This window comes from Tursiops truncatus, chromosome 15 (assembly GCF_011762595.2).
Source record: "Tursiops truncatus isolate mTurTru1 chromosome 15, mTurTru1.mat.Y, whole genome shotgun sequence".
Lineage (NCBI taxonomy): Eukaryota > Metazoa > Chordata > Mammalia > Artiodactyla > Delphinidae > Tursiops > Tursiops truncatus.
Genome location: NC_047048.1, coordinates 61,551,803 through 61,675,820, shown reverse-complemented (window position 1 = coordinate 61,675,820; position 124,018 = coordinate 61,551,803). Strand labels below are relative to the sequence as shown.

The window sequence follows — 124,018 nt, the reverse complement described above, 5'->3', positions numbered from 1 at the left end:
GGTCTGGGAGGACAGCTTGTTTTCAGTGTCCAGAGAACGATTTTATAGACTTGAATTCTTTTCATTATGTGAGGATTGTTGCCACTACCTCACTGCTAAGTCCTCCAGCTGTTACCACATGAGGGAATACAAGGTGCTAAGTACCTTCCTTAGCATTTTCTTCCTTATTGGCCACTAAGAGAAGTTTAGAGATAACAGCCTTTGGGTGTGTCTTGTAACTGGCACTCCAAGAAAAACCCGTTGGGTCTCTGTTGGTGAGGAAGTGGTGCGGCATGTGCAGTAGAGAGAACTCTTGAGAGTCCAAACCATGATGCTAGAGGAAGCTTTTCTTTTTCCTCCCCAACTTGTGTTCTGGATTTGAAAAGGACCCACCACAAATGCTTTTTCTATTTTCTGTATTAAAGTAGCTTTTAAATGTGATCATGAGAAACTAAGAGGTGATATTGCTTGTGTGGTGCTTCTGGGGCTTCCTTCTGGTTCTGCCTTCTGTGGTTTTGGCCGAAAAGGTATTTCTCCACTGAGCACAGGGGAAAAGATCATCTTACATGTCTGCTGTGATCTGCCTTGCACGTACTTGCCAAGGATAAGGGCATAATGCTGCTCCTCACTTTCTTGTTGCCAGACTATTCCAGGAGCAGTCACTCAGCCTTGAATGTCTTGACCGTGTTGTTTTTAATCACTGTGACCCTTAATTTTAAAGTATAGGCCAAGTGTTGTAAAGCATCTTGGCCAAGAAGCAGTGGAGGGGGCAGAGCATTCCCTCAACCCAGTAGGACCTGAGGGGACTACACACTGGCTGAGCTGCCAGCACTGCCCTAATGAACTCAACTGCTGTTTATGATTTCATCTTCCTTCTTTTGTATCTATACCACACAATTCCCAATGTCAGATGTTACCGTGTGAATAAAGCAAGGATCAGTGCCTCTTGTGGAATTAGCGCTTTTGTGCATATGTATGTGTGTTTTGTTCATTTCTTTAGTGGGGAGACATGGGACTTTACAGTTTGGTGAGAGGCTGGCAATTTCAACTCCAGTTCTTAACTCCATTCTCAAAACAGATTCTCTGGAATGATCCTAACTCTTTGAGATAGTCCAGTTGAGGTATTGTTTGGTTAAAATTGGATTGACTGTAGCAGACCCATTTAAAATGATGGGTTGCCCTAAGGTTACCCATTCACAATAGCATCAGCCTCTCTTTTGTCTACTATATTACCTCATACCAACCACAGCTCAGCTGGAAGGAACCTTTCATGGAGTGACAAAGCAAAGGCCATTGAGAGTTTCTGATCAAGAGCCATGGTTATAAGGGAACCAGACCACCATTTCCAAAGTGTCTTAGGAAGCAGTCTTGAAGAGTGTTCTAATTATGCCGGGTGCGGGGTGGGATGTTCCATGGTAAAGAAGAGTTTGAGACTAAACATGTTCCGTGACTGCCTAAGTCTTTTGTATGCTGATGTGCATTTTCATAAGCACATAAACATGCAGTTATATCTGTAGTCTTTATAAAAACCTCTTGACTCCATACCTGTCCCCAGCCTCACCTACAAAAAAGCTTAAGCTTTTCCTAAGATGATCTCCTGGCTCACTCTACACTTCAGAGGTCCCTGCCCACTGCATGTCAACTGTTGTTTCCCCTCAGGCCACTGTAGGTGCTGAGAGCCGGGAGTATGCTTGTTCAATGATGTATCCCCATGCCTAGAGCAAGCAGTGCCTAGCTTGTGGATTGTAAGTGGTAGGAAGTGTTCTAGTATCTGAGTTTCTTTAAGAGGAACATAGACTATGCAGACTTGTAGCCCCTTCTCCCCCCAAACATTTTGCAGGCTAAGTGTTCAGAAAAAATGCTGGGCTGGTCAGCCTGGAAGAAGTACTACTGTGGTGTGTGAGGCCCCAGTTCTGACCTGGCCTCCCCAATCCAGATTCTTTGCCCTGGCAATACTAAGTTTTCACATTTGAACAGACCATTAGATTTTACAATGTGTTTTTAGAAGCTGGGCTTTATAGTATGTGGTATATAGTCTTTTTCTCACTGAGAAGATAAATTTATAATTTCAAAAATTGAATTGCCATAATCCTATCACCATAGAATCTTTCAGTATCAAGAACATTTTTCCAAGTTAGTATCTTTAGAATTTTAAAACTGCATAAGAGGGCTTCCCTGGTGGCGTGGTGGCTGGGAGTCCGCCTGCTGATGCAGGGGACGTGGGTTCGTGCCCCGGTCCAGGAGGATCCCACGTGCCGTGGAGCGGCTGGGCCCATAAGCCATGGCCGCTGGGCCTGTGCGTCCGGAGCCTGTGCTCCGCAATGGGAGAGGCCACAGCAGTGAGAGGCCCGCGTACCACCAAAAAAACAAACAAACAAATAAAATAACTGCATAAGGGTCTATTCATGTTATGCCATAGTTTATTAAGTCAGTACCCTACTGGTGGGTTTTGCTAATTCTTGAAAATGCTATGAGCGTAGGCTCTCAACAGTCTGGAGTGGCAGTCCTCTACCATTGATTATAGCCTGTATTCTCATCCATAAAATGAGAAAATGCCTACCTCAAAGATGATGACATAGTGTATGTAAAGTTCTTAACGCAGGTCTGCCTTGCACTATGCAGTATCTTCCTTCTGTTGAATACATACTTCCCTTAGGGTGAATTTCCCTGGTCAGAGGGGAGGAGACTTAATGGCTGATAGTACTTGTAAGCATATTCCTTTTCCCAAAGGGTGGCCCTGCCAAGTGTACCAATCCTGAAGACTATAGGTATTGCTTCTATGTTTATGATGACGGTGGGTTTACTGACCTTGTTAAAGACTGCTGTCCTTGGGGTGGTTGCCTGTCTCAGTGATCCTGATAAACCCTGCCACCCTTGGCCATAGGAGCATCAAACTCTCCCAAGGGTTTGCAACAGAGGCATAGTCCTTCAATCTTTGTCCCATTAATCGTGGTGCTCTCCAGAGAAGAAAGGACCAAATACTGGGTCCCCTGTGATTGCCATGAGTCCTGTCCCTTCAAACCTTCCCTAATAGGAGATATTCATGAACCCTTCTAATCACTGCCCCTTGATTTAAGCTTGTCTTCTGTTTTAACAACAACATTTGAAGCCACTGGAGAACCAGCTGTTCTAAAGGATAAGTATTAATGGACATTCTTATTGAACACCACCATTTTAATGGACACCTTTTAAAATTATATTCATCAGCTGCAGATTTTCATGAGCTTTTAAATGAGCCAGGAACGAAATTAAAGCCAAAATACTACATGGGAAGTTGGCCAAACCTAATCATATCATGCTGGGCAACATCTTCAGTATCATAAACTATTTTGGCCTCTGAGAATTATAACTGCTTCACTTTTCAGTCCCAGATATACCAATGCACTATGACAGATGCCTCTCACGTGGCCCAGAATCTGGGCTATTCTCCTTTTTTTTGGCTGCACTGCACAGCTTGCAGGATCTTAGTTCCCTGACCAGGGATTGAACGCAGGCCCCAGCAGTGAAAGGGCCGAGTCCTAACCACTGACCACCAGGAAATTCCCTCTGGGCTATTCTTAAATAATCATTTATATAATAAATGGCTAGTACTACCAAAGTTCCTAATTTGTGTGAGGTCCTGTTCTAGGTGCTTATATATATTTATTCATTTAATAAGCACAGCAACCCTTTGAGGTAGGTATACTGTTATCTCCATTTTACAGATGAAATGGAGACTCAGAGGATAAGCAGCTCACCCAAGGAGTCACTTAGTTGGTAAGTGGGGAGTCAGGATGCAGTCCCAGGCACTTGGGCTCCAGACCCTGTTCTCTGCCCTCCAGGAGCTTACAGTTTAGTGAAAATGACCGATGACCAAACCAGTTGTAAATATATATAATCTGTAAGAGCTGTAATAAAAGTAGCACACAGGAGGGGCCAGTGCTAACTCAGGCCAGGAAGGTGTCTGAGAAGGTGACTTCTAAGCTGAGCTATAAAGGATAAATGAGGGTTAACCAGTGGGAGAAGACAACATTCCAGGTAGAGGCAACCTCATGTGTAAAAGCACAGAAATCAGACAGTTCTCTTCACAATTAGTTCTATGCGGCTTAAGAACAGAGGGCAGACTGGGGGAGGTATTGAGCTAGAGAGAGAAAGGAAGAGGGTCAGATCCTAAAGGGCTTACATGCTATGCTAAGGGGTCTGGAATTTACCCACTGAGCCATGGATAACTGATTGGTGGTAAAGAGGAAAGACTGATGGGAAGTAAGTGGCAGGAAGGCTAGTTAAGAAGTTGTAAAGTCTATGTAAGAGATAAAAAGGGCTTAACTATTAAGGCAGTGGGATGAAAAACAGGTTAGAGCAAAGACATACCATGGAAATACTAACATGATTTGACAATTAGGAGTGGAAGATGTTGACATGAGCAACGGGGCAGACAAAAATGCTATTCTTCAAGATGCAGGACTCATGAAGATAGATAAAGATGGGGGCTGGTCAGGGCTCAGCTGAGATCCTTGTGGACATCCTTGTGGACTATCAGATGGGTATCTGTGTATGTCCCCTGGCACTCCTGGGGAGGATTAAGTTAAGAGTTGGAGATTGTGGAGGCCTGAAAGTGGAGTCTGAAGCCATAGGTTTGGTCAGCCAGGAATTTATACATAAAAATTAAAGCGGATGAAGAGATGCTGGCACAAGAGGAAGAGTCAGCAAAGCAAATTGAGTATGCAGAGGAGGAAAGCCAGGAGAGACTGTTGTCACAAGAATCGGGAGAGGAATTTCAGAGTCATTTATGACAGGGGCATGTGGTGATCAACTGCCCAGGTTTGCAACCTGCCTCCACCCCTTCCAGGTGACAAGATTTTGGGCAAATTATTCAACCCAGAGTCTCAATTTCCCAACCTGTAACAAGGGATGAGTATCTCCAACTCTGGGGGATTGATGTGAGGGTTAAATAAGGTGACGCGATCTGTGTTAAAGAACTCAGAGCACCCAGGAAATGCTAACATATATGTTAACGTATATATGTTATATCCCTTTCTATAGATTCTGCAGAGGTAGAATATAATTAAGAAGACAAAGGTAGATGCTGGATTGGATTGTTTGTATTTGCTCCATAATTATGTCGGTGACCAAGTCACATGTTCCTTTTTAAAACCCTTATGTGCAAGGATGAATGAGGCAGTCTCTCACCTTAGGCAGCTCCCTGTGTGGTCAGGGAGCTGGACATTGGGGTGTGCAGGGCAGGGCACAGAGAAGACACTGAAGGTGGGGTCTGAGGAATAAGGGGGCTTATTAAAAGGGACTGGAGAGTTGGGGGGAAAGATGGGGTCCAGGTCAGAAAGTAAGAATGGGTAACCCTGTCAGTTTCTGTTCAGTCTACAGAAGAGCCAAACCCATGCACTTGGCCAAACAAGACCTGGCTGCTGTACTTTTGTGGAAGGACACCCTGATCATCTGGGCTCTCACAGAGGTACACTGAGGTGGAGGTGCAGAGAGGAGTATGTGTGCACCAAGAGTCCACTGACCAGTCAGAGGAGAGACGTATCCGTTCATTCATACAAGCAGGATGGCTAACTGGGCTGCCCCATGGGCCTAATCACTAGACCAACGCACTCCTCTTGACTGCAGTAACTCATAGAGTTATTACACCAAAAAAGGCCTCCTTGCTGTTATCTTCCTTTGCCTCATTTTTATAATATTCTATTGACTTTTTCTTTGTGAGCTGCCTGAAATATTTTGAAACAAGGTAAGTATAAAAATAAGTAGGAAAAAAAACAGAACAGGAAATTATGGTCTTACTTTTTAAGAGAAAATCACCTGAATCTAATAAGTGCTCTCAGTAAGTATTGTCATAAAAAGAATGGTTCTTTTTTTCTTTTTTCAGATGAGGAAGATGAGGCTCACAGAGGTTAAGTGACTTGCCTAAGGTCACACAACAAAAAGTCTAGATAGGAACTCAATTCAACAGAAGGTCTTTACTCCTAACCCAGTTCCCCAAAGTAGAGCAAGCTACTTAAACCTTTGAGTCTCAGTTTGTGTTCTGGTTATCAACTGATATATAGCAAATCACTCCAAAATTTAGTGGCTTAAAGCAACAACAATCATTCGATTATTATCACTCATGGTGCTGGGCTTTGACTAGGTCAGCTGGGCAGTTCTTACTCGGTTCTCCAGACAGTGGCTGGGCTGGAGTCATCTTGAAGGCTTCCCTCACTCATGTCTGACAGTTGATACTGGCTGTCAGCTGGAACATGTACACATGGCCTCTTCACAGCATGGTGGCTGGGTCCCAACACAGAAGTAGAAACTGCTAGTTCTTAAGAACAGGACTGGGAGACTGGCATAACAGCATCACCATCACTGTATTCTACTGATAAAATAGAGTCCAGATAAAGGGGAGAGGATATAAAGACCACCTGTCAATGGGGCCATGTTCTAGAACATCCACATTTATAAAATCTATAAAATGGTCATAATCACACAACGAAGACCTGTTTTTGTCAGCCCAAGCCCCCTTTCTTCTAGCTGTAGAACTCGTATTTTCCATTTGGGGATTTTTTCCTCCCTCCACCCTTCACAGGCCCTGTGGCCATGCTCTGCCACCACTTAGAAGCTGCCTGAGAACACCACCAACAGAAGAAGCAGAGCTGAGGAATAGAGAAAAAGATTCCTGATGGCAGCTCCTGAACCCCCGGGTCCCACTGGGTCTGAAAATCTACGCCTGGGCTTTTAAATTTGTGAAACAGTTAACTTCCTCCTGCTTAAGCAGGTTTAAGTTCAGTTTCTATAACCTGTAACCAGAAGTTCACACTACATCCACCTAAAAGGGTGGTTGTGGAGATTAAGTGTAAAATGTGCCTTCTATACAGCAGATATTCAGAAAGTGGCCACAGGTAGAGGGATTTTGATATGCCCAAAGCCAGTCAATGGCCCAACTGGTATTCAAACCCAGGACACCTGGCTCAGAATCTTTTGCCCTACTCTACCGTCTGTATTTTTGTGGTCTCATCATATGGCCCACTGCATAGTATATATGTTATGGGACAAGATGTAACCTGGCCAGGATTGGCTAATACCTGACAGTCACATACCCATATTTCAATTCCTTGCCCATAAAAAACATGACCAAACTATCATGTTACTATTTCCTAATAGTCTAAAAACTGCTCCAAATCTTCAAAAAGCATTCCAGCAGCTGCTACTAAATGTTTTGAATTGGCAAGTGAAATGAGGCCTGAGATAGGTTAAAAACAAATTACGGTCATAATGAGGAATTGGGCTTAGCCATACGACTTGCTTTGGCCAGTAGACCCTTACAAGCATGACACAAGCAAGGAGCTTGAAGAGCACCTGCGTATCAGGGCTTACCCTGTCTTGCCTGCTAGATGCTAGGAACGTGTGGCCCAGTTGCCCCCACTGCCCAACCACTTGACAAGTGGGTGGTTATCTGGGACCAATCAGCTTCCTGACAATCTGCCAGCTCACTTCAGCCACATGAGAGCCCAGATGAGATAAGCAGAAGAACCACCCAGCTGGCTCACAGCCCAAATTGCCCAGCTACAGAATCAAAAGCTAATAAATGTTCACTAAAGCACTGAATTTCAGAGTGGTTTGTTATACAACTGAAATAAGGGCCATTTACTGTCCCTATCTAGGCCAGTCCCTCACACAGATGAGGAAACTGAGACCTGGCAAGGAAAAAGACCTGCCAGGGTCACAAACCATACTGGCAGCAGTAAAAGGGGGAAAGCATTAGCTCACAATCCAGGAAACCCATTGGCTATGATAGTCCTGCTAGGATCACAATCGATACTTAAGATCTTGAAAGTATCTAGAGGATATCAGTGCTTTGGGCAGAATCTGGTATCACATTTCTTCATGATCTCCTTTTGTTTTTCAGAGTTTGGAAAGAAAAATGAAAACTATTGAGCAATGCAATGGGAAATGTCTTTTCTGGTCCCAGACACAGGGATGACAGGCAGGTATATGCAGGCTTTTGTGGATATGAACCTCTCAACTCAAGGGCCCAACTGTGAGCTTTCTTAGCAGCTGAAGTAGTTCAGGGGCTTTTCTGGGGCGCCAGGTTGGGGAATCCCATTTTTACTCTGTCCAGGATATTTCCTGGTGCCAGGGTGATAAAACAGGGCCTCTGGGTAGGGCAGATGCTCACAACTCTGGAAAGGGTCTTCCCTGCTCTTCTCATGGCCTCTATGCCTGGCATACTAAAGAAGCCCATGGCCCATGCTGTTGTACCTGTCCCCCCAGCTCTGAAAAGTGAGTGCCTCAGTAAAGCATACTGAGTAGTCCTTGTAGAGTCTAGAAATGTTATTACAGTACAATGGGCGCACAGCACTAAGCTCTGGGGACACAGAACACAGTGCCAGCCTTAGGTGTGATATTTACCAGGCACCAAAACCCCTTTGGACTTTGCCCAAGTTCCAGTCAAGGGCAGCAGTTCCCCACCTTGTACAGAGGGGAACATGAAGACCTACCCAGGTGCGCAAGTGGGTCAGCTAAGCTAGGCTCTGATGTCCTGGGTGCAAGGACAGATTGTAGGTTCAGGGATTGTAGTGGTATGTGCCACCAAGGGCTCTTCAAGGGGATGAGACCCTCCCTGTGGACCTAGCCCCTTCCTCTAGACACCCTCTTCAACTCTCCAACTCTCCAGATTGAAGTCTTTTGACCAGTTCCAAGGGGCTACTTTTCACTCCAGGTCTGGGTCTCTGACTGAAGGCCTCAGCCTCTAGCCTCTTTCCCCTTGCTGCCCAAGATCCCTGTGAAAAAACAGTGTCCTAAACCAAGACACAGAAGGGGAGGAAGTGGTGAGTTCTAGAACCATTTTAGAGCTGGGAAACAGCAGACTTAGAAACTGAGGCCTCGACCTACCACTGCCTGACCAAGTGGATCAAAACCGCTTGGCACTTCTACCACGAAGTTGCTCTCATGGGCACTGGCACATCTGACCCTCCCGAACAACCCTACTGGCCATTTTAATCCCCATTTTAGCCATGGAAACTAAGGCCCAGACAGATCAGTTTCAGGCACCCTAGACAATGCTCTCTCTGGCAGGGAGGAGTGAAGGAGGGAACAGAAGCGGGTATAGCAGACCTGCTTTCTGGTTGGACAGGAGGGCCAGGGTACCTTCATGAGAAAACAAAAACCATCCCATCTCAGAGCAAATTGGGATCCAATCTCTTTATTGTCAGGGTCCCCTCCCCGTGGGCCCCACCCTCCTCCAAACCTATAGAAAAACCCCAAGCCTGGGAGTGTCCTGGGGAGGGGAAGCAGAGTGTAGGGAAACTCTGTTCTTTGCCCTCTGGCCTGGGCAGTGCCAACAGGGAGGGAGGGTACATGAGAAGGGGATGCTGATAACTCCACCTGCAGAGAATGTGGCACTGGCTGGGACCCGTGAGGGAGGTGGTGCCTGCTGCCAGCTCTCCTCTGGGACCCGCTGGGGGTGGTTATCCAGGGGTGGGTGCCCTGCTTGAGGCCTGGTACAGTGTACGCCCTTCTCCTGCTGGTGGCCATTGCTCCTGTCAGACTGAGAAACAGACACAAAAGAGAGACTAAGGCTGAGAGGAAGAGCCCCTTCGTGCTCTTGATAACACGGGGTGGGAAGAAGAAAGAGTGGAATGGTGTTTGCTGTTTGCAAACAAAGATATGCCTGCACTCTGGCTTGGGCCTCATAACTTTCTGGCCATGAAACCTTGGGTGAATCTTCCCCTTCCCCGAGCCTCAGTTTCCTCACCTGAGTCCCCAGCACCTCTCCTGCAAACTGGCTTAACAAGGTAAAACTTAGCCGCCCAGGTAAAACAAACCACGAAGATTGCCTAAACTTAAATGTATGGTGGAGCATCTCATAGCATGAATGTGTCATGCGTATAGACACCTCTGCTGTTTGAGGCCCTCCTCCACCCAAGCCTGTCTTACTCTGGAAACGGCCCCCAAAGGAATGGGGCAGAGTATGGGCAGAGCTGCTGTGGCCTGGTTTCCCTCTAGGGTCGGGTAGAGCAGGGTGGTAAATACCAACCAGAGAATGAGCTTTGAGGCCCACACCACTGGGTTCAAATCTAGGCTCCACCAATTACCACCTGGGGATCTTGTGAGATATGTGGCATCTCCCTGCCCCCTTCAGTGCCTCAGGTTTCTACATCTGTTACACTGGCACAGTCACGACCTTGTAGGGCTGGGGTGCACAGGGCATTTCCTCCTGACAGGATCCTATCCCAGCCCCTAAGTCTGGCATAATCATCACCCTCTGATGATGAGCAGCTCCCTCTCCCCACTGTGCAGAGCCGGGACTGCAGCCACAGGAGGCTCCTGGCCATTTCTCACACACCAAGGACTGCCAGCGTTCTGTGCCTCTGATAAGGGTGTTCCCTCAGACACTTCTCCCTCAATCCTCAACAGGCTCAGCTACACATCACCTCTTCCACCACACCCCTCTATGAGCCCCTGGCTCTCCAGTCCCTGTCATCCTGCTCACACTGGGTGGTAATGGTTTGTCCTCCTCCAGTAGACTCAGAGCTCTTTACAAGTGGAGACAGGCAATGTAGCTTGGAGTATTCTGAGGGAACTCCTGTTGGGCGGACCTGGCTAGCCCATCCACGGCTGCCTGCTCTGCAACCCACCAAGCCCCTACAAATGGGCATGGCAGGATGTCTGGGGACGACAGAGCCTTCATTGCTGGGCACAGCACTACCCTGCCAGGTCTACTGCACCCCTCCCCACCAGGACCCCCGTACCTGCTTACTGCAAGGCCCCATCATCCGCATCTGTGTCCTGGCTGTGCTCCTGATAGGGAGGAGACAACAAAGGACCACATATCACTCGCTGCAAGCTCTGTCCTACCCTGGGGCCCAGAGCACATATGGCGACCACACTCAGAAAGGGGGAGGGACAGCCGAAGGGAATAACTATGGGACCAGTCTAACTAAAGGCTGGCTTGGGATCCCAACAGGGTAGTCTGAAGGACCCGCAGGAGAGAAAGGACCAGTCAAGGAAGTTCTAGGTGTGCCAGGGGGCACATTCTGCATAGAAAGACCTTCTTAGGTTGGAGCAGACTGAAAGCCTAGTAGACTGGTGAGCTCCCCATCTTAGGAGCATCGAAGCCTTCATTAGGGCCTCTATGGAGACTACTATGCCTGAAAGAGTAAGATGGGGTATCAGGCTAGGTTTAAATAAGAAGAGACAGGCTGGGCATGAGAAAGACCTCTCAACTGTTATGGCCATAAGCCTATCTGTCCTCACACCAGAACCCAGCCATGTGGAGAAAATTCACAGACCCGCTGAAGGCCAGGCTCCAATCCTGGCTCAACCCTTATTAGCTACAACGCCCCAGGCAAGCTACTTGACTCCTTTGAGTCTCAGTTTCTTCATGGTGTAAAATGTGACAAGAGTAATACTTTGCAGAGTTCAGGGCTGCTGTTAAGGTTAAATGAAGTTAAAAAGTGTGAACTACAGGGCCTGGTGCTCAGTGTTAGGTAACTGAGAACTAGGCACACAACAGACATCTTATAGACTCAGAATCTGGTCTACTTTCCCGCTTAATATGAGCTCCTTGCCTCAGTCTGAAGAATTCCAATAGCAAACAGAGCTCACTCCCTCTTGAGACAGCCTGTTTTCATTCTGAGGCAACAATGGCTTTTAGAAAATCCTCAGGTGGAGTAGATATCCACACTCCCCGTGGCTTCCCCAGGCAAACCCCTCGTGCTCCCTGGAACTCTGCAGACCGTGTGTGTTTGCTTGAGTCCGTGACTCTTCCCTTCTCCGACTCATGTAGAAGACAGAGTCTAGAATGGGCCTTGGGCTAGAGAGAGGTCTGCCCCAGTCCTCAGTGGGATTTCTGACTGGCAGCTGAAATAGCTAAGTACTCCCTGTTCGTTCCCCCCTCTTCCTCACAGGACTAGAATCCCTGGGAAGGAAGGAGGGAGCTCATAGGGCAGCCAACCAGCTCAGAGGTTCCCCTTCTCCCTGCAGCCCTCCTGCAACCAAGCGTGCAAAGTCCAGTCCCAGTCCCAATTCCCCCTGCCCCCCCACCGCATGCCCTCACCAGCTCTTCCTCGCTGTGTGTTAGCAGCCCCTCCTCATCACCGTCGTCTCGAGCCTTTGCTTCTCCCTGGGGCATGCTTGCCTCAGCAGCTGTGTCCTCTTGGGGGGCCGGTGGCCGGCTGCTGCCACCACTACTGCCACTGCCACTGCCGATGGCGCTGCCACTGCCACTGCCACTCTCGCCCTTCTTTTTGCCATCTTCAGGCGGAAGCGGGGGATGAGGGGAATAAAAATCAACCTGGGGCAGCTGCCCAGGGTAGCACCTTAGCGTAACCTAGGCCTCAGCACAGTGGGTCCAGGTGGGATTGGAGGCCACAGTCCCTCTCTGCCCCATGCACTGTCCTCCCCACACTCTGCCCTGTGCCCCTGGCCACTGATCTGGGCAGGGACCCTTGGAAGCTGACCTGGATTGGACTTCTGCGCCTCGGCAATCTGCTCCAAGCGACCCAGCAAGGCATCGATGTTGGACTTGATCTGGGCCAGCTCTGTCTTGATGGTACGCAGCTCACTGCTCTTTACTGAGAGTGGAGGGAGTACAGGGATGTCACCTAAGGGCTGGGAGCTTGACACTAACACAAGACCCTAGCCCCATTCTGTCAACTAGGAAGACAGGCCAGTGGCAGAAACTATCCTTGTCCACGGTCTTTTTCTGGCCAGGGAAAAGGCCTGAGCTGCCTGTGGCTTCCCCCTGAGACTTTCTGGAGGCCCTTGTGAACCTGGATCTCCCCCACCATCCCCGACCCCTCCAACTCTGAAAGGGACTGGGGATGGATAAGAATGGAGGTGTGTGGTGTGTACCTCTGTGTGCACCTGAGCAAGCATGTGTCTTTGCTTATGTTAGAGAGTGGTATCTGTCTTTCAAGGTGTGTAAATGTGAGTGTTTTACAATCAGATTTCCTGGGTGCCTGACCACGTGTGCACACCAGAATGAATGTGGAGTAGCGAGCCTGTGTGGACCTGTCCTTGTGCTTACTAAAGGAAAGATGACACCATTTCCTCACTGGGCTCCACGTCACAGCACTGGACTCTGTGCCTAACCCAAGACCCTCCTCCACAAATGTCGGTCTTTTCCTCTTAGAAATGCATGAAAATACTCACTTGGTTGTATTAGAGCTGCAGAACTGTGGGAGATTTGTTCCTTTATCTATTTTCCAATGTAAAAAAATGTAATTCTATTATTTTGCTAATGACAAAAATAAAAATTACCTAGGAAGAAGATATAGTCACTCACACTTGATCTTGGCTGAGCCGGTGGTGGTGATGGCTGTGGAGCGGGCAAAGAGCTTGACAGGTATGGTGGTTTTGACACGTCGGACCAAGGGGACTGTGACCCGGGGTCGCTTCACAGGGACTGCCCTGGGCACTGGCACTGGTGACAGGCGGCCCCGATAGTCGAAGAGCCTGTGAGAGCAAACGGGCCAGAGGCTGCAGCATGGCCTGTGGCCACCAGAGGGCACTGTGACTCTAGACCAACACATGTAGGGCTGGTGAAGGGCTGGGTAGCCTGTACTGTATACCTCATCCTGCTCCCAGTTAGGTCCTGAGGGTGAAGAGGAAGGGCTTTCTGGACCTCAGTGACCTTACTACATCCACCTTTCCTACCATTCAAGCTGGGTAAGAGCAGGGGAGGTGACAGGTGGTAATGGTTATAGCCCCATTCAACAGAGGAGCAAACTGACAACAGCCCCAGAAAGAAGACTTCCCTAGATCACCCTGACACCCAGTCCTGCTCTATTACCTGACCTACTTCTGCTCAGTCAACTGTACCCCGAGCTCTGGTCAGAGTTTGCAAATCTCCCTAAAGCAGTACAAATCCCCAGCTGGAAACAGAGAGGTGAGGGAGTGAGAGTCAATCCCTAAGCCTGCCTAAGCCTCAGTTTTCCCATCTGCCTAGTGAGGATGGCTACCCCAAACTCTGTGCCCCCCACATCCCCCAAGGCTGCCGTGAGGGTAGAGCATGAGAGAACTTGGTTAAAAACACACGTTAGAAGGTGTGATAGGTGAAGGGCCAGGGTACCGAGACCCTCAACTCAGGGGCCTATGACCTCAGAGGCATGAGGCTGGAGTCCAAGCCCCTTTCCTCATTCTGGGCCCCAGTCACCCCATCCTTCTCACTCGACTTTGAGGATGGAGGGGCAGGGGGCCCAGTGGAGTATCAAGGTTAGGCAGCACGGTCAGACCCTCTATACCAGACAGTATGCTGCACCCCCGACGCCATCACCCAGCCCTTTCCAGGAGGGCTTCTCTTCCTGATCAGGCAGAAACTCAGTAAGCCAAGTAGGGGTTTCTCCCACCGCTGCTGCTGCTACCACCTTTCTGCACAGAACAGCAGCCACAGGGGTATACTATGGGATCACTTTCCTGATGACAGCCAGGTTACCTGCCATCACTAGGCAATTCAACGCCCCATGCCTTGGTACTCCTTTGTTTAGGGAGCCCCTGCCCTGGGGTGGTGATGGCTGGAGATGGAGAGTCTCTGGGAATGGACCCAGTCCCAGACCCTGCATTTCTGCCCCTAAGGGGAGGGGGCGGCTCTGGCCTTGGTCAGAATCACTGAACCACAGAATCCCAGAGCTGGAAGAGACCTGAGGGATCACTTGGTACAAGCCCATTTCAAACTGGGAGGGGATTTGCCCAAAGTTGTGCACTCTATTCAGTGGCAGAGCTGAGATTAGCACCCAGGTCTTCTGATTCCCAGGCTAGGGCACTTTCCACTACATTGCACTGTCTCCTGAAACCACTCACAGGTGAGAAAACTGAGGCTCAGAGAGGTCTGTTCTTCTGGGACAGCCTGGGGCAGGCTGAGAGGGAGGGAGGGAGGGAGAGAAGCAGGAAGGAGGAGAAGCTTGGGCCAGCCCCCACCATGATTTCCACAAGAATGTGGCTGGTGCCATGGACGCTGGGGTCTGGGTAGGCTTGGGGGTGGGCCACAGCCTACCAGGGACTAATTCAGACCTCCAAAGGACTGCTGGCCTCTTGGCTATAAACATAAGGCTAAGAAGCTCAGACTGAGCTCTGAGGTTCCTTCAGCTGGCTGGGCACCTCAGAGAGGTAAGGAAACTGAACAGCAGAAGCGTGAGGGCTCAAATTCCCTGCACCTGGCCCTGTACCTGTTTTGTATTCCAACTTGCTACATTTATAGGTCCCCTGGCTGTCCAGTCCCATTGAGTCCCACCCCAGGATTAGGAAGGGGAGGGGCGGTCAGAGAGTTGGGAGACAGTGTGGGCTGGGGAGAGCTCTGGCCTGGGCACCTATAGAACTGGACCCTAGTCCCAGCTCTGCCACTAACTTGCAGAGCAGCCTTGGACAGATGCCTGTCCACAACTCTGGGCTTCAGTTCCCACTTGGAGGACTGAGTGGGCTGCACCAGCAATCTCTCAGGACCCTTCCAGCTTGGCTGTTTCATGCCTGGGCACGCCCCTCCCCCGCTCACCTGGCGTAGAAGTCGTCCCGGTAGTAATCATAGTCAAAGCTGTAGCCACTGGGGAAACAAAGGGGAGAGGGCCGGGGCTTAGAGACGGCCACTCAGCCCACTCTTCGCAGGCCCTCATCTCCAAACACCTCCCCAAATTCTAGGCTTGGCATACCGTCACCACCAGTGTTCACTCCCTCTGTGGAAAGAGGAACCAATCCCACCCAGAGACAGACAAACAAGACAGAGCGCCCCACCTGTATATGGCAGATGCTGCTCTCTTTAGCCCCTTGGGTCTGTTGGGCTTTGGCTCTCCAGCCATGTTGATGTCTGTATGGAGGGAGAAGGCAGAGTCAGATGCTGACAGGATATCAGCACCCATACAAATATCACCCTCATGCACGTGTGCAGCAATTTATGTGTTTACATGAGATACACATGGACTTCGCTCACTAACATGGACAACAGGTGTCTTCACAAATTAGACTCATACCCACACATCACATGCATATAGTTGTTTACACATTCAGATACATTCAGATACATGCATGCATGCTCACAATCACACACACACACGGCCACGTACATCAAATTATATGCCTTCTCAAGTACACTCACATAAACGCATACATCAGACACACATCCTCACACATACGTTCACATATCCAGGAAATAAGATCACACACTCTCAACTACACTCAGACGTGGCTCCAACATCCTATACTTAACTGCCCATATGCAAATGAGCCAATGCACATTTACACAAACCTTCTACCAAACATCTTTATGCCTACAGCAGAGTTCAGCAAATGTTAGGACCTCAATAAATATTTGGTAAATGAATACATGAATATCTGCTTACACACTCAAGTATATTCTGATACACACATAACTCTACATATATACATGTAAGTAAAGTATGTGTCCACATATTCCCCACATGTTCAGTTACATCCACATACCACATATTCAGGGACACATATCCTTCTCAAACATACACAAACATACCGAAGTACGTGAACATATACAAACACTATACAGGCTCCAGGGCAGGCCTCCAGCACGGCCACATCTCATGTACATAGCACCGCGACCAAGAGCACCTGCTTCACCTTATGCTCCCAGCCCCTCCTCCTGGCTCTCAGAAAGGGTTCTAACCTAAGCCAAATGCAGCCCAATGTAAGAGGCTGTGCTAGTCCACTCTGTTCCCTTTCTCTGGGGAATCTGCATTTTAACTGGAACGCTTACACTGTGAAAGCAGGGACAGAACAGAAGTGTTTTCCTGAAACTTTTAAAATTTTCCCATACAGGCACTGATCTTATAGTGGGTGACGGTTGGAGAAGATAGAAAAGAGGATAAGAGGGAAGCTAAAGAATGCAGGCCAGCACCTGCCCAGGAGAAATCCAGGGGCAGGGCCATGGAGAGATGCTTACCCAGGGTCTGCCCAGCCAGCACCCGCCCATTCTCTCCCAGCACAGCTGCCCGGGCATGGCGCTCATTGGCATACTGGACAAAGGCATAGCCCTTGTGCACAGAACAGCCGGCCACACGGCCATACTTGGAGAAGATGGTCTCCACATCAGACTTCTTCACCACAGCTGTGTTGAGGTTTCCGATGAAAACCCGAGAGTTGATGGATTTGGGGTCATTCTTGTTGGTTACGTTGCTTGTCTGGATCTTCAAGGACATGGTGGCCACCTGAAGAAAGAAAGCCACTGTGAGGCTGGGAACCCGGATTGGGCTCAAGGGCTGCCCATGGCCCACAACCTGACTAAACTGGATTGCTTTGTGCCTTCCTACACACACGCCCCTACAGCATCCAGCTTCCCCATTTTTGTTCATTTCACTGGCTGCTGACCTCATATAGGTGTTTTACATATGTTCTGTCGTTTGGTACTGACATGATAAGCAGAATTAGGACATTTTATAAGGGAGGAAATGCAAAGTCAGAGGTCACAATGCTAGTGAATAACAGGACAGGGATTTGAACCCTGGTCTGCTTGACTCAATTCTTCTCTTTTAATTGAGACACTTGAGGTTTATTGGTTTATAACATTACATAAGTTTCATATTGACTCCAGTTCTTTCAAATCCACTCTTTCTTTAATGTTCATCTCAAATGCTACCCCTTGCAGGATCTAAAGTTGAAGATCTTCCACAGCTTTTCTTCTGATCCTTCAATGTAGAACCATGGTAAAGAGGTCACATGGTAAATGCAAGTAATGTATGCTCTAAAACAACTTCATATTAAGAAAATTGCTCAGTCTGATCCAGACATGGACCATGACTGTCTTTATTAGAACCAGCCATTTCGAAAAAAATGAGCTAAACCTCACTGAGCATTCACTGTGAGCTAAGGGTAGCATGCAATATTGAATAATTCCAAGACTCCATGAGTTCAACAGATAAGTGGATAATTTAGATGTGGCCCATATATACAATGGAATATTACTCAGCCATAAAAAGGAACTAAATTGAGTTATTTATAGTGAGGTGGATGGACCTACAGTCTCTCATACAGAGTGAAGTAAATCAGAAAGAGAAAAACAAATACTGTATGCTAACGCATATATATGGAATCGAGAAAAATGGTACTGATAAACCTAGTGGCAAGGCAGGAATAAAGATGCAGACATAAGAGAATGGACTTGAGGACACAGCAGGGAAGCAGAGGCTGGGACGAAGTGAGAAAGTAGCACTGACATACATACACTACCAAATGTAAAATGGACGGCTAGTGGGGAGCTGCTGCATAGCACAGGGAGATCAGCTTGGTGCTTTGTGATGACCTAGAGGGAGGGGATATGGGGATATATGTATATTTATAGCTGATTTACCTCGTTGTACAGCAGAAAACTAACACAACACTGTAAAGCAATTATACTCCAATAAAGATGTAAAAAAAAAAAAAAGACTCCATGAGTGTTATCATTATGCTTCATATTTTACCAAAACCAGACTCCAACAAGTTCATTAACTTGCCAGGAACAGGCATTCAAACCCAGGTCGTTGGTCCCTAAAGCCCATTTCTATCAAATTTATCACTCTCTTTCCCAGAGCTAAATCCACTTTAAATACAGTTGACCCTTGAACAACACAGGTTTCAACTGCATGGGTCCACTTTTATGCAAATACTTTTCAACAGTAAATACAATACTGAATGGTTCCCATGGTTGATTGAATCCACGGATGCTGAAGAACTGTGGATGTGGAAGGGGCTGACTGTAAGTTATACTCGAATTAACCCCTGCATTGTTCAAGGGTCAACTGTACTACAGTAAGTCAGCATATTTATCTGAGAACTGTTTTTAATAAATTAATTTTTTAGAGTTATCCATTTTACACTTACTATTCAAATTCTGTCCCCTTTGCTTAGAGATACTATACTTGCTCTTTGCTCTCTATACTCAGGCAATGTTTTTTACCCCAAAGGGCTGTACAACTCTCTCCTACTACCCTTCCTGGACAGATTATAATCTGGGCACAGGCTCCAAAGGGAAAGGGAAAAGGAAGCTCAATTTCAGTAGAAAAGGCCTACGTAAGCCTTGGCATTTATACTTCTTGGCCATCTTCTGCTCACCGACATGGGTTGGTGCAACTCCCTTTTGGAACACTCCTATCTTAAATAGAGCTATTGCAGAAGGTGCTGAAGAACCACCAGGCAGTATGCATAAAAACTCTCATCAGCTTAGGCTAACCATAAACACCTGCCTATTTACCTAATATTTTAGGGCATAGGGAGTTTCAAATTTTTAGTGAATTAGAGAAGAGCTGAGTATAAGCTGGGATATCTGTATCTTTTGTCCCACTAGGTTTTAAAGACCCTTTTCTCCTCAATCCTCCAGCTTAGAAGTTAGCACTTTCTGACCAGCAGATGGTACTGTTTGCAAGGAAACCATACGCTGGACCTGAGAACGATTCTGGGGAAGAACCTGCTCCTATTATGGGCTTGCAGTAGCAAGGATACTACTCAAGTGTGTGTCATCGCAGGTAAAGGCTGAGGGCTGAGAGGGCACCGCTACTGATGAAGGAGCTGGTGCCAGTTTTGGAGCTGGCGTGGGAAGACAAACTCTTCTGTTACTCAGTTTGCCTTTGAATCCAATCATAAACATTTATAAAGCAGTGAGGGACACAAAAGAGACTGCCCGTGAAAACACTTAACACACTGCCCATATGCAGAAAGAAACGCTCGATGTATGTGGGTTCCCCATTCCTCACAGTTCTCTGACAATCCCTCTCCTACCTGGATGACAAGCCATTCAAAGGTTAATTCCTTGTGCATCCATGGGTATACAAGAAATTTGTGGGGCTCCTCCATGGGCATCAGATAACTCTCTCCTTTGAGCTATCTCCAGAGCTATCTCCTGGAGACAGCTCAAAGTCATGAAGTTTTGGCCCAGGGAGATGCCACCTGCTTTGGCTGGAGGGAGCCAACCAGGTCAGGTGTGTGGACCAAGACAGAAAGAAGAGAAGGGGGGGTTGACGGTTCGGAGATCTACTGACGACTGCTGGCTCTGCCACTGCCCTGGCAGGGACATGACCATCGCTGGGTTCCCTCAGACTGCTTCCTGTTTAGTAGTGTTAGTGAGCTCTAACACTACTGAACAGGAAGCACTGCTGAGCACCTGTGCTTGGTGCTATAGTGGGATCAGCATTCACTCCTTGGCTGGTGAGCAAAGTCTTTGGGTTTGCCTCTACCCAGTCTTTTCTCTCATCACCTGGGGTTTGGGACGATGTATATAAAAGGCCTTTGCAAACTGTGAAGCTCTTTATAAGATCTAAAAGTTACTCTGACTAGTTGAACATCTCTGTTCTACTAATATTGCCATTTCTGGGCCCATTCTAGATGAGGGTCAAGGTCAGACTAGAGCACATTCTGTACAATGCTAAGGAAAGGCAGTCAGAAGCCATGTCACATGGGGGTCAGTTTTCTGATCTGTAGAGAAGACACTTGGGAAATATATGTATGTGGTTGCCCTGCACTGCCAAGGAGAAATGTCTGCCTGAAGCATGCTCCGGGAACCTAACCGCTGTATTGCCCAACCAAATAGCCCACAATCTGCTTTCAAGGCCTGCACGCTCTTCAGAGGGCAGGCTGTGCTGCTGCTGTACATAATCTCAAGGGGTAGGTATCTCTGGGGGTTCAGAAAAGCTTAAGTATCCACTCACATGTCCATGAAGCTCCTCAAACTGAGGAATGGAGTTGGGGGTGCAAAATGAAAAGAAAGCATGCTCAGACTAGCTCTCCTAGAACTGCTAGGTTCAGTTACAGAATCCCAAATTCAGATACGGTCTTCCAGGTTATGAAAATACCAATTTGTTAGCCTCACTTATAAGTTATAACCTTTGAATATTTAGACACATGGTACGTGGGTCTCCATCTATACTCTTGTTCTTCCCTGCAAATGTTAGAGGCAAGCTTGACAAAGTTGCACAGTAAATGCTCAATAAACATTAGGGACGAGGCAGTGAAGGTAATATCCCAGAAGGTGGTGAGAAGGGCTAGCTGTGGCCCTTAAGTAGGGGTATGGAGGAGTTGGGGGGACTACTAGAGGCTAGGGTTCCAGGCACCTTTTTCTAGCCTGTGACCCAAACACCCTGGTCCGCACACCAACCATCCCCAACTCAATCCTCTCCACACAATTCTATCTTGGCTCTTCTGGGCTTCCCACTAGGTTAGAGTGGGAGCCCTAGAAAATACTGACATCCTATTCAGCAGAAGCTGGTTGACTTGATAAGCTATTTTCCCCCCTGGGCCAAGTTCTGCCTCACACATTAGCTGTGTAATTGAGAGCAAGGTGTTTGTAGTCCCCGGAGGCCCCATGCTTAGCAATGAGCTAAGGAGAGGTGGGTAGAGGGATTGTTCTTGTGGAGGTGCGCAGGGGCGGGGGGAGCGGTGAGAATTCAAGAACCCAACTTGTTCCCACAGACTTCTGCAATGTCAGATTAGCAGGGACCTTAGTGAGCATGGAGCTTATATGCTCTTACTCTGAGGAACAGAGGGGAATGGACATGGCCAGGATGCCATAGCCAGTGAGTAGCAGGGCCAAGAACCCCACAGGTCCTCTGACTCTACGTCTAGGGTTCTTATATTTCATTTTTCCTTCTGGGCTGCCAGGAGACAAGTCCCCAGGACAGTGAGAAGCTTGGAGAAGGCAGTCTAGATACGCTGTGTTTGAGAAAACTGGGGACTGGCTCCCAAATAAATATCTTCACTTTTACCTGCTAAAACAACTGCTGCATAAAAGCTGGGATCTTAAGCTAATTAAAACCCATAGGAACACAGGCTTTGAAATGCAATTTACAGCTCAAAGGGATGGGCTGGCTCCTTCAGGCTAATAAGAAAAGAAAATTTGGCAAAAAACAAATCATTTTCCCCAGATGAAACATTTCAGATGGAAGCTATGTTTTGGAAGAGCCAAGCCTGAACATGTGGTAAAGTGACAGGGCTTTGTCAAGGCAGAAAAGCCCTAAAAGGTACCTGAACCCCTGAACTTTGAGTAAACGAGCCTCCCAGAGGGGCACCACAGTAAGAATAGCCTCTAATTACTGACTGCCAACTATGTGTCAAGAGACTTTACAAACCTCACCTTATTTAATTCTCACAACAGCCCTATGAGGAGGTAATTTAGATAGGGAAAGAAAGCTCAGAGAGACCAAGTAACTGGTTAACAGAGCAAAACCATAACTGGAACCCAGGTCTGTTTGACTCCAAAAACCTATGCATAGAGATGCCTTGGGTACTGATTCCCATTGTAAGAGTGTGTCACCCTGAGCCAGCCACACCCTCTCCTTGGTCCTCCTCACCCCTTTCCCTTTTCTACTACAATGCTTCGTATTTGCACAGGATTTTAGTAAAGAAAACCCCAGTTTATTTTCTTGAGCCTGACACTGTTAATCCCATTTTATAGATGAAAAAGCTGAGGATCATCAGCAAAGATATGGGACTTACTTAAGGTCCCCCAGTTGGTGAAGGGAGTAGCTAGGGGACTTGAATCCAGGCTTCTTGTTTGACACCTACATGCCACTGTCTCAACTATTCTAAGCCTGTGACTCTGCCTTATCAAACCTCATGCCCTCCCAATGCTGCCTATCAAGACCTAGTCTTCAGCCTGACCTCTGAGGCACTCAACCATCAGAACACCCACTTCTCCAACTCTGTAAATCCTCCTCAGCACTGGATCTCTGCTGCTCTTGGTCCCCATCCCCCACAACCAGTGCTATCTAGAGCCTCTCTCTCGGCCCGTTCTGCTGGACATCTCCAGCCTTATTCCCAAGCATGGGGATGAGTGGTCACACCAGCCTGTGGCCAGACCTCTGCCCTTAGATAACCCTGGAGCCCTCTGGGTGACTTTAAAGGAAAATAGCTATCAGTGATGGGGAGAAGCCAAGCAATTATACTGATCAGTAACTAGGGCCTCCTTGGTCCAGAGGCTCCTGGTTACCAGGTGGCTAGGGATGACAGAACATCTGTTAATCTCATTAAACTCTCCAGGCCCCAGCTCATTATCACTGCCCAAATGATCATTACTGGCCAGGACTAATTTCCCAAGGAATGCTCTTTAGTTCTTGACCATTCCCACTCCCAAGAGAAATCCTAGTTCCCAACAACCTGAACACTGAGGGCCCCTGGAATGGGTGGAGAGTTTAAGGGGTCTAGGCTGCAGGCTCAGGAGGCTTGGCTCCGCTGCTCTTAGTCATGTGACCTGAAACAAGTCTCGTAATTTCTGAGTCTTATCAACCTATTCTGAAAATAGAAAGAATCTTTTTCCTGACTACCTTTCAAATCTGATATAAAAATCAAGTAGGCTAATTGATGTGAAAGTTCTCTGTACATCTGTAACATACTATAAATGAATAGGGGATTATACCTATTTCTATTACCCAACTCCTATCTCCTTCACTCATTCAACAAACATTTTTGAGTATTCTCCTCTGTGCTGGCACTGTGGAGGTGCTGGGGAACAGTGTTTATGGGCCTTGTCCTCTACTTGTTTTTAAGAAAGTCTTCTCTCCAGGAACCTGTTTCTTGACTGTTTCCTAATAACAAAAGAATAAACATGAAATAGCAGAAACGGCTCTGCAGTCAGACAGGACTGAGTTCTAATCCCGGTCCTACCACTTATGAGACATAGCCCTGGACATGTCTCTTATCCTCACTGGGCCTCAGGTTCCTCAACTGCAAAATAGGAACTATACCAACCTCCCAGGATTAGTGACAATATTTGTAAAGTGCCCAGTATAATGGCTGAGACCAGTAGATATTTACACAAGAAACTCAAATGCCCAATGCCCTACGCCAAGAGATGAATCTAGCCTGGCAGTCTAGATCCTCCACATTCCAGCTCTAATCCTCTTTACCCAGGTTGTCTCCCAGTGCTCCAACGCTTCACCTGAGAATAAGGGAGTCAGGGGTAGGGGGCCTATGCATGCTCTCTCCCTTGTCCTACTATCTGGTACCAAACCTAAAAACTTCGTAGAGTGCCCCCTCCCCATGCCTGTCAAATCACTACTGTTTGGGACTGAGAGAGGAAAGAACACTGGTTGGGAGGAGTTCCAGGCTTTGCTGAGCCACTGACTCACCTCTCTACCACACCATGAGGTCTCTAGTCCTATACTCTAACACTAGTATCAGCATCTGTTAGGCCATGAGGGGAGACCCCAAAGCAGAAACAGAAGGTAGAGCTGGGGCCTCAGCCATCTCTTCCCACAGTGTGGTTTGAGTATATACTCTACCCTCCCTGTATCTTGCACTCTAACCCTACCCTTGATTATGGCCTTAGGCTGAGGTTTAGCATCTATGACAAGCAGCCCATATAGCTATGGAGGGAAAGGCAACAAAGGGTAGGTAGGTACAAACTTGGGCTTACAATCCCCAACAATGAGTTAGAGTTGGGGAAATACAAATGATTGTTGGCTTCTTTATTTTTGCCAGAGGTCATCCCCTCCATGCTCCAATAGGAAGACTGGTCCTGGCTTCGCTGCTGATGTACCACATGACCATGAGTTTGGGAGCATGTGACCACGAAGGGCCCTTCCAGGGTTAACATTACCAATACTTGCTGAGCACTTACTACATGCCAGGAACTGTACTATGTCTTCTGCTATGAGGTAGGTGGTGGTATATATAGTGTCCATTTCACAAATGAGGAAACTAAGCTTAGTTGGAGCTTAGTCCTACACAAGCTAGGAAATGGCAGAGCTGGGACCAGTCTGTATGAGACAAGAGGTAGTGCTCTTAACCTTGGCCCAGAATGGCTTTGTGCTAGGCATGCACTCTACCTGCCAGGAGATCAGTTTCTAACACTTTCTGATCCTTTGGGAAAAAACTCATGGAGCCTTGCTGAGTGCATACTCTCAAGTCCAAGAGCCAATAAGCACTTGCTGTGAGCCTGGGGGATGGACTCCTCCCCCTTCCCATAACTCAAGGGGCTGGCTCCTCACAGTGATGTGGCAAGATTAGTCACTGCTTGCCGTTGGTTGATTATAGCTATTCTTTTCTGTAAATGAAGTTTAAAAGTCATCAAAGGGTTTGTCAGCTGTGACTTATGAGCCTCTTTCCCCGCAGGGAAGTCAGGCAGTGACAAATGCCCCTCTTGTTCTGCCATCCATTACAAGGCAGAAGGTGCCATGTTCCAATTACTGGAGACCCCGATGAAGTTCATGGAAAACCCTGCTCCAGGCTGCAGCCATTAGTCAGGCCTGGCAGGGCTGCCAGCACAGCTGCCCCTAGGCCCAGGCCCCACTGGCTAAGAATGGAGTAAGGGCACATTTCTGACTTTGTGAGTCAGCCCCTTCCACCCCATACTTGTGTTATCTCTGGTGGGTTTATTCTAGACACATTTAAAAAACGAGTAAAAACATGGGCATCGTGTGGGCTGTCTCAAAGTACCCAGAATCAAGACTGCTTAAGACAAACAGACATGCGGAAATAAGGTCATGCTGCCGGTAGAGTAGGTGGGGAATATGATGCTCAAGAGGGAAGAGGATAAAGTACCTATGATGTTCAGAGTAGAGACTGAAAGCACCCTTAGAGATCATCTAGTGTAATCAATTGCCTCAGTACTCAATACCCATTATATGCCAAGCCCTGTCCACCTAAATGCTGGGGAACCAAAAATGAATAAAATATAGTCCCTACTACTGAGGGTAGATGAGATCATTAAGGTTTAAATAAGTGACTTGCCCAAGGTCACAAAATAAGTTAGGATCAGTGACAGAATAAGAAAGCAGGTCTCCAGACCTCTAGTGAAGTAGAGAAAGTGGAGTGACAGGGAGCCCTCCTGCATGCCAGGCTCTTTACACAGAACATGGCATAACGGTCAAGAGCGCTAGCTCCCATTCAAATCCCACCTACACACTTATCACAGGGTTTGACTTCTGAAAAGTCCCTCAACCTATCCAAGCCTCAGAACAAAATTTATTTCAGAGTTGTGGTGAGAATTAAATAAGATAATACATGTACAATGAACAGTGGCAGGCACATATTAAGTATGCCAAAATATTACTTAACATCAATTTGAGGTAGGTATTATTAATCTTGTTTTACAGACAAGACTGAAGCTCTTTTTCACTTTGTCACACTGAGACAGTACTTCTCAAAACTACTTGCGGTGAAGAAGCAGTTTTTTGTTGTTTTGCTTTTTAAACTTCCAATCCATTACAGACAAATACATTTGTAAAATACAATTAAAATGTCAAATTACTGTAAAGGTCTCTAAGTGCTTAGTCTCAATTTCTGTACTCATCACAAACCAGCAAGTTTGCGAACTAGCATCCTATCTATTCAGTGGGCTATAATTTGAGTAGCACAGCTCTAAACCACTCTCACCCATCCCTGTCAACCTCTATAAAAAGCAAAGCAAACAAAAAATAGAGTTTATTTCATTTCTTTCGAGTCCTTTAACCTGATTTCTTGTAGACTTTGGTGTTAGACTATAAAAAACTATCCTAGTCTTTTTCCTTTCTTCTCAAGAAAGAGAGAAGAGGATGCAGGTCAATGATGAGTTCAAGGATTTGCCACCAAACGCTTTAGGAGGTGATTTATCTTGCTCATCTGCCCTAGATCATGCTATATCCTGCAAGTCAAGATGATCCAGGCTTAATGAGGACTAACACCTTCCTGAAGCCCAGTGATCTGAAAGGAAGGCATGTGCCTGAAGAGGCTAGTACTTCTAGACCCTCTCTCCCCAGACTAGAGGACATGAGGAAACCAGCCAGGAAGGGGAAGCATGTTGTAACTCTTCTTTTTGGTATTTCTAATTTTCAGTCTTGTATCATAGCTATTTACACAGTAGTCTTCTCTCTCCCACTAGTGAGTTTATTGACAGCAAGATGGATATCAGATTCATTCTTGAATGCCACTGTACACCCAACAGTGTGACTGGCTGGGGCAGATGAGGAGCTCTTAACCAGTGTGCCAAGACATAATAATGTACCTTGAATCTTCCAGGTGCATGGATAAAATTTCATCGGTGTACATAACTTCTTTCTGTTCTAACTGAGCTAATAGGGTAGTACTATTTTTCAGCACAACCCAGAGCTGAGTGGGTCGTATGACACGGTGTCTAGAGAGGTACAACCTGCTGCTGTGAACAGGGTGCTGCCATCAAGCAGGAATCAAAGCCTAAATGTTTCCTGCCATGTGAGAGGCCATGTAATATGGTCAAGAGAGTAACCTCTGAAGCCAAATGCCTTCATTCTGCCACTGAACCAGCTGTGTGACATGACCCTCAGTAAGTGTCTTAAGTTCTTTATGCTTCAGTTACCTCACCTATAAAATGGGGGTAGTGATACATATCTCTAGGGTTGCTGGAGGATAAAACAATCTAATTCATGTTTAAAACAATGTCTGGCACATCAGAAATATGCTACTGTTATTAGTATTGTTATTGTTAGAACCCAGAAGAACTTTTTCTTGTGAGTATGAAAGGTAGTGAGTTCTACTGTAACATTAATCTAGAGCTGAACTATGATCAAGGAAAGAATACTATCATTGTGGATGCAATAAATTTTAGTATCTGGAAATGTGCCTTGAACATAAAAGGAATCATGGGAGTAGGCACTCATTAAGTGTTAAATGAATACAGAAATGAGTATCAAGAGTAAAGCAGTCCCCAGAGAGTACAACTTGAGAAGGCGGGCAGCAAGAGGCCCCTAAGTGAAGGTTCCCAGAAAGGCCTCTTTGTACCTTGAAGACCCAGAAGGCAGGTTGTTCTCCCCTTCCAGGCAACAGGGCTGCAAGGGCTGATACTGCAAGAAACCTCTGCTGGCTCACTGTTCGGTATCTCCGATGGAACCTCCACATTCTGTGGCTACTCTATTCTGAGCAAGGCTGCAGCAGGTTGTGCCATAGTAGTGTACACGTCCCCATTTTCCTATTGGAGGAACAGAGAGGGCGGCCTAACCCCTCCCAAGACAGACCCTGCCCCAAGTTAAAATAGTAACAGGGGATTATTAGCTTTGAATTCCTGCTTGCCTGTGGAGTCCCAGGTCCTGAACCCCACTTCCACTAGCTGTGTGAACTTGGGAAGGCACTTCGCTTCTCTGAGGTTCAGGCTCCCCATCTGTGAAATGGGGATGAAAATCCCTGCCCTGCTCACTTGCAGTGCAGGTTGTTGTGAGGGTCAAAGGAGATAACATAGGGGAGTGTACTGTTACCTGAGATTGCTACAAAAATGTGGACAGGGATATTCCCTGGGATGGACAGCTCCTGCAGGTCTTCCTAGACAGAGGCACCCTGGCAGTGAGCCAGTTGGCTGGAAGTAGGCGGTAGATGGTACACAACTTGGCACTGCAGCCAAGCACTGTGCCCCTCAGGTATAAGGGCAGTTGATTAAAATCCTTTCCTGTGAAATCAGTATTTTCTTCATTACAACAATCCTTCTCCTTGAAAACACCTAATGCTACCCCTCACAGTCCCACTAAGGCTTGATCCTGCCGAAAACGTATGCACTGGCATATAAATATACATATTTAATTTCCCACATTCAGACAGGAGAAAAGAAAGCTGACCTCTGTCCAGGGTGCTGATCTAAACACAACTCAGGGCTCTAAGCATCACCCCACAGTGCTGTATGTTTGGTCCAAAGAGGACCACTGAGAATGATGCCACTGTCATAGCCACTATGTCCCTCTGGTAACAACATTAATTCAACAAATATTACTAAGCTCTGCCTCTTGAGTGAACCACTGAGCAAGTGCATCCTTGTCTCCTGTTTAAGACCCTTCAGCAGCTTCGCACCACCAAGAATCAAGTCCAACTCCTTAAACGTGGTTTACAAGCCTCTTCACTAAAGCTACCAAATTCATACACAACAATCCTCTAAGGGATTATAAGTCAACCCGCTTTACAGATGAGTAAACCCTAGTGCAGAAAGACAAAGGCAGTTGCCCAGGGTCACATAATGAGCACATTGGTATGAACTGAGTTCTTCCTGAAGGGCTAGGTATCTGACCCCAAGTATCAAACTTACAACCGCCTTTTCTTGGACTAGTCTATATGATGCAATATGGGGATGGGGCATTTATTGCTCAGGTGACCCCTTCAGGGAGCTGCTTAGATAAATGTCCCTTGCTGGAAGCTGCCAATCTGAACTCTCTCACTCCCATAGCTGCAGCATCATTGATAAACTTGGCGTAATGACCAAAATGTTCATTTGCATGTAATATAGTACACATTTGCATACCTAAGTTCAGGAGGCCCAGCCACCACGAGCATCAAATAAAAGTAAACCAATGAGGGCTTCCCTGGTGACACAGTGCTTAAGAATCCATCTGCCAGTGCAGGGGACATGGGTTCGAGCCCTGGTGTGGGAGGATTCCACATGCCACGGAGCAACTAAGCCCGTGCGCCATAACTACTGAGCTTGCACTCTAGAGCCGGCGAGCCACAACTACTGAAGCCTGTGCACCTAGAGCCCGTGCTCTGCAACAAGAAAAGCCACCGCAATGAGAAGCCCATGCACCGCAACGAAGAGTAGACCCGGCTCGGCACAATAGAGAAAGCCCGCGCACAGCAACGAAGACCCAACACAGCCAAAAATAAATTAATTAATTAAATAAATTTTAAAAAACCAAAAAAGTAAACCAATGAACCACAACAACTTAGGGGGAAAAAAAAGCCAGCCCCCAAAATAATAAGCATAACATGCCCAATACCTAATGAACTTCTAAACTAATTTATTCAACTGATCATGACAGAAGCAGCTGTGGTCTCTACGGTCTTTTCCCCCCGTCATCCTCTTAGAAAGAATTAACTAATCCTTTCTGGTCCCCTTTCCCCTCAAAAAAGACACTACACTAAACATGTTTCTATACTGCAATAGCTGGTATTAAAAAAAAAAAAAGTTTTCCCCAAACTTTAATAGATAGATTCTCAACTGCAGGAGCATGAGCTTTGGATAGAGACAGATCAGGATCAATCAATCATTTACTTACTAACTGTGTGACCTTGGACAAGTCATTAAATTCCCTGAGCTGATATTCTCTACTAGGCATACTTCCATATACTTCTTCCCTCCACACAGTGAATCATTTCCTGATTCACATACTAAAACCAAGCCCTGCTGATTTGGCCTCCTAAATATTTTTAGAATGTAGCCCTTCTTTCTCCATTCATATTACCACTCAATTCATCCTCCACACCGTCACAATATCACTACATGCCTCCTTTGCTTAAAACCAAAATTAAAGTTTTGCTTTATTATTTCAAAATTCTTGGCCATTAATTTGGGTGTTTGTACTTGTGTGTTTATTTGGTTTTTTTTTTTTTTTCCGGTACGTGGTCCTCTCACTGTTGTGGCCTCTCCCGTTGCGGAGCACAGGCGCCGAACGCGCAGGCTCAGCGGCCATGGCTCATGGGCCTAACCGCTCCACAGCATGTGGGATCTTCCCGGACCGGGGCACGAACCCGTGTCCCCTGCATTGGCAGGCAGACTCTCAACCACTGTGCCACCAGGGAAGCCCAAGTACTTGTGTGTTTATTTTTTGAAATTACCGTAAGTAATCACCTAAACCCCAACCCCTCTATAGGACATAACTATTGTTAGCATCTTGGTATACTGCCTTCCAGTGTTTTTTCTTGTGCTATGTAATATTTGGATTACATAGTTAGATCACTGATTCAATTCTGTAACATAATTTTTTCAACTAACATTATAACATAGTATATATAACGTATCTGTCCTTATTGCTGCATAGCTTTCAATAAGCATCATTTTAAAATAATTATCATTTTTAATAACTCATAGTTTCCCCATGAGTGGATTTATAATTTAGACTGGTCACAGTTTAGGTGGTCATTTAAGCTTTCTCCAATTTCTCAATATTATAAATAATAGCATCTGAGGGAAAGTTCATTCTATATATTGGATTATTTCCTTAGGACAGAGTGTCCCAGAAGTGGAATTACTGTGTCAAAATGTATGAACATTTTTATGGTTCAGACACACTCTGCCTAATTGTTGTCCAAAAGTGCTGTACCAATCTACACTGCTATCACCAATGAATGCCACTTTCATGGCAACCTCACCAGAATCATGTACTGCATTAGTATGTGTGGTGGTGGGGGGGGATAGGGGGTGGGGGTAGTTAACAGGGGAAAAGCAAATCCTCATTGTTGTTTTCATGTATACATGAAAATAATAGTCTCCCACGATTGTTACACTAAGTTTTGAGTCTACAGAGTTTTTGATTGCCACGAAGAAGTTATTGTAGGTTCTTAGAGGAATAATATGCTGAAAATTTATTTACTCATTTATCAAAAAATCATTTATTGAGTACCTGTTTCTGCCAGACACTGTACAAAGTATGGAAGTGAACAAAGTATTTACAGTCCCTGCCCCAGAGGAATTCACGGTCCACACAGTCCAGTGATGAAAACCAGAAACTATGTTTCATCCCTTTCATCTGGATAAGGGCTATGATAGGAACACGTGGGGACTCAGAGGCATGTCACTTACCAAAGGGACAGGACAGAAGGAAGAGGAGGCAGTCAGCAAGGAGTCATCAACAAGTTCTGATCTTGTCCATAGGGATAAGTTGAAGTTGACCCATACATAGATGAGAGGAAACACTTAGGAAAGAGGAAATAGCATGAGCAAAGTTGTGGAAACTGAACAGTGTTTCCACACTGAGTGAATAATAATATGTATTGCGGTTTCGCTGGAGTGTAGAGTCTAAGACTGGATGTTGCAAGAGATGATAGCAGAGAGCCTGGAAAAGGCCAGATCAGAAAGCCCTTGGGGACTGTTGAAGAGCTTGGACTTCATGGGAGCCATGACCCAGTCCTATGTCATATGCAGAAGAAAGCTCAGTAAGAAGGGCCTCAGAAGTCCCTATAGGTGTTGAGCATCTGAACTACAGAAGCCAAACCCCGATCACAACATCCCACTGTGTCAACTTTTTTTGTCTCATATGTTAGTCTTCTCTTGCCAAGCAGTGAAGAAGTTTTGGGGTATTTTTCACAGCACCTAGCGCATTGCTAGGCACATGGCAGGGGCTCCAATAATGCTCATGGATCACTAACTGGAGGTACCTCCTGCAATAATACATATGCTCAAGAAACCCTTACTGCCCTGGCATAGCGCCAGCCAATCTCAGCGGGAGCTCAGTCACTGCCTCTCTTGGCAGATGTACTGCCTCAGAAAGCTACCTCCCCGCTTCTTGCTCCTTCTGCCAAATAAAAAAATGTGCCTGCGTACAAGAAACTATAAAGTATGTGATAACTAAGCAGCACATCGGGTGGCCAGCGGGGTGGCCTGAGGGTCATAAATCCTTCCCCATAGTACATTCCTCAAGCCAAGGACTCCCTCAGCTCTACTGGCAGTTTAGGAGTGCCACCACGACCCCCGCATTAAAATAAAATAGGTTTTTCCAATTGAGCACGTTAAAAGTCTCCTTTGAGTAGCTGCTGACCTTCTCTGAAGTATTACAACTTTCTACATTAATAACATCTGCTTTAATGACGACAAGGATATTAACAGGATGATTATTTCAACAATTAATATAATAGCAAGTCATTCATGCCCTGCTAGTAGTGGTATGAGCTGTGGGCAATGGGATCTGATGTGCTGCCTAAGATCCATCTGAGGAGACAGTATTAAAATGATCTGTTTCTGTGTCATCTCCCCTCCCAGATTGTGAATTCATGGATGGCAGGGACCACAATCTATTTAATATCGGCATTCCTCCTGCCTTTCAGGATAACCCTGGCCCAGAGTGGTGCTCAGGGAGTACCTGCTGAAGTGAACTCCAGGTACCACTGTCCCCACCCTCTTCCTCATTCATACTTTTTAAGAAACAAAGAAGGAGGTGGTACAGATAATGAAGCCAGGAGACTTGGGAGACAGAAAGGAGACATCTTTGCAGGAGCCCAATCCACTCCAGCCTTTAGGAAAGGCTGTTTTGTAATATAAAAAATGATCATTATGATTCATTAATTGCTTATTTTGTGGTAGATGCCTTGCTAAGTATTTTACTTCTCATTCTTACAACAACTCTTTGAGGTTAAGAATTATATCAAGGTCACAATGGCCCTGAGACTCTTAGGACAATGACTGTGGAGTCAGACTACCTGGGTTCAAATCCCCGCTCTGCCATGTACCAGCTGTATGATGCTGGGTAAATGCCTTAACTCCTCTGTGCCTTAGTTTTCTCAGTTGTAAAATGAGAATAATATTACAGTACCTTCCCCATAAGGTTGTGAAAATTCGGTGAGATAACGTATCAGCAAGTGAAGCATTCAGGAGCTTTCTAAATGAAATTATTATTACTACTGGTCCCATTTAATAGATGGCTCCAAATACCACACTCTTAACATTGCATAAGGTTAAGAGAGATTGCTTCATCAATAAAGCAGGACCAGAACCAATTTCTGATTTGGTGATGGAGGCTGGAGCCAGAACGGTTTTCAGTGCACAAAGCCACTGATGTCATAACCTTGATGAAAACTCTTCAGGATAGCCTTTGTTTTCCATCCCCCAGGAAGATTCAGTCACTGTCTCCTCTGGACCCTGATATTCTCTACAGACCTCTGACACAGAAACATGTGCTGCACCTTTGTGATTTACATATCTGTCTTTCTCCATTAGACTCTGAACTCCTAGAAGGCAGAGACTCTTTTATTAATCTTTGCAATCCCAGCCTCCGGCACTGCCCTGGCAAAAAGCAGATGCAAAAGGTGAAAGAACCCTAGGTGGGCACTGTTTCAGTAAATGGTTCCCCAGTGTTCCTGACATGGCAGCTCCTTAAAAGTGAACTGTATATTTGAAGTTCATGGGAAGAACCCAAGTTCCTCATCCATCAGCAGGGCAGAAGGACAGGCAAAACAGTGATGAGAGAGACAACAAAGGAGGATCAAAGCGAGAAGCTGGGGACCAGTGGTGTCTTTGTTCAGTAGACTCCAAGGAGCAGAGGCTCAAAAGAGAGGCTGAATCTTTAGCCCAGAAACTGCTGAATCTAAGCTTTCTGTGGTGGGGAAGATGTACAAGGTCCTCACCAAGCAGAGAGCAACAAAGGCTAGAAACTGCCATCCTCGTTGGAAATCAACACAGCAAGGGAGACCCAGTCTACTCTCTGAATTATCTGGTGACCCTGAGATGAGCCCAACCACTGGGCCCAACCATGCTGGTTTAAAGGAAAAAACACTGGGCAAAGAGTTCGAAGACTTGAGTTCAGTCCTGGAAATGTACCAATTTTTCAATTAATAAATACTTGAGGATCTACTACACGTCAGGATTGCACTAGGCACCTGTAATACAACAATGAACATATCACTAATCTGCTGTCAGCCCCTGGAAAAGTCACTACCCCTTCTCTGAGCCTCAGTGTCCTCATAACGACACGTGGAAGATAACCTCTAGGTCATAGGATTGTTTTGTGTATCAGATGTGTTCTGGAAAGTTTACTGTACAACTTTGCAAAGGTAAATGCTGTATTTTTTACTAGAGCTAAACTAGAAGGCTTAGTAAAAGCAAGGACAGCCGCCCCAAATAAATGCCAAGGACAACTACCTCTGCCAGGTCTGGATAGAAACCAGCGGCACATTCCTAACCACTGAATTCCATGTAAGATGGTGATGGAAAAGCAGAAATCTGACACGTTCTCTTCAAATTCCTCTCAGGATCTTTCCCATAGTTACTGGTATCAGTGTTCATCACTGGAAACTGCACTATGGGGCCTCTTGGATGAACCCCCTGGATGCAACTGAAACTTCTTAAAAGAAGAACAGACTTAAAACTTTGTGGGTTAGAGGCACCTTTCCAGACACTGAGCTAAAATTACCTGACCCCTGGTCTTTCAACTGTTTGGAAACATTTGGTGGCCACTAAGCCTGTTGTTTCCTCATTTTCCTGCTTACTGGCACAAACACAACAAAACAGAAAGCTTGATGCTCTAACAATGCTCTCTGATTAGTGGTTTGCAGAATCCTCTGTAATTTTATGATTTGCCGGCTAGAAGAGTAAGAACAATGGAGTGGAAATAGTGGTGTGGCCCAAGGGGCAGTCAAGCACCCTGAACTTTAGACTTTGTTCTACTGTGGACTGGCTCTGTAAACTTGATTACAGACCTTAATTGCCTCATCCAAAAAATGGAGGAACTGAACCATATCAGTGTTGCATGAACTCCTCCATGAAAAACCAGTGTTCCTCAAGATGTTAATGAGAGTTCCTCAGAAAAGGGGCTCCAAGATCAAATAAAAACAGGAAACTTGTCATACTCCATGCCTTCCTCCCCACCCTCCCCAGTCACATGCACACTAAGGCTCTAAGAAGTCAACAATAAAGAAATGTACTTTGCATCATTCAGTCTGACTTTTCCTAGATTATTAACGTCTCTTCTGAGGAAGACACATTGGAATAGATCTCTCGGGTCCCTGGTCAGCTCTAACCCGCTGTGATTTGTATCAGAAGTACTTAACCAGTGCCTGGAGCATCCCTGTTTCCCACTAACCCAGTGAGGCACTTAAATGATACTCTGGCTTACAGAATTTCATTTCATGTAGTTCACTTCACTGTAGTGAGAGTACTAATTTTTTTGTGTGACATCTTTACTGGAGTATAATTGTTCTACAATGGTGTATTAGTTTCTGCTTTATAACAAAGTGAATCAGCCATACATATACATATATCCCTATATCCCCTCCCTCTTGCGTCTCCCTCCCACCTGCCCTATCCCACCCCTCTAGGTGGTCACAAAGCACTGAGCTGATCTCCCTGTGCTATGTGGCTGCTTCCCACTAGCTATCTATTTTACATTTGGTAGTGTATATATGTCAATGCTACTCTCTCACTTCGTCCCAGCTTACCCTTACCCTTCCCCGTGTCCTCATGTCCATTCTCTACATCTGTGTCTTTATTCCTGTCCTGCCCCTAGCCTCTTCAGAACCATTGTTTTTAGATTCCATATATATGTTAGCATACGGTATTTTTCTCTTTCTGACTTACTTCAGTCTGTATGACAGACTCTAGGTCCATCTGCCTCACTACAAATAACTCAATTTCATTTATTTTTATGGCTATGTAATATTCCATTGTATATATGTGCCACATCTTCTTTATCCATTCATCTGTCAGTGGACACTTAGGTTGTGTCCATGTCCTGGCTATTGTAAATAGAGCTGCAATGAACATTGTGGTACATGACTCTTTGAATTATGGTTTTCTCAGGGTATATGCCCAGTACGGGATTGCTGGATCATATGGTAGTTCTATTATTTTTTTTAGATTTTATTTATTTTTGGCTGCGTTGGGTTTTCGTTGTTGCACATGGACTTTTCTCTAGTTGCGGTGAGCGGGGGGCTACTCTTAGTTACGGTGCATGGGCTTCTCATTGCAGTGGCTTCTCTTGTTGCGGAGCATGGGCTCTAGGCGCACGGGCTTCAGTAGTTGCCGCACATGGGCTCGTAGCTGTGGCACATGGGCTTAGTTGCTCCGTGGCATGTAGGAGCTTCCTGGACCAGGGATCGAACCCGTGTCCCCTGCACTGGCAGGCGGATTCTTAACCACTTCACCACCAGGGAAGTCCCTATTTTTAGTTTTTTAAGGAACCTCCACACTGTTCTCCATAGTGGCTGTATCAATTTACATTCCCACCAACAGTGCAAGAGGGTTCCCTTTTCTCCACACCCTCTCCAGCATTTATTGTTTGTAGACTTTTTGATGATGGCCATTCTCACTGGTGTGAGGTGATGCCTCATTGTGGTTTTGATTTGCATTTCTCTGATGATTAGTGCTGTTGAGCATCCTTTCATGTGTTCGTTGGCAATCTGTATATCTTCTTTGGAGAAATGTCTATTTAGGTCTTCTGCCCATTTTTGGATTGGGTTGTTTGTTTTTTTTTTTTGATATTGAGCTGCATGAGCTGCTTGTAAATTTTGGAGGTTAATCCTTCATCAGTTGCTTCGTTTGCAAATATTTTCTCCCATTCTGAGGGTGAGAGTCAGAATACAAGACACTTAAAACACTAAGATGGGAAACCTGCAGTTACCAAGCTCCTAATACTTGTTCCATACTGTGCTCACATTTGTCCATACATTATATTATTTAATGCTTAGACAACCGTAAGAGATAGTTATCCTTTTATTACAGAGAAGAAAACTGAGGCTTGAAGAGGCTAAGTAACTTGCCCAAGGTCATTCAGCTAGAATATGATGAGCACCAGATTTCAAACCTAGGACTACCTGTCTCCCAATTCTTGGTTCTGTTTGGGGCTCTGCCACCATAATTACCAGAAGATCGATCACTAACCTTCTTCCCTAACCTTCCCTGGTCTCAACTGCCAAGTGGGAATAGTAATCCTTGCACTGCTGCCCTCAGAGTTGCCTTAAGACTCAAAGGCAATAATAGGTATGAAAGGGCTCTGTAATAAGATATGAATGTAAGGGGCACTTGAAATATTGTGAACAAATGTTGGTATTTCCTTTCATGATTTTTTAAGGTACTTGAGGTTCTTGTAGGCGTCCCATGAAGCCAACTGTCCTTATCCCAGTCACCCCACCTCTCCGCCCCGCTCCAAAATAGTGTTCCTTAGAATTTTCCAGTTAGGATTTTGGATAAACAGAAAACACATCAACTTCCCAGTATTGAGTACTCTTTAGGCTAACTGTCAGAGTCACACTAAGCAGCCAATCTGCTTAAGGAGTCACAAGTAAAAACAGCAGTGAGGGTAGGAGTGTTGGGAGGCCTGTAGATATAGGAGACTCCTTAAATAGTGGAACATGCCTGGGAAATAGGTCCAAAGGGTCATTTGGGACAGCAGATCATAGAAGCCTTTGTATAAAATCTATCCAGAAGATCAGTAAGTATGTTGTGTATGGGAGTAGGAGGGGGCAGGGTTGGCCAGCCTCAATTTGTTCTGGGATGGACAACACCTTGGCAGGGCCCTGACCGTAGAAACAGTAGTAGATGAGTAGGGCTCTCAACTCATTCTCTAGCCCAGCCTGGGATCACACCCTCATGATCCACACTGCTGTGGCCATCTGCTCCCTTCAGCTTCTGACAGAGTAAGGCCAAAAACAATAGCAAAGCATTCTTGGAACCAGGCCCTGGTCAGGGACAGATAAATAAATAGCAAAGTCCTTGCTCGTAGAGAGGAAGGCACTGCACCAACATAGTTTGAGTCTAACCAGAGGTTCTCTTGTAAAACAAAGTCTCTGGCTCATGGGGTATATTCAGGAATTGTGTGAACTGAATGAATCAAAGGAGCATTCTTCTATGACTTAAGAGCACCTGTGGTGTCAGGAGCCCTGGATTCCAGTCCTCATTCTGGCATGAATATAATTCAGTGAATCTGGGCAAATTACTTAACTTCTGTGAACCTCAGTTTACCAACATGTAAAGCAGGCTCTGTCTACCCCACAAGTTGCTATTTGTAGCCAGTGACATAATAGTTGAGACATCTACTCTGTAAATGGCATGAGATGGAATAGTGGGAGCTGACAGAGCATTGGGACACATGGTCTTAAAAGTTCAGAGCCCAGTCTGGGGAAGACTTGAAATAAGCTCCTTTTCTTTCTCCCCAGGCAATTTAAGTCTGCTTTTCTCACACTGAAGTCATTCTTTGCATTTCTATTGAAGGGAGAGGGAAATGTGCCACTCAAGTATGGAACAGAAAGGCTGCCATCTTTCTACCTTCCACAGTTTGTTCAGATTCACTGTACTGCAAAAGAGAGCAAAAGATTTGGATTTCTAATCCTAGCTTTTGTTAATCAAAAGCTGTAAAACCATAAACAAGCCTCAACCTCTCTCAGCCTTAGTTTCCTCATCTGTAAATTGGTGGAAGATTTCCTAAGTCATAAGATTATAGTTAAAATTCAATTAATTAATGATGAAAGAGTGTTTTGTAACCCACAAAATGCCACACAAACATTAGTCATTACAGAGCTGTCTTCCCATCAGCTCATGAGCTACACAGGACAGCGGTTATCACTAAACTGACAGGTGAGATAATCGAAGCCCAGAGAAAATACTGATGGTAACACACAGCTCAACTCTGACTTCCTCCAACAAAGGTAATTATTCCTTTTATTTGTTACAGGAGTTATTTATTAGTTTGTTAGCCTCATTAAACTAACAGATCTCTGGGGGACAGAGCTACATATATTTTATGCATTTTTGTACCTCAATGCCCAGCACTGGCACACCAGAAAGATGCTAAAGAAATAATGGCAGTAGAAACACATCCAGGACCCCTAATCCCAGGTATAGAGATCTTATAACAGGAAGTGGCCCAAACCTCATAGACTGACTCATCATAACTTATCTCTTCCTCAATTCCTCCACCCTAGCAAGACTTTCCATTACTAGAGAGAGTCTCTAAGCCTTTGTAGGTGCTGATCCCTTAGCCTTGAACATTCCTCATATGCTTCTTTGCTGAGCTAATTCCTATTCACCCCTCAGACCTGGAGGCCTTTCTAATCTCCCCTAATACTGGGTCAGGTATTCCCTCTCCACCGCCCCCCCTCCATGTCTGTTTTATCATAGAATCCTAGCACACAGCATGTGTCAAAAGTATCTGTTGATGGTTGAATGACTGAAATAGTGGATCTAGAAATCCAAAGGAGATTCTTGGCCTGGAAGTCAGGAGGGCTGACTGTTTCTAATTCTAGCTCCACCACTGCTGTGCTCAGTGATCTCGGGCAAGCCCCAGTCCTTCCTGGACCATCCATAAATGAGCTATCATCTATGAATGAACTCAAAAGCACCGACAATATATGAGACTTAGACTCATGCTAAGTCCTAAGGGTGAGGAACTTCTGAAGCCAGCTGTGTGCTCCAGAGGATGGGAGGTCCAATATCCTCACCCCAAGAGCAGCACCAGGTACATGGAACTATGCTGTCAGCAGCCTCCCAGCCTGTTGGTTTACTTAATTTCTCCTGATGAAGTGCCAAGAATAAATCGTAGGTGAGCAGCAGAACACGTTAATGAGACCAGAGCCTAATGAATCTTTTCCTTCCTGTGTCAATTAGAATTTCAAAGCTAGGATCCCCAAGGACCAATTTATTAGGAACAGAGAGAAGCCTTCTGTTCATCAGCTGCTGCCTGAGCTACTTTCCCTGGTCCTGTATGTCTGCTATGTAACAATCTTGCTTACTCAGATATGCCACCTGGTGAGACAGACAATACTTCTGGGCTCTGAACTTGAGGAAGGAGAGAAGGGGTCTAGGGTGTTTCTGGGGGTGAGTGGGGAGGTGGTTAAGAGAATCAGAGTAGCCCTGACTTGAATGCCACCTCCCAAGGATACTGGTCTTCAAAGAGCTAATAGCAGCAGATCAACTTGCCATTCACCCAACTAAGTAGCAGGTATTGTGTGACACCTATTTGCCTAAGGTGTTTTGAATCCACCCAACAACCCCCAAAGTAGGTATCAACAGCACTATTTTTTTTTTCGGCCGCACGGCGAGGCTTGCAGGATGGGCTCTCAGTTCCCCGGCCAGGGATTGAACCCAGGCCGCGGCAGTGAAAGCCTGGAATCCTAACCACTAGGCCACCAGGGAACTCCCTCAACAGCACTATTTTACAGACAGAGAAACTGTGGCTCTGAGAGACAAAGTAAGAATTTTAAGGAACTAAGGAACTAGTTGAGGAACTAGCTGAAGAACACAACCAGCAGTTGGTAGACAGGGATTTGAACTCACAATCTGAACTTGCAATTCCAGAGACTGGGCTCTTTCTATGAAACCACAGCAACCTTGCCCCAGGGCTGGCAGGGCCAGCAGCTGATGTCCTGAATGGCAGAGATGGCCTGTGGGCAGCCGTGGCCATGTTGGACACTTGCCACCAACACGCTGTCTTTTGCCCAGGCATAAGCAAGAGTGCCTGTGTATTGCTGGTCCTTCCATTCAATGACGTTGGCAATCTCACCCCGAGAACATAATCCAAGTAGAGTCACCATTGACATTACCCCCAGACTCCTCCCCCAGAAATCTTTTGATTTATGACGAGTTGCCAATCCTTGATCTAATAGCTCCCGGGTGCCTAGTTCTCTTGGCTCCCATACTGTCCTCTCCAAGTCACACAGGGCCAGCCCAGTTGCCACTGCAATGTCATCAACAGAGGCAAATTCCAAGGTGAGAAGGTAAGCAAGTCAGGTTTCCAAATGGCTATGAAATGGAATTTTAGGACTCTGGTGGGAAAAATGCTTAAGAGTGAGGTCAAGAGGTTTGTCCAAATTTACAGAACTAGAAAATAGCAAGAACCGGAACACAGGCATATATTGAATCCTAACCTGGCATCTATCTACCAAGAGCAGGAATAATAAATACAGAAAAAATGAGATCAGTGGTTTAAAATTTTTTTAAGCTTTTAATTTTGAGATAATTATAGATTCACATGCAGTAATAAATACTTTTTTGGGGGGTGGGGGGTGCTGTGCCTCATGGCTTGCAGGGTCTTAGTTCCCCAACCAGTGACTGAACCCAGGTCCTCGGCAGTGAAAGCTCGGAGTCCTAACTGCTGGATCGCCAAGGAATTTCCCAATAAATACTTTTTTAAAGCACTTAGCACAGTGTCTGGCACATAGAAACCCACCCAAGAAGTGTTGGCTATTAGATAATTAGGAAAAAGGGAGAGGGCATTCAGGATGGGCTTTTGAGGAAGAATTACTAAGTTTCTCTTTACAGAATGCTGAGGTATACCCATATAACACTTTAAATAATCTTTCCAATGATCCCATCAAGCAGGTATTAACATCCCCATTTTACAGATGAGAAAACTGCTCTCAGAAGTCAACTAACTTATCCAAGATTACTTTGTCCCAGTACATGCCAAAGCTGGGATTCAAATCCAGATATATCCAATTCCAAACGCTATGCTCTTTCTACATTTGCTTCTCTCAAGATAATATGGGCTGGGCTTAAAAGACAAGCCTGGATGTAGACTGGAAGTTAAGAGCAGGCTGCCGGTTAAGTAGGGGGGATAGCATGAACTAAGATGCGAAATTTAGCAACATACTGTCTTTGCAAAGAGTGGTAGTTCAAAGACATTGGCCAGAATAAAACAGTAAACTCACATGACAAAGACAAAATAAAAAGCTAACGGGCAGATGGCAGAGGGTCACTGAATGCTAGCTGCTCTTGCCAACTATGTGGATCACAACTTGACTCCCCTTTGCTGGACACTAAAGAAAGAGAGGTAGCATGCCAAAACTGAAGAGCCATAGACTGGGAGGCAAAGGAAATCAAGTTCTACCACTAACTAGTTAAGTGGCCTTGGGCAAGTCACTCATCCTTTCTGGGTTTCTAATACCAGAGGATCAAACTAAAAGATGTCCAGGGACCTCTCTAACTTTGACCTTCCAGGAATCACTCTATTACCAGGTCATGTGTACAAATGTGAGTCTGGGAAATGCTAATGCTGTGATTAAACAAAGAAGCCTGAAATGAAACACAGTAACGGTATGATAGGAACCTTGGGTACAGGGATAGAGAAACAGAGCTAAGTGAGGGAGAGGAGAATAAAGAAATTAAATGGGATCCAAGTTAATCTTGGATAAAAGCCAGAAGACAGCAGGCAGGCAAGGGAAGGGAGACTGAACCAGGAGAGTTACCAATCCTGGCCTTCCTACTAACTTGCTATGTGGCCCTGGCTATTAGCCTCATTTTCCCATTGGCCAAATGCAGGGTCCTATATGTTCTGGCCTCAGCTGTCCCCTCTCCCCTCTCTCTTCTTTCTCTTTGGTGCTGTTCCAACCACACTCTCTGCCTCCTAGTTTCTCTACAAACATGCTCTTATCTTGGGGCCTAGCCTGCATATCTTCACACATATGAAATAATCTAATAATTAATGATTTACTCGTTTTCTGTCTCCCCCACTGAAACAAGTTCCATGAAGGCAGTCTTTGTTTTGTTAACTACTATATCTCAGCTACAGGAATAGTATCAGGCATTTGTTGAATGGACCCCTAAGGTCCCTTCCAATTCTGGCATGCTATGATTAACTTATGGGCTTATGGAACTGGTGAAAATCTCAGAAGTTCAAAGTTCAAGCCTGGGTGAACTTAGGTTTAACCTGTCCTTTTGGCTCCAATTTTTGATATTTGCTTTGCCTCAGAGGGTCTTCAAAAATCATCTCCAAATGTAACAATCACATCCTAACACACAACTACACACATGCACAAATAGACAACTATATACCACTTAATTCAAGAATTATTATCATATGCTAGATGTGAAACACAGTATTTCCTTAACCTGGAAAATGAGGCCTTATGCAGTTTAGCCCCAACTTACTTTGATAACTTTAACCCTAACCATACTCCATTCCTGAAATCCTATGCTCTGGCTACAACGGACTGTTTACTCTCTCTGAGACACACATGTGAGCTTCTGTGCCTTTGCCCTCATTGGTCTCTTTGCTTGGAAGCTACAGACTCCCCTTCTCAACTGCCAAATACTTCATCTTTCACGACTGTCAAATGTCTCACCTTTGAAGTCCAACTCAAATATCACCTCTTTTGTGAAGCATTCCTTGATCTCTCAGGCAGTTAGTGTCCCCCCCTCCTCCAAGTTCCCAAAGCACTCCACATGCTTCCATTATAGTGCTCATCACTGCCACCTACTTACTTTATCTACCTCTTCTCCTTGATCAGTTATGGGCTCCAAAGGCCTTGACCATGTGTTTGCCTTCTCCTTATCCCTAAGGACCTACCTCTGTGCCTGGCACAAATGTTTATCATATTGGATGTCAACATGGCACCACAACTAATAACACTTCTTAACCTTCACTGGCACACTTGATCAGATAGTTCTTCCAACCAAAAGTTGGTTTCCCTCATACTTCTACCCACTAATATGAACTCCTACGGGACTGGAGAAGAAGCTGGAAAGAAAGAAGAGAAATAGTATTTGCAGAGCCTTGAATGTCATGCTAAGGACACTGGATTTTATTCTAGAGGTTTTATGAACAAGAAAGTGATAGGAATAAGATCTATATCTTAAAACCTATGGAGAGAAAAAGGGGGTTATATTTCAGGGTCAAAGACTGGAGATGGGGAGACAGGCTAGTTGACAATGAAAAAGTCTCAGTGAGAGAGGATTAAGATCTGGCCTTGGATGGTAGCACTGGGGATAAGAAGATGGGCAAAACATTTCAGAGACAAAACCACATAATGAAAGCAGTTGCCTACTTTACCTGAGTGAAACTCTGCTCAGAACAAACTTCCTCCAGGTGGAACTTTGTGACCTCTTTGCATCCAAGATGGCCCTGAGGGTAACCAGAGCAGGGAAAAAGCCTCCATGACTAGGTGAAGGGGAAGAAGCAAGTCTAGGATTAGCAAAGACCAAGCTCCAAGCCAGTGAGTAGGGCTGTAGGAGACAGCTCAACGTCCTGCTAATAGCTGCTACGTGCAGAAGTTTCTGCAAAGAAGTCGGGTTTGTGCCCTGAGCAGAAAGATGCCCTCCTGACTTGGAGAGCTCTAGCCAGCTTTAATACCAGAGACTCTGATGATTTTCAGCGGTGCTTTGTTAAGGAAAATTATCCAAAAACTGGAAGTAAGGGAAAAAGATAACTGTGTGAACTTTTAAAGTCATGTTAGGACATTTTTTTTAGTATGTATCTGAGAGTCATCTGATACTCTTGGAGAATGGAATTTTGTTTGACTTACTGTTCACAAACAGTTAGGGCCCAAATATTTTAAAACTCTGCAAAGTTAGAGATTAACATATAGCAAACTGAGAAGTAGAAAAGATAACATGAAATGTTACATTTTTATTAGAACATTTATCAATTTTGGATCTAATTTAGCAATCTCATTTCAGCAATCCTTTTTCCACTAAGAACATAAATCCAGTTTCTCAGCTATTCTCTTTCTGCTGGTTCCCACACTGAGTTAAACAAAACTTGACACATGCTCACATGGATGAGAATTACGCCCTGACATAGTACACACATCCACAGGCCTGCCTACCTACCTCACAGGAACCAGATGCCAGGAGGCAAAAGAAGCCTGACATCCAGGCACAGGATTTAGTGAAGTGAAACAGGTGGTCACTTATGAAATGACATAAAGCTCAGTGTAGCAGAAAGGGCACAAAGCTGAGAGTCAGACCTGCCACTAATTTATTGTGTGACCTTGGGCCTATTACTTACTGCCCCTTGCTGGGCCTCAATTTCACAATTATAAAACGGGTAAGTTGATCTAGGTCAGTGTTGTTTTATAAACTGTGTTCCTGGCAACTATGCAGGTTTAAGGCAGATGCCTCACAGCCTGTCTTTGATAAGGGGGAGGCTAGACTGGTGGACTCTGGGCCCACCACTGCCAATTCTAACGAGCAGCTCTGTTTGAGATGTTCAGTTATATGTTTAAATAAAGGGCTCCTCCATAAACTTGATAACTGTTAGTTAAGATCTCTTCCCACTCTGACATCCTAAAATTCCATCATTTTATGGCAAATGATCCTGGGGACAATACAGAGCCAAAAATATCTCCTCTTACCCTATACTTAAAAACATATCATTAGAAGAGGGTCTCATTAAGAAGGCCCTAGCAGTTGAGTAGGAAGGGGTGAGGAAGGGGACAAGTGGGCAGAGGAGGGCTCAGAAAAGGGCAGAGACTAAAGGCCTGTCCCTTTTGCAAATGAAGATTGAGTGGAACCCAAGGCCAAGGACAGAACCCTTTCAGGGAGGGCTTAGATTCACTGGCCTTATCAAGGCTAAGGAGTTGGACTCTAGCCGCTGACTCTGCCACATAAAGGCAGATGCCTTCAGTTTCCTTAGACTAAAATCTCTACAGGTAACGTACTTTGTAAACTGAAAAATGATTACAGATTTGAAGACCTATTAGAGCAATCTTATTCTTAAATCTTTTATATTATTCTCTTCTTCTGCCAGGTCCCTGAAGGAGGCTCATCACACTTGAGATGTATAGACCCTCTCTCTTCCTTCCTTACATTTCAGAGTTGGGCATACAAGGGGCTTATTGCTTGGAATATTCCCCTCATTCAACTTGGAAAATGACAAGTACACTTCTTACTAGGTAGTCCATGTTCCATGTTGAAGATGGAAACCTGGCCTCTCACTTAGTGATTGGACCTCTGGGCCACACACGTGGATCCTAGAGAAGTTGGTTTGAGGCAGGGCAGAGCAGAAGAAACTCATGGGAAAATGCACTGAAGGCATGGAGATATTCCCATTATACTAAAGCCCCTGCATACCCCTTCCTGGGCACTCTTGAACACTCTACCCTCCTGGAAGGGCAGAGGCCAGAGGAAGTATGATACTCAGGAAAGAGCTTACTATACTAAATGCTTGGAGTCTATGGAAGGAGGAGGACCTGAGTTCAAAACCCAGCTCTTTCACAGACTAAGTATATGAACTCTGGCAAATTCATTTACTTCACTGAGGCTCAGCTTTTCCCTCTGGAGCTATTAATAACTTAATGAGTTATAAAGATTAACAAAGATAATTTTAACTTAAAACACCTATGATAATACCTGGCACATAGTAGGCACTTGATAAATGTGACTTCCATCAACAGGGAAAGGGCAAATAGCAAAAGATGACTGAACGTGATTCACATGACAGGTAGGGAGGACTAGGGGACGAACCCCAGCAAGTATATCAGAGCCGTGAGTGGCTCAGAATGGGAATGGGCTGATTTGGAGAGTCTGTTGTGCTATCTAAGAGCATCTGGATCCTGTACCAGCCAAAGCAAATCAAACAGGAGTGCTTATGAAGAGCTTCTTTCTAAAACAAGTACGGGCTGTGTTACTGACACACGCCACAGGGGAATTGAGAAGACTGCTGGCAGAGATGTTAAGAAAGCTGACAAGCTTTCAGTTCCAATCTTTGCTACTACCTACGTATGGGTACAGCTGACCTTGGCTCCAGAGGAGAAAACCCTGGACTGAGACACAAGAGACCTAGGTGCTGGTCTGAGCGTGACTCTGAGCAGGCGACATCATCTCTCAGGCCTCAGTTTTTTCTTTCTCCTCCAAATAATAATAATTCTTTACATGCCTACTCTATTATCACTATCCTCATTTTCTATGGCTCAGAGAAATTAAGCTAATACAGGCAGGCATCTGAATTCCAGGTCTGCTGTTAAAGCCAGTAGTCTTTCCACTCTATTGCATCATCTCTCAGTGTTAACTGACGGGGTGAAACCAGGTGGACCAAGGCATTTGAGGACCTGAAAATTTTATGATTCTTAGCAGCTTGAAACTGTGGTTTCAAGAGCATTCTAAATATATACTGTAGTGCTAACCTGCTAGTTAAGAAGCCTTCTATAAATGAAATCCTCAACACCAAGGGCAAAAGCTGAGTACAAGCCAACTTGAGAGCCAGAGAAGAGCAGACAATGAAATTTTAGGAAGCCTTGAAGAGGCCCTTGGAGAATACATTGCCTAATTCATTTTACAGATGGGGATACGGAGGCTGCAAAAAGAGAAACAGCTTGACTGGGAACACCCAGAAAGTGGGTGACAGAGCACAAACTGGGTTCTATGTCGCATGGACTCTCTCATACTCGTTATCTACTCAGTCTCCAACATTCCAGGCCGTTCTGATTTTCTCACTGATATTTTTTTTCCAAATGCTGAGTGACAGGCAGGTCACTGCCCCTGCAGCCGACTCCCAAACACTTCTCGTTGTAGGTAATGGCTCTTCCTTTCTGTCTCTGCTGCAGCGTTAAGCAGGACTGAATCTGAGTCTTCTCTTTCGGCCCCCTCCTCTTTTTTTCCTTTGAATGACAGACAAAGTGACTTTGGAGGCACAGAACTGGAAGAGACATACCAGCAATTATAGAACAAATTTCTACTTCATTCCCTCTTTTTGGAGCTGAGGAAACTGAGGCCCAGAGATATTAAATGCTTTCCCAAGGTTGAGTTAGTAGAACAGGCTTAAGAGCCTGGGTCACAATACTCACCTTCTACTACAATCTGACACTGAACACAGGGTATCAGAATTTATTTCAACCACTAGTGGCTGAACACCAATCCAGACCAGGCATTTTTTCATCATCTCCTATTAGCATCACAATAACTGTATAGGCATTATTGTTCCCATTTTGCAGAGGAGGAAACTACAGCTAGGAGAGGTTAGTCACAAAGGAAATGAATGTCACAGCAAGGATTCAAATCTTTGGCTTTAAAGCTTCCTCTCTTTCCCCAGCAGCATACAGCCTGAGGTTTTTAAGAATATACACAATGGTGGGAAAGATGGAGTTAATTAATCTTCCTAAAGGCCAGTTATCCAATTAATCTTCCTAAAGACCAGTTATCCTGTAGATAACTTTGTCTATTGCCCTATGCACTTAAGTACACTAACTCTTGATATATTATGCTAACTGAGGAGATGGGGAGGGAGATGAAGGTAAGGGAGACCAGTAGAGACTCCTGATACAAAATGACAGATAACTCAAAGGAAGCAATTTCTGCTTTTGTGTTAATGTGATCTTTTGTAGGATAGTTTTGGGGCTTTTTTCTGCATCTGCCCCATTAGGTCATAAGTCCCCTTTACTCATGTCCTACTCATCTCATGATTCTGGTATCACACTTGCTGATGGACCTTGGTTTCCTGATTTATGGTTTCCCAGCTTGGGTTTTTGATCTCTTGGCCTTATTCTTAGGCTCAGATCCCTACCTCTCTGCCACAGTCAACGGCCTTAAAACTGCCCTCTAGGAGCTGTCAGTCACTCTTCTGTCAGGCTTGCCGCTCCAGTGGGACACAAACATGCCTCATGAATACAGGCAAAAATCTTCAACAAAATATTAGTAAACCAAAACCAACACCATACAAAAAGGATTATACACTATAACCAAGTGGGATTTATTCTAGGAATGAGGTTGGTTTAAAATCCAAAAATCAATAACATAGTGCCATGTTAGTAGAATAAAGGATAAAAACCACACAAACAAAATCCAACATCCATCCATAATAAAACCTCTGAGTAAACTAGAAATAGAAAAGAACTTAACTTGGTCTGATAAAAGAAGTCTACCAAAAAACCCTACAGCTAACATCACTTAATGGTGAAAGACTGAATATTTTCTCCTTAAAATTGGGAACAAGAGGGCTTCCCCGGTGGCACAGTGGTTGAGAGTCCGCCTGCCGATGCAGGGGACACGGGTTCACGCCCCGGTCCGGGAAGATCCCACATGCCGCAGAGCATGCCTGCGCGTCCGGAGCCTGTGCTCTGCAACGGGAGAGGCCACAACAGTGAAAGGCCCGCGTACCGCCAAAAAAAAATTGGGAACAAGGTAAGCGTGTCTGCTTTCACCAATTCTGTTCAACACTGTACCAGAGGTCCTAGCCGGTACAGTCACGCAGAGCGATTTTGTGGATGTTAAGATTATGTCATTCCTCTACTCAAAACTCTCCAGTGGCTTCCTATTTCACTCAGAATAAAGCCCTACATGATCTGAGTCCCTGTCTACCCTTGTGACTTCTTCTCCATAATCCACTCTCCCTATTGCTCGCTTCATCTCTAGCTACACTGACCTCCTTTTGTTCCTCAAGACACTAAGCGTGCTCCTGTTTTAGGGCTTCTGAACTTGCTGAACTCTATGCATGGAATGTTATTCCCCAAGATATACACATAGCTCATACTACTTCAGCTCGTGCATATTTCTGAACAGATTTTATTTTCTCACAGAGGCCTTCTTTCATCACACAGTCCCTCCCTATTCCCTTACCTTGCTTTATTTTTATTCCTATGTATTCATTTGTTTATCCTCCACTAGAATTTAGGATACAAGAGAGAAAACTATTTTCTTCACTGCTACATTTCAAACACTTAAAACTGTGCCTGGCACATGGTGGACACTCAATAAATACACACTGAATGAATGGACGTCTTTAAAAAGATATTCATGTATAGGAGAATGAATAAAGGCGGGGTTGGGAGGGTGGGAACCACTGTCCCAAGAGTCTGAGAAGGACCAAGGTTTTAGGTCATGGAGGAAGAACCAGTGTAGAATAGAAAAAACTTGGTTCTCTAAAGCCAGATTCTTCTAAGGTCTAAGCTTAGGTCTTCCAGTCACTGCCTGTGTATCCCTCTCTAAGTCTCTGGAACTTATAAAATGAGAATATCACCACCTACCTCCCAAGCTGTTATGAAAACAAAATCAATTTATGTATTCAATATAGCACCTGATAATATAGTAGATACTACAAATAATTAAACATTCTGATACCTCTGTCCCTCAAGAAGAACCTAGAACTACCTTAAAAATTACCTAGCTCCACCTTATTGAAATGCATAGATGTCTATAGGGCTGTTGCCCCTAAAGTTTGACCTTCATACCCATTTTAACTTCTCCTTCTTATCATTCTTCTTTTACCTCTCCCTTACTGTTAGCTTTCAGCTCTCACCTCTAGCTGCTGCTAATACAGCTCCTCCTCCCGTTTTTATACACCGCTCTTAATCTTATGGAGGTTTAGAAACCAGATTGCTAAGCTTGTTACAACAAAACGTAAAAATAGGAAAAAATTAGTGCTGTGCAAGGTCTTAAGGATGACAATGCTTTGCTACCTTCTTGTTTTTCAGTTGGACTCTGGAAAATTGAGGATGTTAGATAAATAAGATACTATATGGGTATCAGTATATTATACAATCTTTTACATAGAATCATTCATATTTTAAAATAGTCAATAGTGGAACTTTTCCACAGGGCAGTTGTCACGAAAACAATAAAAGCCAAGCTTGATGCCCAGGCCATGTAAAGGCCAGAAGCTATAGAACATTAGATTAACCAAGACAGAAAGAGAGGACAGCAAGAGTCTGGAGATTCAGAATAGGAGGGTATGTTGGCCAGTGTGGATTCCAAGAGCATCAGGTTAGAGGACAGATCCCTCTGTGCACCCTCAGGCAGGCAGGCAGAAGAACAGAATGCCCCTTGTTACAGAGTATGAAGAGAGTGACCTATGTCACTGGCCAAGAGCGAGAGAAATGGTGGGAAAACTGGAATGCCCACGGCCTCTGATAAGATATGAGACTGCAGTACAAGTGCCTTTTTCACTAGCAGTTGGAGGGTGGGGGTTGGGGGAAGGCAGGGAACCTAGGGCCAGAAGAGGAATAGCCCTCCTGTTCTAACATGCTGGGGATGGACTCTTGAAACCAACTATAATATCTGTACTGGCAGTGGCCTTGGAGCCAGGCTGTGTGAGTGCATTTAAACCTGCACTCTGCAGCCCACATGCTGCAAATCATGGCTGCCAATGCTGCCTGGCTTTGTCTCTGTACCCTGGAAAGACTGAACTTGTGGAAAGACTGAACTTCCGGTAGGGCCTGCAGAAGGAGAGGAGGAGAAGGGCCTGGGAGAAAATTTACAGTGTAAATTTCCAAGGCAAAACCTTCCCTTTTACCTTTGGGGAGTTGGGTGGCAATCAGGTCAGGGACTGAGATGCCAAGGATACTTATAACACTTTCTTCTCACCTCTCATCTCAGTCATGCTGTTTTACAGTTCACAAAGCTTTCCAACTTGCATCTCCCATTTGATTGTCTACAATATCCTGTATGGTTGGTGCACACAAAATAGACATATGCGTGCAGTGAGGCACTCCAATTTACAAATAGGGAAATGGAGATTATCCAAGCGCAAATACTGAACGAGAAGACAAAAACCCAGGTTTTCCAACTGCAACTCAGCTCTCCAGGTCCCGATTTGTGCTGGCCCAAGTGCTTATGGAATCCCACGTGTTATAGGTGTTTTCCTCTCCTTCCAGTCATATTTAGCCTTGGCCTCCACCTGCTTGAAGGCTCTTCCTTTCCCCCTTACTAAAAATGCCATTGCTCAGAAAGGACCCCCCCCCAACTCTTGCCTGCCCTGCTGGGCCCTTCAAATAACTAGACCTCCTTCCTGAATCCCTCAGGAGGTCTGTTTTCTTGAACTTTATAAGAAAAATCATGATTCCAGGCAGATTAGCATTCCAAGGAAAGCCTGCCAAGGCAGAGAGAACAATGGTATTCACAGTTAGACTGACCTGGGTTCTAATATCAGCTTTATGGATTCCCAGGTGTAAACCTGGGCAAGTTACTTCAGTTTCCTGAGTCTCAATTCCCTCATCTATAAGATGGGGTTTTGTCTAGTTTAAATGGGATCCATAACACTATTGGTTCTTAATATGTTGATTTCCCTTCCTGTTTCACCATCTGCAGTCTTCCTTCTAAGATTTCCTGGACTTCCCTCTTCACACATCCCCACTCTAATCACTCCGTCCTCACCTCCATTGATGATTACATTCTGCAGGACTGATAAAACCACAGGATTTTCTGAAGCTGACTCTGGGCTTGGTAGGTCACAATCAAGACTGAAATCAGGAAAAGTCTCTAAGGGCTATGAATTCACGTTAAGAGAGCTTATGGGAGAAGGGGTTTAGTTGCCAGGTCCAGAATACCCCCCAGCAGAAAGCAGCTGGCAGAAGCCAGAAGGAATTGAGCATGCTTTGCTTTATTCATGGCAAATGATCCCACCCTGTCTCATGGCAGCTCCAGGAAAGCAAGTTCAATTCTCCTCCCAGTAGAAAAGGCTGCCTATGACAGTCTCTTAGGCATGGAGTAGAAGAGTAATTATCTGTAAGTTACCTGTACTAAGGGTAAAAATAAGCTCCAAACTAGTTACCTTGTATCTTGGCCCAAGTTTGCCCAGAGTTTGCCTAGGCACTCTCACTCACCAGTACCAAGGCTGAGCTCAGCCAGCAATTTCCTCTTTTGCGTTACAGGGTCAGCACCAACTGTCTCAGGGAAGAGGGCTCACCTATAACAGAGAGAAATCAGTCAGGGTCTTGCTCAGAACAGGCATGAACTTAGGTCAATGATGGCATGCAAAGTTCCTGCCCTTACATGTCTTGCATCCTAGCAAAAGATAGGGTAATAAGTAAATACATAGTTTCAGGTTGTGCTATAAAGAAAAATAAGCAGAGTCAGGAAAGAATGACAAGGAGTGAGAATGAGGTCTATTTTAGATAAATCCGTCAAGGAAGACTTCTCCAAGAAGCAATTGCTAGACAGAGACCTGAATAAAGTGAGGGGGTTAAGACCTGCAAAGATCAGAGGGAAGAGTGTTTCAGAGAGGGGAAATAAGTGCAAAAGCCCTGAGGCAACAATAGGCAAGAGTAAGCTTGTTATGCTAAAGAACAAGAAAGTCAACACAGAATACAGTGATGGGAAGAATGAGGTTCCTCCAGGCTTCAGTAACCTGGAACCCAGCTGGGACAAACTTTCAAGCACTCTGAGATTGATTTCAGGTTTCTCTGCTCACCTCCTCCTCTGCTGGGTAAGGGACAGAGAAACTCCTATATATTTCTTGGAATGTGGGGTAAAGAGAAAACAGAGAAACTCCTATGTATTACTTGGAATGTGGGGTAGAAATGACTGGGGTAAGGAGAATAGTAGCACACGCCAGGCACTGTTGTAAACCCTTTATTTGTATTAACTCATTTAATCTTTACAAACTCTTGTAAGGTTGGTGTGTTATTACATTTCCCCATTTTACTAATGGGGAAACAGACAGAGAAGTTAAGTAAATTTGCCCCAAGTCACACAGCTAATAGATGGTAGACCTGGGACTTTAACCCTGGAAGTCCAACCTCCGGGGCTTGCCTTCTTAACCACACACTATACCACTTCTCAAAAACAGAAGAAAAAACACAGGAAACGCATTCTCTAGTCCTAGCTGACATGGCTCACAGCCCCCATTTATACCCAAGTCTGAGATCCTCTCCATTTACTTGCAGTCCAAGTTTTTTACTGAATACCAGTTGAATGACTCCCGAGTCCTTCAGCCAGGTGGTTCCAGAGGATACTGTGATCACAAAGCTATGATGATAACCACGACAACAATAGCCATTTAATAGCCACTAACATTTAATGCACACTTTGAAATAGACTAGGTACTGGGCTAAGCACCTTACATGTACTATTTTATTTCAGAGAAGGAATGACAGTTGCTCTAAGACCTGGGTAGAGGGATCTGTGAGGGGCTCCACTCCTGAACAAAGCAGCAAACACAGGGAACTAAAGGATCCCTGTAGGGCAGGGTGAAAGCACAAAGGCAGACGTACTAATGGGTGGGTGGTAAAGGAAAGGACTATCAGCACCTCCAATTAACATGTCAACAAACTGAACTCATCTTCTATTTCCTAGCCCCCATGTTTCACCAACAATTCTCCGGAAGTACATTTTTTTTAACATCTTTATTGGAGTATAATTGCTTTACAAAGGTGTGTTAGTTTCTGCTGCATAACAAAGTGAATCAGCTATATGTATACATATATCCCCATACCCCCTCCCTCTTGCATCTCCCTCTCACCCTCCCCATCTCACCCCTCTAGGTGGTCACAAAGCACTGAGCTGATCTCCCTGTGCTATGCGGCTGCTTCCCACTAGCTATTTACATTTGGTAGTGTATATATGTCAATGCTACTCTCTCACCAAGTACATATTTAGACTTCAAAATGTTCACTCATGCTCTCCAACCCCTTCTTCCCTCATTCCCACAATTGCCAAGTCCTTGTAGGGGTTTTTTTTTGTTTTTGTTTTCAGTCTCTAACAGTTCTACATCCAAATCATCTTCTTTATCCCCTACTGTGTCAACTTCCTCTTGGTTCAGGATCTCATTATCTCCTGCCTGCACTGCTGGAATAATTCTTAGAATTTATTGACATTACAAGGACAGGCTGTTACAGCAGCCTCTTCCCTGGTCTCTCTTTCACTAGTCTCCCCCGATCCTTCCTGTTCCAATCTATTGAGCCCACACTGCCAGACTAATGTTCCTAATGCCACTCCCCTGCTCAAAAAAATGTCATGGCTCCCAATCACCTCAGCCTTGCTCTCTAGACTCTCATACCATGGGTCTGGTCACCATCTACCTTACCTCTACTGTGGGCTTTCCAGCTCCCATACTTTTATCCATGTTGTTGCCTCACCTGGAACGCCTGTCTTCATTTGTACATATTCAAATCCTTCTTAATCTTCAAGGCCTAGCAATTCAGTGAAGTTATCCTGAAGCCTTTCTTACCTCTCTGTCATGTTCTTGAAACATCTCTGGCTGTGACTCCTACCTGGCTCTGGCCTCACCATCCACTAAGGCTTCAGAACACTTCCCCTGTTGTTCTTCCTTGTAAAGATTCCTACTGCTTCCAGACAGGGAAAACCTAGTCAGTTAAGATTTCTGTTCGAATTCCTACTACATACAAACATTTATTTATTTATTTATTCATTCATTTATTTATGGCTGCATTGGGTCTTTGCTGCTGCGTGGGGTTCATTCGTTCATTCATGTATTTATTTATGGTTGCGTTGGGTCTTTGCTGCTACAAGGGGGCTTTCTCTATTTGCAGCGAGCGGGGGCTGCTCTTCGTTGTGGAGCAGATTCTCTAGGCACATGGGCTTCAGTAGTTGTGGCGTGAGGGCTCAGTAGTTGTGGCTCACAGGCTCTAGAGCGTAGGTTCACTAGTTGTGGCGCACCGGCTTAGTTGCTCCGCAACATGTGGGATCTTCCTGGACCAGGGCTCAAACCCGTGTCCCATGCACTGGCAGGAGGATTCTTAACCACTGTGCCACCAGGGTAGTCCCCTACTACTCTTATCTTACTCTAAATCTATCTCCTAGCAAGAGACCTGAGTTTTAATCTGAGCCTCAGATTCCTTAACTACAAAATGGGGATACAATTCCAATCCAGCCTACAATATAGGGATTTTGTAAGAATCAATGTGACAACAGGAGAGGAAAGGGGAAGGGTTGAGATGGGAGACCCAGCCAAATCTTTAACAGCTCTTTTTGTCAGCTGCAAAACCCCAAGTCTTCTACCCAATTAATCGAAAACAATTCCTGGGCCTTCTTAGCCATGGTCACAACTCTGGGTTAGGGGTTATAGAGGATGCAGGGATGAATGAGAACAAATCTTATCCTTAGGCTCCTGGCAAGAACTGCGGAGTAAAGTCCTAGTAGGACTGTGTCAGCTTCCTACAAAGGATGACTAAGAATATTAGGCAGACTATGGAAAACAGTATGCAGGTTCCTTTAAAAACTAAAAACAGAGTTACCATATGATCCAGCAATCCCACTCCTGGGCATATTATCTGGAGAAAACTCTATTCGAAAACATACATGCACCCCAATGTTCACAACAGCACTATTTACAATACCCAAGACATGGTAGTAACCTAAATGTCCACCAACAGATGAATGGATAAAGATGTGGTGTGTACACACATACATACATACACACACACTCACACACACACACACACACACACAAAACATTACTCAGCCATAAAAAAGAATGAAACAGGGCTTCCCTGGTGGTGCAGTGGTTGGGAGTCCACCTGCCAATGCAGGGGACACAGGTTCAAGCCCTGGTCCAGGAAGATCCCACATGCCATGGAGCAACTAAGCCCGTGTGCCACAACTACTTAGCCTGCGCTCTAGAGCCCACGAGCCACAACTACTGAGCCAGCATACCACAACTGCTGAAGCCCCGCAATGAGAAGCCTGTGCACCGCAACGAAGAGTGGCCCCCACTCACCGCAACTAGAGAAAGCCTACGCCCAGCAAAGGAAACCCAACGTAGCCAATAAATAAATAAATAAATAAAAGAATGAAACAATGCCATTTGCACCAACATGGATGGACCTGGAAACTATCATACTAAATGAAATAAGTCAGAAAGAGAAAGACAAATACCATATGATATCACTTATATGTGGAATCTAAAATATGATACAAATGAATATTTACAAAATAGAAACAGACTCAGAGACACAGAAAACAACTTATGGTTACCAAAGAGGGAGGGGGGTGGGAGAGGGATAAATTAGGAGTTTGGGATTAGCAGATACAAACTACATATCAAATAAACAACAAGGACCTACTATATAGCACAGGGACCTATATTCAATATCCTGTAATAAACCATACTGGAAAAGAATAGGAAAAAGAAAGCGTGTGCGCGCACACACACACACACAAACGCGCGCGCGCACACACACACACAACTGAATCACTTTGTTGTACACTGGAAACTAACACAACATTGTAAATCAACTATTCTTCAATTTTTTAAAAAATTTGAAAAAAAAGAACATTAGGCAGGACCTAACAGTTTCAAAAGTGCTATGTATTATAAAAGTGGAAAAAGAAACCAGTCTGGGGCTTCCCTGGTGGCACAGTGGTTAAGAATCCACCTGCCAATGCAGGAGACACGGGTTTGAGCCCTGGTCCAGGAAGATACCACATGCCGTGGAGCAATTAAGCCCGTGTGCCACAACTACTGAGCCTGCGCTCTACAGCTCATGAGCCACAACTACTGAGCCCATGTGCCACAACTACTGAAGCCCATGTGCCTAGAGCCCGTGCTCCACAACAAGAGAAGCCACCACAATGAAAAGTCTACGCACCGCAACAAAGAGTAGCCCCCACTCGCAGCAACTAGAGAAAGCCCGTGCGCAGCAACAAAGACCCAATGCAGCCAAAAATAAATAAATAAGAAATTAATTTAAAAAAAAAAAGAAAGAAAGAAATCAGTCTGACTAGAAGTGGCCTCAGAAGCTTCATTAGAGCAAGGGCTTAGGTCAGGCCTTGATGCAGGGTGACAGGAAGACGTGGGCTACTATGCACCAGGCACTGGGCTAGGTGGTATGCTGGTAACCCTTGTAATACCCTGTGAAGCAAGTGATGGCATGCCCATTTTATAGCCAAGGTAACTGAAGATAGGGAGGAGGCTAAGTGTGTCATTCAAGGTCAAACAGCTGGTAAGTAGCAGAGCTAAGATTTGAACCTAGGTCTGCTTTACTCCAAAGCCTAATGTGCTTGCTTACTTACTTCATGGTCTGCCTTACTCATTATGTAGCAACATGAAAAGGGACCAGATAAACTCTGAAGTTCTTTCTACCTCAAAAATCCAATGACTTGAATGGGGGTTGGGGAGAGAAGAGAGGAGCGAAGAGGAGGTTTACTGCTGCTATGTCTTTCCCATAAGACTGTGACCTTATGGCAGGTTTAGGGTCTTTTTAACTAAAATGCCCAAGTATCTGACACAGCCTGGCACGTAGGAGACATTAAGTATTTAGGGAACCTGTGAGTGAATAAAACACCAGCCCTATCAACCTTTGTTCTAAGGTCTAGAAGTAAGGTCCAAAATCTCAAGCTCCACGTTCTGACTCTCAGCCCCAATATCTATATCAACTACCTACTAGTCTCTCAGCTGAAGGTACCCTTTTCCCACTCTTGTTTTCAGGAGTTAGGGAAGAGATGAGAAGAGAAACGGATAAGAAAGGAAGTTAGGTGGTTAACAGATAAAAGAGAGGTAGAAGAAAGGGGTGAAAGGAGAGAAGGTAAGGAAGGAAACAAAAAGGAAGGGGGTGCCAGGGCAGGATTAAAATGTCTGACACCTAGACTTTGAGAAAAGTTTCTTTTTCCTTCTGATTCCAGAAACAAAATTGTTTTTGTTTTTTTTTTAAGAGCAGTAGTAGGAATTCCTCTTTATATATTTTAAATGGAAGGAAATTGCTTGTCCAAATCCCAGACCAAATCTGTCAGCAGGAGGTAAAGTGAAATTCCTCAGGGCTCCCATCCTCAGTTCTCACCACCTTCCTGCCCCAGCCTAACCCTTGCTCGCCTGGTTTAGGCTGAGGCCTGCAGAGATCAGAAGACATGAAGGTTCTTCCTCTATTCCTCTGCTCCTTCTACAAAGGTTGCTCCAGGCTAATAAGCCCTGATATACATATTATATACAGGTATCTCTCTTTCTTACTAAATCAACAGAGAGAGCCCTGGGCTAAGAGAAAACCTAAAGGCTAGTTCCAGTTCTACCTATAATGCACTGTGTGACCTTGTCAAGTCATTTCACCTTCCTGGGCCTTTTTTCCATATCTGTAAAATGAGGGTGATAGTATCTACTATTCTGGAGGATTTTTTGATGGATCAAACAAGATTGTCAAGAAACAGTTTAACTGTTTAAATCTATTTAGTTTGATATAAAGGTAAAGAAGGAATGAGGGGATGGTCTCTTTAAAAAAATGAAATAAAATAAAAAGAGGGCTGTACCACCTTTCACTTGAAGAGATCTGCTCTGAGTGAAAAGACTTAGGAAGAGCTGTGGCAGAGACTGTCACTGTCTGCACCTCCATCAAAAGACAGTAAAGCACCGAGACTGAAAAAGTTCAAGAGCTACATGTATGCAAATACCAACAGTTCCAAGTACAAAGAAGGTAAGAACCAGTAGAAGTCACATATTACTCAGGGAAAGTAACAAAAAGTAGTAATGACCAATTTAGTGGTGAAGAGCTCAGGCTCTAGAATCACACACCTGGGTTTGAATCCCAGCTCTGTCTCTTACTAGCTTTGTGACCTTAGGCAACGTATTTACCTTCTGTGCCTCAGTTTCCTACATTTGTTTTAAAAGGTTCCTGCTTCATAAATGTGTTATTGGGAGAAATAAATTAAATAGCAGGGGAAAGCCCTTACCTCAGGGCCTGGCATAAGTGACTTAATGATAGATATTATTTTTCCATTTAAATACCACAAAGGATGAATCAAGCAATAAAAAAGGCCTAGGAGAAAAGAAAGAAATGTACATTTGCTATTACCTTATTATGTACCATTAAGATCCAAAGCCTTAATTATTCTTATTTATTCCTAATAACCTCTTGAAATCCATAGAATTATCCCCATCTTACAGGAGGAAACTGAGCCTCAGAGAAGTAATTTGTCTAAAACCACACAGCCGGGAAAAAGAACTTATTTCAATAGGTCTGACTGCAAAACTGTGTTCTTTCTACTACATATATACCTTGCACTTTCTCATGCTCAAAAATAAGGCGTCCCCCACATACCAAAATAGGCTCCAATAATGAAGTGTTAGGGAATGGACCAACTTCTCCCATTTTGTACTCGATGAAGCAACTATTGGTTTTGTATGCCTGGGGAAAAGATGGGCAGGGGTGAAATGCAAGTGCACCATCAAGTTCCAGAGTTGCAGACTGGACTTACCAGGCCTTCCCAAGGGGCTCTCACATTTGTCACAGTAAAAGAGGAGACAGGGCCTTTTGCCAAACTGAATACCACACCCTAAATGACAAGATGTTCTAGTGTTGTAACAAACAGGCAAAAAGTCATGAGAGGTGCCAGGGCAGAACTCAAATACCTGATCAAAACACCTTATACCGGGAGGGAATACAATGCTACGTATGAACACTTCTGCAAGAGTCAGCATGTACTGTGTCCTGAGTGTGCACATTGTCCCTATTTCTGGGAAGCACTTTACTATGGCCCAGATGACTGGAAGTTTACTCTTAAGACAAGCACTCCTTCCCTTGGGCCAGACTATTATTTTGGCGCATTCCATTAAAAAATACTAATAATTAAAAAAAAAAAAAAAGGGAACAGGTTCTTACAGGAGTATATGGAAACCAGGAATCTAGGGCTGGTAAGTAGGGGAAAGAAGCCAGGAAGTAAATTAAGAAAAATCTGAGAGAAGAACTGGGGCCTGGATATCAAAAGCTTTGGGTAGGGTGGGGAGCCAAGCAAAAGACCTAAGACAAGAGAAAGGGAGTGCTTCAGGGGGCTAAGAAGATATTTTGATAGGAGAAATTATTTCCTACATTTGTAAAACAAATTTTTTAAAAAAATAGTACGTCCCAGGGACTTCCCTCGTGGCGCAGCAGTTAAGAATCCACCTGCCAATGCAGGTGACAAGGGTTCGAGACCTAGTTCGGGAAGATCCCACATGCCATGGAGCAACTAAGCCCGTGCACCACAACTACTGAGCCTGTGCTCTGGAGCCCGCGAGCCACAACTACTGAGCCCATGTGCCACAACTACTGAAGCCCGCACACCTAGAGCCCGTGCTCCGTAACAAGAGAAGACACTGCATGAGAAGCCTGCGCACCACTACAAAGTGTAGCCCCCACTTGTTGCAACTAGAGAAAGCCCACGCACAGCAACGAAGACCCAATGCAGCCAAAAATAAATAAAAATAAATTAATTAAAAAAAAAAAATAGTACGTCCCTATAAAACCTCTGGTGTTTAGAGTAGAGCAATCTCCAGGGCATACAGGAAGACTGACTGAAAGAGGTGTTTCTTTTTCTTTTTATTGTTTTTTTGGCTGTGTCACATCTTACTTGTGGCACGCAGGATCTTTCACTGCAGTGCGCGGGCTCCAGAGCACGCAGGCTCTCTAGTTGAGGTGCATGAGCTCAGTAGTTGCGGCACGCAGGCTTAGTTGCCCCACGGCATGTGGGATCTCAGTTCCCTGTCCAGGGACTGAACCCGTGTCCCCTGCATTGTAAGGCAGATTCTTTACCACTGGACCACCAGGGAAGTCCCTGAAAGAGGTGTTTCTAAAGTGATATCTTCCTCAGAAGAGGGAAGGAAAATAGAAGCTAGGTTCTCTAGGCCTCCGGGGTGACAACCGAGGCAGGAGTGAGCAGCCACAGGACATAATCTTAGCATAACAGCTCCAGGTTCAATCAGGCAGGGCTCACCTGCAGGCAGTCTCAGACCCATTTCTGCTACAGTCAGCACTTGAAGATGCACAACTGCTCATAGACAGTAGGGAGTATAAGACTGGCCATAGAGCAAATAGTCCTTGTCCCAGGAGCCACGCTTGCCAATCTGTTTTAGTTCTGTCCAGCTTGCCCCCTAACCTCTTGGCCTCGAAACTCTAACTGCTTCAATCTTCGTGAGGCCTGCTTTTCCCAGCCTGGATCAAACACCATGGTCCTGCAGTTCTAGACTCCTTCCAGTCACAAGAATACCTGACCTTGACTCTTATGAGTGGCTCTATTGTGTGTTGCCTATGCCCTGGCATAATAAACCAACTGGCTGTGTTGCCATGGGGGTTAAAAAAATTACCTCACAACATAATAAAAATGCAGCCAAGTCACAAAATGACTCAGTAAAACCCACTTCTACTCCCCAACAAAGACAGGTGTCAGGATGCCCAGCATATCACAAAAAGAGGCCCTGGAGTGCAGCTGCCTTCTTAATGACAGGTGACATTAGCGCTCCATGAGCCCAATCCATGTCCATGTATGAGAACACTATACATGCCATAAATAGATGAAACTCAATCCAGGCAGTCTCTAGGCTGCCTGGAAGAATGTCCAGAGAATACAACAGACCTGCAAGACAACCATTCTTGCCTCTGCTTTTTCTGGGCAGCTAACAGCATTTCTCCTTCCTCAGCTGAAGCTGCCTCCAGTTTCCCCTTTCTCCTTCCCTGAAAGACCAACCCCAAAGGAATCCTCAAGGGAGGCACAAGTAATTACTGTTTTCTTTTCTCCATGCTAATGAAACAGTTGGAAGGTTCCCCTTCCCCCTCTTGAGCTGGAAGCGAGAATCTCAGGCTTTATAATCTGTAACCAACACACCAAAGCTGGAGCCAGACAGTGCTCTGCAACTGAACTGTACAGAAGATGGCTTTTTGTCCCTGATAAGACCAGAGCTGGAAGAGGCCCCACCATTTTACAGAAGGAGTGGTAAGACCAGAGTGAGAGGATCTGTCCAAAGTCACAGAAGGAAGGCAGTGGCAGGGCCAGAATCAGTCTCCTTACTCCCAATCAGGGCACTTCCCACATCATCCCATCCCACATTCTGTACTAGACTTCCTCTAGTACAGAATAAATTTGGAGGTGTCCTCAGTGTACCTGGAAACTGGAACTACAAATTTCAAGTTTACATACCAGTTTTTGAATAGGTATTTAAAAAGCAATGACAATGCTCTGCAGAAGTGGACTCAGTCCCAGAACTGGGGTTCTGGGGCAGAAAGCCGGGATCTGAGAGACAATGCCAATTTTACCCCAAAATTTAAACCACAAGTAGATGGTCAGGCAAAAAAACAATCTGTTAATTTTAGTTGGGATTCAGCTCGGTTACATGAAGACTGTAGATACCAAGGGTGGGGTCAGAACTAGCCTTAAGAATGAATTTCAGGTCTGGCAGATAAAAGACCACTTTAGTATAGAACACTAGGACCTCATATTTCACAGATGAAGAAATCGAATCTAGCACTATTTTTTTTTTTTTCATACATGTGTTGTTTAGAAGGCACCCAGTCTCAGGTGTTTTTGTTCTAGCAGCCCAAACGGACTAAGACACATGGCTTTATCCTAAATGTCAGAGGACTGTCTGCTAAGGAGACTGACCAGTGATTATCTTACTTAATTTTCTGGCCAACTGTCCATGTCATTGCTTCTTATCTCAGGGTAATCACAGAGTTTTGTCCAGAAAACTAATTTTGGGGGGAACTTCTCTCTTTCGCTTGGTGGGGAGTATTTGTCCTCATTTTTATTGGGGTTACCCCATTTATCTGTTTTTATCTCATCTTTCAGGAATTCCTCATTGTTTTATCTATTGGGAGTATTTCTCCTAGTCTTCCAACTATGTCACAGATCTCTAGCAGACGATCACTCATGCCAAAAACCGAATCTGGAAACTGGATTAAGACAATTTCGTAGTTTAAATAACAACACCAAAAGGGAGACATGTCTTTAAAAAGAATTTAACAACCGACAGATATTTGCAAAATCTCAGTTCAGTACTTTATACAATGGTTATCCTGCAAAACATACAAACTGGGATCTGCCATAACTTGTGCTGTGATATCCCCAAGTGACATCTCCCCTTGTTGCAGGAAAGACAGGGGGGCACGAGAGGATGCTCACGTCCCAGGTCTTAGGCGAGTCCCTGGGATGGCTGCCGCGTGTGGGTTCTTGAACAGGAAAGCATTCAAAAGCGAGCCAAACTAAAATGAAAGATGGTTTACTCAGGGAGAAACAGACTCCACAGACAAGAGTGTGGGCCATCTCAGAAGGTGAGAAAGGCCTCGAATCTAGCACTATTGGGTGCATCACAGGGAAAAAGACCCAGGGTGAAGCAGCAGACTGAAGGATGCTATGGCTCAGAGCTAGCCATGACCTGCCTGCCTAGCCATGGTCAGAGAAAAAGGAAGACAGAGCCTCTGGGAAAAGGAGCCAGCATATGCAAAGGCTGTGCTGAGAAGAAAATGGTTCAAGTTATTAAACTGGACTAATTTGTAGAATCTAACACAATTTTTAAATCTTTTTTATTTTTTTAACCTGAAGACAGAATGTCAGCCTCTAAAATCTCTTCCCTTCCCTCTCACTTCTATCCTAGCTCTATCACTTCAGGTTGGAGTCAGCAACTCAAATCCAGTCCTCAAACAATTCTGACTTCAGGCAGGAAATATTTAAAATAGTCTTCACCCTAACTCCCATCTCCTACCCATACGGCCTGGATGTCAACCCTTCCTCTCTGTTCTCCTGTACTACAGAGTTGAGTGTGGCGTTCCTTGTGGTATTCCAGGATATTGCCACTGCTGACCACCAGGCTTCAACTTCTAGAGGGCACAAAATCATGTACTGTATTCTACAAATGGCCCCAGGTCCATGTGAGAACGCCTGCCTCAGGTCACCTGCCTAACACCTCAAGCCCTCCTAAGACTAAAGCCCAGCTCTGAATCCAAGACTAAGCCTTCCCACCAGTGTCCATTCCTCAAAGACTTCCTGCCAGCCTAGACTTATTCTTGAGTTTGCCACTCTCCCCATCCTTCTGCAGGGAAGGCAGCATGGTATAGTAGAAATACCACGCATACAGATCTGGGTTTGGGCCCTGGAGCTGGCCACCTAAACCGGGTATCCTTAAGCATTATGATTTACCTGCTCCCCTATATCCTCTTAAGAGCTTTGATTACTGTCTGTTTTTTCCACCACTCTCCCCTATGGGAAGAGGGAATATTTAGGTATTTCCCTGTATCCTCAATGAGTCAGTCTCCGTCTACTGAACGATCCTCTAAAACTAAGTTCCCACATCTGTAAAATGATATCTGTGATGATATCACCTGTCTCAGAGTTATGAGATAAAGGAACACAAAAAATGTAAATTGCCTGGATCAGTGCCTGGCCTTTATTCTTATACTCTATCAAGGATATCAGGGCCAAATGTTTACCTGTACTGAACTAGACTGTCCATCCTAGAGACACCATGCCTGCTGAACCCTAGGGTCAGCTGGACCTGACCTCCAGTGTCTGTTCCACTTCAGTAATTAGAGTGAGTGCCAGTTCCTAGAACCTTGCCAGTAAAAACAGCTAGAGATATGACTATTCTCCTCACAGTCAAAGGCAGTGAATTGGAAGCAAATGACGTACGTATATACACAAATACTCTAGATTGAAAGGAGGGGAGAACACAGGATAAAAGAAAAAAAAGGGAAGAGGTTGTGCTCTGAAGTTGAGGTCTTAAAGAAGAAAGCCCAGATCCTAAGGGGTAGCTGAAGTCATATGAAGGGCCAGGAACATGAAACAAATTGGCTGAGGTCACACAGTAAACTAAAGGAAGAAATGAGTTTGGAACCCACCACTGCGGTCTCCCATCTAGTGGTTTTTCCTATCCACCAGGGTAGATGCACAACATTCTAGGAAAAAGGGAGTGAGTCATAAGGGATTCAGTGTAGTAGCAGGGAGAGACGCATAAGGGATATCAAGTGGTACTTACATAGTTTCCTGCTTTGAAAGGTGACTGAGAAAGAAATCAATCCAGCCTTTAGTTTTGCAGGGGGAGAATATGCTCTGGAAGTTAAAGGGCAGTAATAAACTCAATCTGGCCAGAACAAGTGCCAGCAGTTAGGGAAGGGGAAGGGCACAGGATGTCCTCAAACTATCATGAGCCCTTCTCCCACAACACCAGCGGCTCCGGGAGATCAAAACCCTCTGCCCACCCATCCCCAACTTCACAACTCAAACTGTAAATTAAGTTCCAGGTTTTCTAGGATACCTGTCCTTTCCAATAGCGGGCCCTCAGATTTATAAAATGGGGGGGTGAAGTATAGAGAAGTAGCAGAATAAGAGTTCTGTGCCATGAGGAAAAATCTGATTCTTTTCTTTGTTCTATTCACAATATTCACCTGAACTTCTGGGAAAGTAAGTGATTTGCCCAAGGTCACACAGCTAATAAGGGCAAATCAGGACTTGCCTGCATCCTGTGTCCTTTGTGATATGGTGACTTTCAGCAAATTTGACCTTTACAAAGTTTTGAGAGGTAGGTAGGGCAGGTGTTCTCTGCTAAATCATGCTGTCCCTTCTTCTGAAAAGTCTCATTTGACACCTCCAATTCATTTCCAGCTTAGTCCTGACATTTATCTCCTCTTCCAGAACTTTCATAATTACCTTCTAACTCAGAGGTCAGCAAACTTTTTCTGTATAGGGCCAGCAGTCTCTGTAGTATTCAACTTTGCCAAGGTAATATGAAAGCAGACATAGAGGAACAAATGAGTGTGGCTGTATTCCAGTACAACTTTACAAAAAGAGGCAGCAGACTGATTCAGCCCACAGGCCAGTTTGCCTGACATCTGTTCTAACTAATCTCCTGTCTCCAATCACCCTGTCCCTCAATCCACCACACACACTCATATCACAATCCTACACCCTCAATGGATCCCCTTTGCCTACAGGATAGTTTAAACTCTACGTCATCCTCTATCATATCCTTCCCTGCACACTGTACTCCATCACAGCAGGCTGTCACCTGGCAACTTCTTACCTTCTACCATGCTCTTCCCTAACACCTGCAATGCCCTTCTCCATTCCTCTGCCAATATTACCTATTTCAGGGACAAGCTCAAATGCCAACACCTGTGAGAAGTCTTTTCTGGCTCTGCCTTACATAATTAGTCACTATATGGCTATCCCTCACCCACTACTGTCTCCCTACTGCCCCCACAATTCTAAGCTTCTCAGGGGCATGGAGTGTGTCTTATTCAACTCTGTATCCCTTGCAGTACCTAACATAACACCCAGTGTCCACTGACTGAACAGGCTTCTGGGCTAAGAGAAAGTCATTCGAACATGGTAATCTTTGGTTCTAACAGAACCATGAGATGACTCACAGCATCAACAGAGCCTTCAGGCTGCTTCAGGGGCTGCCTGCCTCCCTCCCTCCCCATCATGTTCCCTGTCTGGCCAGGTAACTAGTTAAGGTACGGACCAAGACCAGGCATTTCATTAGGTGGCTTCTAGCCTATGCTGATGCATGTGAAGAGAAGAGGGATCCTATTTTCAGAGCTTCTGGTCCCTGACCTCAAACTGTATCCTTAATACTAGCTATAAACTGATCCCAGATACAGATTTAGCCCTAGATCAGCAGACAGCCTTCTAACAAGTGCAGATCCCCCAAAGACAGGAGATTTCACCCCGGGAAAGGCTCAGGGCATTCAATCCAACCTCAACTGAAGTGAGAACTCAAAGGTATGTGGTAAAAATCATCAGAAGCATCTCCTCTGGATACAAAGGGACCTCTACTGAGATTAAGGGGTCCTGAACAAGCCTGTAGCCTACAAGTAAGACTATCCTAGCTTGAGCAAGCTGTGAGGTCAAAGACTAAATTGCTAATGGGGAAAAACAAAACAAACATACAAAAGAATTTTTCTCCTAAGCCCAGAACAGAACAACATTCCATCTGGGTAAGTAAGCTTGTCACAGGCATGGGGTACTTAGCATATCTGCCATTCCAGGATTACAGCTGTCAAGTTTTAATTAGGGTAATTAGAGTTAAAAATGTAATTTCATTTCAGGGATACTTTGAACAGATTCCATTAATTTCTTTTTTAAAGGAAAGGAGGGGAAGGCAAGCAGAGGATTTTGCCATCAGAGAAGCAAAAGCCCTGTGCCTGAGCCAACGAACTTTCAAACCACTGCCAAGAACCCCCAGCATCTCTGCAGGCTTGGCCCAGAGTGCAGAGGGCTGCTGCTCTTCAGCTTTCCTCCCTAGTTTCCTCCCTGAAACTAAGTTTCAGTCAGCATCTGCTAATAAATCCACCTTCTTCTCCCTACCTGCTCCTGTGTTACTACCATTCAGTGACTACTATTACAGCCTTAGGGCTGTAATAGTGAGGGGCAAGGGCTGTCAATCTGATTGGCTACATGTTACGGACTACTCTAATGTCCACCCCTTTATCAACTGTTCCTGGACACATCTTTATGCTTTCCTTTGTGCTAGTTCCCTGGTCTGGAGTGTCCTCCTTGCCTTGCCTGCCTCTACTCTTATTACTCTTCCTTCAAAGCCAGATCAAAGTTATCTCCCCCAGAAAAACCCACTTCCATGCCTCTGTGATCCCAGAGAATCCTGCGTATGCCTCTATTAAGGCACATACAGAATACTATGGTCTGTTTCCCTGTTTGACTCTGATGTTAGATTGTGAGGTCTTTCAGGGCAGGGACTGGGTCTTTATCAAGGAATCCTTAGCTAGCACTAGCGCAAGCCCTGACACATAAGAGATACTCAACAAGTATTTGTTGAATGACCAGCTGTAGGGGGAATTTGGTCTGAGCACACTGGTAGCTGAGCACATTAAGCCCTCGGGTTCTACAACGCATAGAAATATCTGGTCGTGAGTCCCTTCCCCCTCCTTGCATAGGGGCCAGTTCAAAAACCTGACTCAGCCCTCCCACTGATCCCAAATGATGATTGATCTCTCCCACCAGAGACTGCTCATTCCTTAGGGACCTTGGAAAGGAGATGAGAAAGCCAAAGCAAGCAGAGCATCTCCCCCCATCCTCCTCAACCACTGGTTTTAAGGGATTTCCTCCAGTCTTTGAAGGGTTCCAGGGAGAAGGCCTCAGCTCCAGTTCAGTCTGTAGAAGGGTAAGGGATGGCCCTGGTTTTTAAAAAAAAAAAAAAAAAAAAGGGACTTCCCTGGCCGTCCAGTGGTTAAGACTCCAAGCTTCCAATGCAGGGGGCACAGGTTCGATCCTTAGTTGGGGAACCAAGATTCCACATGCCATGTGGCGGGTCCAAAAAAAAAAGGAAAATTCTGAACAGAAAAAGATTCCAAATTAAAAAAAAAATTCATTGGCTTGGAATCAAAGTGTTGCAAATGCTCAGAAATGCTGTAGTGCAGTACAACAGAGAACATGCTATGTGACATAGGGCAGCCAAGTCACTTCACTCCAGTTTCCTTTTCAACCTATCCCGGTAAGTTGTTAGGGGAAATGAACATACAAAGAGGCTTAACCCAATATTAACACTAAATGATGCTGCCATCTGAGGGGGCCTGTATTATGTACCTAGCACTATATTATATATGAGTTTATAAAGGTGAGGAAAACATATCGATTTCATAGTAATCAGATTCTCCCCAGCTAGGAGTACTCCTCCAGCTTCCTCCCAGGCTCCCCAGGCCTGGCTGCAGGCCCATATCGATCCACTTCTAATTAGGAACTGTGGCAGTGCTTCTGACAGAAGGTCAGGGCCCAGGCTGCCTCTGCTGGCCTCTGGCCAAAGCCTGAAATGCCTTGGCCAAGGTAGACAGAGAATGGACACTTTTATCGTAGAAAAGTATCCCAGATTGAACTCATCATAAAGCAGCATAAAATTTTAGAGCTGAAAAGGTCCTTTATGAGCATGAGCTTTGTTATATTACAGTTGAGAAAGCTAAGGTCCAAAAAAAGATAACTTGTCCAAGGTGGTACAGAAAGATAACGCAGATCTTCTCACTTCTAGTTCCTTCCTCTACATCAGTATTTCCTAACCTGGCTACACAACAGAAGGACTCTGGGAACTTGTTAACAATACAGTCTTCCAGGCCCCACCCTAGAAAGTCTGATTTGGAACATCTACAGTGGCTCTGGCTCTTTTGCCAGTATATGATCACCTTCCAATAGAAGTGAATGCTGAAATCACAGGATCCAGTTTGGAACTAGGCTCAAATACACCTTGGCTCATAACAGTGCCATTTAGAAGCAATCCGCTATTGTTTGAGCCAGCCCTCCCCCACCTCCACAATAACAGGGTTACTCTAGAGGCCTTAGTCAAAGAATCTGTCATAAATGGTTCAGACTTCCTAATGCTAGCTTGGCTGTCGACAAAGATATTTCCTTTCAAAACTAGTCTGAAACTAAAATGTCTCTATGAAGATGAGAAATAATTAAGGAGGGAGATTTAAGGAATAGTGGGAGATGGTGTGGTATTGAGTGTATGGGACTGGGGCATGGGCAGATGTGTCTGTATGTAGGGGAGTACTTGTGTGGATACGTAAGGGAGAGGACAGTGTGGTGTCTGTAAGACAGGCTTGCAGATACTTTCGTGGCACACACAATTCTGTGTATCTAGGTAGAAAACAGTGGGACAAGGGTATAGGAGGATAAATGTGTGGGTATAAGGTGTAAGGGAGATAAGTATTGGTGTGTACGGAACAGAAGAAATATGTGCACCTTTGTAACTCAGTTGTGTGCGTATGTGTTGCAAAGCATACAAACCTGTAGGGACAGAAGGGAGTGTGTATGTGTCTGTGTGACCCAGAGACCTGTATGCATGAGAAAACAGACCAATGAGCATTTCTGACTCAACCAGCCCTAGCTTTGCCTGAAGGCTCATACCACTCAAGGGCAGGCCTGTCTGCAGAAATTTCTCATTAAAATTGACATTTTGACAACTACTAAAAAAAATAAGATGATAACAACACCCCCACCATAGTGGGAGGTAAAAAAAAAAGTCAATGCCAATAAAACATAAGAGACAGATGAGAAGCAATTATGCCATGATTACTTCTCAGCTTCACAAGAGGAGGTGGTATTTGGAGTTAAATACTGTGTAGCTGATTCACATTTCAACCCAAAGGCCTGGATTTCCTGGGTTGCCTGGGGAAGAGGGCAAGAAAGAAGGAATTAGGTGGAGAAAGGTAAACAATAAAGCTAAAAAAACAAAAAACTGGAGCACTGGGGGGACTTCCCTGGTGGCACAGTGGATAAGAATCCACCTGCCAATGCAGGGGACACAGATTCAAGCCCTAGTCCGGGAAGATCCCACATGCCATGAAGCAACTAAGCCTGTGCGTCACAACTACTGAGTCTGTGCTCTAGAGCCCGTGAGCCACAATTACTGAGCCTGCGTGCCACAACTACTGAGCCCGCGTGCCACAACTACTGAAGCCCGCACGCCTAGAGCCCATGCTCAGCAACAAGAGAAGCCACCGCAAGGAGAAGCCCAGGCATCGTAACGAAGAGTAGCCCCCGCATGCCACAACTAGAGGAAGCCCACGTGCAGCAATGAAGACCCAGCACAGACAAAAAAAAATTACAAAAAAGAACAACAAAAAACTGGAGCATTGGGAAGACGAAAGAAAGGGAAAGGACTGAGAAGAAATCAAAAGTAAAAGACAAGTGGGTCACGAGAGAGGGAAGGAAAGAACAGAAAGAAAAAAGGTAGAAAAGACGGGAGAAAAGAGAATTTCCTTTAGGCTGGCCTAAAAATTTAGCACACATTCTAGAAAGAATTCTAGCTTAGGGCAAGAGTAAATTAGTAGGTGGGGCCTGACCTCTGTACTCTCTCATTGCTTTTACTCTAACCATTCCCTCCACCTGGAATGTTCTTCTCACCATCTTTGCCAACTGAACTTCCCCTAAATCTCAAAAGAAATATTCAAATACTACCAGCTTCTAGAAGCTTCCAAGATTTCTCTCAGAAGTTATCTCCAAGAACTTCCATAAACTGCCAGAGCACTTTATCATATTGCACCTATAGTATTCACTCAACCGAATACCACAGGTATCTATGTACATATATTTCTGTCATTCATTCTGCAAGTACTATTTGTGCCAGGCCTGTTACAGAGACACATGGGAAACAGAGATAAACAACACACTGTGTCTTGGTTCATAAGGTCTCAATTTCAGGAATGAAAGCAGATTCAGGTGTGATACAGCACCAGAGTACAACTACAGAAGTAGAAGCAAAGTAGAAAGAAGATCAAAATTAATTCTGCTCATGGAGTGATCAGGGAAAGCTTCACTGAAGAGGTAGCATTTGAACTGGTACGAAAAGATGAGTAAAAGTTTGTCAGGTAAAGACAACAAGGAGCCAAAAGAGTTTCTACTCAGAGGGAATAGTCAAAACAAAGTCATTCTACTGAACAGGAGCACAGGGAACAGTGGGTGTTAAACACTGTGCTGCTGACAGAAGGCAGCAAAGAGAGGTGGCACCAGACTATATGAGCCTTATAGTCAAGTCCATAGTTGAGATTTTATCCTTTCCAACCTGGGGTGGAGGTGGGGAAGGAGAAGGGACATTTTAAATACATATAATCTCCTTTATTTAGTTGCCCTACTTTAGAGCAAGTCCTCTCAAAACTCCTGGAAACCAGGTCCAATCCCAGGCTCTGCCTACTGCAGTGGCATCACAAGAATTTCGCATGGAGGAGAAGGGCAACAGTGAGAGAAAAAGAAAGGACGGGGGCGGGGGGTGCAGAAGGGAGGTAGCAGGGTTCAAGGAGGAAGGAGCTGAAAGGGAAGAAAAAGAAGAGGAAAAGAAGAGGCAAGGAAGATACAGGAGGGAACAGATCTATCTTGGCACTGAGGCTTTTTGCTGCTGAGCTGTCCTCTACATCTTTCTAGGTAGAAAGAATAAGGTCAATATGATGCTAGTCACAGAAATAGACCCTTTGCACCAAGATGAGGCTGAGCATATTACTGCCACCTCAACCCTCCCTTTGCTTAGGATGATAGGGCTGTACTAAGAAGTGGAGTTTGCCCAGCTCTACCAACCATCCCAAAGTATGCCAGAAGCCCCTAGCCCCATGCCCTAAGAGCATGAGGCAGGGGCACCAAACAGAAGTCTAGCGTTTGAAGCAGGGGCCTGCCCAAGACCTAAGGCTGCTGCTTAGGTTCCTGGAGGAAAGCTCTGTTACCTTCTCTGGACTTTATTTCAATCTGCAAAACAAGGGGAGTAAATGTGATGCTCTCTAAGGGCTAAGATATTACAGAAGCTGCTATCCACAGAGAATGATATTTAATGTGGGAATTTTCCTAACCTATCAAGTCTTAACTTCATTCTTTCCACTCCGACCTATGGCCAGTTTGAAGCCAAGAAGCCAGACTCAGAATGGAAGCCAACCCTGACACTAGCATCCATGTGGCTCTGTCCAAAGTCTTGTTCTTGCCCAGACCTGTTTATCTCATAGGTCACAAATGGATGCTTAGGCCCAAGGATGTGTTTTGTCTGACCCACACATTTGTTTAAAAAACAAACAAACAAACAAACAAACCTGAGTTAACTGCCAACATTTAAAATCAGACCTCTTTTTTCTAATTAGATTTCTAGCTTCTCTTAAATATATCAGAGATCTGTCAACACTAGACCCTCTGGGGTAAAGGTTAAAGGGCCTATTATAATCCTGTAATTTATTTGATGCCTTCTCATTTTATCTAAAAAATTTATGCTAACTTATTATCCATTCCATAACATGACTTAATGTAAGAGTAAACTTATAAACTACTAGTAATAATATTTAAACTAATCCAACTACAAAAAAAAGATTTGAGTACACTTCAGGAAGGTATATGGTTTATCCTGTGATTTCATGTGTCCCAGTCTGAGAACTCCAACATAGTTTATCCGTTCACTCAAAAAATACTTAGGTCCTGTGGTAAGTGCTGAGAAAACATTAATTAACAAGACAGATGTGGATCCTGCCTTGGTGGAGCTCATGGTCCAGTGGGACATAATGGAAAGAAGCCATACGGAACAGAAGGCACAAAGAAACACTAGACTGAGGATCTCAAGTGTATTCCACAACCTAGGGACCCCTTAGGCAAGTTGTTTAACCTCTCTAGACTTGTTTCCTTGTCTATTAATTGGGAAAGTTTAATTAGGCAGTTGCTGCTGAAAAGTCACTCCCAGCTCCAAATTCTACTAGTATCACAAGAACTTAGCCCAATACCCTTTTCAAGTTCCTAACACTTATTAGCTTCCTACCTTTATCTGGGAAATCATGATCAGTTGTCATGGAAATTACCATGGTTCTCCACATACTGGATGATGATGTTACAGTAATTACAAGAAGCCAAAGGGAACAGGCAGCAAGAACAGTCAATTACTCAGAAAGCCACCTACTTTCAACACACAGGAGCTGCTCTCACTGCAGCTAGGGGGAAAAAAAGACCAGTTACTAACTTAACTTATAAGTAAAACAGTTTTGATTTATATTAGATGTTGTGGTTTCTTCCATGAGATGGCAGACTTCACCCCAGCCTGTGAGTTGTTAGATGCAAAAAATGCCAATTTTACAAGGACAAGGTTCACTGAGACTTGACTACTTTGCTGTCCTTATGAAGTCCTAAGACAAGCCAGGAGACAGACTTTCTAGGCAACAGAGGCACCAAAAGTTCCTGGTAAAATAAGATAATTCATCTAGTCCCAAGGACTAAGAGCACTGTAACTGGGTTAAGTCCCTTCAATATTAGAGTTCCATCTAGTGCCGAGTTGGCCCCGAGGGACCAAGCAGGTAGCAAAAATAAGTACAGCTGACCAAGTGTTTCAAAGAAAGAAGTGCTAGCCTGGTGATAAATGGCAACAGACACTGGGCTTGGGTAGCAAAGAAACAACAGGAAATGGTGTGGGCTTTGACAAACTTGAGAATAAATATGTCCTATCTAGAACAGTCAGCCAATAAGGAAGTAGCACGTGGAATGAGGGAGAGAAATGAAAAACATGATTCTGTAAACTCAAGCATTTTGCCAAATTGGCCTGGTGCCAATTATGATACGAAGAGTCCCTGGTGCCAGGCTCAAGGAGTGAAGCCTGTAGAATAACTGGGGACTATTCCCACTCCTGTGAATAGGAAAATGCTCATGGTCAGTATCAGGATCCAGCCCCTTCTTCTTCCTCAAAAATCCTACTCCCGGGCTTCCCTGGTGGCGCAGTGGTTGGGGGTCCACCTGCCGATGCAGGGGACGCAGGTTCGTGCCCCAGTCCGGGAGGATTCCACATGCCACGGAGCGGCTGGGCCCGTGAGCCATGGCCGCTGAGCCTGCGTGTCCGGAGCCTGTGCTCCGCAACGGGAGAGGCCACAGCAGTGAGAGGCCCACGTACCGCAAAAAAAAAAAAAAAAAAAAAATCCTACTCCCTCTTCAGGAGAAATCACTCACCCTCATAGCCCACATGCCCAGGCCTCTGATCTCATACATAGTATCTCCACTGAAAACCCTAATGTTCCCAGGCTGGGGTCCAACTCAAAATAAATACAGTTCAGGCTAGACACAATCCAAGACCTGCCAGTCTGCAACCTCTGATCCAGAGCGTAAGATCCTCTGAAAAGATCTGGAACAGAAAGGACTTAGGAGTCCCTTAAGTACTCTTTAACTTTTGTCAGAGGAATTGCTTTTCCAAGGAGCTATCCAGGGTCCTGGATCACTTGGCTCCTGAGCTTTAGAATCCATGATTTCACAGCCTTCTCCTCTGGCTTGATCCACTGTCAAAGTATTTTTTTTAAAGACTCTAAAAAGATATTAGGTAACTATTATATGCAAGGCACTCCAGTGATACAAATGCCCTAAACTTTACTTCTCCTGACTTTTGACTTCACTACCTGTATCAGTTGTACATCAACCTGGACCCCAATGCCACCTGTCTGCCACCCAAATTACTACAGACCGAAAACACTGCTCTGCTTGACTCTATTCCTATATAACACATTCATTTTAATGGCTTGGTTAGCCAATAAGATGAAGGTTCAGAAATAAGATGAAGGTATCTCAAAAGGATACCTTTAAGAGTCTTCTCCCTGGACTCCACAACTAAAAGTTCCTTTTCTTTGCAAAACAGCACAACTGCCCCATTACGGTCGGATGTTCTTGGGAGTAAACAGTACAATGCTAAATGTATGCACTCCCCTGAATCAAGATGGCATTCCCCATGCTTCACTCCATCATTATTCTACCATCTCCAGATTCCATTTCCATAAAAGCAATAATACCTTTGCCAAATAGAAAAGAAAAAAGACTAGCTGCCCTTGAAATAGCAACTCAATCCAAGGAGGGAAGGTTTATTGCTGGAAAAACTTTTCTTATTTATCAGATCCCTCAAGCTGGATTTATGAGCGGGGAGAACACAACAAAAATGGTTTTTAGGAAAAGGCAACTGGCAGCAGAGAGGGGCATGGCTTGAGAGAGGGCAAGACAGGATGTAGGGAGGTTAGTTAGGAATCCTATGGGGGATTAAGGATCCTATAGCCCCGCAATGGCCAAAATAGGCTCCATGTCTGAAACAGGGTATGGTCCTCAGTCCCTGGCTGACTACGTGCTCCTTGAAAACAGTCTTATTCATATGAGTATCACCCACAGCATCTAGTATCATGCCGTCAAATGGTGGGCACTAAAATGGTCACAGGGACACAGAACACTACTTCTGTAAGAGCTCTCAATGCACACAAAGAAACTAAGGCCCAGAGAACTGAAAATGATTTGCTTAAGCTCACAGAATGGATGAACGGTGAAAAGAAAAGAGCATAGGTTTTGAAGGCAAGAAGGTCTGTTCAAATCCATGGTTGCTGTGAGGCCCTGGGCAAGTTACCCAACCTTTCTCAGTCTGTTTTCTCGTCTGCAAAATAAGAATACCTATTTTTGTAGGGCTGCTATGAGGATTAAGAGATACTGACCTCTAGATACAACCACAAATCTACAGGAAACACAGAGGACAGAGAAACATATTAAACAAACCACAGATCTGCAATGAGCAAATTTCTACAGGAAAAACAATCCAACTCCTTCAACAAATAAAAGGGGAAAAAGATGAACTTATAATTAAAAAAGACTTAAAAGACATAACAACCAATTACAATGTATGGACCTTATGTAAATCCTAAGTCAAACTGTAAAAATAAGATTGTGCCATTTATAAGACAATGGGAAATTCGAACACAATCTGGATTTTGATGGTATTAAGGAATTGTTAAATTTTATTATGTGATAATGGTTGTGTTTTAAAAAATCATCTTTCAGAAATATATTGTGGGACTTCCCTGGTGGTGCAGTGGTTAAGAATCCACCTGCCAATGCAGGGGACACGGGTTCGAGCCCTGGTCCAGGAAGATCCCACATGCTACGGAGCAACTGAGCCCGTGTACCACAACTACTGCGCCTGCGCTCTAGAGCCTGCGAGCCACAAGTACCAAGCCCGCATGCCACAACTACTGAAGCCCACATGCTAGAACCCATGCTCCACAACAAGAGAAGCCACCACAATGAGAAGTCCGCACACCACAATGAAGAGAAGCCCCCGCTCGCTGCACAGCAGCAAAGACCCAACACAGCCAAAATATAAATAAATAAATAATTTAAAAAATACACTGTGAAAGCTTTTTAACAAAAGAAGTATCTAGAGCGGTGATGGTTGCACAATGATGTGAACATACTGAATGCCACTGAACTATATAACTAAAATGGTAACTTTTATATTACATATACTTTACGACAATAAAAAGTTTAAAAATTAAAAAAAATACATTGTGAAATACTTAAGGACAAAATATCATACCCACGTTTCAAAGCACAGGATGAGAAGTATGTAAGGGTATAAATGAAATAAGATTGACCATGAATAGATAACTACTGAAGCTGAATGATGGGTACATCATGCTTCATTAACCTATTCTGTCTACTTTGTATATGTTTGAAATTTTCCATATTAAAAAAGAAGATTTGGTTAGGTTTAAATCCTGGCAACTCCATTTACTAGCAGTGTGACTATGGGCATATTTCTTAACCTACTGGTATCTCAGTTCCTTACCTATATGATGTGGAACAACAGAACCTACTTTTTACGGTTGAGGTAAGAATGATTTTTAATATATACTTAGGTATATTATATTTAAATTATATACAATATATATACAATATATACAAATTATATACAATATATACAATTGTATATGTATACACAACATATACAATATGTTGAAACTTTATATGAAATGTCTGTCTTATACATTAATTTTACATATAAGATATGCCTTAAGATTATATATAAATTTATATTATAAAGGTTACACACACACACACACACAAAAGGGCTCTCAGCACATAGTAACCGTCAGTAAATATCAGCTCTATTAGTATGAACACAAGGCACCAATATGCTATCTCAACACAGTGGGCACCCAAGTCATGGCAGCTTTTTTTTTCTTGGCTGCGTTGGGTCTTTGTTGCTGCGTGCAGGCTTCCTCTAGTTGTGATGAGCGGGGGTTCCTCACTGCGGTGGCTTCTCTTGTCGCAGAGCACAGGCTCTAGGCACATGGGCTTCAGTAGTTGTGGCACACAGGCTCAGTAGTTGTGGCTTGCGAGCTCTAGAGCGTAGGCTCAGTGGTTGTGGCACATGGACTTAGTTGCTCCGCAGCATGTGGGATTTTCCCGGACCAGGGCTTGAACCCGTGTCCCCTGCATTGGCAAGCGGATTCTTAACCACTGCGCCATCAGGGAAGTCCCATGGCAGCTATTATTAATATAAATGGCAGAGTTAGGTCTAGAACCCAGGTCAGATTTTTAATCAAGTACTTGACAAGTCTCCTTGACAGAAGGCCTAGATACCCTCTGGTCAATGTCCCCACTGGCAGCTCTAACACCCCCAGTGTCCCCTGACAAATACCCCAGGACCTAACACAGGTTCAGGAGCTGACTAATGTTTAACATGCCTCTGTGGGAGCAGGCAGGGCCACCCTGTTTCCCAAAAACAGGTAATTTAAGGTACATTTTCTAGTATTTGCTGACAGAATAAAGAAGAAAGACTCTAAGACATGATCAGTGTTCACACCAGCCTTCAAAGTGATTTGGTAAAACTACAGAAAATAAACACCCAGCTAGGGTCTACCAGGCAGGATAAAAGCTGACAAAGAAATGGTAATTTTTCCAAGCAAATATACAAGTAATAGATGAGTGCTGAGAGACTAAGTTCTTTAGGTCCTGGCGTTCCCCTTCCTCCCCCTCCATTTTAAGAGAAGACAAACTCTCTTTCGACATACTTCAAGTATGACTGTTTGCTGGATTAATTTCTTCCCCGAAATGATGTAATTATAGGCAAAGGGGTCATTCTCATCCTATCAATTTAAATACAAATTGGCTTGAGTACATTATTACCTTTTCCACCTGCTCCAGGAGACTATGAGAAGGTATCACCAACCCCCAAATTATGGGACATGTCCTCCCCACTCTGCTCATTAGCTGGAATATGGATGCCGCTTGATCTAGTTGCTCATCTGTGTTTCCGCTCAAGTTGTTCCCGTTGCACAGAATGTCCTCTCTCCATCTCTGGAGCCTAAATCTCCTGTGATCATACTTTCTGGAAACAAAGTGGGAGGAGAGAGAAGCACTGCAACTGAGAAAAGATATCCGGGCACTGCTTCTGGGTAGTCTGTGAGATTTGGCCAAGACATAAAAATATTGGTGTTTCATAATTTATAAGCACAGCAAGACAGAATATTAGACATTGGGATGGTCCTAGATAATACATGGTCACTGTCCTTATCCTACAAGGCCCAGCTCAAATGCTCAGTCCTCCATAGATGTTCCCTAGGCACCACACACCCACAAATGAAGCAATCTCTCCCTCCTCTGAACTTACCAATCACTTTACCCCTGTATGGTACCACCTGAGAGTTCCTATCGTGGTTCTTACAATTCACTTCTCTAACTACACTCCAACAAGAATGACATAAAATAAAAAGATAATGCTAACTGTTGACAAGGACATGGAGCAAAAGGAATTCTCTCATACATAGCTGATGAGAGTTTGATCTGGTATGCTTCTGAAAACTGTTTGTCAATAACTACTAAACCTAAAACACTCACTGCTGCCCCTTAACAGTTCTGCCTATAGTCCTTTGCTCCATCATTGCCTCTGTCTAAATGCTTCTAGCATTCTTTCTCCCAATCCCAAGACTGGTCCAGACCACTCTTCCTGATCACCCCAGCCCAAAGAGATCTCCCCTTCTATAGAAAACTCTGCTATTTACCTATTACCTCTGACAAATGACTCATGAATTCTTCACATATAAATTGCATCATCTGGTTTTATAATGCACTTTTAGTAACATCTAACTTGCTCTTCACAATAACACTGTGAGGAAGGCAAGATACAGATTATTAACCCCATTTTATAGATGAGAATATGGAGGTTCAGAGAGGGGAAAATGACTTATTCCAGTTTTCCTGGCCAAATTAGTTCCAGGGAACAAGAGTAAGACCTTAGTCTTCCAAACCAAGCTCTCTACACCAAACTGCCTTATTATCAGCTACAACTTCATGATTACCTTGTCTCCCCAAAGAGACCACAGGTTCCCTGAAGACAAGAGTATGCTTTACACATTTTCATCCCTCACAGCAGCAAGGGAGGACTCAGTGGGCTCCATACAGTTTGGCCAAATTGATCTCAATATTGTCCCCAACCTTTGAGGACGAACACAGGCGTATTTCCTCTTCTTCTAGACCTCCCAGGCAATGCGAAATTGTTGGAAGAAATCATGAGCACAACACAGCATCCCAAATAACACTTTTTTTTTGAGAATAGGGACAAGGGAAGAGGAAGAGCCCTTCAAGACAGGGTAACCTCAACGTTCCCTCCATTTCCTAGGGCTCCATGCTGCAAAGCATTCAAAGAAGGCTGGCAGAGATAGCAGCAATGGGCTTCAAGAACCACAGTTTAGTCATAATTAGTAAGTCAAAAACTGACCAAATGGGAAACCCCGGCGGTCCAGTGGCTAGGACTCCATGCTCTCACTGCTGAGGGCCTGGGTTCAATAACTGCTCGGGAACTAAGATCCCACAGGCTGTGCAGCATAGTCAAAAAAATGCCAGAAACCACACCTCAAATAATTCCATTTGCAAGCAAAATAGCTATTTTATTTCAAAACTGAGTATAAAATTTAATTTAATATGAAACAATTTTCTTCATTCCTAAATAAGAAGCTAGACAATATCAACCCTTTCTGGAAACCAGCCAAAGAACTGATGTGAGAAGAATAGGGAAAGCACTAGGCAGATGTCTGGACACCCAAACCTGAAGGACAATGCTGTCCCCTACCCTAAGGTTCTTGACTTTACACACTGGCTGCTGGACACGTCAGCAATAGAGAAGAAAATCTAGGTAACAGGCAGAAGAAAGGAAGAGAAGGAAGGAAGGCCAAAACCAAATTGGAACACTGGAAGTCAGATACTCAAATAGGTCTCCTTGCCTAGTGATACATCCATCAATTCTGCCATTTCCAGTCTGAACTCTCAACCAAAACATACAGGCCAAGGAAGCACGGGTAAGAATAAGCTAGGACCTGCTGTACTTATCTGTCTCTCTCTCCAGACTGAATGTACTCTGAGGGCAGGAATCATGTATTGTTTGGTTTGTATGTTCTCCATAGGGAGAACACATAGTAGGTACTCCAAATTCCTAGAACAAATGGTTGAACTTAGGGATGGAAAGCAGTTGGACTTCCAAGCATAACCTTACTACAGCAGCTACATGGTAACTCTACCTAACACCCTAATTTTAGTTAACTTTAATTGGTGTGAAAAATCAATTTAGGGTGAGTCTTTAAGGTATGAAGAAAAGTTATTCTTGTGTTCAACTGATTCAGGCACAGCTATCATTATATTGAGAGCACCATTCCTCAGTGTCAGCTTACAACTATCTGGAAGAACAAAGTCCCAAAGCCTTAACACGGTCTGTGTAAGCAGCAAACAACATTTGACTTCTCAGTGTAGCATGATCATACCTTCCAGAAAGGAAACCCAGACCCAGAGAAATAATGAGTTATGGAAATGATTCTTTTAAATCTACTGCTCAGCTTGCTTTCACTAGCACAAAGAATTACAAAGGAAACTAGACAAACAGATCAACAGACACCATGCAAACACGTTAACTAGGCTTAGTGAAATCCTTAATAAAACAAACAAACAGGAGATAGCTAAATACCAGATAAATGCCTCTGGAATGAAGAAAACCTGGCCAACAATAGGTTGACCAGGTTGTAAATCTGACCTTGTAAATGAGAATACTTACTTGGAATAAGGCAATGATTCTTACCTTGACAAATAAACAGAACTCTTCAGTCTCTACAGATGGCATTTCAAGGGCCAGGTAACCACAGCAGAGTATCTACCTCATAAAGCCAAAGCTCTAAGGAAATGCAAATTTCTGGTCTAGTGTTTTTCCAGTCCTAGTGGTGTTTGGGAATCTTATAGTGTTGTTTTTTTTTTTTTTCCTTTTATCCTATGATTTTAAACAGTTTGCTACATATTTAAATATAACTTTTTAGTCTTGGACTCCAAGTTTGTCCAATGGGACAACAGCTCCACGTTTATAATGGAACTCAGTAGACAATTTGGTAAATTCATCTCACAAGCAATTTTTCAGCAATCTGTCCACTCTAAAAAGCAATATCCATCTCTTTATATACTGAAAGGTATCTGCGAACCCAGAATTTAACCCTGTGAGATACTCTCAATACTCTAACAAAGCCCCTTCTTCTTCCAGAAATGAATTCTCAAGCCACTCCCATAAAACCAGACATCAGCCCAACCCCCTTGTTTTACAGACAGGAAGACTGAGATCCCAGGGAGTAATAGGTAATTACAATTAACATGAGTTTGGCAAGCATCAAAGGCCCATTGAATGCTATTCCCCCCCAGTGGAACTGCACTGGGCATGTTGGGAGGATGGCCAGATTGGCACTTTAGTCAGTGGAGCACTCCAAATACATATGTCTGAGCCTAAGAAAACCTGAGTATTCAACCAAAAACTCCCGACCCCTACCCCAGCATGGAGAGCAGGGGGCAGTAGGCAGCCTGAACGGCTCGTTGGGGATGTAGACCAGAACCCAGAGATAATATCCCAACCTTCCTCCCCTCCTCCCAGGAGGCACAGCAGATTTATTCATATGGAGGCCATTATGAAGTGACAGAAAGACTGAGGAAAAAAGAAGGGCTGTAGAAACAGCCAGAAGACATAACTAGCAATACTTGGGCAGATGCCTGTCTCTAGTTATTCAATAATTATTCCTCATTAGAGAGGAACTTCCAATCCTTTTTCTGTACCCAGGGCTCACCCTTTGGCCCCCTGATTATTTTATGAAGCAACAGGGCCAGAGAAGGAAAGGGGCTTGGCCAAGCCCATACACTGAATTATTAGTAGCAGGGACCAGACCAACTATCCTCAGGCTCATGACTAGGCTCCCAGTTTATCCTACTGCCCCTTTCTCTCTAGTCCTGAGAGTCTGTGAGCTGCATCCATCATGGGTCTGAAACTTTCCTTACAGTACCCAGGGGTCAGTTGTAGGACAGCAAGCTAACATTACTACTGCCATCATCTCTCCTCCAGTTGTACATTTTATACATAAAGCTAAAACTGAATAAAACTAGGTTTTTAACAGACACTCATGTGAAAACCCTATCTCCACCACGACATCCCTACTACTGCCTAAGGAAGAAAGGGGAGGAAGAGGAAGCGGGAGGGAAAAGAAAGGAAGAAAATACCTCTCCAAGAGATATACTGTCTGAATCATCATCTAGAATCATAAAATGTTATTGCTAGAAGGGACTCTGGGGGTCATCTAGTCATTATTTTTCATCATTATTCAAATGAATAAACCTGGCCCTTTGAGTAGGTGTAGACTTTTGCCACCTGAGGAAAAGACTGGCACACAGAGCAGAGTCTCCTGACTCCTGCCCATAATAAGAATCCTTCTTAGTCCCTCCCCATCCTGTCCCACCCCACTCTCTCCCCTCCACTACAGTACCTAAGCTGAGATCTGCTGCCCTTTTGAATGCAAGCTTCTCAAGCTATGTTTTATTCATCTTTGCTTTCTCAGTGCCTAGCAGAGTAAGCAGAGGTGAATTACAGAGGGACACTAGCACATGGGGAGAGCAATGCCAAAGAATGTTGTCTGGAGAAAACATAAGCTTTCCTTGACTTTAACATAAGCAGTCTTCAGAGCTGTGCAAGGTCTGGAATGTCTAGGTTCTAATTATTTCCTCCTTTCCAAAACTAGTGTCTACAACAGTTTAGCCAGGGATAGTTATCAAATTTGCTGTGCCATACTCTCCCTCACCCCTGTTTCCCCTCTCCTCCCCTTGGAGAACTATGATCAATAACTGGATGAAGGTAAATGAAAGCAGATGTAATAAGACCCTGCATGAGAAATCTTCCCCCCACCTTCTCCTGTGTCCTCACCTCAATAAACTGCATCCCCATCTATACAACTGCACCAGGTAGAAATCTAGAAGTGTTCCTTGATTTCTTCCTTACCCTCCACGCCAACAATCTTTGATAGTGTCTCACAACTTAATTCCATCTTCTTTTCTACACACACACACACACACACACCCTTCATTGGAAACACCATCACCTCTTACCTGCATTACTGCAAAAGCCTCCTAACTGGTCTCTTTGCCCATGGTGCTCTAGCCCTCCAATCCACTCCCCAAAGAGCCACTGATATCCTTCTAAAATGCATACAGGATCATGGTCCCCTCACCAAAATGAAGTCCAAACTCTTCAACCTGGGCAATAAGGGCCTTTCATGACTTGGCCTCTGCTCTGCCCACCTTGCCAGTCTCATCTTTTGCTACATCACCCATCTCATGCTTCATGCTCCACCCAGAAATCTTAAGAAACTTACTTAACCCCTCTGGGTTTGCTTCCTCACCTACAGAATGGGAATTATAACAGTATGTACCCCTCAAGATGGTTATGGAAAGAAATGAGTTAACACACATTAAATGCTTAAAATGGCATCTGGTAGATATAGTAAATGGCCAAAAGTCTCACCTATTACCACCACCATCTCTAGACTTGCTATTCCCTTCTGCCTAGAACAGTCTTACCTGTCTCCTCCTCAGCTCCCCAAATCTCCTCTTTTCCTAGCTTAGTCTTTTCTCTGAGGTCTAGGCCTAGCCAATTTCTCCAATGAACCACCCCACCCTGACCCTACAAGGCTGGGTTAGTTCCATTCCTCCGTGCTCTCATGGTGCTTGTTCCTGTCACAACACTTCCCACACTGCCTGTTTCCTTGCCTGTCTTCCCCCTGAGACACCCAAATTTCCAAGCTTAGTACAGTGCGGAGCAGATGTTTAATAACTGTTCTGTAAATGGAAAATTTTCCAATAATGTGGTGCCCAATGAAACAGAATCTCAACGGGTAGCCTATTCAAATGTTGGCTGGGTGGCTGGCTGGTCTACATGATTTTAAGTCCCTCAACTACAAGATTCTATCCAATAAACATTTCAATACACTCTGACCTTATTATCACACTCAGGGGTTTAAACTTTAATATGTAGGCAATGTTGGGCCATCAGATTTTTAAGGAAAGTGCAACATGCTCAGATCTGTGTTTGTTGCCCTATTATCCATCTCTGGAACACCTCCCATCCCAACCCCCTGCTGGCATCATGACAAAATTCCAACTACACTTCACAAACATAAACACCACATCCCACCACCACACCACCCAAAACACACAAAGACACAGAAGTAGTCAAAACAAAGGGAATTTTGAAAGACTAAATGCAGCATTTAATCCCATCTTAACTACCTGCAAGCAATGAGGAGCCATAAATACCCTCTAGGAACCCAAAAGCTAATCGCTCTTGTGTGCCTTAATGGAAAGAGGAGGGCACAAAGAGGGAGCATTTCATAAAGATAATCCATTTAATCATCCTGAGTAGTTCTGATCCAAGCTGCTGTCACAGCACTGCTATTGTTGATCACTACAGTCCCATATGCCCAAACCCAGGACAGCCAGAAAGGAAGATGCAAACAAAGCAAGGGTGGGGAGTCCTCTGAGTTCTATTTCAAGAGCAGGAGTTCCCTTTGGAAGATACAGAAGGGGCAAAGGTGAGGGGGGGGAGGCTTAACCAGAGTGGTACAGCCAGGCCTAGGTTCTTGCTCTGGAGCTGCATGCCACACCTTACTGCAGATGAGAACTAATAATCATTTTGCATTTTCAGAGCACCTAGGGCTTAAGGGAGGCACTAAGAGTACCAGCTTTGCCAGTCACAAAAGGACAAATATTGTATGATTCCATTTACATGAAGTACCTAGAGTAGTCAAATTCACAAGGACAGAAAATAGAATGATGATTGCCAGGAGGGAGAGGAGAGGAAGTGTTTATACAGAGTTTCAGCTGAGGAAGATGAAAAAGTTCTAGACACGGATGGTAGTGACGGTTGCACAACGATGTGAATATATTTAACGCCACAGAACTGTACATTTAAAAATAGTTAAAATAGTAAATTTTATCTTACATGTATTTTTACAAAAAAATAAATTAAAAGCATACCAGCTTTAAAGTTATATTGTCTGCAGTTATCAATTACATGATCCTGAGCAAGTCATGTAACCTCTCTAATCCTGTTTCTTCTTCTGCAAAAGGAATTTAATAATATACCTAATTCATACAGTAGCTCTGAGGACTAAATGAGATACTCCATAGAAAGTCCTTAATCCAGTGACTGGTACATGGAAAGTACTTAATAAATGTTAGCCTACTACTACAATGCACTTTCATAGCCATTTTTTCATAGTCCCCACCCAAGCCTGTGATAGTTTACAGATAAGGAAACTGAGGCTCAGAGAGCCACAATGAGTGACTGAGTTCATGATGCCACATCAAATGAAATCCTTTGTCCATGAGAGATGCCCTGTACTCACCACTTGTTAATCCAGTGATCTAAGTAAGGCAAGTGCCCTAACCTTGCTATGTCTTAATTCTCAATTAGAGTTGTAAAAAGGAGATATAAACCAAACTCTGAGAGCTCCCTCACAGAACTTGATGAGAAATGAAATCAGGTAACAGTTATAAAACAAAACTATAAACCATAAATAAAGTACTATAAAATAACAGTGGTGACTTAGGAGAACTGGTACTCCTGTGCACAAAACCTGGCCTCCTTTTAATGCTGGGACTAAACAACTTCTTTGTGATTTCAAGTTACCTGGGATTCTTGGTCTTCAGACCTGAATAAGTAGTTTAGTGCCCTTTCAAAAGGTGGCAGAGTACAGTAGAAATAAAAATATTACTGCACTGGAAGTCAGAAGACTGGAATTCCAGTTGTGATTCTGTCACTAAAGCAGTCTGTGAATTTAGACAACTTACTTCCCCCTTCCAAGATTCAGTTAACAGGAAAGAGGGAAAAGGCAGATAAAAAAAGTTAGACCAGATAAGACCCCTTCCAGGTCCTACATACCACTACTTTAAATCCAGAATCTTGGAAAGGGGAGAGTACAGCAGACCTCCAGACTCCAAAGAACTAAAGCACACATCAGGAGACATGGCAAGAGCTGGCCTAGGAACTCCCCTGCCTGATCTTTAGACACCAGGGATCAAACACACTGGAAAACTAGAACACTTACCAAAGTTAATTTTAGTTCACTTTTACCCCTCTGGGCCTTATCTGAAAATAAGAGAAATAAATCTCTATTTGAAGGCAGGGAGTTGAAGCAATTGACTTGAACCACTTTCTGCTCCCCCTCCCCCAACCAGGAGCTATAAATCTAAACCCTATAGAGAACAAGCAAGGTTTGGTGGGAGGAACAAGCCACAAAAAACAAAAAACGGATGAACCTCACTGCTTTAAATGACTTACACCTTCCCTGAGCCAAAACCCCAGGGAACTTCAGTTGTGCTTGAGATCTGGAGTCCTCTGCATCCATCAGCTTCTAACGGGCAAGGAATCAGGGAGAACGGAGTTAGTTAGGTATCCCAACTAACGATGTGACTCAAAATCGGTTCTGCACTAAGAGATTACACATGTTCACACTAAGAAATAAATAACAGGTACCAGCACCACGGCTTCACACTTCTGTGGCTCCTACCTGTGATTTAGAACACATTACTTAACCTCTCTGCGCCTTGACTGCTGCTTTTGTAAATGGGGATAACCTCAGAAGGCCGTCGTGAGCATTCTATGAAATAAGGCTTGCGAAGTTCCTGAGTCAAGTCCATTAAATGTTACCTGTTGGTATTAAACACTTCTCGCACACATTAGTTTCCTCCCTGAATCCACAAACACCCTGCGAGGCGACATTCTTTCTCCCTGTTCACTGAAAGGCAAACTGAGGCTCGGCGGCGAAAAGGCTGCGTGAAGCGCGGAACACGGCCCCAGCTCGAGGGCCTGCTGTTGTTCCTCTATGAGCCCAAGGTGTGCAACAAGCCCAGGACCGGGAAAGGGGGGCCGAGGAGGCGCTCAGGCCAGTAGGGAGCGAGGCGGGACCAGTTTTGATCGCCTCCGGGAACCCGCAGACCCAGCCCGAGAGGGAGAGCCGGAAGAAACCCGGGGCCGAGGCCAGAGCCGGGACCCGGCCCGCCCGAGGCCTCCCCAGCGCGGCCTCCGCTCCCCCCTCCTCCCCTCGCCGGGCGGGGCGGGGCGCGAACACAAAAGACTCCAACTTCCGAGCGGGCGCGGGCCCACCCCGCCAACTCCCGGCCCAGGTCCGACCCGCGGGGAGGAGGCGGGCAAGGAACGCCAGGGCTGCCGGGACCCAGGGCGGCAGGCCCGGGTGGAGAGAAGGTGCGGGGGCAAGGTGCCGGGAGTTACTCCGGCTCCCGGGACTCCCCGAACGGCCGAAAAAAAGAGTTTCTAAAAATAGGCAGCGACCGGCGCGAAGAAGTGGGTGACCGAAAAGGAACAAGGAGCACCCCCTCCCCACACCTTTAAGGAGACGCCCGCGGCCCCCACTCACCCGCCCTGAGAGGTCTGGAGGAAGCCGCGCGGCGCGGAAGGAGGCGGTGCCGCCGCACTCGGGGGCGGAAGGGAGGGAGCGAGGGAGGGAGGAAGAAGGCGGCCCCGGCCGCAGCGTGAGGAACTGAATACACGCGCGGGAGTCGCTGCCGCCGCTACCGCCCCCTCAGCTTCTCTCTGCTCTGCCCACCCTGCGCCGAGCTGCTCGCGCACCCCGCCGCACTGACAGCGGCGCGAGCCCCGCAGTCGCCAGTCCTTCCTTTGGCCGGCACCACTGAGGCGTGCCGGGGTGGGGGTGTCCGGAGCGGCTTCCCTCAACTCGGCCCCGCCCGCCACTCCGGCCCTGGCCCCGCCACCCCCTGCCCCCGCCTCTGTCTCCAGAGACGGGCCTGGCGACTCAAGCGCGAGGAGTCCGCAGCCCCGCCGTGACACAGCCCGGCCCCCGAGGCGCAGGGGCTCTTCCTACCCCCTCAACCTAGCTTTGGAAAGGTCCAGAGCTACGGCGGGGAGAAGAGGAAGGAGGGGTCGGGGAGGGGCCTGACAGGGAGGAAGGACTGAGGTGGGACCCTGAGGAGGCGGGGCTAGGGCGGGAAGAGAGACTGGTTTACACTGGAACCGAGCGTAAGGAGGGGTGGGTCTGAGAGAGTGATGATGCAGTGAAGAGAGGCGCGCGAGACAAGTATGGAAGACATTGGCGGCCTCGCAGAGCCGGGCTTGAAAGGAGGGGGTGTGGGCAGGGCTAAAGGGAGGCCTGCCCAGAGGAGGAGTCAAGGGTGGAGGGAGGCCCGGGCGAGGTTGGGGGAGGAGGGGCCCTTAACGGGGCGTGTTGGAGGCGGGGCTGAAGAGAAGCCCCAAACGGAGGAAAGACTGAAGCGGGACAGAAGGAGGCGGGCCCGGAAGCTGAGCCGGGAGGAGGGGGCCCAAAGGTGGCCACTCTGGGGAGGAGCCGGAAGGAGGCGTGACCCAAAGGGCCATGATGGGGTTCGGGAGGGGGCTGGAGGTGGGCGGGGCCTGGAGATGGGGCCCAAACTAGTTGGCGGTGGGCGGTGCCCGAGGGATGCGGAAGAGAAAAAGTGGGACGGAGCGCCAGGGCCTTTCCCTTTGAAGGGAACCTGGTGAGTAGAGAAGGCGAAGATCCGCGCTGCCTTTTGGGAGTGGGCGGAGACGCCTCCGTGAGGGCGGGTCAGGGGAGGAGGTGCCACTTTCACCTAAAAGAAAAAGGTTAAATTCAAGCAGCTTTACCCTTTTGGGGTGCGAGAAATGTTTTATAATTTGATCTGGATCTGGATGTTTGTCCTCACTACTGAATAGAGTTCTCCTGTCGAGAACTCTCACCTAAATCAGTGTTCCAGCCTCCACGGAACAGCCGGAGCACACGAGGATGGTAAGCCCTTCAGTCCTCAGCTGTAGACTTCCCTGAACTCTAGGAAGACAAATTCTCCATGCATCGTCCGACCTGTGATTCTGTGATTGTATTTTTCACAGCACTTCCCCCAGAACCTGCCTAAGAGACTGGATTCCTGAGCACGAAGCAGACTTTGAAAAGAATCCTGCCTGGCTCTGCCAGACCAGCAGTTATAGCTGCACTTGTGTTGTTTGATGACCTGTCGCTGCTTCAAAAGGAAGAAAAATCAAACTAGAGAGATGGTGACAACTGAGACCAAGGCCAGGAACGTTCTTCCCCCACCTGTTCTAACGCCTCAGGTCTCTGCTTAAATATCACCTCCTCAGAAAGGCCTTCCCTGAACACCCAGCTTAAAGATGTTCTCTGGTTTGACCTCTTGTTCATTTCCTTCATGGCATTTCTTAGTCTTCTCATTTACTGATCTGTTTATGTGTTTTTGCCCATGTTCCTCACTAGAAGGTAAGTTCTATGAGACCAGGAATCTTTGACTGTTGTGTACGGCACTGTGTAACCAGACTTAGTGTTCAATAAAAATTTGAGTGGATGAATGAGTCAGTCAACCAATTAATGAATCTGGCCCCGGGCTTCCCTGGTGGCGCAGTGGTTAAGAATCCGCCTGCCAATGCAAGGGACATGGGTTCGAGCCCTGGTCCGGGAAGATCCCACATGCCGCGGAGCAACTAAGCCCGTGTGCCACAACTACTTAGCCTGCGCTCTAGAGCCCATGAGCCATACCTACTGAGCCCACACGCCACAACTATTGAAGCCCGGGCGCCTAGAGCTCGTGCTTCGCAACAAGAGAGGCCACCGCAATGAGAAGCCCGTGCACCGCAACGAAGAGCAGACCCCGCTCACTGCAACTAGAGAAAGCCCGTGGGCCGCAACAAAGACCCAACGCAGCCATAAATAAATAAATAAATAAATAAATCTATTAAAAAAAAAAAATGAATCTGGCCCCTCCCAACCTCCTCTGCTCTGTTTCTGGCCACTCCTTGGCTCCTCACGTCCCTCTCTGTGTACCAGCCTTACCATGTTTGCTTGAATACACCACAATCTCTCAGCACCCTCTGACAAGGCACTTGGATTGCTCCTTCCCTTCTGCCTAGATGCCTCCTGTTCATCCTTCAACACTCAGCTCAAGAACCACCTCCTCTGAGAGGCCTTCTCTGACCTCCCGTCAGCCCCCCCCACCCCACCAGGAAAGTTGAAGCACTCATCCCTTCCTGTTCATGGCCTCAGTTATAAAACTTCCCTGTGCAGGTGACATCATCTTCCCTGCTGGCATCCTGCTGACACAGGATTATGTTCATGCCCTATAAGGTCCTGTGTGACCTGCCTCCTACTCTTCTTATCCCCTCTTGTATTGCTCTCACCACCTCTCACTCTACTCCAGCCACATTGGCCTCCCTCCTGTTCTTCTGACATGTCAAGCATACGGCTAACCTTAGGGCCTTTGCATTTGCTCTTGTGTCTGCCTCAAATGCTTTCCTCCCAGGTATTGGCATGGCTCACTCCTCCTTCAGGTCTCTGCTCAAATGTCACTTCCTCAGGCCTCTCTGAGGAAGTGACCCACATTTAAAATAGCAATGCTCCACTCCTCTGCACTTCCTCACACACTTTCTTGTTGAATTTTTCTCCATAGCACTTATCGCCACCTGAAATATTACATGTTTATTGTCTCTCTCCCATCCCTACCTTCCACTACAGTGTGATCACCACAAAGATAGGATTTTGTCTGTTTTGCTCATTCCTCAGTACCCAAAACAGTGGGTCCTCATTTAATATTTGTTGAATGAATGGCTATGAATTCAACAAAGAAATGCTAGGAATACTCTGCATCGTCCAGAAGAATCCCTGAAGATTAGAGTGTAAAGGGAGATGTTTCTGAGGAAATGTGCTGGCAACACTAGCTAACGTGGAGCATTTACTAGTTGCCAGGCAATCTGCTAAGCGCTTTTCAAGCTGATTCCCACAGCAGCCCTATGAGGTAGGTACTATTATAATCCCTATTGTACAGAAGCTCTGGCACGGAGATTAACTTTCCCAAGGTCACACAGTTAATAAGTGGTGGGGTCCAACTTTAGAACCTGCATGCTGAATCACTATACTGTCCTACCTTCTAATTATTAAAGATCTACCACTATTGGTCCAATAAAGGCAAAGAATGAGGATGAGACATCCTTTTGCCTTCTGAGCAGTGTAGTATAGGGTCTGGTGCCTAGAGTTGCAGCAGAATTTTTCCTTAGCCACCGTATTAGTCAGGGTTCTCCAAAGAAACAGAACCAATAATATATATTTAGATATATAGAAGAGATTTATTACAGGAATTGGTTAACAGTTGTGTGGGCTTGAGAAGTTCCATGATCTACCGTCTGCAAGCTAGAGAATGAGGAAAGCCGATAGTATAATTCAGTCCAGGTCCAAAAGCCCAAGAACCAGGAGCACTGCTGTCCAATGTCCTGGGCAAGAGAAAGTGGATGTCTCAGCTCAAGCAAAGGAGTGAATTCACCCTTCCGTCTTTTGTTCTATTCAGGCTTCACCAGATTGGATGATGCCCAGCCACATTGCTTTTCTTTACTTAGTCTACCAATTCAGATGCTAATCTCTTCCAGAAACACCCTCAAAGACACACCCAGAAATGTTTTACCAGCTATCTGGGCTAAAGCCCATCAAGTTAACACATAAAATTAACCATCACAGCCACCATGAGGGAAGTCAGCTAGAGAACAAAGCCATCACATAGAGGAGGGTAGGACTGAGAAAATATTGCAGAAAAAATGAGCCAGAGACCTGATAAAGCCATACCTGAAGCTTGACCCACCTCTGGACTTTTCTATGGACCAATACCTCTTTAGAGTTTGAGTATTTTGAGTTGGGATTTTGTGTGTGTGTGTAATTTACAGTAAAAAGAGACCTCCTAACAAAAACAGATGAGTAGGGTTCAACAGGTGGAGGTATTAATGCCTCACATTTTTATGAGGTATTTGTTTACAGAATGCTGAAGGGGATTCCAGACAGAGGGAATAGCAAATATGAAGGCAGGAATGTAAGAGCTAAGTGTTTCTGCAGTGCAAGGTATGAGTTGAGTTGAGAAAGATGAGATATAAAAGGTAGGGTAGAACTAGTATCTGGAGGAACTGGTTTCTCCACTCAACTTCGTAGATGGTGGGAATCATTGAAATGTTCTGAGCAGAAGTTGCTTTGAAATGATGAAGTGTCAAGGTTGGAAGAACCTTTAAAAGCAATCTGGTTCAACTCTAGGATCTGTTTTTGTCTGCATTTCATGGATGAGGAAATGTAACAGGCCAATATCTCACAAATGGTAGGTGAAGGAGCAAGGATTTGAACCCAGGGCCATCTGAGCCCCAACACATGCTATCAGTGACCTCCTCTGTCCACCACTGGAATTAATTCTGCCTTCTGAGCTCACCCTGAATGGGCAAGTCCTTTTTCAGGGATTTGACAATGATATTTGTAGAGCTACCCAGATGAGGATTAAGAAGATGGATTCAGGGGAGAGAAGAGTAGAGGGACCCAACAGGTGTCTTCACTGGAGGCAAAGAAAAAAGGAGATGAGGAAAGCAGGTGAATGAAGAGGAGGGAGCAGACAACAGAGAGGTGATGGGGAGAATCAGCAGGATCTGAAGAAGGAGCAGATGGAGATGGAGGGATGTAAGAAGGAAGAATTCATTAAGGAAGATACAGGCTTGTCATTAGAACAGGGATTGCAAAATCAGATACCAACAGAGCCAAGTAAGTACCATAAATGAGCAAAGTGGGTCAGGTATAAGACAGTAGGGAGTCATGGGGTCTGCAGCAAGCTGGGAGTTCATGCTCCTTCTAAAGAAGGCACCTACTGCTCATGTGAGAGTATGGGCTCCCAGTGTGGGCAACTGCCAGGTCTGAGAAGAAAAATAAGCTCTAAATTCAAATTCTTATACAAAAATCTTCTTGTTTTTAAATGCTGGAAACTAATTCAAATTTTAAAAAGAAAAAAAACACTGTGCTGGCCAAAAGACACACATCTTAAGGCTGGGTTTGGCCTGTGGGCTGCCAGTTCATGCCTTCTAATCAGTTTGGATCCAAACTCCTGTTCACTGCTTAACAACACTCTGTGCTCTCGAGCAAGTTACTTCACCTTTCAAGTCCCAGGTTCTTTTTTATTTCCCCTGATTTAATTTTTTTTAATTTTATTGAAATATAGTTGATTTACAATGTTGTGTTAATTTCTGCTGTACAGCAAAGTAATTCAGTTATACATATTTATTCTTTTTCATATTCTTTTCCATTATGGTCTGTCACAGAATATTGAATATATTTCCCTGTGCTATACAGTAGGACCTTGTTTATTCATCCTATATATAACAGTTTGCAACTGCTAGTCCCAAACTCCCAATCTTTCCCTCTCCCACTCCTCTCCCCCTTGGCAACCACAAGTCTGTTCTCTATATCTGTGAGTCTGTTTCTGTTTCATAGATATGTTCATTTATGTCATATTTTAGATTCTATATATAAATGATATCATATGGTATTTGTCTTTCTCTTTATGACTTCACTTAGTATGATAATCTCTAGGTCCATCCATGTTGCTGCAAATGGCATTATTTCATTCTTTTTTATGGTTGAGTAACATTCCATTATATGTGTGTGTGTGTGTGTGTGTGTGTGTGTGTGTGTGTGTGTGTGTCCCACATCTTCTTTATCCATTCATCTGTCAATGGACATTTAGTTTGTTTCCATGCCTTGGCTATTGTGAATAGTGCTGCTATGAACACAGGGGTGCATGTATCTTTTCAAACTATAGTTTTGTCTGGATATATGCCCTGGAGTGAGATTGCTGGACCGTATGGCAACTTTATTTTTAGTTTTTTGAGGAACCTCCATACTGTTTTCCATAGTGGCTGCACCAATAAGTCCCAGGGTCTTATCTTAGCCCACATCATAGGGTTGCTGTAGGATTTTTTTAATTTATTTTTTAAATATTTTACTTGTTTATTTATTTATATGGCTGCACCGGGTCTTAGTTGTGGCACGTGGGATCTTCGTTGCGGCGTGCAGGGTCTTTAGCTGCAGCATGCGGGATCTAGTTCCCCGACCAGTGATCAAACCTGGGCGCCCTGCATTGGGAGCGTGGAGTCTTAACCACTGGACCACCAGGGAAGTCCTAAGGGCTTTTTATTTATTTGTTTGTTTATTAATTAACAGTAAAGATTTTTTTTTAATTTATTTTATTTTTTTTTGGCTGTGTTGGGTCTTTGTTGCTGCGTGTGGGCTTTCTCTAGTTGTGGCAGGAGTGGGCTACTCTTCATTGCAGTGTGCGGGCTTCTCATTGCAGTGGCTTCTCTTGTAGCAGAGCACGGGCTCTAGGCACGTGGGCTTCAGTAGTTGCGGCTTGTAGGCTCAGTAGTTGTGGTGCACGGGCTTAGTTGCTCTGCAGCATGTGGGATATTCCCAGACCAGGGCTCAAACCCATGTCCCCTGTATTGGCAGGCAGATTCTTAACCACTGCACCACCAGGGAAGCCCCAGGACTTTTTAAAATAAGACAAATGTATGTAGAGCACTTAGCATTCAGTGCCTGACATAGAGCAAAACACTCAGAATGGTTTTATCATCAGTGTGAAAGTTATTCTTTCTCCTATAACCCATAAACTCATGAACTATTAGAAAAGAAAATGTCCCCAAAGACATCTCATCCAGGGGTTTTAAACCTGTTAAGCTACAGAGACCTCTTTTAAGGCAGACCTTTCACAGAAAGGCAATGTATAATCGGATGGGGGAGAGGAGTGGCTTTGTTTGAAGTGAGGGAGGGGAACCCAGAGTCCTGCCTACTAGGCTTCCCCACCCCAGCCACAAACCACCCTCAAACAGTGGTCCCTCCACAGGGTGTTGCAGAGCACGGCTTTGAGAATCACCATTCTATTCCAGGTGATAAGGAAACAGATAGGAAACTGAGGCTCAGAAAGGTACAGAGATTTGCCTAAGGTTCAGTGACAGGGAGGGATTCCTGCTTCCCAAGCTAATGCACTTCCCAACTGGAATGACACACCCTCCTTCCTGTCCACCTGCTTGAGAATAAACCCTCTTTTGGCCCCTCCCTGACTGGGGTGAGGAGTAGCCCCACTAGCATTGCCCCAGAGCCCCAGGGTATAGCCAGGGTTCTCAGTTGCAAAGTGAAAAAAAAAAAAAAAAAAAAAAACCCCAAAAAGCTCAGGCTAACAGAAACAGAAAAGGAATTTATTAAAAGGGTATTGGGGAGCTCCCAAAACTGATGGGAAGGCTGGACAACCAGGCTCAGAGAACTGAAATGACAGGATCAGGGACTTGGATGTTGCTAGGACTCTTTTTCCTCAGTCCTTGTCTTTCATTCTCTGTGTGTGAGCTTTTCCCCTCAAGGCTGGACACGTGGCTGCAGCAACTCTCAGCACTCAACAACTCTCAGCTGCTCCACTAGTGAGACGGAGGCTTTCTGCTTCTAGTCTTGACAGAACTTTAAGCCTTCCTTAAGGGAAAGACTTAGATTGGTCCAACAGGAGTAGGTGCTCATCCCTAGACCAGTTATACATGGGTGCGGGGCCAGGTACTGTGACCGGCCCACCTTGAGCCGGGTGCCTACTCTTTAACCAATTATTGTGAATAGAGAGGTTGGGTGAGTAAGTAGATGGCAGTGCCTATTGGAACCATATGGCCAGAGAAGGGGAAGGAGAATTTCTCTCCTCCAAGAAGCCTATCTTATCTCCCTTGCCACACACATTTGCAATTAGCTAAGTATAAATGAAATGCTTCACTCTCCAAGATTTGTTGCCCTTGGTTTATAACTATTAAAGCATGCATCCAGCTCAGCTAGAATATGGAAGCCTGTCTTGTCCACTTTTGTAGCCTTCCAGCACAGTCAAACAAGAAGCTCCCATGAGTGCTCTCAGGTTAGACTGGATTGAGCTGGCCTTTGGAGACATTTAGTCCAACTTGCCCATTTTACAGATAGAGAAGTAGGCCTAGAGAGGGGAACTCACACATCACATACGCTGAAAGCAGGAGAGTTGCAGAACTAGGGCTAGAGCCTTCTCCACTTCTACTCCAGGGCAGGTTCAATTCTGTGTTTAACATTTGGATGCACCTGTTGGCAAGTCTTAGGAGCCTGGAGCTCCCAAGTGTTCGGTCATTGGTGACATCAGAGCCAGAAATCAAATGATCTGGCCTTAGTTCCAACCCCAAACCTGTCTCTTACTGGACAAGCTCCTGAAGCTAAGCCCCAAATTGCACCTCTGTAAAGTGGGCATAAGTTATGTTTACCTTGACAGTTGCTGGGAAGACTAGAAATAATGTGTATAGTATCCCCTGACACATAGAAGTTCCTCAAGAAATGGTAATGTCTTCTAATGATTGTTATTGATGATAAAGAAGATGAAAAACAAGAGCCCTGACTTCTCAAAGGGAAGAGAATCATTCCTGAGGCTGGTCTCTTGCAAAACATGAATCCATATCTTCTCTATCCCAAACAAATTCCCTTTGGCAGGGAACAAAGGAAATCCCTTTGTTAAGAAGGAAGGAAAGAAGAGAAGGAAGAAGAGTTGGCAGACTGTGATTGTCTCTGCCTCTCGATGAACCTTGCTCTGCTTCCCCTACCCCAAACTGCTCCACCCCACTGCCATGCTGAATTCAGGTCACACTCACACTAGTGTGAGACCACCAGCTTTGTGGCAGAATTAGGGGATCCCCATGATAGTAGATAGCAAGCCTGGAGCACCTGCTCCTGGCATTCTAGGTTATGGGGGAAGCTCTCATATGTCAATGCAAGGCTGTGTGTGTCACATTTCTCACCGGCTCAGCCCTCAGAGCATTGTCTCTCCTCTCTACCTGACTACTAGGTCTCCAAATTAGTTTTTTTTTTATCAAACGACAGGCTGGCATCTTTAAAGTATGGCCTTCATTAAGTAGGGAGAAAATCATTCCACACCTTCCCTCCCAATGCATCCCTCACCAGGGCCTTCCAGTCTCCTAACAAGAGGGGACACCTCCCCCCACTTCCCAGTGAACTTCGCTCCACCCCCCACCCCCACACATTGCATCCATAAGAAGCAACACCAAGATCAGATGCTGCAGCATTAATTGAAATTGACATTAAGGGCTCGCTTGCTCAAGCAGAAGCACATTAGAAGAAATATAAACAAGGAAAGCTTTGCGTCTGTGGCACCTGTTCTAATGAGAAAAACCATCTCTAGAGCATCTTATTCAAAAAGGATTGAGTGCCCAGGAAATAACAGATACGCAAGGGCTTCCACCCCCAATATTCAGAAGAATCACATACAATTCCTGAGATTTTTCAATCTATCTTGCTTCTGTCCTGGCCTCCCAGATGCATTTCTGCAATTGTCCAGCACATTCCCCTTTATGTTCTCCATCTGCTTCTCCAAATCCACTTCTCCATATTTTAACAGTTCTCAGTCAGATGTTTTTTTTGCTGTTGTACCTCAAGAGTTCTTGACCATGTGGCCCAAAAACTTAGCTTTGGATCCAATCAGGAGACCCTAAGACTAAAAGAGTCCTAGCTGGAATAGAGAGGAAGATGCACAATTATGCAGGTTTCTGCATAAAGAACATAAAATTGTTCTTCAAATTGTGTTCTACGTGATACATCATGTTTTTAAAGAGTGTTAATGGGTGGTTGTCGGTTACAGATACTGTTTTTGCCTGCACAGTATCATGTCCCCGTCTTATTGACAGCAGTTCCCGACTTTCCTATGAACCTCCACTCCCATTCTTGGTCCAGCCCATAAAGAGTGTGGATGCCAAAGTTAGACTGCCTGAGTTTGAATCCTATCTCTGCCTTTTACTAGCTGTGTGACCAGGGCAAGTTCCTTAACCTCTCTATGCCTCATATAAGTAATATGGGGAATTGTCAAAGTTAGTAGAAGGAAAGAAATCATAAAGATCAGAGCAAAAATAAATGAAATAGAAACAAAGAAAACAATAGCAAAGAGCAATAAAACTAAAAGCTGGTTCTTTGAGAAGATAAACAAAATTGATAAACCTTTAGCCAGACTCATCAAGAAAAAGAGGGAGAGGACTCAAATCAATAAAATCAGAAATGAAAAAGGAGAAGTTACAACAGACACTGCAGAAATACAAAGCATCCTAAGAGACTACTACAAGCAAGTCTATGCTAATAAAATGGACAACCTGGAAGAAATGAACAAATTCTTAGAAAGGTATAACCTTCCAAGACTGAACCAGGAAGAAATAGAAAATATGAACAGACCAATCACAAGTAATGAAATTGAAACTGTGATTAAAAATCTTCCAACAAACAAAAGTCCAGGACCAGATGGCTTCACAGGTGAATTCTATCAAACATTTAGAGAAGAGCTAACACCCATCCTTCTCAAACTCTTCCAAAAAATTGCAGAAGAAGAAACACTCCCAAACTCATTCTATGAGGCCATCATCACCCCGATACCAAAACCAGACAAAGATACTACAAAAAAAGAAAATTACAGACCAATATCATTGATGAATATAGATGCAAAAATCCTCAACAAAATACTAGCAAACAGAATCCAACAACACATTAAAAGGATCATACACCATGATCAAGTGGGATTTATCCCAGGGATGCAAGGATTCTTCAGTATATGCAAGTCAACCAATGTGATATACCATATTAACAAATTGAAGAATAAAAACCATATGATCATCTCAACAGATGCAGAAAAAGCTTTTGACAAAATTCAACACCCATTTATGATAAAAACTCTCCAGAAAGTGGGCATAGAGGGAACCTACCTCAACATAATAAAGGCCATATATGACAAACCCACAGCAAACATCATTCTCAATGGTGAAACACTGAAAGCATTTCCTCTAAGGTCAGGAACAAGACAAGGATGTCCACCTCACCACTATTAGTCAACATAGTTTTGGAAGTCCTAGCCACAGTAATCAGAGAAGAAAAAGAAATAAAAGGAATACAAATTGGAAAAGAAGAAGTAAAACTGTCACTGTTTGCAGATGACATGATACTATACATAGAGAATCCTAAAGATGCCACCAGAAAACTACTAGAGCTAATCAATGAATTTGGTAAAGTTGCAGGATACAAAATTAATGCACAGAAATCTCTTGCATTCCTATACACTAACAACGAAAGATCAGAAAGAGAAATTAAGGAAACAATCCCATTCACCACTGCAACAAAAAGAATAAAACACCTAGGAATAAATCTCCCTAAGGAGGTAAAAGACCTGTGCTCAGAAAACTATAAGGCACTGATGAAAGAAGTTAAAGATGACACAAACAGATGGAGAGATATACTATGTTCTTGGATTGGAAGAATCAATATTGTGAAAATGACTATACTACCCAAAGCAATCTACAGATTCAATTCAATCCCTATCAAATTACCAGTGGCATTTTTAACAGAACTAGAACAAAAAACCTTAAAATTTGTATGGAGACACAAAAGACCCCAAATAGCCGAAGCAGGCTTCAGGGGAAAAAAACAGAGCTGGAGGAATCAGACTCCCTGACTTCAGACTATACTACAAAGCTACAGTAATCAAGACAATAATGGTACTGGCACAAAAACAGAAATATAGATCAATGGAACAGGATAGAAAGCCCAGAGATAAACCCACACACCTATGGTCAACTAATCTATGACAAAGGAGGCAAGGATATACAATGGAGAAAAGACAGTCTCTTCAATAAGTGGTGCTGGGAAAACTGGACAGCTACATGCAAAAGAATGAAATTGGAACACTCCCTAACACCATACACAAAAATAAAATCAAAATGGATTAGAGACATAATGTAAGACCGGACACTATAAAACTCTTAGAGGAAAATATAGGAAGAACACTCTTTGACATAAATCACAGCAAGATCTTTTTTGATCCACCTCCTAGAGTAATGGAAATAAAAACAAAAATAAACAAATGGGACCTAATGAAACTTAAAAGCTTTTGCAAAGCAAAGGAAACTACAAACAAAACAAAAAGAAAACCCTCAGAATGGGAGAAAATATTTGCAAATGAATCAACAGACAAAGGATTAATCTCCAAAATATATAAACAGCTCATGCAGCTCAATATTTAAAAAAAACAAACAACCCAATCCAAAAATGAGCAGAAGACCTAAATAGACATTTCTCCAAAGAAGACATACAGATGGCCAAGAAGCACATGAAAAGCTGCTTAACATCACTAATTATTAGAGACATGCAAATCAAAACTACAATGAGGTGTCACTTCCCACCAGTTAGAATGGCCATCATCAGAAAAATCTACAAACAACAAATGCTGGAGAGGGTGTGGAGAAAAAAGAACCCTCTTGCCCTGTTGGTGGGAATGTAAATTGATACAGCCACTATGGAGAACACTATGGAGGTTCCTTAGACAACTAAAAATAGAATTACCATGTGACCCAGCAATCCCACTATTGGGCATATACCCAGAGAAAACCATAATTCAAAAGGACACATGCACCCCAATGTTCATTGCAGCACTATTTACCATAGCCAGGTCATGGAAGCAACCTAAATGCCCATCAACAGATGAATTGATAAAGAAGATGTGGTACATATATACAATGGAATATTACTCAGCCAAAAAAAGGAATGGAATTGGGTCATCTGTAGAGACATGGATGGATCTAGAGGCTGTCTAGAGTGAAGTAAGTCAGAAAGAGAAAAACAAATATCATATATTAACGCATATATGTGAAACCTAGAAAAATGGTACAGATAAACTGGTTTGCAGGGCAGAAATAGAGACACAGATGCAGAGAACAAATGTATGGACACCAAGAGGGGAAAGCGGTGTGGGGTGGGATTGGTGCTGTGATGAATTGGGAGATTGGGATTGACATATATACACTAATATGTATAAAATAGATAACTAATAAGAACCTGCTGTATAAAAAAATAAAATAAAACTAAAAAAAATGGATTATGGGGAATTGTGGGGAGGATTATATGAGTTAATTCACATAAGGTGTGGCTGGTGCATAGCAAACACTCACTAAATCTCAACTGTTATCACTAGTCCTGTTTAGTTCAGAATGGGCTGACCCCATTGCCCCTAGCTCTGGTGATAGCACTTGACTCAGTCCTGGCCAATCAGGACATTCCCCCCACCTCACTATGGAAGGCAGCCAATCAATCATTTGGACTGGGGGACTTGCCTGGTGGCACAGTTGTTAAGACTCTGCACTCCCAATGCAGGGGGCCCAGGTTCAATCCCTGGTCAGGGAACTAGATCCCACACGCATGCCTCAACTAAGAGTTCACATGCCACAACTAAGGAGCCCATGTGCCTCAACTAAGGAGCCCACCTGCTGCAACTAAGACCCAGTGCAACCAAATAAATTAAAATAAATAAAAGAGCTAGAAAATGCATGGAATAATTATTTCTTAAAAAAAAAATCATTTGGATTGGTACCATGGGTTGAAACCTAATCTGCTTTCTGAAAACCTGGTCTTGCCAGTCCAAAGCTGTAAAGCAAAAGGTAGCATCAGGTTCTGGGCTGGTTCATCAGGAGAGAGAATTCTGAGTAGGGAGACTCAGGGACTATCAAATGTCATCCTGCAGGCGAGGTGCACTGTCTCTACTCTAGCCATTGGTCAGACACCATGAAAATACTTGTGTTATGCCATTATTTTGGTGGACCCCAATGAACCACGCTTCCCATTAGCCATGCTCTTTTTTTTGTTTTTTTGTCTGCGTTGGGTCTTCGTTGCTGTGCGCAGGCTTCCTCTAGTTGCCGCAAGTGGGGGCGACTCTTCGTTGTGGTGTGCGGGCTTCTCATTGCGGTGGTTTCTCTTTGCTGCGGAGCCCAGGCTCTAGGCACGTGCACTTCAGTAGTTGTGGCTCAGAGGCTCTAGAGCACAGGCTCAGTAGTTGTGGTGCATGGGCTTAGCTGCTCAGCGGCATGTGGGATCTTCCCAGACCAGGGCTCAAACCCGTGTCCCATGCATTGGCAGGCGGATTCTTAACCACTGCACCACCAGGGAAGTCCCTAGCCATGCTCTTATGTAATCTCCTCTTGGGCTTGGCCATGTGACACACTTTGGCCAATAGGACATCAGCAAGCATGACACAAGCAGAGACAATAAATGCTTGCATGCTGGCTTGTCCTCTTGGAATGCTCGTTCTTGGGAGCCCTGAACAACCATCTACGAAGTGTGGCTGGAGAGACCACATGGAGAGAATCAGAATCCCAGCCATCAACCTACCTGCCAGCTGAATGCAACCACAAGAGTGATCACCAGCAATATCAGTAGAAAAACCACTCACCTAAGCCCAGCCCAGATTGCACAATCACAAGCAAAATAAATGGTTGTTTTAAACCATTAAGTGTTGGGGTGCTTTTTAACTTAGCAATAGACAATCAAAACAGCAATCATGGGAATTCCTTGGCAGTCCAGTGGTTAGGACTCCATGCTTTCACTGCTGAGGGCGAGGGCTTGATCCCTGGTCCGGGAACTAGGATCCCGCAAGCCGCGGGGCGTAGCCAACAAAACAAAACAAAACAGCAATCATGTTTAATAAACTTTCCTAGCTCCACAGAGTCCTCAAAGCCTTCTCACATCTAAGAGAGTGTGATTCCTGTTCCCCTGTTAGGAAAGCTGAAGCCCGAGGAGGAAAGCGACAGCCCCAGCCAAGCAGAGGCAGAGTTGCCACGCTCATCCGCTTCGTAATCAGCTCCTTCTACAGCATTTCCCACTGCGCATGAAAAAACCTTATAAACAGCAGCAGAAGGAAGTGTTGTGTAGAAGGAGCATTGGCCTGGGAGTCACAGTGGCCCAGTCTGAAGTTGGCCGTTGCCTTGCTGTATGAGCTTAGACAGCTCGAACTGCTTCTGCTTTCCCCTCTGAGCCTCAGTCTTTCCAATGGTTCAGTGAGGGAGAAACAAACTCAGAAGTTCACAGGACCTGGGCGATAACAGACAAGGGAAGCAGGCAGGGGCGGGGGGTGGGGGGGTGGGGGTGTGCGGGGTAGGGGGGAGCTGTGTTAGTGGGTGAGCACATGCCCATCTAAGGGAGGTCGTGGCTACCCAGCTCCAGCTGGGCCCAGCATGGCCAGATAGCCTGGTTATGTTTTCCTTAGAGAGATAGGAAATATAAGTTATGAAGCAAAGTTTTCCAATGTTAAAATATTATGAATTCAATTGAATTTTTAATGTTGTGTAGGACCAAAAATTACATCCATTTAGCCTTCAGGCTACTGTTTTGAAACCTTTGACCAAATAATTTCAAAATGTCCTTCCAGAGTTTACACTGGCATCAAAGAAGTATTCCTACCTATCCTCCTCTGCCCTACACACACAGAGCAGCTCCTTCTATCCCACTCAGCTCATAGAGCCTGAGTAACAGCGAAACCTTGGGTGTGGCCACCATCTTTCTCTCCATGGACTCCAGCCCTCTCACCCTTCTGACTATAGGGAAAGGGGTGCAGAGATCCAGCCTCAAATGCCTAAAGTTGACAGGGCCTCATGGAGGGCCAAGAGTGGAAGGGAAGTAACACCTATTAAGCCCCTACTTTGTGTCAGGCATTGTGGTAGACTCTTTATAGCATCACCTAGTGGTGAAGAGCCCAGGCCCTCCAGTCATACACACCTGGGTTTGAATCCTGGCTCTGACACTTGTAAGCTATGTATCCTTGGGCTTGTCCCTCTCCTGGCCTCAGTTTACACATCTGTAAAACAGAAATCATCATGTTTCCAGTTTCTCAAGGCTTTGGTGGGGATTAAATAAGAAACTGTATATTTGGCAGATATTGTGAATTGGCTACCCCCAAATTCTTTACAACCTCCCTTGCCATGAAGGCTGGCCTGGTGTTCTAGGCTTCCTAGCAGGTAGGGTTGCACGAACAACCCAGATGACAGAGTTTTGGCCAATGATATGCAAGTGGAAGTTGCTTGGTGTGACTTACCAGAAACGTTTTTTTTAATATTTATTTATTTATTTTTATTTATTCATTTGGCTGTGTTGGGTCTTAGCTGCAGCATGCAGGATCTAGTTCCCTGACCAGGGATCAAACCCGGGGCCCCTGCATTGGGAGCGTGGAGTCTTAGCCACTGGACTGCCAAGGAAGTCCCAGAAAAGTTTTTTTAAAAAGACAGGCTCAACTGACATTCTTCAGCCTTTTGCGCTTCCCCTCACGTTCTGCCTGGAACAGAGACGTGATGGACAGAGGAACAGCAGCCATCTTGAAATCTTGGGAACAGAGGTTGACTTGATAAGAATGTTAAAGTAGAAAGATGGAAAGAGCCTGGATTCCTCCAGACTTCTTATGTTAGATAAATAAAACTCCATAAAATGTATGTGCCACGGTTACTTTTCATCTATGCTACTTGTTGTCAAGCACATTTCTGACTCACACAATATAATACCTGGTTCACTGCAATACTCAATAAATATTAGCTGTTGTTATTTTGCCTATGTTACTTTTCATAATCATAACCATGGGTGGTTATGCTGCGGGTGTTATCACCCTCAGTTTAGAAGTGGAGAAATTCAAACTTCCTCCCAGAATGGGTTGTAAAATTTCAGCGAGATGGGTAGCCATAATGACAGCAAACATTTATCCTTGCTCACTATGTTGCTGGCACAGTTCTAAGTACTTCACATATATAAACTCAGTTACTTCCTACAGCAAACCTGGAGGAAAACATTTTTATTCCCACTTGAAAGATGAGGAAACAGAGTCAGAGAGGTTAAAAGATTTGCAAGGTCATATAGCTAGCCAGCACTAGATTCAGGATTCGAACTCTGCAGTCTTAGGACAGTGTCTGGCATCTGTGTGTGTGTGTGTGTGTGTGTGTGTGTGTTTAATTAGAAAAAAAGAGTGCAGCTCATAGATGTTAAGTGACTTGTCTAAAGCCATACAGCCAGAAAGAGGTGGCTGAACCCAGGATTTGGACCCAAGTCTGGCTGACTCCAGACCCATATCATTAAGGGAATCCCTGTGGGTGAAGAAGTGTGTGGCCTGCCATGTTGGGTTTTGTTGGGGTTTTTTGTTTTTCTTACTGGAATTTTTATTTCTTTTTTTTCTTTGAATTTTTGAATTTTATTTAATGTATTTTTTATACAGCAGGTTCTTATTAGTTATCTATTTTATACATATTAGTGTATACATGTCAATCCCTATCTCCCAATTCATCACACCACCACCCCTCCCTGCCACTTTCTCCCCTTGGTGTCCATACATTTGTTCTCTAGCGGCCTGCCATGTTGAAGAGTCACATATGTTTTCACTATGAGGCAAGGCTTTGCAGAAGGAAAAGCCTAGAGCCATGTTCAAGGCTGCTGCCCTATCCAGATGAAGAATCTGAGGCTCAGAGACAGAACACAACTCACCCAAGTTCGTCCAGCTAAGAGGGCAGTGATGGGCCAGGAATCCAGCTCTACTCCATGACTGTGGGGACTAAGGGATCCGAGGAGATCTGTTCATCCCTGATCGCAATGAGCCTTGGAGACAGAAATGTAGCGGCAGCAAGGGACAACCTAGACATTACTTGTATTAATTAAGAGGGCATTAAATTGAAGGGACACACGCAGGCCATCAGTTACCAGCTTGTGCTCTGACGGCCTCACCATTCTCTATGAGTCCAGCTGGGCTTGTGTGGGGTGCAGAGAGCTGCCCCTCACACCCTGGCTCTCTACTAAAGTGCTTAATTGTCTGAGAAAAAATACCAGCACTCCTGCCCACCTCTGGGTGAAGTTGCAATAAACTAATTGAAATTAACTGGCTTGGATCTCAGAAGGGAAGGGGCCACTGGTAGGGAACTATAGAGCACACATTCATTCAACAAATATTTGTTCAGCATCTTATGTGCCAGGCACAGTGCTATGAGCTATGAATATGGCAACAATCAAAGCAGGTAAAGGTCCCGTCCTCATGGAGATCATATTTGTGGGAGGATTGAAATCTACCCTCTACAACTCATAGGTGCAAAAAAAGTATAGGTTCTTTACTTTTTATAAGTGACAGGTTTTTTTTTTCTTGTGCCTCCCCTATCTATTATTGAGAGAGAAAAATATAAACCTGATTATTAACAGTAACTTAGTCTCTTCCAGTCTAAAACCATCTCACATAAGTTAGTGCTTAGTATCTTTTGAGTAAAATGTTCACCTTTCTGTGCCTTCACCCCTTCCTCTACTCAAGATCGTGTCTGGGTGTTGGCCAATCCACATATGGATCCTTGTGCTGTCCTTGGACTGTTACCTAAGAGGCCAGGGGACAGCACATGGACCTATATGTGGACCACCCTCCCCTCCCCCCTGATTCAGTGATAGGGTAGGAAACCCCAGGATATCTTGGTTTAGAGGAAGGAAAACCCATCTGTAGCCAACTGCCAGAGCCCCGCCCATATCCCCTCAGCACCCCCCCATGCTCCAAGGATGATTACTGCAGCTATGACCCATAAGACCTGGCCACAGGAGCATGCTTGGCCTGTGCACTGGACAAGGCAGAAGTACTAGTGATGTAATGCCCACAAAAATACCCTTAAACCAATGACCAATGGGGAGTTGATGGCTACACCATCCTCTTCACCCATTGTATGGAATAACTCTGAGGGGTGTTCTTAATTGCCTCCCAGAGTTCCCCAGTGGGATTAGGCTTCAGTTGCCCACAGTGGTAAATTATTTGATCACACATGATTTATTCACAGGCTTTCCTTCTCTGCCTCCCTCCCTACTCCACTATCGGTATTTCCTGGGATCATCCCCCAAATAAACTAGTTGGTCTCAAATTCTGGACCCAAGGTCTGCATCTGAGGGAACCCTAAGACATCATCCATTTAATATTTTTTAAATGTCGTATCCATTATATATTTTATTGGGGGGGATGATAGATAATAAACAAATATAGTAGAAGCTCTTTTATCTCATGTTATCGAAACAGATATTTGATCAGTGCATCAAAAATATTAGTTCAAATGTGGATTAATCATAACATATGATGCATATATACCTTAAACATTTTAGTCTAATTTAAAATAAGTAAATGTATAGTTAAGTGCCAATCTTTTGACAAAGGGCTAATCTTCAGAATATTCTGCATTGCTCGCTAAGGCTTCTGGGTAAGTGGAGATATGCTTGGGGAGAGCCTGAAGAAGAGGCAAGGGGATGACAGAAGGGAACTGATCAGTGAGAGCCAGCTCTAGAACTCAAGGCTTGTGAGTCCCAAGGCTTGTAAGACCAAGGCTTGTCAAGGTTGGAATGCCAACCTTGTCAAGGTTGGAATGGAGTCAAAATTGCCGTGAAGCCGCTGGTCGCCAGCCCTTCCAGGGGCCCAGGGACGGTGGGCGATCATGTTTCCCAGCAACACTGCTCCAAAGACATGGGCAACTGCTGTCCAGTTTCACATCCCAGGCCAGCTACCCTGGAGGAATTGAACCTGACCCACCGACTGATCCACAGAGACAAAACCCAGAGGGCCCCCAAAGACAGCGTGAGAGGGAGCTGCCTCCTGGGATAGTGTGTTGCTTTATGGCAAGGTCACAGGGCATCTATGTGGGAGGTTTTCCCAGATTGCCCCACCCCCAGCCATTATACAGTTGGGCCTTCTAAGGAGCAGTTTGGAGAAAGGGCTTAGAACCAACTTTATAATTCTCATAAGGAGCACTGCACTTCATACAAATTAAAGTGGTTTCATGGTTCCTAATGATTTTCCCAATGACTATGCTAGTGTTCCCCACTTTTCTTCTGGAAATGGAGTCATGAGCCAGACCAGTTAGAGACATCTGGAATTTTTCACACCAGAGCTGAGGAAATGTTCTCTATCCTCCAGGAGTTGCTAAAGCTGGAAGGCTATGATTCTGGAGTTGCCAGAGGCCACATTCCCCTCCATATAGAGAACAACCATCTGTGAGAGGCAGGAATGACTCCAACAAGCAAGAGAGAAGAGAGAGAGAAAAGCTTGACAGCATTTTAGACTGGATGTCTAAATCCAGTCATTGCTGGGGTCACCTCCACTCTGTACGATCCATGGTTTGGTTATGTGAGCCAATAAATCCCCTTTTCCTACTCAAAGTAGTTAGAGTTGGGTTTCTATCACTTCGAGCAAAGAATCTTTGACTAATACAGATATCCTCAGCAATGGAAAAGATGAGGAGCTTTCAAAGGGCCTCCCAGGCAACAGATGTTCACAGGCAGGGGCTGGAGAGAGAGGGAGAGGAACACCGAGATGACTGCATGTAGGAAATACCTTCCGGGGACTCCTAGGAATACATATACCCCTGCTTAATTCTTCTTTTCTCACACACACACTCACACACACACACACACACACACACACACACACACACACACACATCAGGGATAAAGGGGAAAAAGACCTTGAGGAAAACATATTGTTATAACACAACACTCTGAGTCAGATACTTATTATTTAACCTCCTTGTAAAGCCCAGACCCTCGGTGTACTCTCTTTCACTATATAAGGCAGCAAAGAAAATATACACTTTAGCTATTATTCTGACTCTTATTCTCTCTCTCTTTCCTGAATCATTTCTAAATTATTACCTTTTATAACCTTATATAACCATAAAAACTAGAACAGATCCATTCTTTATGAGGAATTGCACAATTCATATCTCCTCTCAAAGAGAAGGCCTCATATGCATGTAAAAGCTTGAACATAAAGCACTGGGGTTATTTGTCAATCCAAGAGCAGGCCCCAGCCTGGTGGGCAGAGGAGGGCGCTTAGAGAAATAAACTTGGAATCAATGTTTTATTTCCTTTTTATTATTGGGAAGAAATGTTAGTTAATTGAGAAAAATGAGTGTAAGTTTTTCTAAAGCCCTGTTGTGGGAGGTGGGGGAGGAGTCCACTGTATGAATAGTCATCATTTGAGGGTTAATTGTTCTTTAATACTTTGGGACTGAAGGGAAATTATGGAGGAGGGCTTGAGGGCTTGAGGTCCTATATGAGTAAAAAATGCTGAGAAGAGACACCACGGGCTTTTGATAGATGATAGATTTGACTGTTGTCAGGAGTATCTCCCTCCCTCCCCTCTACCTCTGTGGATGGGGTATACTTCCTCACCCCTTGACTCTGGGCTTGGCCATGCGACTTGCTCTGGTCAATGGGCTTGAAATATGTTTGTGCAGTTGGGCACCCTCTCTTGCCATTCAGCCATCATCAGGAGAGAAATAAGTTCTGGTTAGCCCGCTGGTTCTAGGAGGAGAATGAGAGATACATGCAGCAGAACCACCCAGCTACCAGGAGACTCATAACCCAAAGCTAAATGTTGTCGTATCCTGCCTAGAGTTTAAGGTTGATTGTTATGTGGTATTACTAGAGCAATAGCTAATTGATAGAACACATTAACATGATTTCCCTTGAACAGGCAAACTAATGAAGACTGGCAACATTTGGGTTGTTTTACTAATAAAAAAACTCCTGATGTGAGCAAATCTTTTACCTTTTATTATTACTGGTTTAAGTGGAATCAGGAGTTGGGGAGAGAATGGTGAAGTTTTAGCTCTGGGACCTCACAGCACAATTAAGCCTATCTGATTCAGGGCATGGAGTTTGTGGTCAGCATATCCATGGATGTGGTTTGTTGGGAGAGGCAATCCACCTCTCCCAACAAGCCGTGGGCCCTAAGCTTCCATGCACATTCTTGCTGGATATGCCAAGAACACAAGGCCCTGACTGCCTTCTACTCAGGCCATTTCTCAGGACTGTGTTTGTAGCAAGCAACCTTAACAGATGAAGTAATATCTTCCCCAGACAAAGAGCTGACTAGTTACTGCTCAGTGTAGAAGCGGTAGATTCTCCAAAATCAGTATTCTTCTCCTATAACACAACTCACTGTGTGTGCAGGCCCACCTGTATCACCTCCTTGCGACTTGGGAGACACGGGAAATCAGAGTATGCCTGACAACCTGGCTACTCTTTCTCTGTAAGTAATACAGTCCCTGGCTCTGCCCCAGAACTCCGTCTTCTGCTAGTACCCATGAAGCGGTCTAGCTTCTCAGCTTGTAAGCAGGGTAAACTCTCAGACCCTTCACAGCTTCTGACATGAGTCATCTCTCATGAATGTTAGTTGTCCCAATGTACTATCCAGGAATGAAGTCTGTGAACTCCTTTATATTTAAACAAAAAAATAGATTAACATAAAAATATAAGTAAACAAGGCTAAAAGTATGTATAAGTTAGGCTGGGATTATTCAAAGGCTGGGCTCAGTAAGGACTTGACCACAGCACCTACACATGGCTCCTCTATGTTGCTTGGGCTTCCTTATAGCATGGCAGATTCAGGGTAGTCAAACTTCTTATACAGTGGCTCAGGGCTCCAAGAGCAACCCCTAGGAGAGGTCATTAGCATGGGTCCTAATCCAATATGATTGTTGTCCTTATAAGAAGAGGAGATTAGGACACATGCTCACACAGAGGAGAGACCATGTGAAGACACAGGGAGAAGATGGCCACCTATAGGCCAAGGAGAGAGGCCTCAGAAGAAATTAATCCTGCCAACACCTTGATTTCATACTTGTAGCCTCCAGAATTATGAGAAAATAAATTTCTGTTGTTTAAACCACCTAGTTTGTGGTACTTTGTTGTGGCAGCCCTAGCAAACTAATACAGGGGTCTAGAGCTAAGCAATGAGTTCTTAGATGTGACACTAACAGCATGATCCATAAAAGGTAAAATTGATAAATTGGACTTATTAAAAACTTTTGCTCTGGGCTTCCCTGGTGGCGCAGTGGTTGAGAGTCCGCCTGCCGATGCAGGGGACACGGGTTCGTGCCCCGGTCCGGGAAGATCCCACATGCCGCGGAGCAGCTGGGCCCGTGAGCCATGGCCGCTGAGCCTGCGCGTCTGGATCCTGTGCTCCGCAACGGGAGAGGCTCGCATACCGCAAAAAAAAAAACCCAAAAAAACAAAAAAAAAAACTTTTGCTCTGCTCCTTTTAACAATAGAGGATGAAGGGACAAGCTACAGACTGGGAGAAACTTGTTGCAATCCACATATCTGACAAGGGATTTTCAAGGAAAAAAATCCAATTAGAAAATGGGCAAAAGTCATGAATAGACTTTTCACCAAAGAAGATAAACAGAAGGCAAATAAGCACACGAAAGATGTTCAACATCATTAGCCATAAGGAACTGTAAGTCAAAACCATAATGAGATAATACTACATGCCTATCAGAATAGCTAAAATGAAAAATAGTGCCAATGGCAAATGCTGGTGAGGATGCAGAGAAACCGGATCATTCCTACATTGTTGGTGGAAATGTAAAATGGTACAGCTACTCTGAAAATCATTTTGGTAGTTGTTTATAAAACTAAACATGCAGGGACCTCCCTGGCAGTCCAGTGGTTAAGACTTCTCCTTCCATTGCGGGTGGTGTGGGTTCGATCCCTGGTCGGGGAAGCTAGGATCCCACATGCCTCGTGACCAAAAAACCAAAACATAAAACAGAAGCAATATTGTAACAAATTAAATAAAGACAAAAAAAAAAAGGTCCACATCAAGAAAAAAATCTTAAAAAAAAAAACAACTAAACATGCAACTACCATACAATCCAAACTGTTTGTAAGAGCCCCAAACTGGAAACAGCCCAGATGACTTTCAATGGGTGAAGGATCAAAAGAGCTGTGGTATGTCATTTCATGGCATACTAGTCAGCGTAGGAACAGACTATTGATACACACATCAACCTGGATGAATCTCCAGGAATTAAGCTGAGTTAAAAGGTCAATCCCGATAGGTTACATACTGTATGATTCCTTTTGTACAGCATTCTTCAAATGACAAAATTATAGATGTGAGGAACAGATTAGTGTTTGCCAGGAGCAAGGGAAGACGAGGAGAAGGAGGTGGTGTGACTGTAAAAGGGCAACACACACGATCATCGTGGAGGTGGAACTGTTCTATACGTTAACTGCGTCAATGTCAATATGCTGGTTGTGATATTGCACCACAGTTTTGCAAGATGTCACCATTTGGGGAAACTGGACAAATGGGACATGGAATCTCTCAGTATTATTTCTTATACTTCCATGTAAATCTATAAATGTTTTATGTTAAAAGAGAGAGAGAGAGTGGGAAAGCTTTCTTTACTGATGTGAAAAGATCTCACAGTTAAGTGAAAGGAAAAAAAGGATTGGAAGAGAGTATTTGCATGCATAGAGAAATCTGGAAGGATACACACAGAACTAATTCAAGTGATTCCCTGAGGAATCCCTGAGGGTGGGGAGAGGTGGATGGGGAAGGGGGAGGGTGGGAGAAGTATAGACATTTTGATAATGTTGGCTTTTTTAGCTTTTGAACCATATGAAAAACAAGAAAAACAAACAACAAAAAAGATCCTTCTAGGGACTTCCCTGGTGGTCCACGCTCCCAATGCAGGGGGCCTGGGTTCGATCCCAGGTTGGGGAACCCGCATGCGTGCTGCAGCTAAGAAGCCCACATGCCTCAACTATGAGCCCACATGCTGCAATGAAGATCCCACGTGTCACAACTAAGACCCAGCGCAACCAAAATAAATGAATAAATAAATATTTTTTAAATAAAGAAGATTCTTCTAGCTATTGTGTGGAGAGTGGATTAGAAGGGCTAAGGGTAGGATTGGAGAGACCAGAAAGACTTTGCCCATCTAGAGAACGGCAGAACTCCACATTCTTCAGTGCAGCATAACCTGCCTTCTGAAACAAATCTAACTGTTCGCCTCTGCTGAGAAAGCTTTTTCACCCCTAGGATAAAGAACAGCAGCGCGGCATGACATTTAAGACATTTCACGATGTGGTCCCCAGCTGATCTTCTCAGGCTCATCCTCTCTCACCACCCCTTGAATCATGATGTTCCCTTTTACCTGAACACTTGAAGTACTATCATACCTCTGTGCCTTTGCCCATGCTGTTCCTTCTGGCTGGAATGCCCTTCCTGCACACTTCATCCTTACAATCTCCAGCCCCTTAAGACCAAATTCAAGGTTCCCTTCCTTTGGATGCTTTTCTGACCAATGCATCTCCTAAAGCCCCATACACAATTAATTGCTCTCTGTTGAGGGTTCCCAAGGCACTTTCTCTAACTGCCATTTTATCATTTGTGACATTGGCATACACTCAGGTGTGAGTTTAATTAATTGTTATTACATAATTAATTGAGTGGTCATTTGTTTAATATCCTTCTCCCCCGCTAGACTGCCAATTCCAGGAGGGTAGGGACCATGATTGTTATATAATCTTACTGACTGGGACAGTGTCTAGGATCCTGGAGCTTACAGCTAAGGGGTTCTCTGGAAGGCTTGGGATCTTGAGCTCCCATTCTCTTAAAGGAACAGCGTTCTGAATGGTGACGCCCAGAGCATGTTCTAACTGGCACTGCAAAGGACTGAACCATCACTCTCCTTGTTCAGCTCACACAACCCTATTACTGGACCCCTACCAGGCAAGCCCCTAATCTCCCTGAGGTTCTAACAGATGTAAGGGGTTAAACCCCGCCAGCAGGGCTGAGTGGGTGGGGGAGCCTAGAGCTCCATGTCCCACACAGTAGCCACTAGCCACAAGTGAGTATTTAAACTTAAATTAATTAAAATTAAATTAAATTAAAATTCAGATCCTTAATCAAGCTAGCTCAATAGCCATCTGTGGCTAGTGGCTACTGTTATCGGACACTACAGAATTACAAAACATTTCCATCATCATAGGAAGGTCTATTGAACGTCACTGGCCTAGAGAATTACCACCACCCTTTTTTTTCTTGGCCACACAGCTTGCAGGATCTTAGTTCCCTGACCAGGGATTGAACCCAAGGCCATGGCAGTGAAAGCACCGAGTCCTAACCACTGGACTGCCAGGAAACTCCCGAGAATTACCCTTTACTGAGTGCTTCACACAAAATATAGCAGTCTGTTGAAGCATCTCAGTGTGTGTGCTTAGGGGCCAGACTGTCTGGATTTGAACCTCAGCTCTGCCAGTCATTAGCCGTGTGGCCTTGAGCAAGTTACTTCACCTCTCTGTGCCTCATTTTCTTCAACTATCAATTGGGAATCAGAATAGTATCTACCTCATGAGGTTGCTGTGAAGATTCAATGAGATAATACATGTAAACACTTGGAATATTACTGGCCCACAGTTATGCTCAGTACTTTGTTGGTTTGTTGTCATTTTTTGTTTTTATCCAAACCTCACAACAAATCCTATGAGATAAGTGCTATTATGATTCCCATTTACAGATGGGGAAATTGAAACTCAAAGAGCTGAAGTAACTTATGCAAATTCACATGGTGAAAAAGTGGCAGAGCTGGCTTTGAACCCCAAAGCCCTCGGTTTTCTAGACTTCTTCCTTTTTGAGGGGTGGGGATGGATCTGCCCCTAGCTCCAGCTGGACCTTGGTCTAGTTCCGTAGTCCTTGCCAAGATGAGCTTCTGCCATCCCTTACTAGGAGCTCCAAGCACTTGACTGATGCCCCATCCCCACCAGCGTGAGGCCTCTGCCATCAGCCAGCATCCATCAGAAAGTCTTCTCCTTCCTGCTGCCCTAGATGAGATGCTGGACCCAGAGCGCTGTGCAAATAGAACATGAATTCTGCTGACAGGGTTAATAAGCCTCCTAAATCAGCACTTGGACTTCTTGCTTTACATATATTACTCAAGTTACATGTCAGGGATTAATATATACATTATAAACCAGATGTGCCGGTTACATATTTCTCTCTGGAACATCTCCTGGGTGCCTCCTGAAACTGCTGCTGGTGTTAATCACACATTCTTCCCACCATGCTTGGGCTCTGGTGGGGCCAAGCTGTAAGGAACCAGAGGCTGATTTTTCTCTCTTTGGATCCAGGCCCAGCTGCATTGGGTTTCACAACCATTTCTGTAACTTTCTGCTGTGCAGGCTGTGGCTTTCAGCCTGTTGTGTCCAGTGCTCAGCCAAGGTCTGGGTACATAGTACCTATATGGAGGAGGTGGCAGAGGTTGCTGATTGCCTACCTGAGGTCTATTTTCTCCTTGTTCCCAATGAACAGAACCCTGATATTGTTTGGGGCTGCAATGTACCAAGCTAAAAATATTCACCTTCCCTATTTCCTTGTGGCTAGGTACAGGGATAAGAGTCAGTTCTGGCCAATGAGATGGAAGAAGAACTATACTGGGGCTTTGTGGGAAATCCTTACATAAGGACCGTCCTTCACTTCTCGATTCCTTTTCTCTCTGCCTGGAAAATAGTCATGATGGTCACAGCTACAGCCATCTTGCAACCATGAGGTAACAAGCACGAAAATGAAAGCCTACATGCTAAGATGGAGGTGTAGAAAGATCGAAGGAATCTGGAATCACGTGGCTATATCTGAGCCTTTGTACCAGCCCTATTCTGCTTCCACCAGACACATTTTTATATAAGATAAATGAGCCCCCATCTTAAGTTTGCAGTTACTGGGGCTTATCACACTCCGGATGCATTTGCCTTCAGTGTCCCTGGCATCCACAGAGAAGCAACTCTTGGGGAACCTCCTCAGTCCTTGCTTCTCTTCTCTGAAATGAGCTCATCACCACATTCTTGCCCACACCTGTTTCTCAGAAAATTTTAACCACATTCCCTGCTGGGTGGGCAGTGAACCATGGCCATAGCTGATTGAGTCAGTGATCTAAACCTGACCCAACCAGATCCTCTCCCTGAGAATTTCAACTGGACCCAGAGATTTGCATTCAGAACACACAAAGTGGCATCTACAGCCCATAATGGCCCCGGGAGTGTTTTGTTTGTCCTATCTAGTGGTTTTTTGATATTAGAAACATCAAGCTTCCCATTAAAATCTGGATTTCTGGCTTCTCTTGAAACAGTGGAAAGTTGGGCATCACTGGGCTCACATTCCACGTGGCAATAAATGGCTGCTGGTGAGAAGTGGCTGTTCCCTCTAGATAGGCACACAATCTTCCATATTCCATAGTCCCCACCTTGCCCCAGTGTGTTTTTACACACGGCTCCACGTCATTTATTCCTGTTGCTTGCCTGGCTCCTTTTGGAACTGGAGTTTAAGATATGTGCTCTAATTAGTCTCTGTAAGGCCCTTGAATCATGGTGATGGTAATAATGCTGCTGGTGAAGATAACAATAGCAACAGTTACTGATGGTTGTTATGAAGCAAGTAGCTTGGTGAGAGCTTTACGTATATTATCTTATTTAGTCCTCAAAACAAGAAGACCCTACTATAATCATTGTACAGAAGAGGAAAGAGGTGCAGTAACTTGACCAAAGCCTCACAGTTAGTAAGCAATACATCTGGGATTCAAACCCAAGCATTCTGGCCTCAAAGTGGGTGCTTCCCAGCCAATAGGCTATACTGTCTTCTCATGAATTAAGACAAAGCCACAGCTGGAGAAGGACGTGGCAGATGCACAGAGAGAGTGAGTGAAACTAAGGTAAGAGTGGGAGGCAGAGAGTGGCTGCCATGGCCCCTGGCTGTTTTCTGGTTCCTTGTGAAGCGCAGATGCGCTCCACACAAGGAAACCTCAACCAGTTGGAATTCATAAATGCAAGCAACAGAAACTGACTCTGGCAGATTTCAGCAGAAGAGGAATCAGTGAAATAGACACTGGAGAGCTTTCAGCATTGCTGGGAAGCCTGGAGAACCAGAATGGCCACCACCGTGGCAGAAGCACGGGGCTAGTCTGGTAAGGACCCTGCTGCCCCTACCACAGAATGTCAGACCTTTCAGCTTCCCTTTAATCCTGCTAAAGCTTCACACCTGACGCTAGGGACTGCCACTGGCCCTACTGCCTGGGCTGCTCCAGAGACAGAATATTGCTGCCTCTGTGGCCACTGTCACCAGATTGGGCTTCTCCATTGTCTCTGTGTCTCTGTGGCTCCTCAATCAAAGTATAGTGTGTACCTCTAAATGCCTGAGCCTAAGTTCCATGCCCAAACCCTAGCTGCAAGGGAGCCTGAGAAAGCAAGCAACTAGCACTTCCACATTCTACGTCAGCAAGTGAGCTCTACTTCCCACTAAGACTCATATTGGTGGGAAATTCTCCACACATAAGTATGGGTTTCTGAGTCTGAGCAGCCAGAAGGGACAACTGGCTAGCCCAAGTGATACATCATTCAGGGTAGCATTAGGAAAGAGGTGGCACACTCAAATGGAATCAAGGAGAATAAAGAAGAATTTATAACGGTGCAGGAAGGGTTAAGGGAAACTTGTAAAGGATGGGGAAACACCTCAGAGATTGCAACCATTAGAAGGGGCATTATGACTCCAGGCCTGAAGGGGCAAGGAGAGGGGGTGCTTATGAGAATGTGGAAAGAGCTGGAGTTGTAGGAGAGGGTTTTCTAGAATGGTTCCAGTCTGTGTCCCCAGTGAGGAGGGAGCTGGGGAAATAAATAACTTCATTTCTCTTTCCTTCCATCCTCCAGTCTTCTGCAGGTGGCTCCCATTGGGCAGGCCCAACAGGAAGCCAGAGAGTAAAGGATCCAGCTGACATAGTCCATAGAGGTGAGCTGCTGGGGCACAGCATGCCTCGGGGCGGGGAGGGTGAAGGCTAGATCCGGAGAGTAAAGAGAATAGCCAAAAACCCATGGTGTGATCTTGGTCCCATCACTTAATCACTTTGAACTGTTTTCTCCACTTTAAATTGAGAGGCCCTGACATTCTGTGGGTCTCTCAGGCCTTGCTGCTGACCACTCTCTAATTTCCTCCTTTTTGGCCTGTCCTGTAAGTTTGCAGCTATGTCAGCCTCCATATAAAAGTCAACGCCTTTTGTTTCCAAAAAGCAAAGACTTTCCTATGTGGTCACAGGGATTCACAGGGATTCTCCTTTGCTGCAGGTGGAAACAATTCTCCATCCAACTGCCCAAATCCTGACTTAGTGGCTCCTCTGGAATTTTTCCGTACGGAACAACTTGCCCTGCTAAGGCATAAAATATCTGCTCAGATCTCAAGAGCCGCTCTGATGGAGCTGTTTATTTATCCTTTAGTGCCTCGCTCATTCTCTTCCTCCTCTCACAACTTGATTCTCCAGCAAATTCCCATCCTTGCTTCCCATGTTCCCCTTTGAGTGATCATCTCTCTGTGACCCAGATCTTAGCCTCGCTCTCCTGCTACTGAAAAGAACATCACATCTCTGCCTTAGTTACATTTTGGTGACTCCGTTGCCAGCATGGTTTGAAATTGTTCTTGCCTAACTTTCTAGTGGAAAAAGCAAAGTTTCTCCTTATTCCTTAAAGTTTTGAGTGAGCAATGACACTATGAAGACTGAGCTCAAAGGAGTGACATTTAGCATTGTGATCATATAATCAATAAAATCTGTGCACAGTTAAGACCACACATTTAACACATGATTACAAATGTTTAATATGTACATATATAACAAGAGACAGTTGTGTTATCAAAAAAAAATAGCACCATAATTCTTAGGGAAATGTGGCAGTATTGTGGACTCTGATATTCCACACAGACATGCCACCCGCCCTTGAAGAATGAAGGACTTGTTCCACCAGCTGCTGGGAGTACTGCTGGCAGGAGACCCTTAGCTGTAAGCCTTCTTTGAGAATTTCCTTAGCAGCTGCCTTTTTGAGGCAGCCTGTATACAATGATTGATCCACTTGGGAGCATGGATACCTGGTCCTCTTGCCCCCATTCAGGACAACTTTGAAGAGTTATCCTAGCTTCAGAGTCCCCCATGGAATCAGCTGAGGCTTTTGTTCTGACATCATAGTTTGACTTCTCCCTCTGCTCCATCCTATTCCTTCCTCTCTCTTCCATAGGTGTTGATCCCAAGAGCACTCCCCAAATAAGTCCCTGCATGCTAATCTCCATCTCAGAGTTTACTTCCCAGAGAACTCAACCTGAAATCCTCCGCTCACGCGCGGACACACACACACACACACACACACCCCTTGTGTCCACGTCCATTGGAATGTGACTTTGCAGCTTCTCCAATCAAGAGATAGGGTCTATTTCTCCACTCCTTGAATCTAGGCTGGCCTTGTAACTTGTTTTGGTCAATAGAATGAGGCAGAAGTGATACTGTACCAGTTCTGAACCTGAGCCTCCAGAAGTCTTGCATGCTTCTGCTCTCACCCTTGGAGCCTGCCACTACCATAAGAACAAGCCCAAGCTAGCCTGCTGGAGCATAAAAGACATGCAGCCAAGTCATAGCTATTCCCCAGCCAACAGCCAACCATCCCCCAGAAGCAGAGGCACCAAGCTGACCACAATGTGTGAATGAACTTAGCCAAGACTAGAAATACTACCTGGCTGAGCCCAGCCCAAATTGCTGACCCAGAGAATCATGAGCTAATAAATAGTGTTGTTTTAAGCCAGTTAAATTTTGGATGGGTTAGTTATGTAGCAATTCTTAACTGATACAAGAGAGAACTGTACTTGAGAAACCATCTTGATAATATAGAAAGTAAAACTGGGGCAAGAGTATCAGGCCACAAGCAACACAAGGGATGATTAAGCAACTTTCCGTGAGAAAATGGAAGGAATTTATTTTTTTTGCCCCAGTGAAGGAGGTAGAAAGATGAGACTGGGGGTGGAGGCATAAAAAGTAGATAAGGAGGAGAAAGTTGTCCAGCGTGATGGTATGTGACTGGGAACAATATGGGTAGAAGCAGCAGGTGGAATACCCTACTGGCCGTGGGTCTGTATGCATGGAGATGGGGTAGCAGAAGGACATTTAAGCACAGATGAGCCTAATAGTTATTTTGAACTTCTTTGCATTTCACTGATGTAACCATTTCTTTGTTTATTTGCATGCTATCCAACTTTAGAAACAGGAACCCTCCCACTCTGCTAGTGGAAGTGTAAACCAGGACATCTACTTTGGAGAGCAATTTGGTAGTATTATTTATCTAGCACAGTATAAAATGCGCATGCCCTTTGACCAGCAATCCCACCTCTAGATTTTTATAGAGAAATACTTGTACATGTGTACCAGGAAACATGTACAAGAATGTTTGCCCTTTGCAGCATTGTCTGTAATAGAGGAAATTTGGAAAAACCTTAATCGTCTATAAGTAGAGCTTTAGATAGATGAATTTGTAAATATTCATACAATGAAACACTATATAACAGTTAATATGAATGAACTACTCATATATTTATATCTCTATATATATATGTATCATCAAAGACAGATCTAAAAACACATTATTGCATGAAAAAGGAAGTTGCAGAAAATAAAGTATGATACCATTTTTGTATATATTAAAATCACACAAAACAATGTTATAAGCATTTATGGATACAATATATGCAGTGAAAATATGAAAACAAGATTTGGAAGGTCAGACACCAAATTCCTGATGGTGAATTCTTCTGAGGAGGGAAGCGTACATAGGAGATTTCACTTTTAACCCTACTAGATTTACAAAATCAGAAGCAAAAACTATAAAATGATATCATTAAATTCTGAGAGTTGGAGGGCATGGGTGTTTGTTAGATTACTCTCTGTTCTTTTCTGTATTTAAATTTTTTACCAACATAGAAAAAAATTTAATTTTACCCATGAATGCTTCTTGTGACTTGGGTGGTTTATTTGTCTGTGTGTGACTGAGTTTCACATCTGGGTCACAGATTCATGCCGGAACCAGGCCCCAGAGGTGGATGTTACTGAGCATGTGGACCCCTGGAGTGTCCAGACTCTTGCAGAGTACTTTGTGGATCTGCAGACTGTGAACCAGGAATCTGAATCAATCTTACCAAGATCACCCACAATGAGAGACTCTAGGGTACATCTGGGTTACATGTATAAATTGTTACAGGCACTGACACCAGTGGTAAGCTGGTTTTATAAATTACATGAGCAGTGAAAAAAACTGTTCTCACTTTGCTAATTTTCCAGTGTCTGTGATCAGGGTAGAGATGGATGCATATCTTGGCATATTTTCTTGCAGTCATTTAGAAAATTAACTCTATTGTTTTGGGAAAATTATTCCACCCTATTATGAAGAATTCCAATAAAGCAGAAAAAGGTGAATGTGAAAGTAGAAATAAAAACCACACCAAATTCTGTGGTCTAGAAATTACAAGAGATGAACACTATTTGAAACATCTTTCTATGCCATTGTAAAATTAGGAAGATGAGATAAGAGTGAGATAGAAATATTTTATTAAAATGGGATTATGTTATAGATTCAATTTTTAATTTAAAAGTATTACATTTATGTTATTATAATTTACTAGAAGAAAAAGGAACTAGAGAGAAACTAAAGGGATTGTTGAAAGCCAAATAAAGTTTCTTTATTTCAAGAGATCATTTCTTAAAATCTCTCTCTAAATTTACAAAGGAGAGATTACAAAAACATTAAAGTTGTGGTCATTATGTTTTTATTTTAAATTATATGTTTCAGTTTTTTCTATCTCCCCACTTTGAAAAATGATGAGCACTCTTACTTCTTTTTACCTCCCAGTTTTTGTTATTTATATATATTTTTTACATTTTTTAACAATTTATTTTTATAATTTTTAAATAAAATTATTCTATAATTTACAGATTTTTATCAATTTTACTGTGTTCTAACAATAAGTCTCATGAATTTCTTTTAGGCATTTATATATATTTTTTACTATAAGCCATATATCATAAAATTTACCACCTTAAAGTGTACAATTTAGTGGGCTTTAGTATATTTACCAAATTGTGCAAGAACCCCCACTAATTTCAGAACATTTTCATCACCCCTGAAGAAATCCTGTACCCATTAGCAGTCACTTTCCTTTTCCTTTTTAATTTTATTGAAGTACAGTTGATTTACAGTGTTGTGTTAATTTCTGCTATACAGCAAAGTAACTCAGTTATACATATATATATCCTTTTTCATATTCTTTTCCATTATGGTTTATCACAGGATATTGAATATAGTTCCCTGTGCTATACAGTAGGACCTTGTTGTTTATCCATCCTATACATAATAGTTTGCATCTACTAATCCCAAACTCCCAATCTTTCCCTTCCCTCCTTGGCAACCACAGATCTGTTCTTTATGTCTGTTTCTGTTTCATAGATATATTCATTTGTGTCATATTTTAGATTCCACATATAAATAATATCATATGGTACTTGTCTTTCTGTTTATGACTTGCTTCACTTATATGATAATCCCTAGGTCCATCCATCTTGCTGCAAATGACTTATTTCATTCTTTTTGATGGCTGAGTAATATTCCATTGTATACATATACCACATATATACCATCTTTATCCATTCATCTGCTGATGGACATTTAGGTTGTTTCCATGTCTTGGCTATTGTGGATGGTGCTGCTATGAACATAGGGGTGCATGTATCTTTTTGAATTATAGTTTTGTCTGGGTATATGCCCCAGAATGGGATTGCTCCATCATATGGCAACTCTATTTTTAGGTTTTTTTGTGTGTGTGTGGTATGCGGGCCTCTCACTGTTGTGGCCTCTCCCATTGCAGAGCACAGGCTCTGGACGCGCAAGCTCAGCGGCCATGGCTCACGGGCCCAGCCGCTCTGCGGCATGTGGGATCTTCCCAGACCGGGGCACGAACCCGCGTCCCCTGCATCGGCAGGTGGACTCTCAACCACTGCGCCACCAGGGAAGCCCTATTTTTAGTTTTTTGAGAAACCTCCATACTGTTTTCCATAGTGGCTGCACTAATTTACATTTCTATCAACAGTATAAGAGGGTTCCCTTTTCTCCACACCCTCTCCAGCATTTATTATTTGTAGAAGCAGTCACTTTTCACTCCTTCCCTCCCCACCTCCCTAGCCCCTCGCAATCATGAACCTATTTTCTGTCTCTATGGATTTGCCTATTCTGAACATCTTATATAAATGGAATCATACATTATGTGGCCTTTTGTGGTTGGCTTCTTTCATTTATCATAATGTTTTCAAGGTTCATCCATGTTGTATCATGTTTCAGTACATTATTCCTTTTTATGGTTGAATAATATTCCATTGTATGGATATACAATAATTTGTTTATCCATTCATCAGTTGATGGACATTTGGGTTGCTTCCACTCTAGGGCTATGATGAATAATGTTGCCATAAACATTTCTGTACAAGTTTTAGTATGAACATGTTTTTAATTATCTTGGTTGAAACCTATGAGGGAAATTGCTAGGTCATATGATAGCTTTACGTTTAACCTTTTGAGGAACTACTAGATTGTTCCAAAGTGGCTGCACCATTTTACATTCCCATCAGCAATGGATGAGGGTTCCAATTTCTCTCCATCCATCCCAACTCTTATTAGCCATTTTTTTCCTTTCTTTTTATAGCCATTCTATTAGGTGCGAAGCAGTATC

General features: G+C 44.5%; 1 protein-coding gene across 15 annotated transcripts; it reads right to left on the bottom strand.

Moving 5' to 3' along the window:
• Positions 1 to 9,138: 9,138 nt before the first annotated feature.
• Positions 9,139 to 88,559, bottom strand: RALY (RALY heterogeneous nuclear ribonucleoprotein). 15 transcript variants are annotated; one of them, XM_033841250.2, is made up of 11 exons: positions 88,375 to 88,557; positions 87,279 to 87,351; positions 52,485 to 52,619; positions 16,856 to 17,120; positions 15,679 to 15,751; positions 15,443 to 15,490; positions 13,241 to 13,446; positions 12,414 to 12,527; positions 12,011 to 12,207; positions 10,704 to 10,752; positions 9,139 to 9,499 (listed from the first exon to the last, which is right to left on the bottom strand). In XM_033841250.2, exons 4-10 carry the CDS (start codon positions 17,109 to 17,111, stop codon positions 10,708 to 10,710), a joined length of 939 nt encoding a protein of 312 aa, XP_033697141.1. In that variant the 5' UTR covers positions 17,112 to 17,120; positions 52,485 to 52,619; positions 87,279 to 87,351; positions 88,375 to 88,557; the 3' UTR covers positions 9,139 to 9,499; positions 10,704 to 10,707. The 15 variants fall into 15 exon arrangements, 14 of the variants coding, with proteins under 14 accessions (XP_033697141.1, XP_033697137.1, XP_033697138.1 ...); XM_033841246.2 differs by lacking the exon at positions 88,375 to 88,557 and adding an exon at positions 87,508 to 87,930; XM_033841247.2 differs by lacking the exon at positions 87,279 to 87,351.
• Between the last annotated feature and the right edge of the window lie 35,459 nt (positions 88,560 to 124,018).

What these genes read in the sequence shown, in the direction of transcription:
- RALY (XM_033841254.2), bottom strand. Translation starts at nt 17,111, where the DNA reads ATGTCCTTGAAGATCCAGACAAGCAACGTAACCAACAAGAATGACCCC. An exon ending in CGGCTCAGCCAAGATCAAGT is followed by an intron (nt 12,528 to 13,240) that starts GTGAGTGACTAT and finishes CTCCACTCTCAG; the next exon opens with TAAAGAGCAGTGAGCTGCGT. An exon ending in CACACAGCGAGGAAGAGCTG is followed by an intron (nt 10,753 to 12,010) that starts GTGAGGGCATGC and finishes CCTCCCTATCAG; the next exon opens with GAGCACAGCCAGGACACAGA.